The following is a 123,908-nucleotide window of genomic DNA, read 5'->3' as shown; positions in this document are numbered from 1 at the left end:
AATATATGCACGTAAATGCAAATCGTCAACTATACACAAAGTGTTTTATAATAAAGGCTATACACATATTTCTATGATGATTGAATTGTGGTTAAAATGTGTTCTGTGGGTTTGTGTTTTCTGTGACCACTGTATTCACATAACAGCTGTACAACATCATTAAATTTTTATTATCACTAACCTCAGCATTGATTTTGGCATTTCAAGTTCAAGTTTATTTCTATACCGTTTTTCACAATAGACATTGTCTCAAGCAGCTTAACAGAATTTAAGATTTAGGTACATAACCAGTGCTAATGGAAGAGTTTATTATTTTTAGGACCGGTTTAATTAGTTCTGAAATAATCTGTTTAAAGAACAGGTACAGTGCTTTTATTTCCTGTAAATTTTGCCTCCGTACTAAATAAAAATCTAGTTTTAATATTGTTATTTTCTGGGAGAAATATGCTGATCTAGCACATTAAGAGATATTCTATTATTTAGGAGGCTCTTCTTCCATGCTATTTGCAATATTATGAATTTGGTTTGACGCCATTTTTCTTCTAATTTTTAAACGTTTAAGTTTTAAGGTGTGCTTATGACTATTATACCACAGTGCTAAATCTTTCCTTCCTGATTCTTTTGATTTTAAGGGGGCTCCATTATCAAGAGTGTAATGGAATGTTGATTTTAGAGATTCAGTGGCCCAGTCGAGCACTGCAGGGTCTGGCAGAGATCTAATTAATGTCTATAACTCCGGAAGATTATTGATAAAACTCTAGGTTTTGCTGTAGTTGAGTGTACGCTTAACACGGTAACATGGTAAGGTACTAGTGCTATGACTGAGGCAGATTTTAAAATAGATAAGGTAATGATCTGAAATAGCTTCTGACTTTATGACTATATATTTTTTTTTATATCAAATCCAAATGTTAATATTAATTTATGAGTGAGTCCTATAACATCTTCTGACTGAATCTAGAATAGACACAACTGCTGTTCTTAAGGAAAAGTCACTAACAATTAATGCTTTGTCTAAAGAAGTACCGTATTTTCCGGACTATAAGCTGCTAATCTTTTCCCACGCTTTGAACCCCGCAGCTTAAACAACGAAGCAGCTAATTTATGGATTTTTCCTGGGTTTTTCCCGGTTTCACAAGCTTCAAGCTAAAAATCTGAACCCCATAACATTAGACCAATGAAATTTCCAAACGGGTTCAGGTAAACCAATTAAATTCTTTATCCTAAATCAGATGCGCTCCCACTGAATCGGGCCGCACCACATCATAAATATGGATGATGCTCCTCTGATGTTTGACCTGCCACTTACTCGGACTGTCAACAGGAAATGCCATTCATTCGTCACGCTGAAAACAACCGGGCATAAAAAAAACGCACTTCACCTGTGTTCTGAGCTGCACGCCATCCGGAGAAAAGCTTCACCGATGGTGATTTTTAAACGCATGACGATGCCAAAAGAAAAACTCCCGAGAGAAATTGTTGTGAAAGGAATGAGGAAGACAGTGAACAATGACTTTCTTGGTAGGCTGCTGTTTAGATACAAGTCGTGTAACAGACACTGTCTTTCCTTAAAGCCTGTGTAAAGTTCATTTGTTTCAATGTAGACACCTGCGGCTTATAGACAGGTGCGGCGTATTTATGTTCAAAATAAAAATCTTTGTCAAATTCAGTGGGTGCGGCTTATATTTGGGTGCCCTTAATAGTCCGGGAATTACGGTAGCTAGATTTGTGAAATCTGCAAATTCTACCAGAAAATCAGAGTAGGGCCCTGGGGTCTATAAATAATAATGAATGGAATTGACTGAATAGACTTGCTTTTAAGCACTAAATATTTTATGTTGGTGTAAGGAACTTTGAATGTGTTAAATCTGTGTTTAGTTTTTTTGTGTGACACTTACCGATTATTATTATAAATAGCTGTGCCTCCGTCTCTTTTGCTATTTAGACATGGCTGGTGTATGTAACATTACCCAGGAGTACTAGCTTCATTTTAATGCTAGATATCCGTCTGGTTTAATCCACGTTTTTGTCAAACACATTACATTAAACTCCTGGTCGGTAATAATTTCATTTATAGTCAGTACTTTTGACATAAGAGATCTAATAATCAACAATCCCATCGTTAGATCAGACTTGCTGGCTGTGCATTGTCTTTTTTAATTTAATGTTAATCTGGCTACTTAAATAGGCTTTCGAGGAATTTCTACATTTTGGTTTTGCTCGGGAGACAGACACTTCATGTTAGTGGGGTCGGCATCTACTTTGCGAAGGTCTATAATCTTAATAAGGTGGGACACAACTGGATCTGGTGCAACCTCTGGATGGCTTGGGGTGGGTAGAGAAAGAGAAACAGTGGAGAGGAATTACTGTAGCTGCTGTTCTTATTAGTAAGCACAAGATAATAATATGCATTTGATTGAATGTACTGGAGCATAAGATTATGATATTTGCTCTACAACCTTTAGTGGACTTTGGTATTCTAGGACCTGACTTGACTACTAGAAGTCTGGAGTTTTAAGATCTCAAACATTCTGATGGATTGTAGCATGTTCAAAGATTGGATAAATACATGGGAGCTAAACCATTTTTTTTTATTGTGCCTTAACCTATGAACCTTATGTACTCAATATACTGTGAATCTGGCAACGATGCTTCTGGATGTGGAAGTATCTTTTCGATGCACTGTAAAGAAGCAGGGTAGGTGGAAATTAATGGTTTATGAGTCAGGTGTGCAGGGTCTTATATTTTAGGCAAAAAAGAGTGGGTGAGCAGATGTAACTACAGTTTAAGGCAGTGTCAAGATTTTGCCAGGTCCCTTACCTAATACTGTGTGAAACTTTTGAGTGAAATGTAATTTGGAGGTCTTAGAGTTGGCGATTTAACACAGGTGCTGCATGATTGATCATGTAATTTAAAAAAATGACTGACAGCAAACCTTGTTTTGAAATTTTCAGTTCCTTTAGGATTAGTTCACTTAGACTGGACAGCTGAGGAGTGTTAAAGACTTTTTCTTTTGGCATTCCAGTTTCAGTGCTATTGATCAGAGAGGTCAGAGAGGAATGGAGTGATTCAGCTGAAAAGGTGATAATTAGTCAACTCTTCAATGGCGGTGTGCGGAAAACATGCATATGAAAAATAAAACCAGTCCTGGTTGTTTTAGCTATGTGTGTGTGCTTTACCTCTAGTCTTCTGCTGATATAGTTCATCCCCCTCAAAGTTTGACATAAATTTTGCAAAGTGTTTATAATTTTAGATCATACACTTTATAGACAAAAGTATATTTTTCCAGCCATAAGTCGTTCTTCTCCAAACTGAGTTACACAATTGTATAAGATTTCATTAAAGTGGAAGCTCTTAAATGGACTGCTATAGAGCTCTGACTCTAATGAACAACTCTGGGATTAATTGGAATATTGACTGTCCCCCAGGCATCCTCACCTTGCATCAGTTTTTGACTTTATTAACACCCTCGGGGCTGAATGAGCACAAATCTCTACAACCAAAATCTGGTGGAACAGCTTTTGGAGAGTATTATAACAGCAAATGGGGACTAAATGAATGAATAGGATTTCAAAAGGCACATACAAGTCATTTGATCAGGCTTCTACAAACAGAAAAGATACAGTTTAAATTTTCTCATGGTTGTGATGTAAAAAAAGAAGACTTTATTAAGAGGAATAAAGCTGAGCAATTCCATGAAAGCATTAAAATCACACAGTCTGTACACAAAAAATTTTAAACAGCAGTTTTTCTCCAGAATTATCTTAAATTTGCCCCTTGGGTTTTCTGTGTTTTCCCAACATATTATTATAATGGTGGCATAGACTGTGCAACAGTTTCTTCTCTTAAGCCATCAGACTTAACACACAACTGAACTGAAACTCACGCACACACACACCCAACTGTGTGACTGATCTGTACAACCCGGACTCAACACACACTCGTACACACTTCACACATCCATGTCTTCAGTACCACCCAAATTATGTTACCTCGTTATTACAAACTGGTTTACATACTGTTTACATGCTGTTTTTGCACATCTTTTTAACTGCTGTTATTGCTGTTTTGTGCAAGCCTTTTTGTTTACATTTTGTTAATTACAAGGTACACTCCTGTACTCAGTTCTCTTTTACACACTGCACTGTGTAACATACAGTAGGTTTACTGGCAGCACTATTTTGTGTTTTGTATATTTGTCCTACAATGTCTTTTGTTGTCTTACACTGTCTTGTGTTGTTTTGCACCAGGTTGCACACGATGCACTTTATTTGGCAAAGACACTTGCTATTCCTTAGCTCTGTGTTTTCTGATATGTAGCTTTACCTGTGTACGGTGTCAAATATATATGGTTGAAATGACAATAAAAGCTTCTTTACTTGACTTGTAAATTGACTTTGACCATATTTATAAAAATAATGAGCTTTCTGGGCTAATTTCTTGAACAATCATTCAGTAACACTACACATAAAGGTAAAATCAGCTTGAATGCTATCAATGCTATTAATGCTATTTTTTTGTTAAAATACCAGATCAGGAATTCACAAGATAATTAAACCAACCTGTCTGGCATAAACAATCATTCCATGATCACAGTCACTACAAGCACATTTCTTCCCTCGTTAGTTGAAGCTCTTGACCTGTAGCTATTAAGTATTATTTAATGTGCTACTGCCACATGAATGGCTGACTGAATAATTGCACAATTAGGTAGATTTGCTTTTAGTAAAGTGGCTGTTGAGTGTTCTAGACTATGCTATTGACAAAACCTACTATCTTTTGAGTGGAATGATCCCGGTTTCTATTTTCTAAACGCATTCTACCGTATGTATGAGAATGTGGTGCTTCAGCTGATTGGATTCTCTGGAGCGCTTTTTTGCCACAGGCAATGCAAAATAACCCCCCCAAACACATACACACACAGTGTAAACCTAACGGTAATGGATGGAAAAAGCATTCCTCTAAATTGGAACACAGCCATGATGCGAGCTGAACTGGCCCAGACTGCATTTCCTGTAGTGTCCTGGTGGTCCCTCCTGCTGGAATATCCGCTCGCAGTGCATAATCTAAAAATGTCCCTAGATTTACAATCAGATGATACAAACAAGATGTTTCCACTTTGAATACACAAGTGTGCATAAATACATCACATACAGACATGGTATAATGTATCGACTTGATGAGGGGCTTTGAATGAGGACACTAAGGACATCTCATTAAAAGAAAAAGAAATATGAACTTCAGTATAGCGTCCTTGTGTCTTCAGTATAACACTAGGTTCCACAAATTCCCTTCACGTTCAACAGACAGATGGTCTTCTCACATTCACACACACTGGGCACACAGGAGGCCAGCCTATGCAGCAGTGGCAAAAATCAGTGTGGTGTGGGGCACATTTTATAGCATGCATAGAAAGTGATGACTTGCTTGTTCAGCTGAATGTCATGTGCATAAATGTCCTGGAACGTCCTCTGTGTTGATATTCTAAAAAACATCTCTGCCAGTTAAAGTGCAGTAAAACTTCTTATAAAAAAAGCGTTAACCACAGTGGAATGATTTAAAATTAGTTATTTAAAACTTTAAAATATATATTTTATTTAAAAAACACAGCTGTAGGAAAAAACATACAGTAGTTTTAATAATTAGGGCAATATATGATTACTAGTTAAGCTTTGTTACTGAAGCTGGCTTAAAAGCACTGTTAGCTTTTGTTGTTTAGCTACCTTGCTTTTGAAATAAAAAATGACCCTTATTTAACATAGAGAGTAAATTACATACCATACAAACACAGTAAAGTCAGCCATTAAGCCAATCCAGGGCTCGACTGGAATGTTATTTATATTATAATTGCCACATTAACCATATTATAAGTATGACAAAATATGCAAAATCATAAAACTCCAGCAACAGGCAACTGTGACATATCAAACTATTTAAAATAGTGGGCAAAGTTGATTGCTGGGTATTAAAATTTACATCATGTGTTCCCATGTGACACCATTAACCTTGCATCCATAAAAACATAGACATGTGACGCTTCAAAACATTTGTCTGACTGTGGAGAATTGCTTTAAGTGCTTTGTAGCAAAATAAAGAATGTCTCTTGTCAAGTTTTGCACTGACAAGCACCATTCAAATTTCCTTCAGGAAATGTACATTCTAGTTCTTGCTATAATTCCCATATTCTTTAAATTATGAGTGCCAGTTCATGACAATCCACAAGCGTGACCATTCTGCCACTTTTAGCCGAATTCTAGCTCAATTATTATACACATTCAGTCATATAAATCCAGCACAGTGTTCAAACCCAGCTTCAACATCTGTCCTTTTTTTGCACCTGCAAATCTCAGACCAGAAATTGTTAATCAATCTCACTGCAGTCCGTTTAGTCCTCGATTAGCTTTGTCGATACCTACAACAGAGCGATGACCTTTTCATCCTTCCCAAAGCACTCAATCTCTGTGATTGTTGCTGATGGGGCTAAATGCTATCCCGGGGTGCTCCACACTGTACTCACTAATAATAAAGTAATGTAGCTGAGAAAACCGCACAAGCTCTTATGCAGTAGAAGTAATCTGGTGTTAGAGTTGAATCTTTCATAATATGCTCATGAAATGAAATATGGTGGCTATATTCATATACTGAAAAGGTGTTGATATCCAGTATCACTAGTCATAAAGTAGCTGTCAAACAGACATGAAGGTTTATCAGCAAGGAACTTTAAAAAATCTACTACTGGCACAATATACAGTCACTTAAACATGTTATTAAAAAAAAAAAAATCTTTAGCTAACAACTAGTTGGCTTTTAGTATTGGTGATAACATGATGCTAGTTATGCTAAATTTTTTTCCTATACCTTGTTAAATAGATAACTACCCAGTCATAGATTTGATTAGGTTTAGGGTCTTACAAAAAACTGAAGAATGAATTGGAGAGTTTATTTGCTTGGTGGTTTAGATATAATAAGGGGTTTATTTCCACCCCTGAAACCAATGACAACATCTATTAGTATCAAAGGTGTATGATTTTTATATATTGGATTATATTATACAGAGACACTGCTTACTTTTGCCAAGGTTGTGCATTTAATTTCCCAATTATGTGCAAGATTTGGAAATTTGGTACAGTCCTAACTATGTCGCTATAATACTACTACATATGAATGTTAAATACACAAACTTTATATTTTTTCGATCACAAAATAAAAATTAGATGGATTCTGCGCCGCACAGATTATTTAACATGCTGCAGCAGCACCCCCTCCTGGCTACTGAGTAGAAGTGAAACCACAATTAAGCAGTTGAGACATTTAGTTACAAAGCTCATCTTGAAGATCTAGATCTGAATGAACTGATTAAATAGACGTTTACTGAACACCCATTTGTTTATTTAGAGGTAAATAAAAGGGTGAAATGGCTGAGGAATATTCGGGGTGGTACATACATGAGGAGGATTTTGATTTTGACTTCAACCATCTGTTCACAAATTCAGGAGAAAAAGAAAAAAACATTCCTTGGTTTGCAACATGAGGTATTCCATTCCTAATACTGTACATACTGGAAAAAATAGAAAACATTCACAGACATGGAAAGCTATAATCTTCTGTAATTGTTGGAGGGGAGGGGTACAGTCACAGCACACATGGGTTATTGTAAAACAAAGCACAAACACAGAAGCGTAAAATGTACACAAAATAGTAAAAAAAAAAAATGCCTTGAACTCTACCTTATGGTGAGCAAAAACTGTTCACAAAATGTCTAAGTTGGTCAGAATTGATGGGGTAAAACAAAAACTCTGAAAAAAATAGAATAAAATACATTTCTAATCAGGGTCATGGGTGCAGCTTGAAGAGCTGCTTGTAGTGGAATTGCTTAGTGTGCTGAATTTCAATTAGAACGATCCAATGCAAAATCTCAATCGTGCACAGACATTTTTATTTAGAGTCAAAGGCAATTTTTTTCGATGCCAAATGAGTGTGCAGTCAGACAGGGCTTACTCACATGCCAACAGAAGACTTTGCAATTCTAATTCTTCTTATAGAGCAATGGAGATTCGTATGTAGACCATGTTTAGTAGTACAGGTAATAAAACAATGAATGGGTTTAGCTTTCAGTCTGCAGAAAGTAGGAAAACATAAAAACACTCTTTTCTAAGCAAAAATTCAAGGATTTGGACACAAGGCATACATCGAAAATGTTCTAGACAAGATGGCTGTATAAAAAAGGACATTATTTTTTCATTTTTCTGTTTATACAAAAATATTCCCTTTCAAAGTATAAAAGGCACTTCATCTACAGACACCTGTTGGATGTCAGCACAATCCATGTTTCAAAGGCATTTCAACCACAGGAGACGCAAATAGCTTTTTTGATCTATTAAATCTGATATTCCTAGAGCACCATAAAAAATGTGAGATTGGAGGTAGACAATTAATGATACTTTCAAGCGTGAAATCACCTCCGTCAATGTGAACTAAACCTGATCAGTTACATGTTGAGTGTGTTGTGTAGGTGTGTGCATATGTTTATGCACAATCATTCCTGACCTTAACAAACAGTCACCTTCAAAAGTATTGGAACGGCAAGTAAAGTCCTTTTTTTGTTATACAAATAAAGATATCTGGCTTTTTGTTCAAAAGATGGGATGATTGATAAACATGAGATGATAGATTAGAATTTCTGTTCTCATTTCCTGATACTTACATCTAGATTAATTAATTATTTAAACCTTTGTTTAAACTCATCTGTTATCAAGTGATAAAAAATTAAAAAAAAGAAAGTGCTTCTTGATGTCCAGGCACTGATTGTTGAAACAATTGATAGGTCTAAATATCTACTCTCAGTGTAAATCCTGCTTTTTAAACTGTGAACACTGCATTTGTTGTTTAAAAAGGATAAACCAACCTGAAGACCAGAGAGCTGTCTAATGGAAATCCAGTTTGAAGAAAAGAAAAAAAAGAAAAGAAAAGAAAAGAAAAGAAAAAAAAAGAAAAAAAAAGAATCAACCAGAACCACTGCAAAAGCACTGGACATACCAAAGACAGCTATAGGAAATGCCCTAAAAAAAGACATTGAACAAGCTGGCCAAAAAACCCCCAAAAAAACATCACTAACAACCAAAAAAGGGCTGACAGTATCACTGTCCACAGTTTAGAGCAGAAATATTAAGGCCATACCATAAGATGCAAACCACTCATCTGCAGTAAGAATCAGAAAACCCCTTTGGAATTTGATATACCGAGATCTGACACAAGTTTTTGGAACCAAAATAAACCTCTGTCAAAGTGAAAGACAAGCCAAAACATACAAGCTCACTGGTCAAGCATGTTGGGGGTAAGACAAGGCAAGTCTGAAAAAAAACTCACTGATGATGTCACTCATGATGGTTGCAGAAAGAATGCAGAAGTCTACAGAAACATTGTCTGCTTATTTACAAAGAAATGCATCCAATCTAATTGTCATAAAATTCATGCTGCAAGATAATGACCAAAACACATTGCTAATATTAAGAGGAAAGAGTGGAATGTTTTACACTAAACAATTCAATCAGCAGACCTTAGAGACAGGAGGAAGAAACTCCTAAAAACAAAAACAACTGTGATAAAATCCTGGAAAAGCGTTTTTTTTACTTTAAAACTGGTCAAATGTTTGTTCATACGCTTTTGCAAACCTAGGGTGCCAAGTTCTAATTTAATCTAGATGTAAAAATCAGTAAAACATATTCAGCTCTATCGTCTCATTCTTTTTTTTTTTTTATATATATCTCTAACCAAAATGCCTTCAGTGTGTAGTAAAAAAAAAAAAGGTTTAGCTTTGCCGTTGCAACACTTTCAGAGGGGACTGTATAATCCACCAAATAAGTCATTAAAATGAGACCTACAGACAGAGAGAGACACATACAGACACAATTCTGCACCAAACCTGAAGAAAAGTCAATATGAGTGACAGTAAACCTTAATTCACTAGAACAGCCAAATATAGGATTCACCTTTATACAACAAAATCTTTCTCACATTGCACTTTACAAAAAAATATACATACACATATAAATACATATGTTCATGTGTAAAAAACTGATACAAAATGAGTACTGTAAATGCAAATATGTGTTGAACTTACACTTCGGCACCTATTTGTAACGGGAAATCTTGTGCGCGAAGCACAAATGTGTGAATAAATTAACTCTTTTGGCAGCTTGAGACTGATCGCTCAAAGTTTCTTAAAGTCTTCTTTAAAAAATTATTTGAAAAGAAAAAGTAGTCCTTTTAAGAAAAGAGCTTTTTTGTCCATTAAACCCCCAGCTTGAGGAGTCTTGTTTACTTTCAAGATTCTCTGGATCTCATTATCCACCATGTTGAGTCTGCAGTCCAGGCCTGAGCAGTGAGACCCCCCCAAGAATTCTCAGAGCACAAAGCTAAGTTGTAACTCCTCTCTGTTCTTTCCTTCTGTGCCCTATATGAAGCATACAGGTCCCACTTCCAGGTGATAATTAAAGCCTGGCTTTTTGTTTGGGAGGTTCAGCACATCGACTATAGGCAACAGGTTGGGCTCCTGGGTCTGGAAAAGGAACTGCGTCTGATGCCACCGACCATCTCTCAACTAAAAAAAAAATAGCATCAAGTGTTAAGATGCAGCAAATAAGTATATTAATTTACAGCAATACTGAACAATAGTAAACTTATTAAGTCACCATCATACTTACGTATTTACCACAAAATATTGTAACAATACCTACATTTAAATAAAATTAATATGCTGTAAAATGTGTTTAATTGACTGGTAAAGATAAAATATAAACAGATAACTTCTGCCTGTACACACAAACATACATTTAGCATGATCAGAAAATATTTAGAGATTTTATGCTCTCCTTAATTTTTCTATATTAATAAGCAAAATATGATAAAGCTTGCTTTCATGAAAAATAATTGATTAACCACCCATGTTCATTATTTCCCTAAAAGAGCATGTCCTGAAGTGTTTTATTCCTCTTATAACACAGCTAATACAACTGAATAAATGTTGTGTTTATTAAATGTATATTCAACAAAATCTTAAATATTTGACAGATTTATAATTACACTTGAATGAACACTTTCTGACGAATGAGAATTGAGATTTCTGAAGCAATGTGTTCATAATTCAAATGGAAATATGACGTGTTTTAATTTTTAAAGCATGTCATCTGCTGTCAGCATTCAGTCCAAATATAACCTTTTCTGTGTTGTTCAATCTGAGCTCACCCAGCATTCATCTTTTAGCAGTATAGGCTGAATGAATCCTCTCGCCTCGATTATCTCTCCGTTCCAGGCCTTGAAGCTCACAGCATTGTAAGACGGAGGGTTGGCTGCACCCTCTGCCCACACAGACATGTTCAGACAGTGGATGGTGAGAAGCTGCACTGCCTCTGAGCTCAGCAGGTGAATAAAGTTCATCTGGATCACACCTACACCCATGTCCAACTGCAGCACAATATATAAACAACTTTACTCACAATGTATAAAGGTTATTTTTATAGATTTAAGCTTAAATCATGGGGCATGTAGTATATCCAGTTAGTTATAGCAAATTATGTAGACATTTAAATCCATATTATATATATGTATATAAATAAAATAAAAAAAATAACAAAATGAACTACAGAATGAAGAATTTAGTCTGGAATAGCAATTGAGATAATTTTTGGCACTTCTTCCTCCATTGAGAACTTAAATTAATGTAGACTATAACTGAGTTTTTAATAAGCAGGTTTTTTTCAGTAAATTAATTAATTTCTCAGTAAAAAAACTCACATATCATGTACACAGTTTGAAGCTACATACCCCTCCAGAAGATTATATTCTTTAGGTTTAATTAAGCCCTTGTGGAAATTGTTCATTTAAATAAAAAAACTTTTTATTTTGTTGGTCAAAGTATATATCACATAGACTAGCCTCCCTTGTTGCATTAACAGGGACATTAATGGGATGCCTACAAAGGATTTTAGACAAAAAAGTGTTACATAGAGGAAAGTACCATGATGCACTAAATGAATCGCAAGGTAAAAAATCCTGAAATTTACAGATATACCAATAAATACTTTTAAAATTGTACTGTTAAAACGTTAACCTTGGATGTAGTAATCGGCCTTAGGCAGGTCTGACCTCCCCCTGTGAAGTTGCAGGTGGCTTCAATTGTGTCAGAGGAGCAGCCCAGGTTTGGGTCAATCCAATAAGTGCCTTTTGACAAACAAACAGAGCTCTATTACATTAATAGCAATATAATACAATAACTGCTAATAATAATAATGCAACCAAACTGGTTAGATTGCAATTAGAATATAAATGACACATACTGTACTACTGATAGACTAATGCAGTCATTAATGAAAAGGTCGACACGTTGCTAGCCTTGGCAGCCAAAGTGAAACTTTCAGGTTTTTCTTAGTCAATGCATAGGAAACATAGTCACCATGCCACCTACACATTTCTGACTTGCTGTATATCCATTATCCATTTTATAATTCCATATTTCCTAAAACAATTTTTACAGAAAATGGGTCTGTACATTGTACATGCACTGTCCCTACTTGATGATTAGCTATGGAACATGGTCATAGAGGCCATGGTCTATTTTAAGCTAGCCCAAATATCACATTTGCTGACAACCTTGTTTTCAAAACCAATCCAATATAAAAACAAAACTACTGAAACCTTGGCAACCCCACCCTGGTAGATAACTCATATAACAGTAAGGAAAATATGCTCTATTTCCTATTAACTCTAATTGAAATGTTTGAACATGACATTATTGTATTTTTTAAAATGATATACAGCACCCTCAATGATGTGGTGCACATTACCCTTTTAAATCCCACCACTTTAAACAGTAAACCTGTAAACAGAGGACATGATCTGCACATGATGGGAACTATTTTACTAGAAATATTATACAGCTTGAATGAATGCTAGACACTATTTCCAAAATCAGTATGTGGAAATTGTGACAATACTGAGGAAAATACAGTACAGTGCAAAACCAAACCAGTTATATAACTCCAAAGCTCACACAGTAATTTCATATTGAAACACTTCATGAAGAAATAATGAAGGTGGTAGTCACACTCAAGTAATATTTTTATGAGTAATGAGAGAACACCACAGCTCATAGCTGAAATAGTAGCCAAAACCTTTCTGCTTTTTTTGTGTGTCAAAGATACAAACACAGAGGATGTGCGTCATCAGCAGCACATTATTGAGAGAGGAGAAATACACTATCTAGCCAAAAGTCTGTGGAAACCTGACCATGATGCTCTTATTGGCTTGTTAAACATCTTATTTAAAAGACATAGCATTAATATTAAGCTGGTTTTCCCTATGGCACTATAACAATCTCCATTCTTCTGGGGAGGCTTTCCACTAGATTTTGGAGTGTGGTTATAGGAATTTGTGCTCATTTGGCCACAAGAAAATTTGTAAGGTCATTTTGGATGAGGACGTCTGGCATGTAGTTAGTGTTCCAGTGCATCCCAAAGATGTCCAATAGGTTTAATGTCAGTTTTTTTTGCAGGCCACTATAAACGTCTCTAGGTTACATATGTAACACTAGTTCCCTGAGGGAACAAGACGCTGCGTCGGAACGCTTTGGGAACGTTCCCAATGTGTACCAACGCAGCTTAAGTTCCTAAAAGTTCTGAAAAATTCTGGTTTCCATGGTGCTCAGTATACAGAGGACATTGTTCTTCACAAATGACGGTCATAGTTAGAATTCTACATAATCTTTTGGTCAAATAGTGTACTTTGGATATATAAATTGCACTCTCTAAAGAGTGCCTATTTTCCATAGGCTGCATAAATGCATGTACAATAATTAGCTCATCATACTTGTTTGTGTTAATTACAATATTTGCTTTTTACCATAGTTATGCTTTCAGGCAAGTGCAGCATTTGGAATGTGCACAATGGAGCTTTCTCTTGAACAATACATATACCTAATAAATATAAACAATTATCTATACAATATTAGATCTGGAAAATCTATACATTCATTAGCTATATGAATTAATTATACAACTGGAGGCCATATGCTGCACCTCCTTTACCAAACTGGATATTATATATATTTGTAAATCATATAAGCGTATGTGTTTACACAAGAAACTTAAGACAAACTACTGTAAATTTTAACTTGTTTAAATTTACTGCACTTACATAGAATATACTAGTAGTTTTATATCATTTAGGCTGTATTTATACCTTAAAAGACAGCATTTAGCAAAAGAACCTACTCAGAGCGACATATACTTTTTTGTCGCGATCAAAAACTTGTTCACTACAACTTCCCACAGCATTTATAAATCGGGTGGAACATTTCATTTTCATTTGGCTTTACTAAGCTCTACGCAAAGATTGAAAAATGAGGCCCCGTGTGAGCAATAAAAATGCTGTAAAATGCAGATGCTTCCTCACCATCGTTCACTCTGTGCTCACAGTCTAGCAGGTCCCGACACATCCTGGCTGGGTTCTCCTGTGTTCCCAAAGGGTTCTTAATGCTGTAGATCAGGTTACTGAGGTAGTGAAGGGTCTTAAAGATCTCGGTTCCCTGGTCCAGCATGGGAAGGTCTATGTCTGAGTATGTCTAAAGGACAGAAGATGGACATGCTTAGATATTTCAATATACCTTAATTTAAATAATATGTATTTACATCACTTTTTACCTCACATGTTTTAAGGCACTCACCTCAGACCTCAGTGCAGAGTAGGAATCAAATATGACTTGAAAAGCAGCACCAAGAGCCTCGTTCTTCTATTTCAGGACATTCAAGCACAAATTCCGTATTTTTGTAAATAGATTATCGAAAACACAAGGCCAAGACCAAAAGGTATTACACTCCATGGACCTCATCAATGCTTAAACTTCTTGTATATACATTGTAAAATACTTACAAGAGACAGAGAAGAAACAGGTGGACCCTACACACCAAAGAAAAGAGTAAAGCAATTACAGATAAAATATAGTGATATTGTATTGTTATTCTTCAACTACAGATGTATACTATACATCTATATGATACTTGAATTCTAAAGTGCTTACTGGGGGTCCTGGTGGGCCACTCGGACCTGGAGGTCCCTAAAAAAGACCAGTACATTAGAACATTACCTCATTTCTGGTTTCATATACTTGCAACAAGTCTAGGTTAACATTTGTTCTACACTGGATTGCCAGTTTATTAATTACAACTAAAGTTTATCTAAGCTTACAGGCCATTTTAACAGTAAAAATGGCCATTTATGACTGCATCTCTTCCTGTACCTCATCTATACCTCATCCACTAGTGGAAAGGGACAGATTTAAAAGGGTGGATGGGTGGGGTACTGTGACTGTGGTGGACCATTCTCATCACAACGGGGACCATTACACAAGTAAGTGGCCAATATTCCACACAATTTTTCCAGAAAATGTTAGTTGCTTGTATGTTATTTTTGGAAATCGGATGCATGTTTCATGAGTGCATTGTGGCACATGAAGCAAATACTAAGAATCCAAAAATGCCTACATATTCCACACTCCTAATGTGTTAAAACGTTTAACAGGCAAGTCAGTGTAAAAAGTTATAATCATAATATTTTACTAAAACAAATTATGCATAATTTAAATAAACCTACCCTTGGTCCTGGAACTCCCTAATCAGAATAATAAGAAAAAAATAATATTAGATCAAACGGCTTTAAGATCCCATTGCAAAACATACTAACAAACACTATTTGTGTGCTGAATTTCTAGAACTGCCACAGTGTTTTACTGATGCACCCACTGAATAAGCACTAGGCTTCAATATTTTCTCTGCACTCAAAACACATGTATGTACAGGAAGGTACCAAAGGATGGGTTACTCACCATTTCCCCTCGACTTCCTTTGTCCCCTTGAGGTCCCTAACAGAGGGAGGTGAGTTATTTTAGACTGTGTGCTACACATTAAAGATCACCTACAGTAAAATGTAAAAAGAAAATAAATAAAACTGATAGCACATACTGGATAACCGTCGGGTCCAATGATCCCAACTGGTCCGAAGGAACCTCTTGATCCCTGAAAAAAAAAAAATCCGTGTTGCTGCCAGAGCAGTCACAGTCCAGAAAACTCATTAGGGTTTGTTATAAATGAACACAAAGTGCTTCCTACCATCAAACCCTGTGGTCCTCGTGGTCCCTGGATACCAGCAGGGCCGACATCACCAGGTGGACCCTATAAAATAACACTTCTAATTAAATTTCGAGTTCAAATATCTTTTTGCCAGCTTCCACTATATCATACACAATATATCACACTGTATTGTATATGGTATTAATTGTGTTTTACTGCTTGTTCCATAATATTTTAAAAAGCTCAACCGGATGTTAATGTTTTAAATAATGAATAGATACTAATACTGCCAGTTAGTGTAATGTCATCATAGAAACTGTTAACCGTTACTAGGCACACTGTCAATATTTGGGGGGATTTTTCCTTTAACTAAACTCTTTCACACACAGTAGTCACACATACCTGTCTAAAATGAAAACACTTAAAGCAGATTAGAAGCAGATAATCAGTCTGGATCATACAGTGAGCAAATGAGCAAATCATCACCATAATGTTTGGGTGAGTAATTGTATAAACAGGCTCCATGAGCAAGCTTATATTTACTCAGCTGGCCTTCACCTGCGCATTCATCCGGTGCATGAAAGCTCTGCCAGATACTAATTCCCCACATTAAAAGACCATTTACCAATATTTCACACAACAAGATGGCAATTAAAATGAAAATTATGTATGCAAATCAATCCAGAGCCTGATTTAATTTTGGCTCAATTAAGGGAAAGTACCAGGATTCAATTCAAATACAGTCCAAAGCTATGAGAATCAACAAGATATAAGGTATAAGACATAATACTTTTATGTAACATAATAAAATTGTAAACCAAGAATCTTATTGTGTTCCAAATGTTTTGTATGAATGCAGGAAAGTACTGTTACTTGATGCTTTAGAAGACATGGTTAGTAAGGATTTTGTGTGTGACCCATCTGCATTACAGATCTGCATTACATATAAAAAAAGACTGGAATAGACTGGTGTAACCTTAGGCCCAAAGTTCCCAAGAGGTCCAGACAATCCACGCTCACCAGCATCACCCTGGAGAAAAATGGCACCAATTAGGTTTTACTGTCTCTTAAAAATGATTATTTACTGTCCAGTAAAAAGAAAAAATGCAACATTCACAGGCTGGCCTTTAACTCCATGGCTGCCTAGTTTCCCTTGCATCCCCATGGTTCCAGGCATTCCACGTTTGCCAATAGGTCCAATCTCACCTGGCAGGCCTCTCTCACCCTTAGAAAACACGAAGAGTCATGAGAGATCATACAAATAGCTTCTTCAGCATATATGCTGACATTACAATCTTCTCTGTTGCTGCATAGATTGTTGCCTATTTGACTACCTTTGGTCCAAAGAAACCTTGACTTCCTTGTAATCCAGGTTGCCCCGTTAGACCAGGTGGCCCTGTCTTTCCAGGAAAACCCACTTCTCCATCTCTTCCCTGCTCCCCCTAACAAAAAAATACAAGAGAAAATTTACATTTTCTAATTTTCTCTCCAGGTTTTCCCAATTGATAGATTAACAATCTGGAATTTATGTAAATTTAAGGTTTAAAAAAGAATACAAAAATATTCTTACTGGATTTCCCTTAGGCCCATCTTTTCCAGGAGCTCCATCTGTGCCAGACGGTCCCTCAGGTCCCTCTCGACCAACAACCCCTCTGGGACCAGGTGGACCAACAGGACCCTAGAGACACAAAACACGATTGCTTAATTTTCTATTGCTTGTACATTAAAAATAACAGTAAGCAAGTTGCGTTATACATTTTTTTGACACCTACAGGAGGCCCTTTGCTGCCCGGTTCACTTCGAGCACCCTTTTTGCCTTTTGGGCCCTGAAAAAGAAAATGTAAATTGATTAACATTAACTAAAAGAAGTGATTTGCCAAACACAGAATCTGGTATGATAATACCACAAATAAACCAAAACAAAATGTCTGAATGCAGATATGCTGGACTGTCCTTACTCGATCGCCTTTAGACCCTTTGGGTCCCATAATGCCTCTTGGACCATGGTTTCCCTGTGACAATACCACCACTATTAGTATTAAACCATAACGAAAATTGCTGACAACATTATTAACATCTACCATGCGTGTGCTTACAGGCAATCCGGGAGCTCCAGGTTTGCCCCTTTCGCCATCTACACCTTGCTGACCCTGACAACCAACGTAAAATAATTTTGTCAGAAAATATGAATGCAATTAAAGCAAAAAATTTCATGTGACATCTTCAATAATCATTTTAAAGCAGGAGTGTTATGCTTACTGGGTAGCCAGGGTCACCAGGTTCTCCTCTAACTCCTCTTGGACCAACCGGTCCCTGAATCCGAATAAAGCAAAAATTATCTGTTTGACACTCAGGAGCAGTGTTACCCAGTAGTACCCTATACAACAATAACAATAACAACATTGTTAAAACCCAGCAGACTGACTTACGATGTCACCTGCAGGACCAGCAGGGCCTTCAATCTTCCCATCATCCCCTGGTTCACCCTGCACAGAGCAGAAAATCCATTCATTTTGTTTACAAAATTTTTTGCTAAAACAAGAATCTGTTTACCAATTATTTAAATATTTTGTGTGAAAAGCATTTTCAATAATAATCATTCTAAATACAGTACCAAGCTACAAATAAACAGCTGCAGCATATGTAAAATTATTACCTTTGCTCCTTTTGGTCCTGGGGGCCCAATTGGACCTTGAGGTCCCTGGTGACCCTAGAGTCAAAATAAAATAAATAAAAAATTAGACATACTGCTATAGTTTCTATGACATAAATATAAAATAAGTGAAATGGTTATGTTATGATTTGTATGAAATCATTTACTTCATATCCTTGCAGGCCTGGATCTCCTTGTAGGCCCATTCTTCCTGGTGCACCCTAAAAATTTGATTAACATACAAATGGTTAGTAAAAAAAATTAGATGCTGTAGATTACTGATGTGTGTTAGCCTTCAAAAATGTGACGATACCACAAATCCGATGGTTCCTCTGTTTCCCTTTGGCCCAGGGAAACCCACAGGACCCCGCTCACCAACTGTTCCAGTCTCGCCAAGGTGACCCTGGTGACCTTTGCTACCCTGAAACGAAACCAAAATGTAGCTTACTCTATTTAAAATGGAGCACATTGCAGAATGGGTAAACTAAGATGATAAATATCAGTGCTAATGTCCTACCTTCTCTCCTGGTTTCCCATTTTCACCAGATATGCCAGGTTTGCCTTCAGGACCCTATAAAGCACCATTATTATTCAAAGGTTTTACATACCAGGAGAAATCACAGAATAAAATATTGCCCTTTAATCTGACTTCAAACAAATAAAGAGGTTATGCTTTACTTATGGCTTGTTAGAGCTATTCACTGTGTTACAGTGTTTTACAGCAGCTTTTCATGTTAATTATTACTATAAAGCAAAGTATCTTTTAAAGCATCTTTTGTAAATGGATATTTTAAAAATGCATATATTTTGCTATTTTAGTATTATTATTTTTTTGTAACTTTATTGCAAAGAGACCATGCACAACAAATGTTTATGGCATGTCACTTTTTCAAGATTTCTGACTGAAATACTGTATACTCCCTAATGAGGGGAAAAAGAAAAAAAACATACAAACAAACAAACGAAAATTAAAGTTCTTAATTACAATAACAGATCAATATATCTCTTTAAATTATCTTCCTTTTATACAGAAACCATTGAAAGGGGATTTGACTGCAATCTCTATAACTAAACATAAAACATTTGGTTTAATAGGAGTTACTGTATATACTCAATCTGTTAAGAACAAAAGTCATCAAATATGTCACACAAAATGTTATTTTCTCCGTAGTAAATATACTTTTCACAATGTATTTGTGATGGATTAGGATTATACCAGCATCTAGTAACGGCTTCTTTACTTTAAGCAAGATTTATTCTATACATATATTCTATACATATAAAATTCTATACAATCCTAAAATTCATTGACACCTTACCTATATAAAGTACTTTAAAGCTGTAGTAGACTGAAATTATTAAAATCTTCTCTAATACATTATGTATATCTTTAAAAAAAATTATATTAGGGCATCCCCAAAATATGTAAAAGTGGTTTGCATCTTGTAAGCCACAATGTCTCCAACAATTTGAGTTGACTAGAAATGTATTCTTCTGTTTCCGAAGTAAGGAAAAAAACAAAAAGTATTTCTCCAGCAAAATTCTCTCCAAAATGAGGAATAGGAAGTTTTTCCCAATCCTCACATGAGATGGTATTACTACTTTCTTTCTCCCATCTCTCTCTCAAAGTTCAGCTTTGTAAGCTGAGGAGAAAACTTTAACTAAAGCACTCTTAATTGGGTCTCCAATAGTCCATTTTTTTTTCTTTTGATAGGAATGTTGTCAGATCTGAAGATATATATATAAAAAAATGGATTGAATCTTTCTTTAAGAGAACTGAAATTACCTTATACCATTTGGATGATTTATTTGTTTTAAGTCTGGATATTGCTTTATTTATTTGCTCTTCAGTTATATCTGCAGCAGAGGTGGGAAGTAACGGAGTACAAATACCTGGTATCAGTACTTTACTCCACTATTAACAACTTTTTACTTTTACTCATTACATTTTTACACAAATATCTGTACTTTTTACTTCTTACATTTTCAAAACCGGCTCGTTACTTTAGTATTAATCCATTGATTTGGTGAAATATAAAATTTTTCTTTTCACTGCGCGCCGATTTCAGCCGAACAACCGATTTCCTGTTACTGCGCGTCTTTTTCAATCCGCTGGTGTATAAAGTCCTGACTCTCACTCTTTACGAAGATAAGAATCAGCAGGGCAGAAGGCAGTTAGGAGTTTGGGATTAACGTGGATGAGACAGAGGGAGTCAGTGATGTAAACATGACTGAGAACAGACACATTCATCATCATCATCTTTTCTCTGCTTGTGTTCTGTATGTGGATCTTCAGCCAGGATACATTCATTAGGTAACAACATTTTTAATTAGTTTTGTTTTAAAAAAAAAAAAAAAAAAAAAAAAAAAAAAATATATATATATATATATATATATATATATATATATATATATATATATATATATATATATATTTTTTTTTTTTTTTTTTGGCTGTCAAAATTACAATTATTGTAAACGGCACTAAATGTTATTAACGGGCCATCAATTCACCGCACATTTCCTGTTTTACCATTTTTATAAAAAAAAAAAAAAACATTTTAATACATAAATACCTAAATATAAAAGAGGCGAAATTAAAACCTTCAGCACAACATACACTTATTCACCACGTCCCTTCTTTACTTAGATATAAAATAAATAAATAAACTCCACCGAAAAATTATTTTATCAGTAAGCTTTTATTTTATTTTTGCGCCAAGTCTCAAATCAAACACCAAATCCGCCATGTTTTACACAATTAACCCTCTGGGTGGCGTTTTGTGGGTTTTTCCCTCACAAAACACGAACTTAAATTACTGTCTTTTTTGATCGTACAAAAAAAAAAAAAAACCATTCAAATCTGTAAAATATATATATCGGTATCACCTCATTAACTGTCCGTGTGGAAACATAGCAAAGGCTCTTAATGATGTCCACGCGTCTCTGCACTGTTATAGCCTTTATATTTAATCACTATCTATCTATCTATCTATCTATCTATCTATCTATCTATCTATCTATCTATCTATCTATCTATCTATCTATCTATCTATCTATCTATCTATCTATCTATCTATCTATCTATCAAATATTAATATGATGTAAGGTTCAGTTAACAGCTAAAACAGGTAGAAGTAAAGGTAATAACTACTTTTTACTTAAGTACATGTCAGAGCCAAGACTTCTTTACTTTCACTTAAGTAAAAAGGTATAATCAGTACTTTAACTTTTACCAGAGTATTTTAAAACATGAGTATGTGGATGTGTGTACTTTTGCCACCTATGATCTGCAGTTAATTTAGCATTCCATGTATTACTAAACAAAGGAAGTTTTGAAGGAGTGGGAAAAGAATACATTTTAACATGATGTACAGTGTGTGTTTGAGTATAAAGATCTTTATAATAATTTTATAACACTTTCTGAATATTTTCTGAGGGTCTTGTATCTTCTGTATCGTTACGTCAGCCTGTTGCTTGCAATAACTTAATTGCTTTGCCCCCGGACTCAAAATATTTTGCTTTAATTTGTCTTTTCCAAATTAAAGTAATTAATTATTAAATAGGATGTATGTGGGTTGGAATATTATGTATAGTCTCTTTATATATATATAAAGTATAAGTCTCTCCATACATCAATCATACCTGTTTTTTTTAACATTGTATTTATATGTTTCCTCAACAGGCGGGATAGTTAAATGGAAGGATTTGAAGAATCAAATTTAAAGTCTAATAAAACATTAAAATCGCCCCCGCCAATAAAAATGCCTTGCATTGCATTGAGATGGGTCTCTTGAAGCAATGCTATTTCTCTTTTCTCTTTTTTTTAAGTTTAGTCTTTATATATCTTCATGTCTTTTTTATCCTTTATTCTTAAACTCATATAGCAGTTGTCGAATTAGCTTCCCATTCTGAATTAGCAATAAACGTGAACTCAACAAATGACAAAGAACAACTAGAACTTTCAAATAAAGGAAATCAAACTGAAGCAGAGTAAAATCAAGACTTCCAGCATAATGACCCTTAAATGAGCAATGATGACAAATATGCTCCATGGGATAAACCTCCTGTACTTGCAGTCCACTGAGGGTCCATGTACCTAAAGACATATCGTCCTAGAAATTGTTCCTCTTTTCCTTTGGCACAATTTGCATTTAAAATTACATATATGTTTTTCTCGAATCAGGAAGTGTAGCTTAAAACAAGAAAATGAATAGATGACAAAGTAAGTGCCTAAGTACCTTCATCAACATTAATTTAAACCTAAAATTGAAACATCTCTTTTTACTTATCAATCGTCTGTTTGTAAACGTCTAAATGTGCGAAGTTTGTCTTGATAAGATGGGTGCACACAAGCAGGTGCACCGGAGTTCTTGCAGATCTTTCGCCAGGTCAGCCGCTAAACGCGCTTAATCACTGAGAAGGGTGAGTTGAGTAAGGTAGACCTCAGGTAGAAAGACCTCTTTTTCCATATCAGCCGTTGACTCTTTCAGGGAGTTGTAGAAAACCGTGCCTTCAGCATAAAACACCTTTAACCTGGCTATGAATCACGTTTGGAATTTGATGCTCACAGCGCTTTATTAGCTTCCTGATATTTCCTCAGTTTCCACAGCACGTCAGGAGCATAGTCATGATCAAAGAAAATCCTGTTGTCTTTCCACTCGATCACCCTCCTCTCCCAGGCCATTTTGATAACAGACTCTTTTGTCCTGTAGTTGAGAAACTCGGCAATTATCGAGCGTGGTTTGACTGCATTTGATGGATTAGGCACGAGTGCTCTGTGGGCCTTTCAATCTGGAGGTCCACCGGTGGGTTCAGATCTAAGGTAGTTTTAAATAAATATTCCAGGAAAGAAATCATGTTCGAAGAGTTTTCCTCAGCTCTTTCTGGTACGCCATAAATCCCGGTATTTGACCTTCTGGCTCGACCCTCCTGGTCATTTAGCCTGGGTTCAATTTGGTCTGTTAGCCGTAGCATCTCTTCCAGCACTTCTTCCATGTTTTAAATTCGGTTCTCCGCTTCATCTATTCTATTTTCAGCCTCTCGATTCGTTTATTAGATTTATTATTCAGTTTATTGTTCAGTTCTTTTATATCCTGAAGTTGTTTGTGGCTGTCTTGTCAAATGTCCCTAGTCTCGTTGAGAATCTTCGCCATTCTAATGTGCTCTTCCCCGTGTTCTCTGCCGCCACTCACGCTAAGTTGTTCAAGTATGTTTGAGTTGTTTTTGTCGTCTTTTGTAGTGGTTTTTCTTGGTCTTCCCCTTTTCTCGAAAGTAACTTGTAACTTGTGTCACAAAAATTACCAATACCTGACGTATATTGTGCTACAAATAGCATATGTATGATGTAAGTCGGTGCAGAAAGTATTATCACATGTAACATGATATTATTGTAACACAAATGTCATAACACTTGACATTAATGCCATAAGACATCCTTATTAAAACAAAAAATGTGCTAGTCAGGCAACTGTAGATGAGACAACCTTATGTAGACACAGAAAGTGCCAGTGTCCTAAAGACAACCATGTGTCTCCAAATCGAGTCATAACACAATCTTATTTACACAAGAAAAGAGCTAGTGGCCTAAAAAGGAACATGTGTCTCCAAATATGTCTCTCATCACTTGACTTTGCAGTTATGTCATAAAAATGGTCATTTCAATTGTTTTGAAATGCTTGTTTAAGTGCCAAGTAGCCATATGAAACTACTTATATCTTGTTACCATTAAGAACAGCAGGAAAAAATAACCTTATGTCAACAGAGTGTCACAGCACAATAGTGTCCTGGTATCATATACATCAACCTACGCTGTCAGTTATAAGATTACCTGATCTCAAAAATATGTCAGTGTCATCATTTATTACATTGCCACAAAGTGCCATATAGCCATAAGACAACCTCATGTTGACAAACTTATGCTGACAGAACATGCCATAGTGTTATAAGATATTTCTATGTCCACATATAGGCCATTTTATGTTATGTTTATGTCACTTGACTTAGATGTTACATCTGTTCATTAGGAGCTTATTTTTAAGCTTTAAAAATGCTTGAATTGGATTAATGTCATCTGTTCTGTCATATAGCCATTTAAGATCCACTCAAAGTGTTACCAATCAAATCACAACAGCATTAAAACGATAACGGTGTCATAATGTCATAAGACTGCAGCCTGCAGCCCTATAAACATTACTTGCGCATACGAAAAAACCGACCGAGATTATTATTTTTTGCTGTTCAAATTAGAACACCACCAAAAATAAATTACCCTGATGCCAACTAGTCCAGGCTCTCCAGGTGGACCCTCTTTTCCTTTCAGTCCCATCTCTCCTTTTTCTCCTTGCTCGCCCTCTTCTCCCATGTCCCCCTTTTCACCCTGTACACAACACCACAATTCAAATCAACCAAAATGTTAAATCTATGCTAGCCTGAGGAATAACTCTGTAGCTAATTTTAAACACATGCTGGGTGAGATAAATGGATTTATTTGACCTTGGCTCCGTCGGGGCCATTCTGCCCGCTTTCCCCGCTGAGCCCATGCTCGCCCTAAAAAGAGAAAAGTATTAATTACTACTGATCTGCATAGAACAGTGAGCACAAGCTGAGTGTTTCATGATCACTGAATTAACCTACTCTTATTCCAATCAAGCCAGGTTCACCGACGTTTCCATGAGGCCCAACAGCTCCCTAGAAAATATATAAATGAGAATTTGCCATAGTGTATTAATCCTTTCGTACTTAGCATATATAAATGACTGGTTAAGCATTTGCAAGTTAGCATTCCAAAGGCTTCCCTGTGTAAAATCTACTACCACTGGTCCTATCTCAGTAAAATGGATATTTTCTAATACAAAAAAGTCCATATGACAAATTAACACTGAGTATAAATTGACAAGTGCATAAATATTTCACCTTCTCTCCAGGTTCTCCCAGTAAGCCCGTTTCCCCAACTTTTCCTGGTGGGCCCTGTCACACAAAACAGGAAACAGCTTTAAAAGCTCATCCTATGAAACCACACTGGGGTGTACTGAACATTAGTTAATCCCATCTGAATGTGTTCTACTTCACTGCTGCTGTGTTGCACAAAGCAGGTAATTGGAAGCGGAAGGACAATGTGCTGAAATGCCTTTGTCATAATTTCTTAATGACATCTATTATACCAAAGTACAAAAGGCCTATAATGAGGCATCAATTTCTGAATGACACTGTACACTGGATTCAAGAAAAAAAATGTCAAGGTAACAATATAAGATCACTTATGACCCCTTTAATAATCAGGATACATAGAGAAATAGAACATAACACTGGGTACGAACTATTCAGGACTTTGTATTGAATGTTAAGTGGAATTCATTTTCACACAGTATGAATATTTAAAATGATATACCATTCACTATAATCTTACCATCAAGCCAATCTCTCCCAAAGGGCCAATTGTTCCTGGAGGCCCCGAAGGTCCCTGTTAACAAAACAAAATATCAGGGAATGTATTTGATTTGTTAACATATAAAAAAATGTATGTAAAAAAAAAACCCTCAAGTACACCTTAGGCAGGTCCGCTTAATTAAAATAATGATAGAAGTTAGAAGCTTGCTTTCTTTTCCCAGCAATTCAAACACCCCAAAGCTAGGAAAAATTATTAACAAAATCTATTTACGATATTTATTGCTAATCTATTATTCGCTTCAAGCTCAATTAGGATGAAGTTAATTAGGTGTATCGTTAATAGACAAATTAAGCTGCAATCTATTTCCCCCCAAAAAACTCACAGGCATTCCTTGGATTCCCTTTGCTCCTGGTATTCCGGAGGGTCCCTGGACACCCTTTAAATATATGCAAGTCTTGATGAGTTTCTCAGCAACTCGATGTGGGTACATCATTATTTTAGTAACTAATATTATTCAATGTTCAAGCTCCAGTTACTCACTGGGAATCCTGGTGGTCCAGCTTCCCCCGTTTCACCAATTTTTCCCTGATTGACGACAGAGACACAGCGATAAGTCAATGATTCCATTTGCCATGCCAGAGAATCATACAATACACAATGATTTATAACCCAAACTGAAATGACTACCTGGCTTGCTATTATGCAAGCTCTCAAGGCTCATGTCGCTTCAACTTTGTAATGACTCTCATTATCATTATGTTCTTGAGACTGAGAGTATAAATATTCTATTTATAAAAAAAACAGATGCTAATGTAAGCCACAAAACCTTGGCAGCCCCTTCAATGCCATGAAAAAAAGAATGATCTGCAAAATTGGATCGTTTCAAATAGACTTTCATGCACATGTGGAAGCAGAAAAACCACACAACAAACAAATGGGGAATTAAAAATGTGCCATCATACCTTCTGGCCTGTGAAACCCAGTTTCCCCGGTGGACCATCCAGACCCTGAAGAGACAGGAGACATTTTTTTCATGAGCTAACAGTAGGTTTTAATTATGAAAACTAACAGAGATGTTATTGTCAGGTTGGACATTAAAATGTGACAGACTTAAAAAGAGATTTTAGAAAATCTGAATCCATTTATGAAATAGATTCAGTTTTGGATCAAAATCCGATTCGCCTAGCCAGTTTAAATTTCTTCAATATTTACACAGTAACTGAATTCTGTACTATTACACCAGTTTTTAGATACATAAATGCTGACTCTACAGACTAAACTGAGTGGCAGAAGAATATTTTATTGTTAATAATTGTTTAGCATTTAATCTTTTTTCAAATAATTTCAAAGCAATAAGCCACCTAAAGTTATTCAACAGTGTTTAATCACATGTTAGACACTCCACTGTGTGCTGTGTTTAAGAAACCTCTTACCCACGATAAAACACATGGCCTTTGTCATGACCTCTGTAACACATGGCCTTAAGTGGCTTATTGTTTTCATGTACCTCATGTAAAACTAGTTTGTAGTGCTGAATGTACCTTGTGACCCACTGACCCATTCTCCCCAGGTGGTCCTTCAGGCCCCCTCGGCCCCTGTGTTTATGAAAATAAATGACAAAGAAAAAGTATTGGGATAAGGAAGTGAGACAGAAAAAAGATAGATAAATAAATATAAACAGCAGAGGGCGCACTTTCTGCAAATACAAACATGGAGGAAGCAGGGTTACTCAGGTCACTGAATCAAGAACGAAAGTCACTATTTCTAGCCTTATTGGAACTAGTGGATGTAATTATTTAAAGATATACTTAGTGTGATTATAACCATGTGTCCATGCTTAACACACCCAGACACACCAGATATAGCGTGCATGCAATGTACTCGACTGATTACACTGGAGTGATCTGGGATTCCGAATCAGTGCACTGTCCAAGAGCGCTAGAACGCACACATATGGCATGAATGCAACTTTTAAGAAGTGTAAAACACTAGTCTGCTGACATCATGGAAGTTTAGCTACAAGGTGACATTATGCTGCTATATTTCCACTGCAGTAATTCACAAGAGTCCTGAAACCAACACAGAAGCCGGATGATTTCTTATGACTTTGAATGATTGCTTTACTCTGGGAGGTGGAAATAGTGATGAATGGAGACATTATTATGGCTGAAACCACAGTGGTTCCTGCATAAAAAACCGACATGTGGTCCTCTGCTAAAGGCACTGAATGTCTTCTAGGAACCACACTGGGTTCTTTGGACCAACACACACACACACACACACACACACACACACACACACACACACACACACACACACTGCTACCTCTGTTCTTTGTGGCTCTCTGTGATCTGATGTCACTTGGAGAGACCTTTGACCTTCCAGAGGGCCAATCATAACGTTTTTACTTGCAACTCACCACTCTGCTTATGCAAAGGAGGGATTTTTCTTTTAAGGATTCACTGTAAACTGGGAAACAGTGCTCAGAGGTTCGAAGATAAAAGTTTCCAGGTGCTCCTGTGACAACTCCAATATACTAGTTATAGTGAAGAAAAATGTGAAAGCCCTGGATAGGTTAAGTGATGTGTAAAAATGTCAGAGATAAAAGGTGGAAAATTAAATGTGAATTGCATGGAAAGTGAAAAGTCAATTAAACAAGCTATTGCTAGGCATAGGAATGCAGAAAAAAGGATATGATACTATAAGGTATGCCAAAAAGAGATCTCTCTCTGAGCACTTGGCATATGTGGAAAAAAAAAAACCCTATCATTGCACTTGGAAAGAGATGAAACACTAAAATGTAGCCACGTATCTGGCAGAAACAGAAAGTGGTCTTTCAGCATCATTTCCATTTCCGAAAATACCATGTAAAGACTAAAGGATTCCCTGGTTTTATTTGTGTATTTGTAGTAGCCACATTAATGAATTGGCTTGGTGTAGAGGATTGGAATACACTGACTGATGAGAGCTATGACTGGAAACCAGCAGGCCATCAAAGTGTTTTTATGAGTAAATGGAGCAGTGCAGACTGCTACTGAAAGAAGTTTAATTGACAACACATCCACCATTGTGTACATTTGAAGGTACACTATAAACACCTATGTCAATAGAGTGGTTTGAGGGTGAAATGTAAACATAAATGCATTTCCATAATATAGTGTTGTCCAGGTCTTGGTTATTGGCCCAGTACTGTTCATTGATATTTAAACATTTACTTTGCCAAGGTCCCCTGGTGGTCTAGTGGTTAAGATGCAGCGCTCCCACCGCTGCGACCCGGGTTCGATTCCCGGTCAGGGAACCATCCCCAGCCACTCTTAGTGCCGGTCCCAAGCCCGGATAAATTGGGGAGGGTTGCGTTAGGAAGGGCATCCAGCGTAAAACATGTGCCAAATCAAACGTGCGGAGGATCCGCTGTGGCGACCCCTAACGGGAGAAGCCGAAAAGAAACTTTGCCAGACCCTGTATTCTTTGATTACTGATTCCTGTTTGTCATCTATCTATCCATAATTCGTTTATTTATTAAATCATTCACTTATTCATTTATTTTTAGTAGTAGCTGGGATACACCCCAAATAGGATGCAAGTGAACCACAACGCATCATGCACATACACATTTACACACACTTTTATAACTATTATGAAGAAATTTAAAGCAATTTACTATATTCAGTCTACCTACTTGCATATTTTTGAGGTGAGTAAAAAAAAAACCCATATAAATGAAACTGATGATAACCGGCATGACAAGTTGTGTCCTATCTGTGTTAATCTTTGCGGCCAGTGTTTCCAGAAATGACTGCAAATAAAGCAGGTATCATGTATCAACTCTACCCAGGATGGATAGATAAATGATGATGGGGTTGCATGGTGTTGCAGCCACCAATTGTCCTTAGCTCCATCCTAAGCTTTAGTCACATGAACTCTCTATGAATGCTTTTTGTTCACTGTTCTCTGGTTTCCTCTTACTGTTCAAAAATATATAGTTAGGCTGTATTGAATTCCCATAATGTGGGAATGTTTAGTGTAATGTGATGGATTGACTTGTGGTTTCTAGTCGATAGCTCCAAATCTACTACTTCACTGATTGAACAATGTAGATGTGAAGATGATTAGACCATCTGGTGGTATGTATTTACTATTTATTTCCCTTTACAGTGTCTACTATGCTTCCATCTTGTACATTATATTTACTACAAGCTTATAACAATCATCAGACAGTCAAACATCAAACGGCTAACCATATGGTATATAAACCAGCCATAAAGCTGTTAGAAAAAAGACCCCTACCATTTGAATGCCTTCAGATAATACAGATCTCCATATTGCCTTTATTAGCCTGCTATGTCATTAACACCCATCTTGATTCTATGCAGATCCTTGTGGTGTTATCTAGTTATCTAGCACATTGACACTGATTCACCGATAAAGAATGCCAGCATCTGGAGATAATATTTTCCACTTGGGTATAAAGAGGTCTGCAAGACATGCCTGCATGACAAATGGCAATTAATTAATGAACTCAACTTCAATGAGTTCTTTAATGGGATCTTTTCCAGTGAAGTCATTGCAATGACTGGAGACTACTGTGAAAAGCAAGTGATTTTAAAAGTCATTGTTAACTCACACTTTGTGTTATTCTTCTTCAAAACCAAATTCCAGTGCATACTAAGTGTTTCCAATACTGAAACAGATGATTCATAATTTCATAATACAGTAAGTACTTTTGGTGGCAACGAGAACAAGGTTACAGTACAGTAATGCAACCATTATTCCAGAACTACAATGGTAGATATGATCACTAGATAACTCATAAGATGTATATATACCAAAAAAATAAAGTTCACTTAATGCTAAATGACCAAATGAGCTACAAAGAATTTTAGGAAAAAAGTTACCCCAATGATAACAGAACAACTCAGTGGAAACATCTTAAACATAAACAATGCCTTCATAAATGGTTCATCAAGGTAAAAATAGTTAAGAATTGTTCTTCAATAGTAACTGAAACACTGTCACTAAAATACCAATGTTTTGTGTCTCATTTAAGCTTAAAGCTTGCCTTTTGCAGCATTAGTAACTGGACACATGGTTCTTACCCTTCTACCTTTGGGTCCTCTAGTGCCACTAAGACCTCTAGAACCAGGAGAGCCCTGAAAAGAATCAACAACAAAAATATAAAATAAGGGCGAAAATATTCAAAAGAAAATTAATGCAGACAAACATGAGAAAATGTATGCAGCCAAACATGCATCCAGACCCAATGACAGTGTATCTAGTGTGCTTACATACATAACATTACCTGACCAAATTATTCCACTGGGGAGTGAAATCTCTGTCCTTCAAAGGTTTTATTTATGTTTATGCTTGTCTGTGCTGCACTCAATGCTCTCAGCTGAGACTCCCCAGAGTGCCTCTGAAAGGCATTTCCTGTCAGAGCTAGAGTGATGTCAACATTTTGGATAACTCAAGCAGTGAAGCTTAACACAGCAGAAAGCTGGGTCACTTTCCAGTGCAGTCTCGTGTTTGATTTACCAGCCCACCAATCATACTATTGTTTAAACCAGTCGGTTGATGTCAGTGTTAACTGAGATCACTGCACCAGGCCAAACTCTGGTTCTTCAAGGGTCAATATCAGTGCAGTATTTTGTGCGTAAACAGACTTTCCTACAGTCAAAATGTGTCTGGTTTTACATGAAACAGGCTCAAACATATTGAAGACCTGTTTTCTTGATTTAATTGAAGAGATACAAAATAACACAATGACTCTTTTACTATCATGTACATGATATAGTCTTGGAGAAAGTTCAAAATTTGTATATTTAAGATGAAGTAAAGTTAAAAAGAGCTTGGCATCAAGATTTTTTGCAAACAATACAACAAATAAGGGCATTAATGATTGTATTTCAAATATATAATTTGTAGAAGGACTTTTCAAATTTAGTTTAAATCCTAATTACCTTGTGTGAGTGAACACTCATTTAAAGAAAATGTCTATGTCCATTTAGCTTCATAATAACTACACCTAGTGGTCATAGAAAAGCAACAAGCACTAATAGAGGCCATGGAGCATGAACCAGATGGTCACATTCTCGGTTTATGAACATTTTTAGTGAAAGAGGAGCAGTGACAGATAATAAGTTGCCAGGGTCACAGTTGGCAAAAATTAAACTCATTGAAATTTCTTCGCACCTTATGGGAAATCTGTGTTATTTATATTTGTATTAAGTTGCAGAATAAATTGTTGTCATAATGTACTTACAGGAGTGCCTGGTGGTCCAGGTGGTCCTCTCTCCCCTGGCGTTCCCATGTGTCCCTAAAAATTTTTATTAGAGAAATACTGTATTAGAAGTATTAGAATGATTCTGAAATAAGTTCTGTTCAATAACTCAAACACAAATGACTAATAATAATATAATAGATATGACTAATATAAAACTCCTGAAAAAGTTTTTTCCAGCCAAATGAGACTAGTTATTATGAGCTTTTCATTAAGTTGACCAGTTAATACTGTGAACACTTTATCAGTCTAGCTGTCGTTCTAAAATTTGCACAGTCTGATGCTGTGTATACTGGAATAGGGTTTTCAAGAACAGATGAAGAACAGAATACTAGCCAAAAGCATTACATCACTAGCACTAGAAACATCGATGGGGTTGTTCATTAGTCAGTCAGACATACACAAAATGTCATTTTGTGTGTTTGAACAGCAAAACAAAAAAGTGCATCAAAAAGCTATTTTGTCCACACAGTCAAGTAAAATCTATGTAGTCAACTATCAATGGACATCATGTAAGTTTATGTCATATCAGTGTTTTTTAGGACAACACTAATTAATCAACTTTAAAAATTTCATTTAGAAAATTTTGCCTGTGGGATTCCGCATTGGAGTTGTTCTTGGTTGTTGGAATTGAATTAAATGCCAAACCACTTTTCCTCACAGTGTGTACAGATTTCCCAATGTCTTGGAGAGGAAATGACTCATGATCTTTTTGGTGAAAAACAGCTGACCCAGCATTTTCCCACACTAAACCCACAAATGACCATTTCAACGGTAGTTTGCTGAGTTATTACTGTATTGCAATTAATGAGAAGACCTGCATGAGTAAAAGAGATGCCCCTGAAAACAGAGACAGGATCCAGACTTACTCCTTACCATCGCTCCATTTTCTCCTGGTGGCCCTGGCTGACCGGTTTCTCCCCGATCTCCCTAAGAGGACAAACACAGGCAATAAACATTGCAATAGTTGATGTGCTCATTGTGCATGGAGACTAAACAAACAATATCACAAGACAATACAAAAACAATCTTTTGTGCAGAAATAACGAAAATTCATTCAGGAACAACATATGATCTGCTTGGATTAGGTCCTAAACAAGAGATTAACAACCTACTGACCTTCTCTCCAGGAAGCCCAGTCTCACCAGGAGGCCCTTTAAATCCCTCAAGTCCCTATTAAACATGATGACATAAATCATAAAGCTACAAATGCTCATTAAATACAGTATATGCAAGCAGACAAAACAATTCAACAGCCAAATATATGTTAAAAAAAAGAAAGAACGAAAGAAAAGATTACCCTATCTCCAAGCATCCCAACATTTCCAGTTGTTCCAGGCTCACCCTAGAGTGGACAGTCTAGTTAGCATTTCATGTACTTAAGATCATGCATATATATTTAGTGCATATAAACATGTTATTACTACTCTTTGATGTGTATAATCTGAAAAAGAAAATATACACATAAATATGAAACCAGAACTTACCTCGGGCCCGTCTGCGCCTGGTTTTCCAGAGAATCCCTTCCTCCCAGGCCTACCCTGAACAGAAAACAGAAATGACCTATAGCACTGGATTCTCTCCTTCTTTTAGCCACCTGGGCCTTTATGGCATCTTATTAGCTGTTGTGCCTGACACCAACCTCCAACCTCACCCACACCCATATCAGCTCCCTGAGGGGAACAACTTACAATATACATACAGGAATAGAATCATTGTAGCATAGTAGCATTGCGGTGTCAAGCTTGTGTCAAGCCTTCATTCTCTCGAGTCAGCTGTGCTTATTTTGGAGCATGATGGAATTCTGTTCTGACAGCTAACAGCTAATGTTGAATTTCCCCTTCATCATTATTGAAATGTTCCTGTGTCTTCAGTCCATTTCAGGATGTGGTCAATTTAGTTTTGATTGAAGTAGATTTGAATATTGGAAGTGTTTAATGCATCATTACTAGTGATATATCATGCAAAGGTTGAGGAAATAATCAGATCTGAATTAAGACCCGTTTTCTATTAGGTTTTTGTTGAAACTGGGAAAGGTCCAAAGTTTAGAATTAAGAGCAGCTAAAGGAAATATGCTAAGGTTTAGTGCAATTTAGAGATTATTCAGTCTATTCAGTTTGGGGAATTATTTCTTGCTCAAACTTTTCCTTTTGTAATCACAAAAAAATATAAAAAACAGTTGAGTCATGATTACTGATATACTTTTAAGCAAATAATGACTAAACATTTCCATTGAAACAGCTAAAATAAAATCTATTCTCTTAACATCTCATAACGTCTACTAACCTGGTCACTTATGCCATGAGGTTAAAACAGATCATTTATGACTCTTATAGAAATACATAATTGCACTGCTGATTTTGAATATGGACATGTGGTCTAAATTAGGACAGTCAAAGTATTCACTAGAGAAAGCTTCAATATCAATATTTTCTGGAGGAGTGGCAATCATTTTGATAATGTCTCATTTGCTGTGTGCAGAAATAAAACTAACTATATATTTGAAGAACTAAATAAACTAATAAACATAAATAAACATTTATATGTTAGAGGTCAAAATATAAGATATTTTTGAGCATTTTCATCACGTTTGCCAAAACCTTTGGACTTGCAGGACAACACGATACTAAAAAACTCTAACTATACATTACAGTCTAGTCTTTAAATGTAATGAGATAAAAAAAAGATAAAAAAAACCCCAAAACTTTTGATTAAATATTTACTCTTACAGAGTAGCTTACATTCCACTGTAAAAAAAAAAAAAAGAAGAAGAAAATCTGACATTTTAAAACTGTAACTAGTAATGAACTGCATTTATTGATGTTATGTAACCTCCCTGGCCACCAATACTGGGATAAATAATAGAGTTACCATATACTCATTAAAACTTTTATAGAAACAGTAATTTCCAAATTTATTAATATTCTAATAAAATGGTTGGTGTTTAATAGCATTTACACAATGCTTAATTGTACCTTTAGCCATATGTGCACAAAACAGCTCACAAAAAGACTGGATTTCACTTAGAAAATGTAAAAACGGTCCTTTTCTACATTGTCCATGTGTTTTCGATTTGCACTTTACAGGTACTCCCCCAAGGAAATCACTTTTTGGAACCACCTTCAATATAAAATCTGCTTATGCTTTATATAAAATGCACAGTGAAACTGTGTTACAGCATTCCAAAATGGCAGAAAAATGCTCTAATAGCTTTTTTCTTAATCAACCTGAGCATGCTATACAACAATAATTGCAATTTAATGCTGCTACATTTTAGAATGATGACGATGTTTGGTAAGTGGGCTACAAACAGTGTACAAAGAGCACTCACCTCCAGTCCTAGGGGCCCGGCTGGTCCAACTGGTCCTTCATCACCCTGAGGAACCAGAATAGAACTGTTTTTTACGGCTGCTACACATTCCATTTCATGCTGCTACACATTTCATTTAATTTAATATATACCTTAATATGTATATTTATTTATTTATATATTTTTTTTTTTTTTTATTTTTTATTTTTACTTTAATCTTAACTTTGATCTTTTACTGTAAGCAACTGTAAACAAACAAGTTCCCTATGAGATCAATAAATTATTTTGATTCAGATTTAGAAGGACTGATTCAGTGAAACCATTTGCCTTAAGGACATTTATTAGTTTGTACAAAATCATGGTTTTAAATTATGATGGAGCCTCAGCCAGTTAAATGGCTTAAAAGTGCATATGTGAATGCTTTTTATGACAAGCTAGTCCACCCATGCCTAAGTCTGCACAATATCTATCCTCAGATGACAGAACATAGTGTCCAACTGGCACCCAAACAAAAGAATTTGGTATAAATCCCATGATGAACAGTGAGTGTAAAAATCTAGTAATACAGGACTAATACCAGGACAATATCGCTTTGTGTGATAGATGGAAAAGGTCAAACCTCAAGTCCAGCTGCTCCTTTTGGGCCAGGTATCCCCCTCGCTCCTGACATCCCCTGGAGAAAATATTTAGCATTTAGTACACCTGAGCTGCTAAAATTATTTGCTTGCAATGCAGAACTTGACAGCATTGATAGTATTTATCGTTTTTAATTTTTTTTAGAGAACTGAAACTAAATTTTAATTTTAGAATAATTTCAGTCAGAATAAGCCAGAAATTGAAGTCATATTAAGTAGTATGAAAAGTTAATATTGGGAGAATATTACAAAGTAACATAAGTAACAAGTAACAAACCTTTGGACCTTCTGGGCCGTTCTGTCCTGGTGGTCCGATATCACCTGGAAATCCCTGAAGCAAAAATTAATAATACATTTATCTGCACAGTATAAATTCATCTTTAACAGTATTTTATTTTACCATTTTACATCCAATATGTTTTTTGCTTATTCTTCTTATTAGCTACATCTCTTCTATCACACAACAGCCACCATGCAGGATTACAAAGGCTACCATGTGAACACTCTAAGACTTCTGAAGTCACAAATGTTTCAGTGGGAAGTGCAAACTGCCTTATGCTCATGATAGAAAGACGTCAAGAAGAAGTTTTGCTTCACAATCTTGCAAATATAGGGCGAATGCTTCTCTGAAGTGTCAGGTGAGGGCCCCTAAAAGTTATTTTTATTCAATGTATTGCAAGAATAAAGAGCTATCTATGCCTTTGAGTCTAGGCATCTCTGGAAAAAAACATGTTTGAATGCTTCAGTTACCTCTGGGCCTGGAGGGCCGGGCAAACCATCTGGTCCATGATCTCCAGGTTTCCCCTAACAAGACAAAACCGAGCATGATTAATGGTCACTTTTCTTTTGACCAGAAACATGTCATTGTGCTAATGACTAGGTAATGTTTGGTAATGACTTACCTGCGGCCCTGGTTTCCCCCGGATGCCTGGCATTCCTGGCAAACCTTGAATACCCTGACGTTTTTATCAATGAATTAGTTCACATTTGTTAGCAACGAAACACTTAATCAGAAAAAGTGGTGAAAGCAGCCAACTTAAATACCTTGTCACCTTGGAATCCAGGCTCTCCAGGCTCTCCTGGCAAACCAATCTCACCCTGACGAAATAAAGAGCCAGATGTCACTTTCTACCTCTCTATTTAGGACTGTTAAGCGCATATGAGAGTTATGTAGTATCAATGGACAACTATGTTCGATTCTTAAAACACTAAAAATAACCCTGTGAGCTGGGAAAAAATTGCAGAAGTGTTGAAAGTAGAGTGTTATGAAACAATCATATGGGCAGACAGGATTCTAGCCAGCTGGACACAGTAGAGCATGGGGGCAGCAGACACAGGAAGAAGCAAGTTTACTGGCTGCCATCTTGCTGTCTGAGCTTTAAAAATGGAAAAGCTTTGGGGAGGTGGGCATGACCACCATGCTTTCTTAATCAAGTACTCAGCAACAACAAGTATCCCATTCTGTAGCCTGAGCTCAGCTGCCACACCTGGCAAACCACCATAATGGCCTCAAATGCTAAATATGCTTCATAAGAAGGGTAGAAAGTAGTTACAGCATATATTTATGGGTGGCTCTCAGGTGTGCATTCATTCGTCCATTTAACCCCAAAACACATATTTTGATTTTTGATTTTATGTATATGACCATTAAGTAAGACACTAAGTCTTTGGGTTTTCTAAGAATAAAAGTATGCTAAAAGAATGCTGCTGTTACAGGACTGCAACTTGTCACCAAGTACTTGTCACTACAAAATATCTTTGTGTGTGAATGACCACAGCAAATTACATTAACAATTATAAATGTATTAATCTAAAGCAAGGCGTATATCAAACCTTTATTTGAACAGCCTACAGCAAAACATCCTAGCAAGTGGAAATATCTTGGATATAGTCAATCATATCTAGTATTTCCTATTAAAAGATTGTAATAAACCCAATATAAGATTTTAAACTATCTCTATCCATTGGCAAATACTTTTTCCATTTGATCCGCCAATCAAATAAAAGCTTGTAATATGTCCATAAATATGTTTATTGATCCTATATTTGATTTAATAAAATATTCTCAAAAAATATATTTGAATATATGCAAGCTATTATATTATCTGCAGTATGTATATTAGCTAATAAAGTGTATTCAAATCACCTTATCACCTTTCAGTCCGGGCTCTCCTGGATTCCCTGATACCCCCTAAAAAAAAAAACATTCAAGCAAGGCATGAAAACTTCTTCCCTCAAACTAGAATCACAAAAATCATAAAGCTTCAAAGAGAGGAGCATTAATACATTAATCATTGTTATTGCTTGATGGTTTGGAGATGGATAAAATGCAAGTGTAAAAGAGGAGGCCACTAAGTCAAGTTTGCATGACATTTTTGTACCTTTGCTCAAAATTCATTGGGTTAGATTACACTGGCATGTGCAGAGTACAGAGCGAGAGCTAAAGTGAGACATGCACACTGCTATTCCTAGATCCAAAAACAATTTGGTGATTAGAGTTCGCTCTCATGGAGGTAGATCAGTTTCACCTCATCATGAGAATTTTTGTGTGCTTATGTTTGTTCAGGCCTGATGTGTCCTCCTGAAAGAAACTCTAAGAGTTGCAGTTCAGTGAAGAAGAAACACTGCTTTATTGAGTTTTCCCCTTTAGAAAGTTTAAAACGTAAATGTGATTCATTGAAAGTCCATTTTAAACAGCTGAGATGATGTTTATTTAATCACCTTGGGACCATCAGGCCCTGGAAGCCCCATGATTCCAAGAGGTCCCATGTCCCCCTGCCAACACACATACATACACATACACACACACACACACACACACACACACACACACACACACACACACACACACACACACACACACACACACACACAAAAACACACGCAAAGCAAAGATCAGACTATGTCAAAAGTACACATTCCAAAATGTACTTGCTATATTTCTGCTCATCAGTAGACAGTGAGCTATTTTATTATTTAATTAGACATATACATCCATGTCCAGTCAGTTATCATTAGTGATCTGTATGTTACAAATTTTAATAACATTTTCTCATTTATAGCTAAAAGAAAAATGTTGTAAGTAGACAAAGTACTTTATTTATTTGAATGCACCTACAAGTAAAAAAATAGCATTTTTATGTAAGATAAATAATCAAAAGCCAGAATAATGGAGGCTTATAGCTGTTATTATGCAGGTGCTAACAGTAACTGACAAACCTGTAGACAGATACAAAGTAGGATTTAACCTTTTAACATTTTAACCATTGACAAATTACTGTGGTATCAAAGGTATATAATAATAATAATAAAAAAATAAAAAAATCAACTTGATCGCTGTACTCTGTCACAACAGGACACGCTGCCATATTTGATTTAATTTTGAGCTGTAGAAAGTATTTTTTGGCCTCCGATAACTACACAGATCATATAACTGACAAAAGTTGAGCAGGTTTATGGCTGAGTTTGGAGTGTAAAAAGGATTTAGTAGTAAAATATGTAAAACCTGACTATAGAGTTCATACTTAGAGCTCAGAAAAAAGCCTATATATACACTCACAATAAGGCCAAGTACTCCACAAGGACCAGGTGGACCCAGTTCTCCCTAAAGAGAGACAAAGGCTCATTAGTTTCTAAACACCAAAGAGACAGTTCAAAGTTTGGCCAGAGTTGAGAGGTAAGGCGAAGGCGACAGTAGGAGTGAAACAGGGGTGAAAGAGTCCAGTCTTTCTTCCCTGATAACAGAATAATCTGCAGCTCATATCTCCCCCTTGGACAGAAGTGTGCTGTGAAGCACAGAGAAGGATTTGTTGTGCTGTGTGCCTGGCCTGCTGCTAGCTGCCACTGCTACTTCCTCTTTTGCCAAAAGCATCCACTGTGTGTGTTTTCTTTCTTTTTTATGTGATCTGAATGAAGGGAGATGGTTTGGCAGGCCATGCTGACTAACTCATGAATGAAGGATTGAGAGTAAAGAAGAAAAGAGAAAAGGTAGGGTTACACAGGGGAAATAAGTGTCAAGAGGTTTACAATCAGTCAGTCGAAACATTGCTGTGGTGTTTTCTATTAAAGCTCTATTGCATTTAAAATCAGGCTTACAGTAAGAAAAAATACTCTACTGTAGATGTGATTAATATGTATAGGAATGAATACATGTATTGTTATAGTATATGTAAGAAACGGATCATGCAGTGTGTTTAATTTATTACATAAAAATGTATCCATATCTTTAACATGAACAAAAACAAGCCCTAAAGCATGGAGCTGAATGCAACACTAATATATTGGTTATGAAAAAGCTATTAAAAGTAAAATGATCCATCAGATGGCAAAATTATTTGTGTTCCAGTAGTGACAGCTGCACTTCTTATTACGAGTGTTTCCAGGGCTGCTGTGGAGCTGGTGATATGGTGCTGACTGTCTTGATGTGTGTGACTGTGGTGGCATTTAGTGGTTGTGTTTATTGGCAAGTGATGGTTGCAGTGGTCAGTTCAGCTTTAAGAAGTGGTGCAGGACACGCTGAAATGGGTGCAATAAAAGGTCAGGGAGCCCGCATTTCACTTTAAAGCAAAAATTCCCAAAGCGAAAGTTTTTTCAGCAATCAAATTGTTACACTGTTATTTAACATTGGAACATCTGGATGCTTAACAGTTTTCGCCTACACTGTCATTTACAGAAACATCTGCAGTGTATAAGCTCTGCAGGTTCACATAGCACTCAAAGTTTAGGCATGTAAGCCCTATAGTGAAGATGGTTTTGCCTAAAGCTAAAGGCTGGTCAGTAGTCATACTTTTACTAATATAACTACATTTAATGAAAGTCTAAAATGAACATATCAAATTAAACCCTTTCTTCTCTACTGCACATTTTTGCAATTAAAGCTTATTATATGTGAACTTGAGCCCATGATATTATATTGTTTTATCTGTCAGTTTTGTTTATTTAAGATACTTAAGGTTTTTAATAAAAGCTTAGCACATACATAGATTGTTCACATTGTACCTGTTTCGTAATTGTAAGTAAACTTATAATTATTGTAATATTAAAATAAATAAATAAATAAAATGTAAATATTGTAAGTAAAAAAATAAGACCTCAAAATGTCAACAAAAAAACCACCTTTTTTTTTTAAAGTACCTTAAAGGTCTTGAAGTACTACAGACTTGTTACTGCAGACCACAGTTTATTAATACTTACTGGATTTCCGTCAGGTCCTGGTTGTCCTCGCTCACCAAAATCCCCAGGGAAGCCCTAAACACAGAAAAGGGAGGCACTGAGACACCAATATATTTACAACTGATCAGACATAAGGCAAAAATGTTGCCTTATTGACAAACCAAGCTCTCCAAACTCTGAGGAGACACACTTCAGTCTGTCTCAAATTAGTCCTGTGTCCTAAAGATTAGCACAATATTACAAGAAAGCCATGTAAAAGCTTTCACCCAAGCTAGTTTTCACCAAAAAATAAACCCTATTTAATATCATATTCTCTAGTTGAATTCTAAGGCCCATCCTGGGAGCACTGGTTTTAATCAAGCAACACACCTTGGATCAGAAACCACTTAATTGCAGTGCACATTTAGGGAAATTTACCCCTGTGTCTCCAGTCCACCTACATTTTTGGGAAATGGAAAACTTCAGAGAAACCCAACTGGATGCAGGAAGGACATGCTCAGAAACTCCACAAGGTACCAACAGTAAAACGAGCTCAGGATCAAACCAGGAACTGTGTAAATGTGAGATGGCATGGGCAAGCTACTGCACTGTAAGTCGAATTACATAATTGTCCCAGACTGATGGAGGCTCTTGGTCCAGACCGCTGTTCTTTTTAAACACTTACGTTCCTAACTTGCAGTACAAAACATCCCTGCATTTGAATACAAAATACAACAGCGGTTTGAGCAAAAAATTGAAATGCCTTTAACAGAACTAGTGTTGGTTGCCAAGGTGTAACTGGAGTAGAGGAGAAATACTGCATGTTCAGCTTTAACTGACTTTTCAGCTGATCTTGGAGTTGCAATACAAGCCAATACACACACTGCAATGACACAAAGAAAATCTTATCCTTTGTTGAATCTGAGGGAATATTTTTATATACAGTAACTATTTTTCCTCTCTCTCTCTCTCTCTCTCTCTCTCTCTATATATATATATATATATATATATATATATATATATATATATATATATATATATATATATAGAGAGAGAGAGAGAGAGAGAGAGAGAGAGAGAGAGAGAGATAGATTTTATATATATAAAAGCATGTATAATTCTCTAAAACACTTAAATGTACTGTGACTTGTGGTAAAACACTAAGCCTTGTGGTTAAGATGCTCATTTCTGTCAGCCATACAGGAAATACCATTGGCTGTGTGCTTCCTTGGGCTGACAATGTGCATGGAGAATGAGTAAGAAAGCGAGATCTGCTGGCAGCAAGCTTTCATCTCCATCTACTATTTCTTTACTTACAAAATAGAGCTGTGACGTCACACCGAGGCATTTGCTGGATGTGTGTGGGCTAAATGCAAACCACACAGAGCGCTTTGTCTCTTAAGAAACATTTCTTATAGCACAGGAATATCTCAGGCACCTTTCCAAGTTGTAATAATATATTATAAGACATTTACCCAACTTTAAGCAACTACTTCTCTGATACAGTTACAGGATTAAAGAACTGATAAAGACCTGGGGTTAGTGTAGAATTTTATCTAAATGCAGAAGGAAATACTATCCATTTTTTAAACATGCACTCATAATAAGATTGTCATAAAATGTCTGCTGAAATGAAAAGGAGAGAGTGCTGTACAACTTTATTCTGCCAAAAAACAGGATAGATAAAAAAAAAATGACCCAGTTTTAACCAAATTAGCCCATGTGTACGATCAAGAATGAGGAGGATAGGTTCTCGGAATGACTCATGCAGAAAATGTGAGCATGTGATGCTATATGAAAGATTGCCCCTTCTTCTGTGTACTGCTTTGAGTTCACATCTGGATACTTAACAGTTTTTTCTCCACAGTGTTAGATAAAAACCTGCAAGTTCTCATAGTTCTCTCTAGTTAAGCTTTTTTTGTTGTTGTTTTTTTTGCTCATTTCTCATTTCATGCACTTTAGCCCTATGGCTAAGATACTTAAAACAACATATACTTTGTTACTTGACCCAGACAGCATAGAGGCTGTAATCTGCTTGGCCATCAAGCAATAAGACTCTACTGTCTCAGCAGTCTATGGACTGATTAATGGTGATTCCTTGGGAAGACATATAGATACAAGGAAGTCATTTTAAGCAGGGAGATGCTGTATGGCGTATGAACACACACACACACACACACACACACACACACACACACACACGCACACGCACACACACGCACGCACATACATACAATTGCACATACACAGACAGACACACTATTCAACATAAGCTTGTAGAGAGAGGATGGTGAGAGAAAACTTTACCGGCCTACCCATCTTGCCCTTCTTCCCATGAACACCAGGAATACCCTGTGTAAAAGAGAGAGAGACAGAGAGAGAGAGAGAGAGAGAGAGAGAGAGAGAGAGAGAGAGAGATAGATAGATAGATAGATAGATAGATAGATAGATAGATAGATAGATAGATAGATAGATAGATAGATAGATAGATAGATAGATAGAGAGAGAAAGAGAGAGAAAGAGAGAGAGAGAGAGAGATTGAGAAAACATCATAAAAGAGCAAAGAAAGTCAATTAATCAGTGATCATGGTAAATAATGTAATGTACAGTGAGGTTGTGTTGAAAAGTGATTTCCTCTCTTTTCTGCACAAGAAAGACTCTATCAGAGCACAGCATGCTTGCTCAATCCATGCATGAAAAAAGGGGAGTTGATCTGGCTAATCCATGGCAGACCTTTTTCCAGCTCTTGAGTGGCCTGTAATTCCCGCACCGCAGGAATTTTGCCAGCTCAAAAGCTGTGTGCAAATATTGGAATAGTGACGAGTGCCCACCTTTGCTGGGAGGGTCTGTGCGGTTTTAGTTCAGCATGCCCTTTTTTTGCAAGGCTTTTCCAATCAGCATATGCGACTTGGCTATCAACGCTGCCTGGACAAAACGAGTAAAGTGCTTATGGGAATAAAGCAAACCACAAGGTTTTCTCCACTATTACTTGCCACTTTAAGCTCCAGGGCACTTTACCGCATGTTTCTGGAGGAAATTAATTTCTTACTATGTTATGGTTGGAGTTAAAATAAACGGTTGCAGTATCAGTGATTTAGTGTCTCAAAATTCCAATAAGTAGGACAATTGCAATAGAGCAGGTATCTCTGTGCTGCTGATAGTCATGTGCATGTCATGTTAGTAAATTATTAAAGACTCACTCTTTCTCCATCAGGTCCTGGGAGACCAAAGAGCCCTGGGATTCCAATGAAGCCCTATAAAAGGTGAGAACAATAGAAATGTTAATTTGAGTGGTACTACTGTCTGGAGCAACACTAAAGCCTCAGATGAAGTCTATAGAAGTCCAGCACAAAGCCTCAGTGGATGGTGATTCTTCATGAAGACCTAGGCCTTGAGGCAAGTGTATATGCCCATGGACTGCATGGTGCTGGCTTCCACGATGTAGTCCAAGGGCACATACCCTCACGCCAGGGATCACTGAGGCTGGCAGCTGGGTGGCACTGGGTTTAAAGACACAGCAATGATGGTTATGATGACTTCATGACTGAACACAACAAAATGTAATGAGAAATGACAGTGCAACCAAACAAACTGTGCAGCTATGCATCTTAGTATAATTAGAATTGTAGTCTTTATGTTGTAAAATCATAAAGTAAATCTTCCTCTGAACTAATCTTCCAAACTGTGTGTGCATGCAATGTATATATAAACATTTAATAATGAAGGCTTTCTATATAGATATAAAAGTAATGGGCTTTGACAGGAACAACTCTATCAAAAAACAACAAATGTATTATGTATATACTCTTGTGCATATTTGCCTAACCACAATAGATTGCTGAATTATGGTTTCCAGCTTTCTCAGTTTAAATAATACAGTGTTCTAAAAAAACTTAAGTTTATTTAAACGGGCTGGAACTGGCTAATGAGTAGAAGCTGTTTATGTTCTAGCTATTATTCACAATAAATATCTTCTATCACAATGGGTTAGATGTTTGAAGAACACAGAAAATGTATAATAGATTAAACACAACGTTTGATATTATTGTAACATGAAATTCAATTTAATACATTAAAATTGCCGTAAACAAAAACAGCAAAAACTTAACAACTGACTCTGCTTGAGTTACTCACCCGAACTCCTATAGGTCCTGCATTTCCTATTGGCCCAGGCAAACCCTACAAAATACAAAACTGTGAAGAAGCATTTTGGGTTTTCAGCTGAAATCATTTTCAGCCATGTCCACAATGATTACAATAATGTCGCCAATGTTATTAATTCCACATGTGAATTAATGAATATTGTTCTGCAAATATCTATTATAATTATTATTGCTTTTGTTGTATTTGTTCTTAGAATTATTATTATTCACTTTTCTTTTCTTTTCTTTTCTTTTCTTTTCTTTTCTTTTCTTTTCTTTTCTTTTCTTTTCTTTTCTTTTCTTTTCTTTTCTTTTCTTTTCTTTTCTAGTTAAGTCACTTGCCAATACCCATCCAGTTCTCCCCTATCATATAACCACTGCTGTACCAACTGGGCTTTCTCTAAAAGACACATTTCTACAAACTGCTGTGTTATAAGGCAGTGTAACACACCTGGAGGAAAGTGCTATCTGACCTTTTTATTTACAGTAAGCTCACATACAGAGCATGGCCATTTTTTTCTTCCTTGACTCCTTGCAATGGGTGGCTGGGGCTTTTTTATCCAAATGATTTGTGACCACAATCTCATGAGGAAATGGCAAATGTTTTTTCTGTTGTGCTCTGTTGAGCAATGACAAGCAATTTAAGTAATTAAGAAAAAATCTTGGCAGCTTGGGAAAACCCTTCATGTGCACACTACACTATCACTGACAATGACAGCTGATGTCTGATTGCAAAATTTATTTAGATATTTCACTGTTTCATGACTTGATCAATAAAAGACATTCACTAGTAAAGCATTTGGCTAAATTAGGGGATAGCCCAGAATTAAAACATACATTTACATATAATTTTTGTAAAATGTATTTAAATGTATGATTTACACCATACTAAGAATTCAAGCACAGTGCAATTGACTGGGTTTTCTCACACCGCCAAACATTTCCTTTGTCATATAGTTATCAGACTAACAGCTTATCAATGCTTTATGTTTTAATATTGATGCAATTCCAATCCATGAGCAATACAGCGATATCTGAGAACTAATCAAGCTTGACAAACCCAATGCTGGTCTTAGCATGCTGTAATGAGAAACATAACTGTGTTGATGAAGCATGTCGAAATTGTCTGTCTTTTAGCAATGTTGTAATTCAAAAACCAGCAGGGTCTATTTAACAAGAATAGACTGATAACTATAAACTATGAACCACATCTCCAGCCATGTTTCCCTTACTTTCTATCAACATTGCCTCGAGTTCTATATAACGTCCGTTCAAATATTTACAAAATCCCACTAAGCAGCCAATTCAGGCAGGCCACAATGTAAATGAATGAAGCTCTGAAACACTGAAATGTTATAGTGTAGTCTTGGTGACTATGGTCAATCTCGTGGATGTGAGATTGCATATGGGGGCAGGTCAATAAAACAAAAAAAGACGTTTTTTTTGGTCTGTTCTACATTTCCCACATGGTGCTCAGGTGAATTTAAACAAACTCCAACTGTCATCACAAAACTGCATATACATCTAAACTGCAGACAGCAGTGTGCCAGAGCTCCAGCTGGGCTTTGTAAAGCTGGTTTGATAATCGACGGAGTAGTATTGTCCAAATTTGTGATTCCTTGCTATAATAAACATATGAACTAACCCAAACCACTGTGCCAGATGTGCAGAGTTTGGAGTCTATAGGGATAACCCAGAGTGCGATTTATACTGCTGAGAACTGCTCAGCTATGTTTGCAGGAGCCATACAAACTGCTCAAACAAAGTTCCAGAGCTCAGGACTGTGATTCACATGTTGCCTTTTGTTAAATTTAAGATTAGGCATGATGGGGTGTAGCGTCAATTTTCTTTTGTGTTTTGCTTTTCTTCCCATGAGGTTTGGGTCAAAGATCTTGCATGTGTAAAGAGCTGGTGGCTTTGTCTTTTGACTCTTGTACAGTTTTACTACAAAAAATTCTAAGACTACTGTACGAGCCAGCAGCACATCAGGAGATTTACTGCACCTGCCTGCCAGGATAACCTTTGGCACCCGAGTTTCCTTTTGGCCCTTGCACCCCCTGCAGAATGGTAAAGTGAAGACAGAGTAAAAATAATATTAATCACAATAAATATATGAGGTACAATCCATTTATTGGAAATAATAAATGATGAAAAGTATAGAAGGTCTGAGAAAAGCAATTACAGCCTTTTTCTCTGTAAAATAATACATCACTCATCTGGCTAAGATTAAACTGCGATTTTTCTGCTCATATATGGAGTAGTTAAAGCCAAGGACATGGGTTTATTCTTTTAGTGGATTTAAGTTTTATAACTGACTTGTCTATTTTGTTATTTCAGCTTATGGAACCATGTAATGCCACCCAATGAATGTCATTTTATGATGTATTGTGTAAGCCAAATGCAATTACTGTGCAAGGAAAGAATGTATATGCCATTTTATGCTACTTACCAAGTAACATCTATGAAACATTCTGGCAGAAAATGCTTTTTCATATTCTTACTAACAAAAAGCTAATTAAAGATTACTAGAACTATTAAAACTCTTTAAAAAATAAAATAAAGAAACGTTTTGTAAAAGTGCTGAAACAACCATTTACAGAGTGTAATACATCCATTATGAAGTGTAAAAGAAAGCACCGAGAACCAGGCAGTCTGGCCAAGTTTAAAATTAACAAGCCAGACCGAATGTAGTTACATATCTTCATTTATGGTGTCTTTAGTGCCTTTTATCATGCGGTGGTTTTGGGTTTGGTCCATTCTGCTATATCAAAACTGTCTTTATAGCTGGAGCATGCACTACAGAGACTAAAGAATGGTTTGATGTCAACTCTTTAGTGACATAGAACAGACATTTTTCGATATGAATGAAGACTGAACAAGCATTAAACACTCACAGGGTCTCCAGGATGGCCAGGTGGACCAGGATAACCTTTTTGCCCCTAAAGACAATAAGAAAATGAAAATGAGAATGAGAGACTCCTTACACAGATTCCAGTACACAGTGTCGGTCATAAGCAATAAAACAGGGGCCCAAAACAAAAATGAATGACTGTATTTACAAGAAAAAAATTGGACGTCTTTACTGAGAGCTGTCCATGACTTGTGAGATCTTTGCAATATTGTAGGAGTATCGGTTATCACCACAAAGCCCACTAAATGGCTTGAGACAGCTGACTGAAACTCGGCTCCAGAGGGAGATCATGACTCTTCTAAAGGGAACTCCTACAGAGCTGGCTGTGTGGTTTCCATTAAGAACATGCATATGTGCAAAACTGCAAAACTGACTTGAACAAAGCCTGTTACAAATCTTTCCAGCAAAGAAATGGAAAAGCAATGAGTGGAAGGGAAGCGTATAACTCTTGAAGAACATTTCTCCCTTACAAGAAATCTATTGCCACTTTCCAATCATAATAACTGCAGAGTGGAGCCTCAAACTCTCCAGATAAGGGTCAATTTCATGTTATGTCATTCAGTACTCAATGTCAACTCAGTTCTCCAAATGTCCATGGAGTGTCTGAAGGTTCTCATCATTATAACCATTGTTTTATTACAATTTTGTGTACGCTTGCTTTAGTAAGCAACCAATGCTACAGAAATGACTCAAGTATGAGCAATACAACTGCACAAATGCATATGATATGAAAGAGCACGCTATCATGGAATTATTACAGTGGGATTTATGTCACATTAAAAGTACTGAAAGCAGCAGCAGCAGTAGCAGCAAATAAACAATATTAGGATGTAAATAAACCCTATAAATCATGAAAACCAACCTGGACAAACCTTACTGAAAGAACAATCTTTGATTAAGAAGCAGCACTGCAGTGTGTGCTTTGGCAGAGTAACTTGTAATCACCTTCATGCTGACAGTAATGAAAAGTAAGCTTGGGTAATGACTGACTGAATAAGAAGAGCAGTGTTTTTAATAAAAAAAAAAAAAAGGAGGGATGTTTTTTATTGTGTTGCCAAGAAACCTGCTTTTAAAGCAAACCATTCTGAAGAATTATGCAGGGAACTGTTTAGACTAACACTCACTAAAGTTTCTCTTCATCTTGTACCCATTAACCCTGCTGTATTTATCATAATTGTTATAAATATATGGCACTCATATATACATTACTAAAAGTGAAACTCGTATATAATATAGAGTCATCACACACAGACTGATATATTTCTAGTGTTTATTTCTTTTAATTTTGATAATTATGGCTTACAGCTAATGAAAATCCAAAATTCTGTATCTCAGAAAATTGTTATATTGTGAAAATATTGGAGATTGTGATGTGTCACACTCTAATCAGCTAATTAACAAATTAAGCTAAGTAAACCTGAAACGGTTTCCTGAGCCTTTAAATGATGTCTCAGTCTGGTTCAGGCTACACAATCATGGGGGAAGACTGCTGACTTGACAGTTGTCCAGAAGACGATCATTGACACCCTGCACCTGGAGGGTCATAGCTAAAGAAGCTGCTGTTCACAGAATGCTGTATCCAAGCACATTGATGGTAAGTTGAATGTCAGAAAATAATGTGGTCGAAAAAGGTGAAACGAAGTCCATTCAAGAATTCGGGGAGATTCACAAAGAGTGGACTGCAGCTGGAGTCAGTGCTTTGAGAGCCACCACGCACAGACGTATCCATGGGCTACAACTGACAAATTCCTTGTGTCAAAGCAACTCCTGAACCAGAGACAAAATCAGATGTGTCTTACATGGGCAAAGGACAAAAAGTACAATCTAAGTTGCTTGAGGTCCAGTGTAAAGATTGCACAGTCAGTGGTGTTTTGGGGAGTCATGTCATCTGCTGGTGTTGGTCCACTGTGGTTTTATCAAGTCCAAGGTCAGCACAGCCTTCTACCAGGAGGCTTCATACCACTTCATACTTCCCTCTGCTGACCAGCTTTATGGAGATGCTGATTTTTGATGCTGGCACCTGCTCACACTGCCAAAAGCACCAAAAGTTGGATAAATGACCATGGTGTTGGTGTGCTTGACTGGCCAGCAAACTCACCAAATTTGAATACCATAGAGAATCTATGGGGTATTGCCAAGAGGAAAATGAGAAACAAGAGACCAAAAAATGCTAATGAGCTGAAGGCCACTGTCAAAGAAACCTGGGCTTCCATACCACCTCAGCAGTGCCACAAACTGATCACCTCCATGCCATGCCGAATTGAGGCTGTCATTAAAGCAAAATGAGCCCATACCAAGTATTGAGTACATATACAGTAAATAAACATACATTCCGGATGGCCAACAATTCACACAAAAAGTTTTTTATTGGTCTTATAAAGAATTATAATAAATAAATGCACACTTGAAATATGTCAGTCTGTATGTGATGGATCTATATAATATATATACAAGTTTCACTTTTTGTATTAAATTACTAAAATAAATAAACATTTTAATGATATTCAAATTTATTGAGATGCACCTTTATATTTATATATTATATTCATGAGCTCCATGAAAACACAATTATCAAAGTTCCAAATTTGGGTGGCCTGCACAAAGCCCTGAGATCATCTCCACTAAGTATCTTTAAGACGTACTGAAATGCCAACTATGTGCCAGGCCTCTTCACCCAACCTGCTATTGTGGCTGAACAGACCAATTCCCCTATCCACACACCAAAATGTAATAGTAAGCATTCCTAGTTAAGTAAATCTAGATTGGGATGCTCAGAAAAACAATCTTAAGAACACCTTTTCAAACTTCTTATGAAAATAAAGATAAATAGTTTAGATAAATAGCTTTTACACTCCCTCAGCTATGCTTCTGAATGATACTAAAGGGCAGACAACATGTATATACAGAAATGTCTCCACCTATACTAACAAGAGAACAGACAGTAAATAGCCAATTTTTTAAAATCCAAAACAGTGCATCAAGCCTTTATAGTTGTGGCTGTAGTATGTCTCAGCATTCCAGCAGTGATGAGGATTACCGCCCGCACAAACATACACTCGCAGCTGCTACTTTGCCAATGCCAATCAATCCATCAACAGCAAATTACTGCATATGGCAGCATGCTAGGAGGCCAAATTTCCTCACTAAGCAAATACGGATCCCGAAAGACCGTGCAATTATGGTGGCCCCCTTTCTAAGCAAATAACAGCATAAATAATAGACTGGCACAGAGGTGAGATACTGATCAAAGCAAGCATGCACAGTGTGAAACATGGTTTAAAAGCAACTCTCTTATCTCTGTACTGGAACTGATTGCTGTGCAAATGAACACAAAAAACAAGTTCGAGCCCACCCTCTGAATATATATATATATATATATATATATATATATATATATATATATATATATATATATATATATATATATATATATATATATATATATATATATACAGTGAGGAAAAAAAGTATTTGAACACCCTGCTATTTTGCAAGTTCTCCCACTTAGAAATCATGAAGGGGTCTGAAATTGTCATCGTAGGTGCATGTCCACTGTGAGAGACATAATCTAAAAAAAAACCCCAGAAATCACAATATATGATTTTTAAACTATTTATTTGTATGATACAGCTGCAAATAAGTATTTGAACACCTGTCTATCAGCTAGAATTCTGACCCTCAAAGACCTGTTAGTCTGCCTTTAAAATGTCCACCTCCACTACATTTATTATCCTAAATTAGATGCACCTGTTTGAGGTCGTTAGCTGCATAAAGACACCTGTCCACCCCATACAATCATTAAGAATCCAACTACTAACATGGCCAAGACCAAAGATCTGTCCAAATACACTAGAGACACAATTGTACACCTCCACAAGGCTGGAAAGGGCTACGGGGAAATTGCCAAGCAGCTTGGTGAAAAAAGGTCCACTGTTGGAGCAATCATTAGAAAATGGAAGAAGCTTAACATGACTGTCAATCTCCCTCGGTCTGGGGCTACATGCAAGATCTCACCTCGTGGGGTCCCAATGATCCTAAGGAAGGTGAGAAATCAGCCCAGAATTACACGGGAGGAGCTGGTCAATGACCTGAAAAGAGCTGGGACCACCGTTTCCAAGGTGACTGTTGGTAATACACTAAGACGTCATGGTATGAAATCATGCATGGCACGGAAGGTTCCCCTGCTTAAACCAGCACATGTCCAGGCACATCTTAAGTTTAAGAATGACCATTTGGATGATCCAGAGGAATCATGGGAGAAAGTCATGTGGTCAGATGAGACCAAAATAGAACTTTTGGGTCATAATTCCTCTAAACGTGTTTGGAGGAAGAAGAATGATAAGTACCATCCCAAGAACACCATCCCTACTGTGAAGCATGGGGGTGGTAGCATCATGCTTTGGGAGTGTTTTTCTGCACATGGGACAGGGCGACTGCACTGTATTGAGGAGAGGATGACCGGGGCCATGTATTGCGAGATTTTGGGTAACAACCTCCTTCCCTCAGTTAGAGCATTGAAGATGGGTCGAGGCTGTGTCTTCCAACATGACAATGACCCGAAGCACACAGCCAGGATAACCAAGGAGTGGCTCTGTAAGAAGCATATCAAGGTTCTGGCATGGCCTAGCCAGTCTCCAGACCTAAACCCAATAGAGAATCTTTGGCGGGAGCTCAAACTTCGTGTTTCTCAGCGACAGGTCAGAAACCTGACTGATCTAGAGAAGATCTGTGTGGAGGAGTGAGCCAAAATCCCTCCTGCAGTGTGTGCAAACCTGGTGAAAAACTACAGGAAACGTTTGACCTCTGTAATTGCAAACAAAGGTTACTGTACCAAATATAAACATTGACTTTCTCAGGTGTTCAAATACTTATTTGCAGCTGTATCATACAAATAAATAGTTTAAAAATCATATATTGTAATTTCTGGATTTTTTTTTTAGATTATGTCTCTCACAGTGGACATGCACCTACAATGACAATTTCAGACCCCTCCATGATTTCTAAGTGGGAGAACTTGCAAAATAGCAGCGTGTTCAAATACTTATTTTCCTCACTGTATATATATATGCTTTTATGAGGCTACCTCAGTAGATGAATAAAAGTGGAGGGACCAGCCATGCCAAACTACACAGCAATGGAAAACAGAAAGCCCAGGATAGCCATCTGTGCCAATTTTTATTGCGCAGACTGAAACAGCCCCCTAGTGTTGCATGCCAAAGACAGTGAGGAGTTAGTAAAGGGTAAAACTGAGCAGGGTTAGGATATTATATTTGATTATTTCCTATATCATCATTGCAAAATATATATTTTCATACCCCTTTGCTTTACTTGATTTTTGTATAAAACTGGTGATCATGCTGCTTTGTTAGCCAGACTTCACCAAAATTTGATTTTATGATGCATAGTATAGAAATATTCTTATCACCAAGATCAGAAATTTTGGTTTTGCTTGTTTTCTACAACAGCTTGTATTAGCTGTAATTCTAAATATCTATATGTTAATGCATTTGTTCAAACACATTACTGTTTCAACAGCTGCCTCACAGAGATTGTGATTAAAAGGTGATGTATCTCAATTAACATTTAGTTAACTTTTATGGAAGGAGATTTCCAGTGGCAGCATATTGTAATGATCAGGACATTTTCATCCACTGGATAATATTCAGGTTTTGTTTTCTTTGCAAGTCACAGATTGTTTGAATTACCGAATTAAAAAAGAAAAAAAAAAAGAGATTGGAGACCGAACTACTGTTAATAACTGCTATAGTGTAAATGTCACGGATCTCCTGTAATATAAAAAGTAACTATAAATGACTAAAAAAAGCATGGTGTGTCTTTGGTTAGTCAATGAAAAATGTTGTTGTCAAATTGCCATGGATTAATCAGAATGAATCGGACAAGCTGCATTTGCAAAACACTTTCTCCACTGCAGTATAGATAAACTTTGTAAAAAAATAAAAAAATAAAAAAATTAATCCTGATTGTTTGCTCTGTACACACCACAGCGATTTAAAAAACAATGAAAATTGTTATATTTGTTAATAAAAGACACCATACACTGGCATGTGTGTACAGTATGTGTGTGTCATCTCAAGTGTGGGAGAGTAGAAGGTGTGAGAATATCTGCGTGTGTGGGATAATGGAACCCAGATCATGGGTCAGAATCTTGGCACTGCTTGTGAGAGTGGCACTCTGTCTTTCACTACACCATGCTGATAAATTGGCGCTTTTAACGACTTGGATTTGCTCTGAATGCTCTTGTTCTGAGTGCAGCTGATGAAGACAAGATGGTGCCCTGGCTGTGAGATGTTTTTCCTCAAAAATTTGTCTTTCCATTCATACTGATAAGAACTGATAAACCAAGCTGACGATGCTTCACTTAACCTGCTGCTTACAAATAATACAGTGAAACTGATATAAAATCCTTTCTGCCATAAAATCCAGCCAGTGAACCGCTCTGACGCTAACTCTCTATCATTCATTCTGAAAGCTTGTAATGATTTGATGGTGATGTCTGGGAAACCTTTTCTGAAATGGCTGTGATGTCTTTTTATGGGATTTGAGAGCAATACCATGTAGTATTATGTATTGGAATATGGATATTATACATACAGTATATAATATAAATGACTATATGAAAAAGCTCAAATTAATAATTCTGTAATAATATTCAATCTAACATTTTGATTATCTATAATATTCTCTATAATCTATAATATTAAATATATGGCAATATAAAATAGACTAAAAAGGACTGTGAACTATCATAAAATTCTCCTTCCATTAAAAATGTGACACAATGAGAAAATACTGGCTGATTTTTTATTTTTTTGTTTCTCCTTCTCACATTCCTCTCTCCGCATGTCTCGTTCTGGCTCCATCTTACTCATGCGTCTCCTCCCGAATGATCATTCACCACTGACTTGCTGACTCAGACCAGCACTTTCCAGCACTCTTGGCTATTTTTTCCCTTGCTGAAAGCGGACATTTGGTTTTGAGACTATTCGTGAATTTTATTAGGGCAAATGACGGTGATTGGAACAAGAAAGAACAAAGATTAAAGTGATTATCTGAATGGATAAATGAGTAGCAGAAGCAGGAAGGGTGAGGCCGAAGGCCAGCGACAGGATGAGGGAAGCTGAAGTGGCTCAATGGCTGATGGTAGACAGCTGCGTCATGTCTGTTTAGACAGACACCTTCAGCGGTCTCCAGCATGTGTTGCTGACTCTGTTTGCAGTCGCTGATTAGGCATGTTGTGCAAGCACATTTTAAAGAAAAGTCACAGCCTTGTCAGCGTATTAGTCTGAAAGGAGCTTAGAAGAAGTCTAGGCTTTAATAGCAATTTTATTCATGTTACTCTACATTGACATTCCTTTAGTTTAGTGTGTTTTAATTCGCATTTGAATAAATGGGAATAGGAGGGAAACCCCACCTTTTAGACTGACAGGACAAATCACTGGATTTTGGCTTTTGCTGTTTTGCCCACACATCTGCTCAATAGATTGAGCTTCCCTCATGGTTTCTACAATCTTAAACTGTCGGTGATGTGAGTTTTTTTATTTGCTTTCCACTGGGCCTTGGCCACTCGCTCACTCCACACTTAAACTAGTCTGTGTGTCAGCTTGCCCCTGCCTCTTATTTGAACTGTTTCTCTTCTGGTGACCCTGATCTGCCTTCAGTACAGTGTTTACCCATTTTTTAAAGCAGGCTGAGGAAGTCTCTGGAGCCTGGCCATGAGGCGAACTGTCAGAACTGTGTGCTGTTTCAGAAAAACAACTGGTCTGAGATTAGCTTTCAGCACTGCTTAAATGCTTAAATCCAATCAGATTTGGGACAAAAAATGATCCTGGATCAGAAAGACAGAAGGACACACACAAATCATGTTCTTCTCGCTCCATCCGCATTTCACATATGCTTCTGAGTCATGATTTGGCCATTTATATTATGTTTTTCCCCCCACTTTTGCCATATAGTATAAAGGCATATAACTGCTTGACACAGTGAGCTTCGAAAGCATGTCAGACTGTAGTAAAAAGTGTGGAATACTACACTGTACTGTAACAGACATTAGTAGCCTGCGCTTGTCCTATTACACAACACTGTCTCTCACTGCCAGACAAGACATCTGCTTTTATGCTGAGAATGTGTGTGAAAGGGTTTGAAGTATTAGGAATAGCCAAGCACAATTGGTAATCAAGCCCATTTGTTTTCCAGCTAACACTAAAGATACATTCAATCATCCATCTATTGTGTATACACTGATTATTTTCTGCTCTTCAGTTGCCATCTTTGGCATTAAAATGGCTCCTCCTTGAGATGGGGACCGTAAGGAATAACCTTGTAGTTTAGTGCCAGTGGTAATTTAGCAGAACTAGTGCCTCCAAGTAATTTTCCATGAGCTTTTAATGTATTTTTTCAGCCGCAACTTTGTGATTAAGAACATATGTGAGCAACGAGGGAGCCAGGTATTTCCATTACTTTACAATCTTTCAAGCAGTCAGTTTGCCTCTGGACATATTGAAACTCCAAAATCTTTGTGAGTGTGATGTGTGTCATTAAGCACTGCTTGGCATTACCACATGCAAAAGTGTATTTATAAAACAGCATTGGACACACATTTGAGTCCCGCTGGAGACATATTGCTTCAGCTATGAAACTATGAGAGTGAAAAATTCTTAGGAACAGACATCTGACTTTCCCTGTTTAAAGAGAAAGTGTGAGCCCAAAGCTTTGCAAGACGACATTGGAGTGGGAGCAGCAGGCATAAGGCCAGGCGGAGTCTCTTAGCATTCAAGTCGTCTGTCCAAAAAAATAGCTGGCTGGAACCAAGTGCTTCCTCTCAAGCTGTTCAGAGCCTTGCTCAGAAATACGACTGATCTTTTTCTACACTGGCACGAAACCTGGTCGACAGTTTATTCGATACCACAGAAAGAATATATTTCCCAACAGCTGATTAACAGCAAATTTTGACTCACAGGAAAAGGGGTTTCAAATATGATGCAATTTTATAGAACTTTTGCATGACAGGGCAGTTTCACCCAAAAGTACTGTACACAGCTGTGTAAAGATTTACGTCACCTGGTTATCACTGTCAAAAAGATGCTGAGTGAGCAGCTTTATTTGCCAGGCATAATAACCCAAAATCGCTTTACGAAATAATGAATACAGTAATCCCCCGCTTTACCGCGGTTTATCATGGAATTGCATTTGCCACATAACTAAAGGATAGCATGATAGACCAAAAACATATAGGGAATTGTTCTTATGGAGTTTTATGTTGAAATAATGAAATAAATTAATAAGGATATAAAATCGTTTTTTGGAGTGGCGTCCGTTTATCGCGTTTTTTCGTTTATCACAGGGGGTTTTGGAATGTAACGGGGGATTACTGTATATAAGTTTCCTCATTTTATGATGTCATAACCTGGCCGCTGTATTCGAGAACATGACCGAGAACACCAGGTTGCCGTATCTGGAACCTGTTAGGCTTTTGTCCAAACGTGTGAGATGAAACATCCAGCACAAGGCAGACGTTCTGCTCTGCATAGTGATCTTTCTCCCTTAGATGAGTCAGTGGGATTTCACACAAGGAGGGACCTCTATTCATGGAAAAACCCAAACATAAAGCAACATGCAATCACTCACCCACAAACCTGCACATTTACCAGCTTTGATTTATATGCCACAACACAGATGAGTCGGAGAAACATAGCACAATATATACGCTTGGATTTCTGCCACAGCTGTGATGTTTGCTTGAACATACGGGCCAATCAACTGTCCCATCTGGATAGTAACACCTTATAAAAAGCAGTATGGAAAATATCATATGGAAAGACCACAAGCAGTGATTAGTTAAGAGGTTCCTTACTTTGCGACCTGCTTGTCCAGGTAATCCGGGTGGTCCCAACGTTCCGGGATCGCCCTGAAACAGTGAACATGTCATATTATTAAGTTTCTGGCATGAACAACACAACATTTCCTGCTACCATGTCAGTAATATATGGCAAATTACATGCATATGTAGTGTACTAACATAAGGTCATGCACATCTGTGCTTCCTTTGTTTACTATTCTGCAAGTCCCAATACTATATAAAGCCTAATGCACCAGTGCTGCTAAATCAAGAGTCAAGGGGAAGTGCATACTTTCACTCCATTTGGCGCTCTGCCAGGGGAGAGTCCAGGGTCCCCCTTTCGTCCCTGTGACACACACACAAGAAAACAAATCATTCATGTGCACGATGCATGTATGAATGTGTGTGCTGCACGCCTTCAATATAGAGAGATTGAGAATATGTTATTGAGTAAATAATATACAAAATACAAGATACAAAAATATCTGCTCATATCTGCAATATATCTAGAGGTACAAAATATCTGCAGTTACTAATATAAAGAGCAGTACCATTCATCGGATATCAATCAGATACAGTGACAATGTTACCCACATTTATTACAATTACATAGCATACATGTATTATTACTACTTATTATGATTGTAATATGCCTTACTATATAATAAAACCAAATCAACCACAGTGTTCCTGAATTATTCAATCTAATTGGCTAAAAGGTGCAATACAGCTCAGGCACTAGTTCCAGCTTACAATTTATCATAATAAACTCCTTCTAATATCAGTTGTTAGTCATTATCATTTCTACAGTAACAACCTTCAAGGGACTATGGCCGACACACCACATAAACGGATTCAAAAAAGTGTCATTGTAAAAAATTATGATATGTTCCATGAGTAGACATTTATTTTGCAGTTGTAGGATTGTGGTACTGTGCTTCAGAATAGGATGTTATATATCAGGGACATGACATATTGCCTGTTAATGTGGAGAAAGACCGCCTAGAGGGGAAAATACTGTTTACAGACTCTTTATAGACTGTTTATAGGTTGGTTTATAGACAGGTTAGTATAGTAGTAATGTTAGTATTAACAGGCACTAACTATAAATGCAAAGCATGACTTTAATAATAATAATAGTCCTTTTATAGCTTTTAGATTTTTCTTAGCTTTGGAGAATTCTTGTAGAATAAAGTAAAATAAAACTATTAAATAAATGTAATAACATGGGAAATGTGCTGTTTAGGGGAAAATAATCATCACACTACCCCACTGTTTTATATGGAACAGATCTGTCATGTTTTATTCCTTATTCTGGTATGCGTTAATCCAGGTCTGGTATTATTGTAAAAAAAATGACAAAAACACTAATTTAAAACATTTGTATGTGGTCATTATGGTCTAATGATAATGACCTACTAATTAATATGAATTTATAACAAGGGTTTAAATGTATATAAAGAGTTAAGTTTGGGTTAGGTGACAGGGTTACAACTGAATTATTTATGTTATATATATATAGATATTAAAAAGGAAAAGCAGTCACTGGCATTTAATGCCATAATAATTGGAAAAACAACAAAAAGTTAGTGCAGTCAATAAATGTTGGATTCAAAGTATGTACTACGGTGGCCGAGAAGTGCAAAACACATTAACAAATCGGAAAACAAATTAACAAATTAGAAAACACTAACAAATCCAAAAGCAAAAGAACAAATGCAAAAACGAATTAACAAATCCGAAAACACAACGACAATTCAGAGAAACTGGAAAAGGTAGGTATAGTTTGTTAATGGAAAACTTACCGATCATTGGACGAGACACCTGTCATTCAAAATATACAGGCATGAAATCTTATGACTTTGTTTCTTGTACATGTGTAAAGTTCTCCGTTTACTTTAAACTATTTTTTATTTCGATTAGTGCACCTTTAAATATAAGGAAATAACAGAAGTAAACATAAGTAAGCAAACAAGGAGAAACTGGAATTAATTTAAAGCTACTTTGAGGAAGGACATTCATATGCAGTGATGTTGGAGATGTTGCAGTATATTATGACATAAAAATTAGTTTGTACACTTTTACACATACGTTCCAACTTTCTCCTGCCACAGACTGTTACTTCAGACGCTTTGTAGTCTGATATCCATAACTGGCTTTACCCAAAGGTTCCCTATCTAAGAAATTTTACTGTGAAGGCTTCTAATGTGAACATTTTTTATACACAAATCGAAATACTTGGAAGTGAAACCAAAGTTTTTTTCATTTTATAATGAGTTTATTTCTTTCACAAAAGCCCTTAAAGTGATTAAAAAGAGAAATGCAATAAATCTTTTGTCCTTTATAGAAAAATAGGATTTACAGAATAAACCATAGCCCTGTTTATTTGTATCCTTATTTTATTTAATTTTATTATAATACATTTTTTTTATTTATCAATTTTTCCCCTCTTTCCACTAAATATATGTGTATATATTTGTATTTTCATGCACCTGTTCTGTGTATTGTAATGTAAAATGTACTTGTTATTGCCACGTTGTTTGTATATGACTAATTGCCTAATGAAAAAATAAATAAAAAAGACTGTCATACTTCCTGTATATCTTGAATGACAGGTGTCTTGTCCAATGATCGGTAAGTGTTTCATTCACAACCTATACCTAACTTTTCCGGTTTGTCTGGATTGTTGTAGTGTTTTCGGATTTGTTCATGTGATTTTGTGCAACAATTCAGACAAACTGGAAAAGGTACGTATATTTTGCAAATGGAACACTTAAAGATCATTGTACAAAACACCTGTCATTCAAGATATACAGGAAGTACATCAGTTTCTTCTTTCTTGCTTATGTTTACTTCTGTTATTTTCTTATATTTAAAGGTGGACTAATCAAAATAAAAAAAAAAATCAAAGTAAACGGAGAACTTTACACATGTTCAAGAAACAAAGTAATAAGATTTCATACTTCCTGTATATCTTGAATGACAGGTGTCTCGTCCAATGATCGGTAAGTTTTCCATTTACAAACCATACCTACCTTTTCCGGTTTGTCTGAATTGTCGTTGTGTTTTCGGATTTGTTGTTTAGTTTTTGGATTTGTTAATTTGTTTTCGGATTTGTTATTTTGTTTTTAGATTTGTTATTTTGTTTTTGGATTTGTTAGTGTTTTCTAATTTGTTAATTTGTTTTGCACATCTCGGCCACCGTAATGTACCTTTTCAAATGACTTTGTATGATATTGAGCCGATCAATGCGTGTCCAACACAGCAATTTTGATATTATACATACCATTGTCTTTTGTTATTAAAGCTGACTGCATAGAAATGTTGTTGGCAGCACTGGATTTTCGTGATTTTCATTTCAAGGTTCTGCATTATAAGAGCTGCAGACTACTAAGAGCAGTGACAGATAACCGCAATGCAGCTTTGCGACAACTGAGAATGTCCAGGGCAGTTTACAGCGACATGGCTAATAAATGCTCTCTAACTTAAGTGCGGTTATTTACACAAGCCTGTGGCCCATATATGCCTGCAAGAAAGAGTTTACAGAAAGCACTCCAAAGACACTGGGGATCACCAGGCACATTCTTTTGCCTTTTCAGGCAATGGGTGGCAGTCTAAATTAGTGTCCAAGTCTCCTCACAGTCTTCATGTTTTACTCAATCAAACTCACCACAAAGCTAGCGTGATCACGGTTCATGTGTTTGCTTGTTTAGTATTTAATCTAGAGTGCCATGCTCCTATCAAGGCTCTAACAAATAATGTATTTCAGGTGAATGTCCAAATAAAAATAAGAAGTTCTTGAGAAATTTATTTCTATGCAGTGCTTTGGTCAGTGACTTCCAAAATATGTGGGAAGAACTAACAAATAAGATGGATGATTTAAATGGAAAAGCTATATTTAATTAATAACTGATAGCAAATCCCAAAGGGAAAATTCAACCTGAAACATATTAAAAATGTTTACAGAAAATTGAAGATTTGATATGTCTTTGGAGGCTACAGTAATCATTTGTTGGATGACACTAATACGAGTTAACACTCCTATTTTCAAATTGAAGTCATAACTGTCAGATTTCACTTCTTGTTCCAATAAATAAAAATTGAAGAGCTTTTCTGTTTCCTCGTTAATCATTACATTAATGAAATGGTTCCAAAATCAGTCATTTCTATTTCTACAGCAACAATTTTCAAAAGACTACTTCTGATACTCCACAGGTCAAAAAATGTGTTGTTAAAAATATAATGATATTTTCCTTTAGAAGACATTTATTTAGCTATATATTGTGTCAGGATGTAAAACTCTGTACTGTGCTTTAGGACATATTTTAATCCATCAGCTATTACAATACATTGTAATGCTGTAAGTTCTGTTATAGACACAGTTTTGCTCATTTCTAGCAAATAATCCATTTGGCAAGTGGGGTGGAACATTTTATAGATTATATTTATATTTATCAGTGGTACAGAATATTTATTTAGAAGTATATTCTGAGTTTTTGTATTCTGCTTGAACTTTCCTGCATGATATTGCTGATGATAAGTTTGAAAGCTTCAAAGTTAAATTGTTAGAAGCTGACATTTTTTAGGAGAAAGTACAGATAAGCTGAACAGACTATAAATGAGATGGCTGAATAGAAGTGGAAAAAGTATTTATAAAACAAAAGTTCACTCTGAAAAACATTTAATATCCACTGTTGTTGAAATGATTGTGATGTGCTTCCAGATTCTGGTGATAATTTGGAATATTGAGCGAATGTTCCCTTTTTAAACTTCCACTTTTATAAACCTCACTCTTTTATAGTAGTAACTAAACATATTTAGTATAGTTTCTGAAGATGCTTTCAAATAAAACTAAACAGATAAGTCTTAAAGAGAGTAAACAGTATGTTTATTGTATTCTATTACGAACTATAAAAGATGATGGCTTTTTTGATTAGCAGACTACTGATTAGCATTTATTTACAGACAACAACAGACATGTAGCAGGACAAACCTTGAATCCTTTCGGTCCTGGCCGACCTGGGTTTCCATGTGGACCTGGAGGACCCTGAAACACAAGCACATGTTCACAACTGATTTGTAGCATCACCTCCATGTTTACAGTCTGTCACTGCAGGAAGCTTAGACAGCCTAGTGAACTTTGACCTGGGTTATTGTTTTTCCCCTTGCAAAGATTTACAGGATAAAAGAAAGGGGAGTAGAAAAACAGCAAAAAGCGTAAACAGTGCCTGGTGTAAACTAGGGGCGTTTGTTTAAATTTCACGTCTTTATCTTGTGTGATTTTCAAGTGCTGTGCAGTTCCTGGTTACAAACATTGTTAACACCAGTGTTTGCCCTTTCTGCTAATGTCAATTATGGCTTGGGGGTTCTGAATTTGAATGGTTAATAAGCCTTAAAAGACCTTAATTTGAAGTCGGAAACTGGGAGTTTCAAGCCAAGATTTTTAAAGCCTGCAGTTTTCAGTAACCCAGTTTTCATATGGCTACATGACATAGGGCTACATAAGCCTTACAGTACCTAATTTTAACATTTTAGGCACATGACATTAGGTGTGATGAGTGTTATTACAGTTCTTCTAGGCTGCCTTATGTTATGTTATGTTATGTTATGTTATGTTATGTTATGTTATGTTATGTTATGTTATGTTATGTTATGTTACAATATAATGGCACCTTGTAAGGTACCTCACATTGCATGACTCTTGACTTTTAAGATAATTTTGTTGCCAGTGTCACAACACCACCTTAATTTAATAAAAAAAATACCTATGTTAACTGGAGCTTCTTGTTTTTCTAAATGTTCATGCACTTTCACGTTCTCGTTCATGTTCAATCATTTATTTTTTTTTTTTGAGAAAGCACTTTATCCATGTCAGGGTTGAGATTGAGGTCAGGGATGAGACACCCAATGATATATGCCCATTGCACCATGCAAAGACACTCCTAGTGAAATGTTTCTGAGTGGAAATCCACATAATGAAATCTGAGCAGGAACTCCACCCAATTCTACAGTATATATGTCACATAGACCTTCAGAACACACGTTTCTGAAGATTGTCTCCCCCCCCCCCCCCCCCCCAAAAAAAATAAAAAAATAAAAAAATTTCCGCTTTAGATGAGATCTATATTTAGATGTCATGTAGGGCTAAAAACAACACAGTTTTGTAATGTGTTACTCAGATCTCGGTTTTGTTTCATCCGATGCAGCTTAAATCAGCAAGCATGTGGTTTAGGGAGTGAAATATTTTATCACTGCATTGTGCAAAGTTAAAAGTTTGCAGAATGTTGAGTGTATAAAATAAAACATGTTCAGATGGTTCCATTTAGCACCGCACCAGCACTAGGGATGCCTTCATAATGCAATAGCAAGGTTTTATTGTCAAGAGGTTTTCTACACAGCACTTGAGGTCTTGCTGAGGCATAACTTTTCAAAAAGGGTAATGTGTATACAAGTTGCTGTATAATCATACAATTGCTTTTGAATGTCCAACTCGGGAAATTGTTAGATTGTTTTTTTTGTAAAACGTGCTTTAATTGCTGCTTACACAAATTTGATCTGTCTTACGTCAGCGCACACGTCACTCTCGACTCGATCTTTAGGGGAGGTCGTATCTGATCTACTTTTTCTGCTTGTGTGAGCATGAACATTTTCCGTTCTCCATATGCAAAATGGCCCTCTGTTTGTGTTATGGCATATGGATGTGATTTTCTGCATTTAGTCACCTCTCCCACTCACAAGGCAGACACGGTGTGAGGAGAAGTTTAGGGGGGGATTGGGGGGTTTGGAGAGATGGAGAACATGTTCTGCTGGTCCTGACCTACATACTAGATGGGAGAAAATGAAAGCAGTAATCAACAGTGGCAGTGCAGACGCATCACTGTGGAGTGTAATAGTAACAGATCTCTAGCACAGAGTTTTAAAATGCAGAATAAAGCAGAAACCAGAGATCATTGTATAATGAGGAGAGCCACAAATAACGTTTAATGCATCAAGCTATTAATCCTCCTTGTCCTGAACTGTTTTGGCCAAGAGAGTCTCGAGTGGAGCGCTTTTCCATTGCTGACTCGGCACATACTCGCCATATGGAGACGCTTACCGGGAGCTCATCTACAGATTTCCGTCTCTTTATTCTACAGTTCGGCACATTGCTCTACATAGTGCAATTTGCTTCGATGCCGAGCATGTGGCAGCAGTTACCCAGCAAACAGAGCCAAAGAGAAGGATCTGGTTTTAAATTTGACTTCTTTTGTTGAATGACAGTGCTGAAGAAAACATAAGAGCTGTTACTTTACAACAATGAAATAAACAAAGCCCTCCCATCTTGCACTGCATTCAGGTATTTTTCATTATTTAGCTTCTTTTAAATCCTTTTGTGTTCACCACACTGCTTGTTGTAGCGCTGCTAAAGCACCCGAGGAAGACTGCTGGTCTGGCTTCTTGGAATTTAATACACAAAAGTGATGGAAACTTTTTCCACTTCTTCCATAATGTTGGTCCAAAACATTTTCCCCCGAACTGCTTACTCTTAGGAAATCTACTCAGACTGGAACAAGATCTCCAGCGTCATGAGAAACAGGAACAGAAGCCAGGATTACAGCGGTGTACATTCAGGGCACAATCCTTTACAAGTGATGCGTAAAGGGCAAGCATGCCATCTGACCCACAAAACCCACCAGAACCCACATTAATCAGCAGGATGAGACAATGAGGATAGCATGTGTAAACATCAACCAGGAGTGATACATACCATATCAATTCTTGGCAAGGAAAGTTCGAAAGAATGACAGTGATATTCTCTAGTGGTCATGCATAAACAACAAGACACAATATCTGAGTCTACACGAGAGCTCTGGTGAGGACGGAGAGGAAAACCGATGTGTGTTCGTATTTACTCTCAAAAACTCTGCTCTGCTCATAAACACTCAATCCAAAAGGAAAAGAAAAATCTGTAAATCCACCCATAAAAGTGAAATGCGGTGTATGGCAAACAATATGCTGATCCGAGGTAGGAAAATATCACAAATCAGAAGGAAGCACTGTCTGCCAACATCTCCTGGGCTAGCCCCTAATTCGCAATGCCAGCCATGAGTGCAATGTTCCATATAATATTATACTTATATAATATAACAAACTAATAATAATAATAATAATAATAATAATAATAATAATATATAATAAAATTCTGAAAAAATATAATAATATACCAATACTAATATATAGTAATGCTAGATTTTGCCCCTGGGGTATCCTATTAGGAACATCTCAACAAATGTGTTGAAGAAATACTAGAACAGCATTTAGTTCAAATCAAGCAACACATTATGGTGACTCTAAATGTTAGTAAACTATTCTGTAAACACGCTCAGTGGTAAGTTAATAAATATTTTACAGGATGTCTTGGCAGCGCAGTCTGACCTGAGGTCTGAACCACCAAACTAAAAGCTCTACCGAGGAACTAAGTAACATTTCGCCTCGCTATGGTACCAAGGTTAAAGCTCCCAAGGGTACAGTATTTCTTCCAATCTGTCAAACACATCGTTATTTGTCCTGGGCCATTAAAAGAACGCAAGCACCCTGCTTTCAAGTTTATTTTCATGCATGTTCCAGTCCCAGTGCAGCACTCATAACAAAACAACAGCCCAAGTTCATTACTTGAATTTGTGATGAGTTGCTTAACCAAAAACATGACACATATTTTTTAAGCGGGCTTGAAAATTGGCAGCAATGCCGACATGAACCCTCAGAGAGAGATGGTTCCATTTTAACAAACTGTGTTTCAAAGACGCATAAATAATTAGGGTACCGCCATGTGCATTTGATCCACATAAGCATTGCATCTGTGCTCTAATTGTAATCTAAACTCTACATACAGAGCCCATACCAGGCCGATCTGTTTTTTTGCACAAAAATTACCAACAGAGAGGCGCTTCATTTTCAACATCACCTTTCAGGTTTAGCCATTCTTTGGATTTTACCAATTTGCAATTCCCGTATTAACCCTTTTTCTACCCAGCCTCTGCAAAAAGCCTTTTGACCATGCTCTCTGAGGAACAGCAAAGCTAGTGAACTCAAGCAAAGCTTCAAATGCCTTTAATAAGATTGTCACAAAGGCCTCTTTCTTCTGTTTAGCAGATTGGGTTCCCACAGTGCAGCCTTGAGAGGCCCTGTGAAAGGGTTACAGCAGGTATCTTACACTCACAACCTTCAGACTTCAAACTCTACACACTGGGGAAGCTTCTTCAAACCGCTGACCTTTCTCTGTTCTTCCCTATTCACTAGAATTCACTTTTTCTGTATGGTGACCCTTCAAGTGTACGTTCTTGTTGCCCTTTTTTTAAGAATAACCAATGAAACAGTTACAGTATATGCTGGTATCATATGCTATGATGTTATCAGATAACTCTTTATTGTGAAAGTCTCCGTTTATATTAGGTGCCTCAGTTATTAGTCATAGAGTCAAAAGTAAGATAAAGTGCTCTTATTTTCTTTAAATATACAGTGGGTGCAAAGGTGGGAGGCCAGAGAAATGTATTATCATTTAAAACTAGAAGGAAACTGATTCAGAATTGTAAACATTTCCAAAGCAACTTAAATAAATGTTTTATTTTGAATATTTCGATTGGAAGTAGATAAAAGTGTACGATCGCTCTCAGTATTTTGCGATGAACCAAATACTAAGAAATTCTGAAAATAATGTAAATAGTTCGAAGTTTTTACTTTTCGTTAGATTCGCTAAGATAAGTACAAGATCATATGTAATTAAAATATATACATTTAATTGTAAAAGAATGCAAAATAGAAGCATGCATAGTAATGGTCTTAGACTTTTGAACCCCATTGACTTTGGTACTTTATATCTTGGAGAAATCTTGAATGATAAAATGATAAAGTGATAAAACCTCAACAACATAGATCTTAATCTTCATTATGCTTTCGTTTTCTAATAGGTTTACATCGAAATGAACGAATATCTAATTTGGATTTTTGGCCCTTTATAGGAAAACATTTCAGCAGCTCTGGTCTAATCTATGAGCAGTTCATAATAATGGAAATGTATTTAAATAAGGAGGTGTGTCAATTGCTTTCCTTTTGTAACATGTAAAATATCAGTAGTTGCCCAATATTGTTTCTATTCATACTGAGTAAAGATGGTACAGTAAAGTCAATACTAAGGAACACAAAATGTATTGGTCGGGGTACTTACACGAGGCCCTCTTTTCCCTGGTAATCCTGGCTTCCCAGATTCCCCTTGAGGTCCCTAAAAGACAAAGAAAATTCATACTGTGATGCAAAGCAAGACTGTAAAATGCTAAAAGTCTACCTGCAGACATTTAGTGATTTCTCTGACAGCACACAAATCCTTGAATTACACGATGGCTCTGAGCCATAGTCAGTAAAGAGCTGCTTCCAAAGTCTCCTAAATTTTATGGCTTGAACTTTACAGTATCATGAAATATTGATCTGTGTGTGATTCAGTACATTATACCAAATGATATGTTAAGTAAATGAAAAATGACATCATGATTGAAACATGTGCTTGATTGGTACGGTACGGATTGGCTTGAACATTGGCCCCAAAGTGGGGGAATTTTCCTTAGAATACAGTATGTCACATGTAGATTTAATATTGTGTACAGGAGCCAACATAGGACTACCCTTGCTGCCAATGAAGTGAGCTTAAACCCCTGAAGTTTTACTGAAGTCTGCCTCATTTTACTGCCAAACACTTTTGACTAGAACCACAGGCACACTTGTTAATTATGTACACGATCTCACTGCTAAATGTTTGCAGATATGGAACAACTGAGCACCGAGGGGTCACACTTAACAAGAGGTCAACCTTCAAACATCGCATAGCTTTATTTTCCAAAGGCCGGTATTTTGTGTTTTTTCCATCTGTTACATCAGAATAGATACATGAAGAGGGATTATCTTTGAGGTTTGAATGCCATGTTACTGGCTAGACATTCCAGCTTAAGTGCCATAATGCAATTGTGGTTCGCAAAACGCTAGTGGTACATCTAACACCTCATGCTTAACTAAAGTCCACATCCATACATGTGGGGAAAATGTATTTACCCTAGAAGCTGTAAAACTTTTTTCTTTCAGGCAATGTCCTACAACATTTGAAAATGCATCTCTCTCAATCTGTCCATCTCTAAACAAAACAATACCTGGTAATATTTCTTAATCACCAGTAGCAAGAATCTCGAAAGTTTTTAGTGTTTACAGACTTCCTGGTTTCCATTAAGTGTGAAAAGAATTCTCATGTGTTGACACACTTTATAGTCAGTCTATTCATTTTGAATCATAAATTACTTTTAAAAAAAGTGAATCCTGAATTAAATTTTTTCTCAAACCTTTAAAAGTCATGTAACAAATGTTATGATGCATGCAAGAAGTACTGCTAAGAAATGTTTTAGCATGCTGAAGGTTTGCCTAACAAGCTCCATGTTGTAGAAACTGCAGAGAGAGGAAAGAAGGGAGGGAAAGGAGGGAGGGGGAAAAAGGACAGCCCCCGACCCTCTTCCACGTGGCACAGTTCCTTGTTGGAGTAACAGTATTAAGTTATCTCTCTCTCTCCATGAAAATATGCAGAGATTAGGACAGAAAAAAACCCACACAGCCTACAGTGGCTGCTCTTTCTGGAAATCTGGTTTTCTGGCATAAAGCACTCAGATGTGTCTCAATCACAAAGACAGGAACATCATGACAGGTAAGTCAAGATGTAAAGCAGTGGCCTACTTTTCACACATAGTCCCCTATCTCTTAAACCTTCACTAGAAGGTTATATGCAACAGTATAAAACTCATATTCCTATACACAGTTTAACAGTTTCATCTCTTCACTCATTTAGTGTCAGAGAAAAGATGTGGTGGTATATGCTGGGAAACATCAGGTAGCCGTCACGGCCTTCAGAGTTCTTAAAAACACTGCCCAGTGACCTCATCATCTAACAGTGGGAAAAGTAGTGTAAGCATCCTATAGCCAGACACACCCTCAGTCAGTTTTCACAGGATTACTTAAATGGGCTTGAAACCAAGACCACCACATGTTCACATGTACCAATGATGACACCATGAAATTTCCATCCCAGACAGGAATATGCCTTTTATTCAGACAATATTATTGTCCATTTTCTGTAACCATGCTTAATAAGGGGTATTAAAACTGGAAGCAGTCATCAAAAGCAAATTTTTTCTTATTAAAGTGCTGTTACCTAACGTAACATAAAACACCAAATATTGAGGCTTAAGAACACCACGGGGCTTAAAAACACAAGACCACAGCCAGTAATTCACATTTCACAAGTTCTTAAAAATAAGCAAAGTGCTAAGTCTGCCATCTGGATACCATAAGACATGGTTTTGAGGTAGGAAAAAAGTATCTACATACCATGGAGTGTCAACTGTCTGGTATAAGTCGAATATATTATTGATTTCAAAAAGTGTTTTAAAATTTTGCACTTTCAAGAAAGAGATCGTGTGTCCTGGGGTTGTGATGTTGATGTTGCAATTACAAGTGATCATTTTATGGTCACATTAAAAGAAACCCTACTGCTTTAAAGTATACTATAAAGTCACACTTATGTTTTGACCTTTTGCTAGACTGATTACAGTGGAGAAGTAATTTTTTTATTTGGTGGTGTGATGTAACTTGTCACCAACCCATTGAGGATATTTCCATATAATAATAAGAAAGCCCTGTTGTGTTTTATTCCTTTGAGGTTTTTTTATACACCACAGCCATTTGCTACAATTTCGATTCATAATCTATTAATGGATTACACATGATTCTTTTTTTTTCACCGAACACATTCGAGAATGTGACAATGCTGTGTTATAACAAGATGGAGATGGTTGGTTTGCTGATGTCTGTGCTCGCTATACTCTTTTACCTTTTCTCTTACCAATGCACTTTTACCTTTGACCTTCCCCTTAAAACACTCCATTCTCCCTGAACTCGACCTCCAAAGAATCTATCGCCTGGACGCCAATCCTCCAGCACAGATGCCAAAAGGCTGATAAAGACTTTTTATGTGCCAGATCATTTCTATCCAGAATGTTAGAACGGAAATTTCACATAAGAGTGCATTGCTTCTGGGGAAAACCCTTTCTATTCATTCAGAGGAACAAGGAACATAGATGGATATACATACATTTTTAACTATTTCAGCTAACTGTTTTGAAAATCAAATGCTGAAGGCAATTTATCGTTGTTTTACATTTCAACATGTGCAAATAGGAAGTTTAATTGCAATAATTTACCGTTGGTCCTGGCTCTCCTTTTGACCCAGGTGGTCCCATCAGGAGGGAAAACTGTGTTGGTTCCAGATCAAATGTTTGAAGACCATCAATGGTGGCAGGGGTGACAGGTACAAAAGAGTTGGACTTGGAGTACCTTAAGGTGCTCACCTCTGGAACAAATCTTTTCACTGCTGTAGTAGTAAGCTGCCTTTTTGAATTGGGCAAAATGCTGTAAGGTTTGGTCACTGCTGAAGGTTGAACAATTTCTAACTTTTTTTGAGTTGCTGTAACAGGCATGTAAGTATCTTTTATTTTATGGGGTTTTATAGTTATTCCCTTTTTGGGACTGCTCTGCTCAGTGGGCTTGTGGAATTTTGGGGATGCCCTAGTCCTAAGGAGGGTGGTAACAGTCTGTGTTTTGGCCTGTGCGGGAATCTGCAGAGTTGGTCTGAACAATCTTGGCAGAACCGTTCCATGCACAGGCAGAGACAAGGAACCAAGCTGGGATGTCGTTTGAATGGACTTATTAGGTCCTCCTGAGATTTCAGCATTAATCCTTGTTTTGTCCTGTGACAGGGTGGGGGTAAAACCCTTGCTGATAAGCTCAGTTATGGTCATCGGGGTCCGTAGCGTGAAAGAGATATTGGGATCCTGTTGCAGCAGCGGTAAAAGTGGCGGTAGGTTTGCTCGATAAGTGTCGGCTTCCCTGCATTGTTTTTTAATGTACTTACAATAGTTATGAGCTGCCTTGGCAGAAGGATGCAAGTCGAACTGGCAGATGGCTCCCTCAAACTGCACCGAGTTCTGGCTCATTTTTCCTAAAAGAAAAGAGCCTTCTGGATCCAGAGTTTCCTCATTTTTAAAATGTAAATTTGCATGTACACTTGCCTTCCCACAAGAAGTATATAAAGTGACCCTTTGGGGCTGAATGCCCAAAGCCAGATTGTGCCACTGGCCATTATGAATGTCATATTCAAAATATACAGAGTTCTTTTGGCCAACGTAGACTACAATCTTCCCAGGGATGAACTGCACCCCTAGCTGTAGTCTCTTCCTCTTGGACACAATGGTGAAGAGGAAAGCATTATTGACGCGATGTGAGCAGATGCTGAAAATCAAGGAGAACTCTGTGCTCAATGGGACTGGCACCACAGAGGTCACAGGCACTTCAATTCGCACCCACTGGGTGAGGATAACTCCAGACTTGAAGGGAATAACACCTGACAAAGTGGATCGTGTCCCTGATGAAGGTCTTTTTCCCACCAGACCCAGCTTTTGTAGGATATCCACATCTAAAAAAAAAAAGTTGGGTGGTTAAATAAAACCTTTTAATTAAAACCTAAAAAAGAAATATGTATAGCAAATACGTAACAAATATTCCCAGAGAAGCTAATTAAAGATAAGCAGCTAAAACACAGTAAATCAACCCATAGATTTTGAAAAAAAACAGTTTTATGCAGTTTTATGAAATGTGACAGTATGAATTACAAAGTACTTTTTTATACTTCACTTAAAATGTTACTGGCTGTAATATATCAGCTTTATTCTACTGTCTAAAAGTAGAATAAAAGATAGTTCACGAGAAGCTGCGAGTGGCTTGAAAGTTCGGAGTAATATTTCAAAACAGAGATTGTACTAATAAATTCCATAATAATGTTTGAAAAACAATTTTATGATTGTGTTATTTATTTAAGGTAGTAAATAAAACATTTTTGACAAGTAATAAAAAATTTTTTTATAGTACAGTACAATTTCCCTTGAAAAAGGAACCATCAAAAGGAGAGAATTCGGCTAAATAAAATATAGCACCAGCTTTATATGGCAGATAAATTAGGAATTTCAGCCAGGTAAGCAGTTTTAAGGACAGAATTACTGTATATCTATGGAAATAGAGAGATTATTTTCCACAAATCAGGGCTAGAGGGACTACTGTAGGGATCCAGTGAGCCCCTTCAAGTTAAAACAAATATGGCATGATGCCTAATTAAAGAAATATGAAACAAGACTGGCAGCTGCAAATTACACATTGTAAAAGACAAAACCATTTTTCTTTTACTCCATACATCTGTAACAGATGGTTAGTTGATTATGTAACAGCTATATGTTTTGGCCTTACAGATCCCTAAGTCAAATAAGGCCACCCTGAGTGGTAAAGACCATTTATTAACCTGGTGTTGTAATGAGGAATGTGAGCATGTGAGTGAAGGAGAGAAAGACAGAAAAAAAACTGTATTGATAATTATCCATATATTCACTACAGTTTGGAGTAAATGGCAAGATAACACATAACACTTATTATCTGTAATCCAGAAATAGATGACAAAAATCATCTGTGGAACAGCTGAGAACCACCTGATATGTATTAAGTATATGGCATGATCCAGATATCGAGTAAGACAGGTCCTATTGTGAAAGCAAAATTTTCAGTACAGGAATTAGGAGTCAAACAAATGAGTGGAAAGCTGCCAGGCACGCTACATTCAAAAGCAATACTCCTAGAGTTCTGTTTGAATGGTTCATGGGTAACATGACATGTTCCAACAGCAGTTGAGGAGACACAAGAGCATCTGGGCTGCAGGTCCTGCTGCAGACACCAATGTTCCACAAAAAGTCCCTAGATTCATTGGAAAGTAAAGACCGCATTTGAACTGCTTTGCTCAGCACTCCAAGTCTCAGAACCAGAAACACAAAGAATCTTCACAAACTGCAATCAAAAAAGAGGGCTCACTAGCTTTTCTGTTTTGGGAAACTGGTAAAAGTTAAAGTTCTTTATCTTGAAACCATATTTAGCAGTAATAAAGAATTTCTAGAGCTTTCTCTGCCCATGGTTTACAAAGATGGTCTTATCATAAGTCATTCAGGGTTAGGGTCATTTGCATTAGGGAAATGTCAATCAATAGTGGGAGAATACAGTATGTTCCATGAACTGTCCCACACATGGAAAGAAACACTTACACTCCAAGCGGAACAAAAGCATCTTTCATGAAAAGAACATCAGCATTAGATATAAAAGCTTACAGTGGTAGCATTTTAATTCGATTAATTGCTTGAAGATGCCAAGAGTTTTCTACTTTTCCACTGTTTCACTGGCATATTAAAAAAAAAAAAAAAAAAAGAACCTGGTGTGAAACTGGCATGTTACATTGCAATTTGTGGTCTGCCATTTGACCAGCTGTGAGTCAACAATCATTACTACTGGAGATATGGCACATGAGTAAGAATGTACAGCAAATTAAAGATAAGTGAACCCAAATGCTCTTTATAATGGATGATTTAACCCCCCACATGCGGATGCAGTATGCAAAGAACAGATGTGGACATGACTAAATCCTAGTGGGTGGTGTGAAGTCCAATAAGCTATTAAGGGCTTCTACACGGGGTTAAAACAAACAAATCTAACAGCATCAGTCACATTTTCAAGATATCTATTCTCCCAGGCAAGGGAAAATGTTTTTGGTACACTAAACCTCTATGTGAACAAAATATACAGTAATTAAGTTAGGTTGAAAAAACATGGTTAACACCACCATGTTCCTGAAACAAAATATGGAAATAGACATCTTGAATTGGCTGGTCTTGCTCCTCACTAACCCTGTAAATGAACCACAGAATAATTCCACACTTACTGTTTTTCATTGTGGCCACAAACGCAGAATTATCCACATTGGCTCTCCCTGTTGCCATCTGAATTTGAGCACAAGACTACTTTCAGGTGAATTTGAAATGGATGGATAGCATATTCGTGCTGAAGCGAGGGCTTTTTAAGCTCCTAAGTTAAACAAATAGACTCAGAGCAGACCTGATCTGAAGCTTAGACATAAATCAAACCACTGTTAGCACTGGCAAAAAGGGACTACAGTAGTCCACAGAGAAACAGTAGAACTTGTTGGCTCGTTGACCTCTGAATCATGGAAAACTTTAATAAACTTGTAATTTTAGAAAGTAGCTTATTTGAACAATCACAGATGAGTCCATAGTGCTCGGCTTTAACTCACTAACAAAGAACAATGGCCAAATTCAAAAGCAGTTAAATCCTGTAAAATTTTTATTTTTATTTGGATCCATAATTGCATGCACCCGGACGGTACTATGCACTTTGAATGATCTTAACTATCTTAAAAACACAAAGCACAAAACTCCACAGCTATGTTCATTTTAAATGTATGAGAATTCCAAATTAACAAATAAAGTTAGAACAGATTTGAGTGTATACAGTAATGTAGTCAATATCGCAACTTGTGAATACTGTAAATAAAAACAGTAAGAAATTACCTTCAGGCTGTACTTGCGCCAACCCTAGGTAGCAAGTACAGTAGAGGACCGTGCAGAGAAATAAGATTCTCCTGTGGAAAAAATACAAATATATGAATATAAAAACAAATTTTGCTGGATTACATTTGACACTTATATATATAAAAACTCTTGAACGTGCACATTCTAACTCAATGCAGAATCATCTATCAAGCTTAGGAAAAAGTCCTATTCCATCACATCCAAGATATTTCCTGGAAAGGAACAAAAATTAAACATGTTCACCTTTTCTTCTCTTAAAAAAATTGAACTTTGGACTCATCTTCTCTTAAATGCACAAACTTTTTATTGGATCTGACATGACAACTCATTCAATTTAGTCGTTTAGTAACTTCAAAACCAGAAAATACACAGTGTCACTCAAGTGCAACTTGGAACAAAGTAAGTAAGCTTGCAAACCTTTTCAATCATGAGCAAACAGATCCAAGAATTGATAAATGAGAAAAACCATGTGGTCCAATTTGGTTTGGGATGTTCATTTTGAGGTATGCTTGTTAATGTTTAGTAACCCAAATATGTTCAATAGAAGGATGCTGGAGCTATTTGGGGCAGCTAGTCTGTGAATAGTAATCATGTACCTTGATATTTAAGGGGCAAAATTTTTTTTTCTCTGCCAGGAGGTTATACATTGGCCATAAATTAACCTTTTGGCAAGAAATTGAAGTCGAAATGAAATGTTAGAGATAGAGCAATGTCCAGGATGCCTCTAGGTAGACATTACAGGGAATAAAGCATAGTGCTCTTTTCAACAAGACGGTTTATTTCAAGGGTGGCAATAATTCTTAAACCGGTGGTTTGGGAGGGAAAAAAACACTAATTCAATGTTATGTAAAATAGAACTGTACTGAGTCAGGTCAAAATATCAGTTAGTCCCGGTCAAAATACCAGTCAGTTCATGTAGTAATAGACAGGTTAGATGTGAATTGGTCGGCATTGTCTTGTGTTGTCTGTCTGCACTGTCTGTCTGTACTGTTTTTGGTCTGCACTGTTTGCACTAGGTTGCACTCGATGCACTTTATGTAGCTTTGTGTTGCTTTGTAGCTCTACGTTGTTTAGTGTAGAACCAGGGTTCTGAAAGAACGTTGTCTAGTTTTTACTGTGTACTGTGTACCACTGTGTATTGTAGAAATGACAATGAAAGCCTCTTGACTTGACTTAAAACATTAAATATCGTTCACTATGTCCATCTACACTATTCATCTTGTATGTCACACTGATAACGGCTAATCTGGCCAACAATTGCAAACCTCAGATGCTATCAGCAGGTGTCTTTGCTTTTTATAAAGTGTCACATAAAAACCTAATAAAATAGTGTCCCAATTGTTGCCTAATGAACAAATAGTAGTTATTTAGCAGCAGCTTTGTCTTTATCCCAAAAACATGCGATAATTCAAATGATTTCCTGCCTGGACTGCAGTGATACTTATTTGAATGACTATCCACTGTCCATGACTTTCCAAGGATATCATAGCACATAGCCAGCAGCATGGCCAGTAGCAGCTTTTTCTCTAAACTCCTCACATCTGTTGCTGTTCACAGTGCAGCCAGGAACTGATCAGCTGCCTCCTATTGAGGGTGAAGCCGAGAGAAAGTGACCTGGGAAATACGTACCTCAAACGAGACTGACCCAATGCTTTGAGATTGAGATTTGAGATGAATGTCTGCGAGTTCATCAAGTTCATTTTCGATCAACAATCATTATCTGACAAAGCTCAAGTGAAAAGGATTTGGAGAGCATGTTACTTTTCCATTCACATCAACTAGCTGAGCTCTTAATAGATGGTATGGAAAGTAATTTTGAGATTGGCACATCTACATGCATGCTGTCTGCCAACGTTTCCCATTCCAGGTCCTGAAAAAAAATCGTCCAATAAATGTGCCTTTCACATGTTCTAACACACCCACATGATGGGCTTATTTATGAGCCTATGAGCTGTCTTCATTACCTTTGGGGCAGGAAAACACGTAAATATGTAATGGGAATTGGTGTATACACTGTGGTTTAGTCATCTCAATGTCTTTTCACCAAGCCTACCTGACTGGCAAAAGAAATTCAGCATCAGAATAGGGTGATTAAATCGGACTGATACTACAAATCAAAAATGGTATGAGTGATTGGTTTTTACTGATTCAGTGATCAATAGAGCAACAGAGTGCAACAAGTTCAGAAGCCTCCACTGACAAAAATAAAGGTACCAGACTTGTCACTTGGGTGTTACCATTAAGGATAGATATTGATATCTTTATTGTGTATATTGTACCCCAAGAAGTATGTAGTGTAAATTAAATTATATTTAATTACTGGATCAATTATGTAACTAACAATGTGTAACATTGATAGTAGCATCCCATGGACAGTGAAAAGTACAGTTTGGTATATTTATTTTTGGTAAAATTGTATTCGTTTAGTAATGATAAATAAAAAGAAAAAAAAGAAAAAGAAATCTGTCATAAAATGTAAAAATATCAGGATGTAAAAGTTGCAACATGCATAATATCTAACTTCACTTCGCATCGGAGTGATCTGATAGGTTTGTTTGTTTCTTTCAAGCTTTCATTCTCATTCATTCATTGCGAAATGTCCCTATTTGACGGCACTGCAAACAAAAATGCATGCACTTTCTTTATCCATTCATTAGTAATGTTTGATATGATATGACAGCAGTGTTGGATAACGATGTAACTGTGTCCTCATCAGCCTCTGATCACTGATAGATGATGAAGTTGCTCGTATTGATGGATTTGGATGGAGTTATACTCACCCCCCGACTCCAGCCTGTCTGAGTTTGGAGTGCGGGGCATTATCCGGCTCCATTGCGGTTACTTCATTCTTTTTTGTAAAGGTTTACTACGGCCAAGACATGACAGCTCTGTGGGAAGCATTTCCATGCCCAAGTATCCCTTAAGATCTCGAAGAAGGTCTCAAATGAGCGGAAAAGTGTGGAAGTGTCCTAGTCTACAGCTTGTACTCCGTCCCGAGAGCCGCCGAAGCGAGATGTTTCCTTCACTACTCCCGATACAGTGGACTCCATGAGAAAGCAAGCGTTCCGCAAGACTGGAGCCAAAAAAGATAAGTCCATTTCGGTGAAGACATGATTCTCCAAAAAAAAAAAAAAAAGGGACAAGACGCTTGAGTCGATGTCTAAAGCCAAAGGAAAGTGAAGTGGAAGGGGGCGATGTGGGACGCAGGAGAAGCTTGCCTCCCCTCTGTCGCCCTCAACTGACTGCGAGAAAGACACACCGCTCGCCTCTGCTACTACAAGGTCCCTCAGAAGGTGTGTCTTCTTACAAACGACCATTCATTCATCGTTGCCTTCAAATGAGCGCTAATACTTTCATATGACGCGGATGGTTTTAGCAAACAACATGGAAGGTGTCAGAAAAAGTGCTTCTTCACACGAATGCAATACTGACATACAGACCCAGCACAAGATCCAAACTGTTCCTAAACATTTCCTGATATAAGTTTGTTATAAAATAAACAGCTGTCCAGAAGTAAAACCAGCTGTTTGCTGTATCATCATTTATAGACACATACTATTTCCATATAATTGAGTTTTTGCAGTATACATGTTCAAATCAGAGCAATTAATAAACATTCATCATAATATCATCCACATCATCATATCAACATCATATCATCATATCATTCAAATCATAAAAACATCATTCAGATTTTGTAAACGAGGTCATTTTTTTAGTAAGTCTCAAAGAATCATTAGTATATTGATTAATCTTTGACACAAGTCACCATTCACTGTAATATTCACTGTACCTTATTCTACTACTGGTAATAACTTTTATCAGTGCAACTATCAATGCACATTTGACAAAGAAACTTTAAACGCATGCGCTCTAATGTCTTTAATCCCTTTTGGAGTCACAGCACCAAGCAACCTTACATTTGCATAAACTTTCCTCTAGTTGCCAACAGTTGCTGTTGCTTATGTCCACAGCTTTTCTATAAAAGATGATTAGTTGCGATATGTATGGACGTTGCTTGGCTCCTGGTCAAGTTTGTAATGGATCCAAGGCAAAAATGCACCTTGAAAAGGACACTATCCAGGTTTATTGCAGGGAACTGTGCACACACAAATTCACACCTAGGACAGTTTGGTGAAGTACACCTATTAACATGTTTTTGGGAGATGGGAAGAAACTGGAGAACAAAGAGTAAGCCACACAAACAGGTCACAAGTCAGGATCAAGCTTGGGCTCCTGGAGCTTTGAGATTTGTGAAATGAAGCATAATGTACCTGGACCCAGTAATAAAACATCTAATTAAGATAACAGATATAATAAAATTATTTAGATAACCTTATGACTTAATACATATACTATATGTTTACAGCATTTTATGATGAATTACCAGTGCAACAACGATTGATAGGACACGATCCAATTCATTTTCTTAAAATTCGGCTCACTGTTCCATTTCTGATCATGACTCAAATGTGCCAGTGCCGTCCTTTACTGTGAAATTCCTTCTCTGAATAGAGCCCTCATTGACCCGACCTCAACAAACAGGCAGTGAGAGTGTGCAGCAGAGTCCCAACAGAGCGCCAATTCAGCCCGACGCAACCAGATCCCTCCGTCACACACAGAGGGCTCTCACATCTTGGTGCTGAACCTGAGCAGAGTGCACGATGCACGTCGGAAGGCCGCCTCAGTCTTACCTTCGTTTGGAGTCAACGCATTCTTACTCTGGGATAATTTAGACCGGTCATCTAATGTCCATTTCTGATTGCACATGGTGTTTAAAATAAGTACAAGATTTTACGAGTATCTTTGGAAATACGAAAGTGCCTAATAAAGAACAAGCTAGTACAAAATGTCCTTACTAGTTAAGAAACAGGCAACAGACCTCAATCTAAACACTTACAGGTGTCGAGCTAAATCGCATTGTTTCGTATTCCAGACTTGTAGACAATAATGGATTTCAGATGCTCTTTATGACCTGGTACCACAGCGGATATCATAAGTTGAATGTCTGCTGGAAATGAGAAGATTTTCCTGCAGTAGTGTGGCCAGAAATTCAATCATAGTAATAAAAACCCCTGTGAGATTCATCATCTAAATGTGCACAAATGAAGTCACCTTTCAAAAAACTTGAGTATAATATATACTAGTATATAATGAACCTCATCACTGAGCGATCTCAAGATTGTTTTTCTCCGGGAACTTTACACGTATACACAGCTTTCTGATCTTAAGGGGAAGTTAAATCTTCTCTGTATGCAGACTTTCCCCACATAGCCACTGCAGCTGAGTGAGTGTGCGAGTAGGATAAGTTATCTTTATCCATATGTAAACAGGAAATTTAGTTGAAATATCAATCAACTTCTCACAAGCAATTTCTTTGTGGGCTGCCCCCACTTTGCTCCTACCAGGAAGAGCCACAAACCGCATATTAGCCTATCTAAACGTTCTTTCATTCCAGGCAATAGATGTTTTCTTGTGGTGTAGCAGTCCATCTCATTCGATGAAAGAGAAGATTTTTGATTCAGTCAAATGAAGAGGAATCAAAGCAACTGCTTATAATCATTTAGTCAAATGAAGATTCAACACAGCCCATACAGACACAACATGAAATAACTTCAAAATTAAATTCATTATTTGCTAATTACAGAATTAAACATGTGTACACTGGTTCTTTACATGTCAGTTGATTAGATGATTATATGATTCTGCAGCCTATAGTAGCCTATATAATACTGTCAGTTGAAGTTAGTCAGTATATTAAAAAACTGTTTCAAACTTTTTTATATTTTTAATAACATCTTTATAATGTTCCAATATATTTGCACATATATTTGCACACATACAGTATGTGCAAGTTAGTTTGTTGATTTGTAATTGAGAATTAACTTGTGTATGTTGTATTTGATGAGAAGTGTGATTAAGGCTGATGACCTTATTACTTTATAATTGTATTATGAAATTAGTGTTAAGTGTGTGAAACATGCTCTTTGTAATTCTAATTGTCGTTTACAGTTAGATTATTTCAAATACTGTATAAAAAAAATTGCATTAAATAATTATTATAATTATGAACCTATCTGTAAAAGGTTTAAAACATTCATATGTATTTTAAGACCACAAATTGGTTTCTAAAAGTAATAAATTTTTACAAGAGATGAACAAGAATTACTGCATCATGAACATTTAGAACAGACAAAAGATATGTATTATCTAAAGAGCCCTAAATTATGTATAGAACTTAGTTGTGTATAAACCACAGTCTGCTAAATGGGCAACAGAAAATCATAATGCCTTCATGCAATTCACTTAATTCATGCATCAATGTTTTTAAAATAAGAAATCTACACCCAAGTTTTGGTTCATTTGTGCTTTTTCTCTCTAAGTATAAATATATAAATGTAGATCAAATGCTAGCTCTAGTAATGGCCTACTTCATTCACATCTCCTGTATAACAGTTCTATAAATATTATGATGGCCTGATTTTAGCATATTTAACCATAAACCAATTTAACAAGTTATATATTAATACATAGAAAAAGCCTTCATCAAGCATCATTGGAGAAAAACGGTGTGTAATTACAACCAATGAGGAACAAAGAACATTAGATCCTGTAATGAATTGTATATACAGGAATATATGAGAGAAAAATATTAATAGAAAAACATTAATCAAAGCCAGCGACAGTGCTTTTTTGTAAGATTTTTAAAAGATAAAAGAAATGCTAGGATGAGCTTAAAATTATTAAAAGAAGTAGAATCCATAGGGGACTTCGTAGAAAATCTAAGTGACAGTGCCAGTTTTCAAAGAGAGAAAAGTGGAAAAAGAATTTAGCTAGAGGCTAATGCTGTTAACAATGCAAGAGAGAGAGAGAGAGAGAGAGAGAGAGAGAGAGAGAGAGAGAGAGAGAGAGAGAGAGAGAGAGAGAGAGAGAGAGACAGAGAGAGTAGTGGTCCTTCACAAAGACAAATATAAGCAGTTGTTTAATTCTGCCCCATGCAACTCTTTAAGTGTTTAGGAATACACAGACTGACAGCCTTTAAGAGGACCCTGACCTATTTGTACTAGCATGATATTATGTCATTCAAGTTTTTCTGGAAATCTATTTGGATAAGGGCCAATCTGGATCTGCCAAAGTCTGTAAATGCAATTGTTAAAAAATTATTTGTTGCAGGCAATCAAATTTTCCCTGATTCCTCCTCCCTAACTACATTCCAATGAGAAAATATATTAGTAAGTTTTATCCCTATTTCTGTTATGTGACAAATTATTCAACAGATATTTAAAACATCAGTACTCAAAGCAATGCCAAATGGGACAGTTATTAGTAAACCGTGAGCTGTTTACCAACCTTTTTCTATTTTCTTCAGCACCAACATTTTTTTAATTTTTTTTATTTTGATTAAAAATTCACTGACTTTCAACTATGATTTATTATTGTGCTACTTTCCAGTATTTACACAACACATAATGATTCAGATATAATTGGGTTTTTGTTAAAAATTGCCAGGCCTCAGGCAAATCCCCAAGAGCCATTGGGTTCATCTTGGCTCCTAACTATACATAAAAAAATGACCCATGTTGGCCAAATTACAATTCATTAAAATTGTTTTAGCTTTTGTTTAAAGTGTCAAATTCAGTAGTTACACTAAAGAGCAACAATAACCCTTTGTTTGGTTTCAGAAATAATGAAAACACATGAGCAGCATATAGTGTTACATCACCCTGGCTAATTTATTCTCTATTTTTTAACTAACACACAGCTTCATAAATCTGACCTTCATAATGCTTCCTCTTTAGAACTCAGCACTCAGCCAATGGGAATCTCACATGGCTGAAACATGTCACAAGTGCCTGGTTCTCCTCTCATCTCTATCCAAACCCACTATGAAGTCCTGCATAAAAGGTTAGAGTCTCCAGTTGCTATCTTTAGCTGGTTGTCCCGGGTTTAAAAAAAAACAAACTATTTGAAGTGACACAAAATGAATTTGCAGACTAGGCAATAGACGCTCTAAATGTCTTATCCATTTAGTTTTTGGAAGGTTTTCATCTCTTCATGAGGTTATAAACCTGAAGCAGACATGTCTTAAACTCCTAAACAGGAAAGGGGATTTTGTGTCTTTTTTTGTGAAATAAAATGTATGTGCCCAGAAACACTGGCCAAAATACAGGTAGAAATGCTAGCTCTAACAAAGTCTGTGAATTCTAGCTCACACCTTTTGTAATTGTTCTCAACTAAACATGTGCATTTGTGGTTGTAAATCCTTTAATCCCAATCATGCATTTTTTATACTGCTTTGTACCCATCAGAAATATTTTTTAAAATCATTAAGAAATTTATTTCCCAAAATATAGACAAACTATAAACCAATATTTAGACTATGACCCTGACCAGGCAGTCACTAAAGATGAAGGAAGGAACAAGGTTAATGTACAGAGCAAGGGTCACCAACATGAGTCGCCCATGGGCCTTTTCTAAAAATAGCTCACCATAGGGCCACTTACCAGTGATTGACCACATTTTTTTGTTGCTATTCTTTTTTAAAACACACTTGCATTGGTGTGAATTCAAAAATGACAATATTAAAATATAGATGACTAGATATAGATGAATATCATTAATTATTAATAATAACATATAATTAAAGGTAAATTGAGCAAATTTGTTATTTCAGAAGTGTGTATCAACTGGTAGCCCTTCACATTGAGCGGTACCCAGGAAGTAGCTCTCAGTTTAAAAAATGTTGGTGATAGAGCAATATTTGCAATCCTGGTTTATTTTGTAATGCAAGAGATGAAGGGATCTCGGTCCTTAAGTCTTAAGTTTTCACATCCAATTCACAATTGTTTAGGACATATTATTTGTTCTATGCACCTATAATAAGGCATAAATAAACTATTATTATTATTGGCTCAGATCAGAGGACACGGGATCGGAGTGTGAATCTGTGCAGTGCTTCATTAGCTAAAGTTTGGAAGTAAACCTTAAAAAAAACATGGCAGCCTATTTGGCTAATTTAGCAATCAAATCATTTTAACGCAAATAAAATTTGACAATGTGCAAACTTGTGAATGGTTTGGTTGATCTTTTCCCCTGGGTTTTGCCACTTTGTAAATATTGATAGACTTGTGGTTGCTGTTTGGCATACCATCATTAGGATGCAATGCAACACAAAAAACTGTGGTGAGTTGCATTTTATGTTGAATTGTTCCGCAATTGTTTAAGTAAACAAATTTGTTTTCAATTTAGCAAACTATTGTTCGACAGGTGCATTTCGAAGAATTCATGCCTAGATCCTGTGAAAAGTAAAAGCAGATAAGCCATGGCTCCAGCTACTGGAACCTGCACTATTTATCACCCTTGTAAAGCAAATATTTCAAGCTGAGGACTGTAGCCTCATTCAGAGCAGCTTTTCTGACAGCATCCAGCTCAAACTGACCAGACCAAAACAAATTAGCTTTTACCTGGACCAAAAGCTCAAAGTAAGCTCAAAGAGGGGCAAACACAAGCCCCAGTGTCCTGACACTAGGTCCACTTGTTGCGGTCTCTGCAAACACATTGCTCCACCAAACTACTCAAACACACCCTCAAAAATTACCCTGCTACTAGGACACTTTTGTTGTCTGCTACCTGCTCACCACCTCAGTGGAATTTATGCCAAACTCTTCACACACCTCACCCAGACAACTGTCCATTGACCAAATGGGTGGATTCACTTTCCGTGTAATCACACTCCACTGTTAGGAGACGATGACGAAAAGAGAGCGCTATTTTAAAACAGTTTGTGTTCTTGAACACACAAGCCCTCTTCTGTCAACCCAGGATGCTTATTCAGTTAGAATCTTTTTTCTTTTTAATGTGAAAGATGCTTATATTGACTGACAATATTTCCAAAACCTTGGAGAGAAACCTTCTTTGTACACAGGTCCCACAACCTGTATTTCAAAAGCACAAAACATTTCCTTAAACATAACTAGGAACACCTTGAAGACTGCAGGCTTATTACGCAGTGGCTCCAGGCCAAAAGGTTGAAAGAGTCTTGAAACAGAATTCTATTCAGGCAAGATTGAAATCTCATTTGGGTCAGGATAGAAGGATTCACTGAACCAAGGCCAGAAATAACTCTGAAGACTAGAAGCCTCTTCATTTCAGGAAAATATTTATTGGGATTGCATGCATGTTTTTAGCTTTATAAACATTTTCCTGCCATAATTTTCTTTTTTCAGACAATTTTTATTAATTCCGGAAAACATTTGAACAAGATTTCATGGAGAACTCTAGTACAAATTCAAACATGTTGGATGAAAATAAGACTTATAATAAACACAACCAATTGATAGTGTTTTGAGACAAATACATGTAATTTATTATCCATCTTTCAACTCTTTTTGGACTTCAGTAATGATCCACATCAGAGTATAAAGTAAAGAAGTTTAAACTGACAGGGGATTTTAGACAGGCTCAATTACAAACTGCAGAAGAAATTACTTTTGTGAAAAGCTTTGATCAGCATACTTTTTTCCCTCCTAAAAGTCACTGATGATGGAGCATTGCAATGTTTCAATGAAACAGAAATGTTGCCACTCTGTAAATAGAATAATTGTATGGCATAATCAAGGTTTCCAGGTTAAAAGTAATTATGTAGCAATAGTTTTAGTATGGAAGCATTTACATATTTTATAATAACATAGATAGTATATTTTATATTTGAATATCCCTTTATAAATTACTTCTTTTTATATACTAACTGTCAGCCATATTATAAATGGTACCATAATGCTGTGTTTGCTCTTTAACAGCATATTTTTTATACATACATACATACATACATACATACATACATACATACATACATACATACATACATACATACATCAATATATAGTTTTTGTTCCAAGCTTATGTCATTTAAGTATTTATTGATTAAAAAAAATATAATAATTTTATGGGTTTCTGAATGGATCATGAATCATGAATTTACCATGACCCCAAGCCTTGACCACCTCACACTTTTTTTTTATTCCAGTTTAAAATTTCTAAGAACATATTTTGCATAAATCCATATTTGTTTAATGTGCCCTGCATATTTTTTTTTTGTTTGTTTTCTTGAATGTACTGACTGAATGTACTGACCAAAAAAGATTGTACAAGCAATCGTAGATTATTTTTATTACTGAACTCCTGTGCTCCAAAGAAGCACAGGACAGTAAAAAAAAAAAAAAAAAGATTAAATAGAACACACATTATTAACAAAAATGTGGGTGCGGAACAGCACACACATTCTAAACAATATTCATCATGATATTTTGTAAAATAATTAAACAAACCAAAATGTTTATTTCACAACCCTATTTGTAAACCGAGTGACCCCTAGTTTGGGATGTCCTGATATGAAATATACAGAAAAAGGTTATACACCATAAAGTAGGCTTATAAAAAATGAATGTGGTTATGGATATGTGCATATCAGTGCTTATTATTTCCATATGTTTGAGGGATCTAAGTACTGCCAAAAATGACTTTTTTCTTTCAGTCATGGTACTAAAGAAAAGTCCATATTTTGGGACAAATCCTAGATAATATTAAAATTTGGGATGTTTTTGCCAAACAGTGTTTTTCTTATATTGCACTGGAATTTCTGTCTTTGGGCCACCTCAGCTTGAAGTACTATGGAGTGCATTAAGCAGCAAAATGTACAGTCAGTAATCTAATTTACTTAATTTCTAAAAAAATTACATTGCAGTGTGAATTTTAATTACAGAATGTCAGATTAGCCAATAAAGCTTTAAAAAACAACCTATATTGAGCATATTTTCTGGTTGTATTTGGTGTCCTGTGGTTTTCTATGCATTCCAACTGAGAGCATCTGATCTTAATGACACTGCTCATAGAGGATGCCAAAGTACCGTCACCGAAGAGCAATGACTATGTGGTAATGGATTGTTTTTTTCTATCAATATAATTTTGTGTTTGAATTGGAAAAAATATCGATATCATTTTTTAACTGAATTGAAAAAACTACACATTTTTTTTATTAAAAAAGTGAAATCTATGCTTTAAAACTTCTCACAATATAAGTGTTTGGAGCTACCATGGAATGTGTTTAACTTCATTCTGATGTTTACAAAACCTTTATTTTGTTAAGTTTATAGTGTTTATTGAAACATTATAATCTCACAAAGTGGGAACATGAAGTAACATTGCTTTATTTTTATGGCGAGCACCTGGCCCTGTCAAATGGTTTTCCGATTGCTGGACCATTATACAGCCTTGCAAAGCATCTAATCTAATGACTAAACACAGATGTTCTGCCTGACTATCTTTACAACTTCTAGACCTACATGTTTTAAATTGAATCATTAAAATTGTTTTAATGCCACTATCAGTGACTTTGTGTTAGATTTTATTAAATTGTCACTTTCAAAAGAAACCAATACCCATTGTCATGTCACTGCTGACCTTAGCCATAAGATGGCCACCTTGGACTTCATTTACCATCAGCCTACAATAGATTGCATGACCCTGACACAAGCTATCTTGAAAACGGTCACATTTTTCTTGTTTTAACTTTAATTAGTGTCCCTATTTAATTTTCTCTGTGTGTTTTTTTCCACTAATTTACAACTTTTGTTAACTTTGTTTTTTCCTTATTAAATAAAAAAGTGTCCACCTGCCACTTGCATCTCTATCTTGACCATTACTTGACACAAACATGATAAAAAAAAACAATTCTCCAAAGATTGTTGAATGAACAGGGAACAAAAAAGTAAAGAAAATCCAAATAGGTATAACCATATACAAAAATATTATAAAGTAATATAATACAGTGAGACATTAATGCTGTATAATAAAAAGCAGGTTTTGAATTGAACCACTGGATTTCATGTAAAAAAAAAAAAAAAAAAAGTTTGTATGCATCCAATAATTCATCTTTAGTCACAGTTTTATCAGGATTGTGGTGAATATGGAGGTTATTCTGGGAACAGTGGGTGTGAGGCAGAAACACCATTTTGATGGGGCATCAGTCAACCACAGGGTACTATACACACACATTTGAGGGGCATTTTTGTGTATCCAATCCACCCGCTGACACATTTTTGAGATGTGGGAGGAAACTGGAGAAGTCATAGGAAAGTGACATGGACACAGCGAGAACAGATGAACCTCCACACAGGCAGTAACCTGAGCTCAGGTTTGAGCAGAAATTGTGAAGCTGTGAGGTGGCAGTGCTGTATAAAACAGCCCTACACTATATATAGTAGACAAGAAAAGATGATGGTGATTCAAATATAATTTCTTTTTTGATTTTGATAATTAAGCCTCTAATTGGGACTCAGTTTGAACATCTTGATTAAGCATTACTGCCTTTGCCAACTACCAGTTTTGATCATACATGTATATGAAAGTAGGAAAGTCTGCTGTGTATAGAAACATTATAACTGCAAGCAGTGGCTGATGACTGTCCTATTAGGTATTAGTTGGTGATTCTTCTTTATTCTCGACGGTGATTTAAATGCATGTACAAGGACATCGATTTGAATGTTTGTACAAGGACAGTATCTTATATGAGAGCTCTGCTTCAGTTCAAAGTATAGTTTTAATCCCATGAAGGTTGCCATGCACATCCTTTTGAATGATCCAGACATCCACAATAACAGCTCTTTATACCAGAGCCCAGATTTTGATGGCCCAAAATGGCATCTTCTCACTGTTGCCCCAACAGCATACTTACTAGGGGTGTAACTACATCATAGGACATAGAAATACATCATTGAGGTTTATATTGTAGATGCAACAGCAGATAATCTACAAAAACAGCAACACTTAAAAGCGATGGTTAAGAAGCAGTTTGAGAACAGAAATAATCCAGATGCTGCTGCAACTAACTGATTTTCAGCCTGTCTTACAAAAATGTCTTCAATGGGCAATCCAGAGGCATTTGTGGAGCTCCTCAAAATTGCGGCAGCTGCCAACGAATGGCCTAAGTATGAGTGGGCCTTATGCCTCCTCCCCTTTCTGTTTTTTGGGGGAAAGCTCAGCTTGCCGCTCAGCAGCTGCTGTTATGGATGCAGCTATAGCACTGGAATGTTAAGCAGTCATGCTTACAACTTTTTGTTAAAATTAAGTAATTTCAGTGCATCTATGTGAATCATCCTTTGGTAGTTTAATTTTTGTCATGATAATGAATTTGCTTCTGTAATTGTCTGTAATTGAGGTCCCCAAAAGAATCTTTTATCTGGGTTTATTTTTCACCATATTTGCTTCCTCATAAACTTGTTCCTGTGTTCTTTAGTCTTTGTTTGTGACAGTTTCTATACCTTTTTGTCTTTTCTTTTCATTTAAAGTATGCATAGTGTTTTTTTCTTCATCTATGATTCATTTCCTTGTCTCTAGTTGAGGATCGTGCCAATCCAAACACCTCTTTTTTTTTTGCAAGTCTCTAATTAATATAATTAGCTACTTATGGAGTCTGATTCCTGTGGGCTCACCACCTGCAGGAGGGACCATAAGGGACGGTGCTGTGAGGATTGGGCAGCAGTCGAAGGCGGGGGCCTGCTTAGACTCGACCCGAAATACGGATAAGCGGGAGAAAATGAATGAATGAATGAATGGAGTCTGAGTGATTGTAACTGGCATAAGTTTTCAGCTAGGTGTTTTTCAGGTTTAATACTTATTTTATTAAATTACATTTGTCAATTTTTTTTTACCAGATTGTAATGTGTATTTTGTATCAGTATTATCTTATTGTATGTGGACATCCTTTTGCAGTTATTGCTTATTGTACTCAAAAGCAATTCATCAAAGCCCTTTTTCTAGAACCAGTGGCTCTGGACAAACAGGAAGGATCCCCCTGGTATTTGGTTCATAAACTGGTGAAGTTGTAAAGTGACACAATGAAACAGCTGGTAATGATGACACTTCACAGCTGGACCCTATCCAAGAACACTGGCCACCAGGTACTGTAGGAATACACAGGAGACAGCAGTCTATCACAAGGACCCATGTGGAAACATTTTGAATACTGTAGTCTTTCACAATAATTATAATAGTCAGAACACCTACTGGTATGATTTAGGAAGGTGAGAGGAAACTGGAATACTGTACATATTAATATAACAGTTTGATTTTATTATTAAATTGCTAGCTTGAAAGCCTCTTCATCTTAATATTTTAGGACAATAAAATAAATACAGACCTTAATGATGTCACTAAATCACTAGCTTTACTTATATATAATTTCAGTGTTGTAGTATTACAGACAAGTGAATAACTTCAAAGACATAATAATTCAAGATTCCAACTGAGAGGGCCTCAAGAACCCCACTCAAGAGCTGTGACATAGGCCAAGTTTATAATGAACAGCCAAGCAGATAGAACTCTGAATAAGGCAATTCATTTAAAATTGTTGGAGGCCACCCACCCACAGATCACAAAGTTACTCAGCTTCCTATTTTGGTGAGGTTTGGAATCCATTTTTTTCACAGTTTGCCTTCTGGCATTTATAGTGCAATTTTTGAATCTAAGCATTTAAAGTAGTATGTACATCACTAGTCTTTACCACTTCCTGAAATTTGCTCATCAGTGCTGTACTGATGTAGTTGTCCTCTAAGCTTAAGTGTTTAAGACAACATTGGCTCCTGGAGACAGCCTCAAAGAGAGCATTTCCTCCAACTTCACCGAAATTATTATGATCCAAGTCTATTTTCTGCAAGCTTTCATTGATTTGCAGTGCCTCAGCAAATAGTTTGACCCCTTGGTCTCCCAGGCTGTTCTCATCTAGAATTATGTGGGTTAGTTTATTGTTTACCCTCAGACTTTCAAAAAAGACATACCAGGCCTCCATACTAGAACAACACGATTGGGCCAGGCCCAGGTATTCCAACTTGGAGTGATACCTCATAAAAGTGCCTAATACTCTCAGGCCCTCACTGCCAATGCCATTTCCACCCAAGTCCAGCTCTATGAGTTCAAAGCTTGTCACAGAGAAGTAAAATTGCTTTGGAAATAATGGTAATCTTGATGCTGCTGCTGTTTTCTCTTGAAGCTCAACTATACCACTAAGCAGCATCTGAACTCCTGCATCACCTAGATGATTTCCAAACAACCTTCACAGAAAAAAAGAGGTTATTAATAATCATAGGGTAATTCAAAAGACTTCTAATAATATACTAGTTCAAATTCTTTACAATATTATCTAATTCAGCTGCAGTGAGTTTGACAGGGTAGGTCAGTTTATTTGCTAACTTACAATAATCCCTTGATCTCGGATTTGGCCTGTAGAAGGTCCAGTAGTACATGAACGCCTGGAGGACCAATATGGTTAAGATTGAGGTTGACCATTGTGACCTCAGATAGACTATTCTTCAGTTCAGCTACAAAACTCCTTAGCAGTTCATCTGTCACTCCTGTATTTCTCAGCACAAGCTCCACCTCATCTGATGTATTTAACACCTCCATCATGGCATCCAGCTGCAGTAAATGTATAGAAACACATTTATCATTTATGTGACTTTTTGAAAATGTCAGTGATTCTACAATATGAATTAAAACAGACAGAACTGCTGCAATGTACTACATAAAATGAGTAGAGGTTTAGTTCTACCAAATATTGCAGAAATAATGTAATAACTTGTGTAATATCTCTTCGCTTACATAGAAATGTAATAATTAATGATAATATTGTGGTAATTATTAGTTGAGCTTATTGATTGAGCTTATTAATTGGCTTGAATAAAAAAAAAAATTCTGCCTCCATTTTCATTCAATGAAAAGCAGGTTGCCTGATCAATTGTGTATTTTCTAATTGTGGGGACTGTCAAAAGAAAATGGCCAAATTTCTAGTAGCTGATAGTAAGGTTACAGTAGAACAAATAGCATCTCTTTGCAAAAAGGTGAGCAGAAAAGCATCAGAATGCACAAAGTGGATCACTATAAAGGACCACCTTATGACTACTGATGGCTAATTAATGTGAATGCTAGGTGAATGATGATGAATAATACCAGAGTAATACCATAGTACATTTTTAAGTCAAATTCCTGTTACTTTATATAGTTGCTTATGCAGCATGAACATATATTAATTTCGGTTGAGGCCCAGGTTAACAACGACCGCCACAGGTATCATTAGCTAACAGGGTATTGGTGGAAATTGGGCTACTGTTGGCCAAAGGAGAAGAAGAAGAAGAAGAGTAAGACTTCTACAGAGACAGCAGGGAAAGGAGAAGTGGAGGAGAGTGGAGGTTCGGGTTGGTACTTTAAATATAGGTACTATGACTGGTAAAGGGACAGAGGTAGCTGATGTGATGGCATGGAGAAAGGTAGACATGTTGTGTGTTCAGGAGACCAAGTGGTAAAGGAGTTAGGCAAGGAACATTGGAAGTGTGTTTAAACTGTTTTACCATGGTGTGGACGAAAAAAGAAATGGTGTAGGGGTGATCCAGAAGGAATTCAGTAAGAGTGTGGAGAAGGTAAAGAGGTTGATGAATGTGATGCTGGAAGTTGCAGAGGTGCAGTGGGTTGTGAGATGGGGGAGAAGGAAAAAAATCTGAGCGACCTCTAACAGAAGCAGCCGACAGAAGAAGAAGCTTGAACATGTATTCATCCCTTTCTAAATAATAAAAAAAAAATACAGATCACTGGGCCTGCTTTATTTACCAAGCTGTTCAGATAAATAGCTATTGGTTTATTTCATTCAAAAGTAGACCTGCTAAGTGCCAGGAAACTTTGCCTCTGAGGCCTATGCATGGTCATTATTTTCATTTTGGCCACATACACCATGTCTGCTATAAATAATAGCAATAAAACTTGGTTGAGCAAAGCAAAAACTTTGTAATGATTTAATGAAACATGCTGAATTGCAAAGCATGGATTGACTTTGCTTTTAAAAACAGAATCTTGTTTTTTTTTTTTTTATGTGCCTATTGTCTCACATTTAATTTTATACCTTCAGTAAAGTAATCTCCCTTATATTTAAATTGACTATGCAGATTCAAATTTTTTTTTATAAACAGCACTCAGAGAAATGCAGTATAAATGTGCTGGATCATTTTTAAGGTATTCAAACGAAGCCATCAATACTATTTTCTTACCTAATACCCTTGCTTTTATTTAAACTCAATCCTGAGTAGATCTGAGCTAGACATAGGCTTTAATTTAGTTTAATTCCACATGGTTCTACAGTTTTTTGCAATTTATATACCATTTTAATTTTAGATTTATGCATGCTATGACAATTGAACCAACCTTTTTTTGCAGTTCTTGTTTTTTCTCCAATGCTTCAGTCTCTTGGATCTCTAAAAAAAAAGTTTATGGTTAAATAATGACACTAGTGTAACATACAAATGTGCATCTGACAAAACTTTTTGTTTTCACACATGGAATTTGTGTGTGTTGAGTTTGTTATACTAACCTTGGGTTTTTAGATCAGTACTGGGCTTCTCTGACTTTAAATGAGCAGCATTGTTCTCACTCTCTTCGCTGAGTTCTAGCTCGGTAGCTGAGTCATTTGGACGGGGAACCACAGTAAGCTGCTCTCTGAGCTTATTCCTCTCAAACTCTTAAAATAGGTAAAAACAGGTTGGATTTTACAGCATAATTAGAATAGAATAGCATGATTCATTCAGTAGGATCTTAAACTAAAACAGCAGTCTTAAAATCCTTTAAAATATTATTTTCTTACAAATAATTTAAAGAACAGCCCTATGTTACAGTAGTCTATATTTGGCAATAAACTTTTCTGGGAAGAGCCAAAGATTTTAAACATCTTCTTGGCATATTTTCAAGCTACCTTGAAGTGTGATGCTGCATTAAAAAGCACTTTGTTTGTACAAAGAGCTTTTTTTTTTAAAGTTTGTAAAAGTTACTCAGTGGGAATCACATCAAATGACTCAACTGGAACATTGTCTATGTGTAAATTAAGCCACAGTTTTTTTTACTTACTGTTTGCTTTGAACCATTTCTGTTGTTCTAGGCCTGATTCCAGACCAGCGCTCATTTCAACACATTCTTCATAGAAGTCTCTCAGTCTATCCCCATTTCTGCTTTTGCCATTTGATTCCCGAGGAACTAGCGTTTTCTTTCCAATTTGCTTACTCAGAGCTTCTTTGTCCTGTAATAATTCTTGAAAAAGAACAACTGCCCATAACTCTTTATTTTCTTTAGTTTTATCAAATGAATATAGTATTTACTTTTGGAGTGGGTGAAAGTTTTCAAAGAAACAATTAGGTGCCAAATGGCTTTGTCTTTTTTTACAATTACAATGACCTGAGTTAAAAATAAAATATTTACCACCTGGGACTTTGTCTTCGTTGCTGGCCTTTGGCTTGTCTTTTCCATGTTCCTTTACATTGATTGATTTTTCCAGAATAGGTATTTGACTATTCAAAAGAGTTGAATTGGTTTCATCCTTTCTAGTGTCTCTTTTGTTTTGAGATGCCTCAGAGCCCTTGCTCTCTTTTTGCTGGACATAACGTTTATTTTGTCTCTTGGATCTTTTTTTGTCTGTCATGCAGTCATTCATATCTTCACTGTCTGTTAGCACCTTGCTGGAATCTTTGGAAAGCTTTCTTGTTCTCTGTACAAATCTTTCCATTCCAACAGGGATGAACAAAGGGGAAGAACGACAAGACTCCATATCACCTAGAAATTATATAAAACATTCAATTTAATGCAGGTTTTATGCACTCAGTGACCCTGTTTTCATAGGTGGAAAACTGGTAATGTTCATTTAAATGCAATTTCTCCAACCTTCATGAGATTTGAGGGTGTGGATACTGTGATGAATTATATCTTCTGGCTCACTGCCAATACCATGTCTAGAATTTACACACCTAGAAGAAGAGGGGGGGGGGAGGGGATGCTGTCACATATCATACTTCAATGTAGCTAATTTATTTATTTAGCTCAATTCTAATTTTACGTTCAACACCAACTAATTCATCTTACCTTAGTTAAACTCAGATCAACTGAAAATCAATTCAACTTCAACATCAGTTTAAGCATAAATAACTTAATAACAACAAAATAACTACTTTGACATCAGTACAAATCTACCTTTTTAGCTGAACTTTACCTCAGCCTGAACTTAACTTCAGGATTAATAAAACTTAAATAACTTAAATGTATACCAATTCAACTCAACACGACCTCAACAATAAAAAGCTGAGTTCCATTCAACTCAAGTTAAATTTCCTTTAATGTTTGACTTAGTTAACTTAAATTTACTGTGTACAAAAAAACCCCCAAAAGTTTAATACAGAGAAAAGGAATACTAGAGTGCAGAACATAACATTACATACTGTAGTAATGATTGACCTTAGTGTAAGAATTGTTCCAAAGGGCAGAATCTTACATTCACAGAGTATTATGGCAAAACTACAATTTACAGAGGACAGAGGACCTACTTATAGCACGGTTTCCCACCACTCAGTCTGGTCAGTCTGAAACAGCTCTTGCGGCCTTGCTGAAAGCCAGGGCTGTAACGATACTCACAGCATGAGCTTATTCTACTGGCAATTATTCCATTGACGTAGAACGTGACACTGAATGGGTAGCCAAGGTGCCTCTGAGAAATGAACTGGAACTGCTCTGTAGATGACATTGTAATTTATGGTCAATCACAATTATGATGAAGAACATTAGGGAAAATGGGCAATCAATTTGGTCCCCCATGCCAGCTATGAAAGTAAGCTATGTCTCAAAACTTTTGGAATTAGTGAATTTTTTTTACTTTCTGGCTCCATGGTGTGCAGTGTCTAATGTTATTACCTCCAGGCTGAACAGATCCTTTAAAGACGCAAATGTTCTCTCCTCCACATTTCTGCTGGAGCACTTTCATTTCATCCTGGGTGGTTCCAAGCTTCCCATGGCCCAGGTATAGCATTGTCACTAAGACATTGGACTTCCTGGACTCTTTTTTTTCCTTTAGATAATTCTTATTGGACATAACAAAACAAAAAAAAAAAGAAAAAAGAAGATTTTAATGTTAAAGCAAAAACTCTTTGAAAAACTAATTTCACTCTTATGTATGGGACAATACAGAAATTAAAGTTGCAATTTGTAATTATTAAAAAAATTCTGGATCCATATATAGATTTGAAATAATGCGGTGGACTGGGATCCAATATAGATTGTAATTGCTCCAGTGATCCACTGCAACCATGACCAGGATAAATCAGCAGCTGATGAATGAAAAATGATGAATAAATGCATATACAGCAATCACACCATGCAATATATCTGTACTGTGAATCTATTTAGGCTTTTTTAAAATTTTATTATTAACCTTGGAATAAGAGCTTATCATGTGTCTAATCACAATAAACACAAACATAGAGGTATATCTTAGCACTGACTTGGGTTCATTGCATTAGTGATAATTTGTGTATCTATGTCAGTGCTAAAACGAAATGTTGCAAGATGTTTCTTCACCGTTTTAGTACTGGAGTCTGAGACTTTTTTTTGGGAGATGACAGTGCAGGTGGATCTGCGGCGTCTGCTACTGTACATATATGGACAGGAATGACTGAGATTTTCTTTCGCTGCTTGTAGGTTTGTTATCTTTTTTGTGATGGCTGGCAGGTAAACATCAGTCAGATGGGCGCCATTCACCTGCTGGCTCAGTTTCCTGGGCTGTGATGGACAAAAAAATTAAATAAAATGGCTGTAAAAATCACTCAGAGCCAAAAAAGGATGATTTATTTATATATTAAACCACAATACTACAGGTTTTACATATATGGTGAATAAAAATCTTGTGTGTGTAGGTAATACATGGGCTTACAGTTTATTTAATGATGTAAAATAGTAATAGACCTTTTATAAAGGAAAAATAAATAAAGAATTATATAATAGTAATAGACTTTATATGAAGCTAAAGAAACCATTGTTTAGTCTGTAGTCATGGAAAATGATAGACTATATATGGGACTATATAAAAAATCAATACTAGCCCTATTCCATTTCGGATATAATATGGAATACTGGAATATGTTTTGTATTCAAGGGTTTTGAAACATGTGCTGTGCAACTGTTGCTGTCATGTTCACTGTTCTTGGTACTGTATGTGTTGTAGGAACAAATAGAAACAAGAAATGCTTCCCAGACTTCTTAATATTTTCTTGATGTGACAACCAGCATTTTCTTTTGCTTTACTACTTAAAAAAACTTGGTGAGGTCATTATTATTTTAAGCAACAACAGGAAAATAACTATTTCGAAACTACCATGTGCAGTACTTTAATTAATTAAAAACAGTTGGTCTTTTTTGCTGTGGTATCACACCAGGGTTTATCACAGCATCACATCATTTATTACCATCTTGTTAAAACACACCTCATTATGCTTTAATGTTTATGTAACACCTAACCTGTTATCATCCAACACAAACAGCAGAGATACGAAATTCCAATGGGCAATTCATAAAAAAATCCAAATGCATTGTAAGATAACAGTATGAACAGTATGAAAATATATATTCAGTGAGTGCCAACTGACTAGGCATTGTCGATGAGAAATTTAATGTGATTTTTAAATTAGAATTAAAATATACCTTGTGAACCTCAATAGCATTGGGTCCATTTAGCAGAACGAGACTGCCTTTGCTGGAGATAACACTATCCAAGGCCAGTCTGTGGAAGTATGTTGGTGTCCTCTTTTCTGTTCTACTTTGGTTAAAGGTCTGTAATAGAAAGAAATGTTATGCAGCCTTTAATAGACTCATTCTCTCTTTTAAATGAAAGTACTTCTTCAAATTACTCAGGGTATACATTTTATTTACACTGACTTGGGCTCCCTTTCCTTTATCAAACAGCTCATGGACACTCTGGCTGTGTCTCATGATGCACCCAGTGACTGCTTTTGGGCACTTTTCTTTCAAATCTGCTGTAAAAAATGAAAAAAGCAAACGTTTAGGGTTGGTCATTTATATGGGGTAATTAAAAGATCACAACAGTGACGATTGTTCAGAGAGAATAAAAGCCGATCTGCTCCATTTTAATTCCTCCATGACTAATGGATAAGAAGTCTGTGAAACACGATAGCATTCTAAGTCCAGTGTCACGTCATCTGGTGGGCACGAAGGCAAGGAAGCAGCCAAAATTCAGAAGAAACGCATTACATAATGGATGTACAACTACCGAGCACTGAACGCTTGCTTCTAAGACACAAATGAAGATCATCAGATTCTAATTACACTTTTTGACACTGTTTATATTCATAGTATTTAGATTTATCTTGTTTACATTTTTATTATCCACAGTACCCTTTACTGTAGTTACCTAAAGCCATTTTGTAATGACATTTGTAAAGTCGATTGTCAAACAACGTCACAATTTTATTCTCTTTTTTTGGATGGGATGCATTCCAGACAAAATATTGTTTGTATAAATAATTACTGCTTGTTTCATCTAATAATAAATAGTCTATTTAAGTATTTCAGTAATAGTCTAGTATATTACTCAACAAGCGTGAGAAAATGTATCCTACCTGCTAGTATTTTTTAGAGACAAAAGAGTAATCCAGTGCTGTCGTAATGATGTGATCTTTCATCTCCTTGTTGAGCCTTCACTTACCGCTCTAGTGTCATGCCAAGGTGATATCTGAGGAGCTTTCAGCGTTGATGCCTGCTCTTGGCGCACTGCCCTGGTCTCTCATTAATGGATAATGGGCTTGAACTGGCTGCTTGTAACTATCTGAGAAAAAAAAAAGCTCTATATCCTTAGTCTCAGTTATGTTCTACAGTTGCTACACAGCATGGTTACTGGTGGGACATGTGCATGCTCCATGGATTTCTTTGCTGTTTATCACATCTCCATGGAAATATTTCTCTACATTCTGCTTTTGTAAGCTCACTTTAGGGATACTTAATTTCATTCACTATATCCACTGTGTCTATACACTGTTAGCATTAGAAAATCTTGCAAAGTATCCAAAATATTCATCCACACAGACCCTGCTTTCACGCTGTGTTAGGCTGAAGTGGCCAAAGTTCTCCTACTCTTTTAATAATCTTCACAGCTGATTGAGTGCAGGCAATATGAAATAAAATAAGGGTGTTTTGGGTTTGTTTTTCCGATTCATTTGGGAATTTTTGTTAATCATAATACTGATTCATGGTACAAGTACACTATATAAACAAAAGTATTGGGACACCTGATCTTTCCTGCAATATGTGGTTCTTCTCCAAAATGTTACCACAACGCTAGAGGCACACAATTGCGTAGAATGTCTTTGGTACAAAATACATTTTTTTAAAGTGAGCTCCGTAAAGATATTGTTTACATGGCTTAATTTGCCTGCTATAGAGCTTTGATCTCCCGACTGAACACCTTTGGGATGAATTGGAACATTGACTGCACCCCAGGTCTTCCCATGCTACATCGGTACCTGATGAACACAAATGTCCACATGCACGCTCCAAAATCTAGTGGAGCATGTTCCTAAAAGAGTGGAGGGATTTATACACTAAAAGCAAATTGGGACTAAATGTGGAATGCAATGCTCAAAAAAAAGAAAGCACATACCATACTTATGAACAGGCAGTGGCGGGCCGTGCATTTGGTACCTGGGCCATCAGTGAGGACTTACCCGACTTAATCCACCTCTTAATACCACCACTATCACGTCGCAATTATAGAAACCATCAATACTATACAAAAACGCAATATAACAACACGTGGCATTACAGAGAGAGAGGAATTTAGCATATTGAAGGTGAATACCAATTTACAAAAGCAAGAAACCCAGTTAAGACTCCAAACCTCTACACTAGAACCTCAACTGTGCCTCCAGCATCATCTGGAGCAGTTCATAATCAATATTTGTCTAATAACATGACAAAAACAAACATTTAAATAAAATACAACCTACTCACCAGAGATGCAGACTCATAATTTGCACCGCTCCTCAGAGGCTGTAAGACAGTGGTACCGCTCATATTCACTGGTCTGAAAGTCGTAAACAAACCCTTTCCCAGGCTGAGACACGCTAGGTAGCTTCAATTCTTGAAAATAGATGTTCGAAACCAAATCAATTTCTCTTCCTCCGTAGGCATAAAAAAGTCTAACTCAGATGTGTTATTATGTGCGCTTCAGACATGTTTTACCAGTCAAAATAGACTGTAACAGTTTCCCTCTGACCAAGGAAAAATGCTATCTGGCCCTGAACAGCATCAGGTAATTTCTTAAGGAGACTATGGTAAAAAGGCCAGCAGTACAGACTTTGAAGGTCCTGGGCAGATAAGATCGACATGGCAGCACAAAGAGGCTGAAATCTTATTGGACAAAAAATCTAACATCCACATACATGTACTTGAAGCAGTGCAGCTGAAAGAAACGCTACGAAATGAAGATAAACTTTTGGGAATAAATTAATGCAATTTCATAGAACAAATATTAAAATTTAGGTTGTAAAGGTAGGTCAGTGCTTCTTATAGTCTTTTGGCAATATAGTGTATATGCAATACTAAAACATGTATGAATACTATGTTATAAAATGTTGCTCTGATCTTTGAGATTTCAGTTTTCATTAAAGATCTCAGAGGACATTTCATGCGGCTAAACCAACTTTGGAACAAGAGGGGGTGCTAGAGATCCAGTTTTGTCGGCTGCTGGGTTTGTTGGATGAAATCCCCTTTATCGTCCCCACCAAACTGTCTTCTTGGCTTTGTGCTGCACATAGTTATCTTTCCAAGTATATCCAGCTCAATAAATGAAACCCAGCCACTGTGAAAATTTCACCCACACTGAAAAACAGTTTGAGGTCAAATGACACACTTGTTTACTGTACTGCAAACTGCGTCAGTCCTAGGGAAATTTTTATATATACTAAATATGAAACACTGAGTCACTCTAGACAGGTTCAACTGTTCTCCTTCTTTCATTTTTACACAACCTTAAGGGACTTCAACCTTCACCCACAAATGTGTATAATGAGTGTGATTTCTGTGGGTGCTTTTAGGCCAATGCTCAAATTGTGGTTCACTACCATCCATGCTAACACTAATGGAATTTTGCATGGTGCAATTTCCTGTTCAACATGAGGCCTGTGCTATATTCTAAACATTGTAGGGGTCAGTGTTTTCAGGAAATTTAGCTGTGTTACACTGAAGTTGTGGGAACTAAAATGTATAACCTTTACTGGATGACTCATGGACATAAATGGATCAAACATGAGAAGTTAAAAAGGATTTAGAATAAATTAGATTTAAGTATTTAATGAATTAATATGAAGGGAAATTGTAGTTATTATGGGCAGAGACTGGCAAAAATGCCAGGTTTTGTTAAAAGCTCTTAAGCAATGTAATCTGAATTATTGATGTGGGACTTTGTGGAAGACCTTTACACTCTAAACATTGCATATATGTAAATATAATCAGTGGGACACAAATGATCAGTGGGACATGAATGATCTCCAAATCAGGGAATTGTCTGTTTAAGACCCCAGAAAAAGCATAATGGTGACAGCCTTCTAGAACATTCAGTTATTTTCTTCTTGTATGTATTTTTCTCTCAACATAGCCTTCTTTTCCACATAGTATTTGGAAATAACTTGCATTAAAAAAAACTTATAGCAGTCATATGACTTCCAACAGTTTAATTATTTTGCTGCAGCAGCTGTTTTGGCTTTACCTCTTATTATTATTATTTTTATAATTATTTTTATATTATTTGTAACACACTATATTGCTAAAAGTATGGGGTCACCCGGTCATGTTATTGAGCATTGCATTCCACATTTAGTTCCATTTTGCTCTTATAATCCCCCACTCTGCTGGGAAGATGTTCCACTAGATGTTGTAGTGTGATTATGGACATTTGTGTTCATCAGCCATGAGCGTATTATGAAAGCCAGGAACTGATGTGGGTGAGGAGGACTGGGGTGCAATCAGTGTTCCAATTCATCCCAAAGGTGTTCAGTAGTTCAGTATGTAAACCATATCCTCAAGAAGCTCACTGTGCACAGGGGCATCGCCATGCTGGAACAGTTTCCAAATTCAAGTGAATGCAAAATTTTATTGTAGCGCAGCTAAAAACGTCCTATACAATTGAATGCCTCCAGCTTTGTGCTAACAGTTTGGAAAAGAACCACATATAGAAGGAAAGGTCAGGTGACCCAATACTTTTGGCAATATAGTGTGTATGCACTTTATTGCGCTTTTAAAAGCTGAATATTTTAAACTGAGACTTTATGTACATAAAATATAGAAATGCTATACTAATATCGTTTTTCCGTCATTCCATATTCTACACTTTAATTCATGTTCTGTATATTATGCATACATAAAAAACATACAGTAGCAATGTAAGGAATTTTCAGCAAGTCCCTTTTGATCAACTAACTTCCCAAAACTGAGAATGAGACAGTTTGACATACATAGAGGCACTAAGACTGACGTGCAGAGTTGTTGTGCAATGTAGATGACGGTGAAATTCAGCAGAATGTACACTCTGATATGAAAGCACTTGGCAGCCTCTAGCACGCTGTGGGACTGTGAAAAGAAAAAAGCTCTGATTCCTAGTATCCTGCTGCTCCCAACACATGCCACACAACTCACCTGCCTGCTACTGACATAATGCCGAGAAAATAATAACTTTCATTTATTAACGAAGCAAACTGTGTATCTATCAAAAGCTCAGTGGTTTCCAACAATGCTTGCCAGCTCTCTAGCCGTATTCACAGTTTATGGTGATTATTCTGAAATAAATGTCAGTTCAGAAACATTTTAATTTCCTAAAATACTGTAACCTTGCAGTGTGCCACAGGCCAGAGTGTAAATCGTCTAAGTATATTAAAGACTCATTATAAAATAACTTGTATAAAAGCAGTTGAAGATAGTGAGTGGACTGAATGGGGATTGTCTGGAATTGGAGATGATAATACTGTTATTGGTTTATGATAGCATCTGTATAAGGTTTCCAAGCAATCAAATATCCGGATTGAAATGGTCCCCAGGTCCCCCTCAGTTCTCTCTGAACAATGCCAACAATGTTTAGGCTCCTAAGTGAAAGACGTACTTGTGTTGCAGTAATTCTTTTATATGTTGATGCCCCTGCACTATTCTGAAGAGCCAGTATTTAATGGAAGAGATGTGCATTCGGAAACATCCTGATCAGTCTATAACATAAGTCTAATAATAATCCTCAAGGCAGCATAAGAGAAGCATAAAAACAAGGATGAGGACAAATAGCTTTTACACAGATAATCAGAAGAACAGACAAGCAGACACATGTACATAAGTGAACAAACGACATATGTATATTGAATAATCAACAATCACATTGGATTGATTCGTAATGACTAAATCATGTATCCTAATCATATAATCATGTAAAATAGGGGAAAATAATACCAACAAAAATGAAAAACTGCATTTGACACATTTTAATCAAATTTGCTCAACTTTGTTAATGTGTTGTAGTGGGAAAGTGACCACTGGGGCAGGAATCTTGTTTATTTGATGCTCTAAAATAGACCAGCACATATTCAATTTGATAAACAAATACATCCAACACATTTCTGCAAACAAAGGCAAAGTGTAAATACAGGCAACGGTGTCTTTAATGTACTGTTTTGTCATTAGATATGGGAGTGTGGCAGAGGGATTATGGGTAAGTGAATAATATCTGTACACCAGAAATGTGTATAAATAACTGGCTTTTTTTTCGTTTTCGTTTTTTTTACTTTTTGTTTCTAACTGTCACTGGCACCAGACATCTGTGCAACAAACTGTTAATAATTGATGTCTCATTTGGCAAATTAGCTGAAAGATGATTCCTGTGTATTTAGATAAGTGATGGAACACTTACACCTACATCTAACTTAAATAAGGTTTTTATTTTTATTATTAAGACTGATTTTAATTTTATTAATAGACGTGTGTTTTTGCCAGAACATTGTGAAATTAAAAACCCTCCAGGTCCATGGTGCAATATACAGCATAATAAAAAGTCTAATGCTTACAGGAGACTGGAGAGCATTTAATACATGCAAAGATCAGGGCATTGCAAATTACACTGAATTTGATTGAAAATTCGGTTGGGATTACATCAGCTTTGCAAACAAGGCAATGTGATGTCTCCAGGGCTTTAAATAAATAATATTGCTGTCTCTGGTTGTTTCTGCCCTACATTAAAAAAAAAGCCTACAGATGATGTAAGACCTCAACATGCCTGCTTATTTCAGGTACACCTTACTAAATCAGCCTGGGAATTCAGCAAGTATGCAATGTTTCTATAGTAAACTCAGGGTGGGATAGGTTGGGGATTACGGTGTGGGGATCCACTTTCGTTTAAATCTCAGCTCAGGCATTACCACACGTGACCTTTACCTCTGCACAACAGCTGGGGAAAGCAGAAGAATTGCTATTTCCAGGACATCAAAAGGTCAAAGAATCTCATGTGCTATTTCTGTATATAGACGGGGACAGAAAATAAATGGAAACGATATATAGAAACAGAAAATATCCCCTTCCTGCATATTTAATTTAATTCATTTTTATTTTTATAGAGCTTTTAACAATGAACATTGTCTCAAAGCAGCTTTACACAGATAATATGGTGATACAAAATGAATAAGAATGTTCTTTATAAGTGTAAGTTTGTAAGCGAGCCGGTGACGACTGTGGCAAGGAAAAACTACCCAAGATAGCATAAGGAAGAAATCTTGAGAGAAACCAGACTCAAGAGGGAACCCATCCTCATCTGGGGGACATTGAATGTCCATTTATTACAGCTAAATGATGATGAGGGGTGCAGCGATGGTGATTAAATGCAAACTGTAGTCCTGTGTCAGTGTAGCAGACTATTAACATTAACTACAGTCCAAATCCATCCTCAAAGCAGGAACAGTGGTCACTGGTACCTCAGGAGCATGTTTAACTCAACCACGAAAAAAGAGAGAGGGAGAGAGAGAGAGAAGAGGAGTGAAAGGGAGAGAAAGATATGGATTAGTAAGTATCCTTATTGTTGAATGAAAGTTGAGGACACTGTGCAGTTGGGGACTCCGGCAAGACTCACTATGGCAACATAACTAAAAGGGAGAACCACAAGGTAACACAGACATGAGGGATCTCTGGGATAAGAGATGGCCTGTCACACCATCGTCAACAATTCTGAGTGAACGTTTGAGAGTGAGGGGATGACAGCATACAAATATCCCAGTTCACCGAACACTCTAGATCCATGATCCCTCCAGATCTGCTTCTTTACCTAAGAAAAACCTACCGATCAAAGACTTGACAAAAAATAGCCTGCACCTATTGATCTAATTCGGCGTGGGGGATCTTAATGGTACAGAAGTTGAGATAGCACAAGACCGTTAAGTGCTTTATATGCCAATAGTAGTATTTTATAATCAATGTGACATTTAATTGGGAGCCAGTGTAGACTGATTAAAACAGGGGTAATATGGTCATATTTTCTAGATCTAATAAGGACCCTTGCTGCTGCATTCTGGACTAACTGAAGCTTATTTATGCGCTTATTCGAACACCCAGACAGTAACGCATTACAGTAGTCTAATCTAATTGTAACAAAGGCATAAACTAGTTTTTCTGCATCCTGTATTGATATCATATTTTTAATTTAAGCAATATGTCTAAGGTTAAAGAAGGCTATCCTGTCATTTGCAAGTTCAAGGAATCTGTCTTTCGGCTGGTTTGAGTATTCAGAAACTGCCAAAATTGTTTTACACACATAAACATTCTAAAAGGTTTACACAAAGGAATGGTGCAAAGAAAAAACCCTAATAATAATAATGATAAAAAGAAACAACATCCACTGAGTAACAGTTCTGCATGGTACAAAAACAGCAAACAGATGTGAGAGGTTAGAAGAGAATTACCAGACAGGTTTGGGCTGATACAAAGGCTATGATAACTTAAAAAACTACTCCAAAACCATGATAGGCTGCTTGTCCTGTAAGCTAAAATCAGGAATTTAAGGATACAGTGGACACAGGGTTATTTGAAGCTTGATAACTGCTGCAACAGGCTGATGATTGGGTAAGAATTCTATTCATTAACAGCATGAATCCATGGACAAACATCAGAATGCAGGTGAGTGTAAGAGGTAAACATATAAAATCATTATAATCTTAATAATTGGATTTGTGCTGAAATAAATGTAATGTTATTGCTCAGGTAATTTATTTAAAAAGCCACTTAAATGAATAATCCATCATAATTTAGAATAACCTTTCCAGTCAAGGACACAGGCATGGCTTCATTAAATGACATTTTTAATCCTAGGTTGTCAGTCATTACAATGTGTGATGATAATTAACAGCTCAGGAAGCCCTCTCTTTCATCACTGTATGTGTCAACAGCTTTGTCCGTGATTGGTGCCACCTTCAAGCAATTCTTATCACATCAGCTCTAATAAACCAGTCCCCACAGGGTATCCAAAAGATTTGAGATCCGAGAATCGTGACTGTCGCCTGGTGCCATCCTTTCAGCACCTTCCTGTGCTAATGAACAGGTTTTGGCTTGTTTGTAAGGGACAGCTGCTGAGGTCTTGGGTTCTTTTTGGCAGGCCTTGGCTATAACATATTTGCTGCCTATCGCTTGTCTGTTACAAACAACACCCTTTAATTGTGTTATATAAGTTATGACGAATGGTTTGTCTGCAAGAAATGTTAGCTCCATGGACATATTGTGTGGTATTCCCTTGTGTAGACCCTGGAGGGGATGCCAGTTCATTCAATTAATTCATTTACAATTACTTTTATGCCATTTGAGTCTTATTCAGAGTATGCAGGTAATTCACAAAAAGAAAAAGTTAAACATAATTAATTCACTTGCATGCAATATAAAGGAAACCCTTAGAACCCAGAGGAAATTCACAGGGATACAAGGAAAACATCAATACAAATAGTAATCTGAAGTCAGGGTTGAAGCAGGGTCCTGGTTGATGCTGGCATTGTTACATAGCCCATGCCACCTCTTTTAACAAGAAAAAATATACTTTTTCCTAAAAACAATTACTTTAATATTTGCACCCTCATCACTGCCATCTTGAGTCATATTTTTTAAGCAAAATTAATGATAAATAATGAACAATGTTGCAGTGTTTCGTTCCATACATTTACAATACTAGTAAAAAGGACACTCACTAATGGTTTCTGATCTCGACAGTATTGTGTATTATACACACTATATAGACAAATGTATTGACACCTGACTTTTCTAGCCATATGTAGTTCTTCCCCAAATTGTTGCCACAAAGTTGGGGGCATCACATTTTTTAAGAAATACTGGGAGGCTTGATGTCTGGTGCAAAGACAACAGTCCCTCTATCAGTGCCAGCAGAATGAAAAAATGGTAAGGAACCCAAGTAGCCCATACATTCATCTACACATTAATAAGGTGAGAGTAAGTGATAGTCATTAATTAATTAGTCACATTAATTCACTCTAATCACATCATATAAATGTGCATCTCAATAAATTTGAATATCAATAGAAAAAGTGAAACTTGTATATTATATAGATTCATCACACAGATACTGATATATTTCAAGTGTTTAATTCTTTTAATTTTGAGGAGTATGTTTTACAACTGATGAAAACCCAATTCAGAAAATGTTAATATTGTGAAAAAGTTTAATATTGGAGACCCCTGGTGTCACACTCTAATCAGCTAATTAACTCAAAACACCTGCAAATGTTTCCTGAGCCTTTAAATGGTGTCTCAGTCTATTCTCTCTATATATTTTTATATTTTTATTATTTTTTTTAATTGGTCTTAAGTAATATTCTAATTTTGCGGGATACTGAATTTTGGGTTTTCATAAGCTGTAAGTCATAATCATCAAAATTAAATGAAATAAACACTTGAAATATATCAGTCTGTATGTAAATCTATAGATTTTCACTTTTTGTATTGAATTACTAAAATAAATCAACTTTTTAATGATATTCCAATATATTGAGATGCACCTGTATATCACAGCTGCCCATACAGCAGTGTATTTAAAGGGCTTGTAGCATTATAGTAATCTCTCTTACCTGTCCCTTGGGCTGTTTATTCTCTCTCGCATCTGGATGCTATCTACCATGTTTCCGGGCAGAGGCTGGCAGTTTCATAAACAGTTCATTTCCCAAAGGGTATTAGACTCTTGAACAGATCTGCCTGATGTCAATTTAATTTAATTATACAAGCATTTCATCCTACTTCATCTACTGAACTTCAAAAAGATACACTTGACAATTCTACATGCACGAGTCACTGTGAAAGTTAACCACATACGGCTGAGGTTGTGTTTAAGGATTTACTAAAGAAAAGCAAAAAATAATGAGTAAAGTGGACTAAAGCTCATAAAGCATAAGCATTTCATTATTCACGTATCAGTAGTGACTATCACAGTCAGGTGTGCAGTAGGTCCCAATGACATACTGGGAACACTATTGATGAGGTGGGAAAACATTGAAATACTGGATACTGAAAATAGCAGTGATGCAGGTTTAACACAGCTCTACAAATTAGAAGGTGCTTTAAGAAGTAAAAATAGAGATCTATGTCATAATTCTTTTTTAAGTAAAAAGTAATATTGAACTTGTTGTCTGTGGTAATCATTGTAGTGTATAAAAAATTAGGATCAATTAACCAGAGTAAAGTACATTGAATAATACACAAGAAATGAAGAAATGTAGATAATATATTCATTTTAGAAGATTAGAAGGTGGATGTTCCAGATTTAAAATATCAGCATAATCAGCAAAATCCACAAGGTTTCCACAAGGTTTCCACAAGGTTAACACAGGGGAACTGTGTGCAGTATGAGAGTGTAGAGAAATAATTTTTCAGTATATGTCGTGGCCAGAGAAAACCTTAAATTTATATTTGAACATTTATGTAACTGTATATTGTATGGTTTAGAGACAGTGGCATTGAGTAAAAGACAGGAGGTGGAGCTGGAGGAAGCAGAGCTGAAGATGTTGAGGTTTTCGTTGAGAGTGATGAGGATGGACAGGATTAGATATGAGTTTATTAGAGGGACAGCACATGTAGGACATTTTGGAGACAAAACGAGGGAGGCGAGATTGAGATGGTTTGGACATGTTCAGAGGAGGGACATGGGGTATATCAGTAGGAGAATGCTGAGGATGGAGCCTCCAGGAAGGAGGAAAAGGGGAAGACCAAGGAGGGGGTTTATGGATATGGTGAGGGAAGACACGCAGGTAGTTGAGTTGAAAGAGGCAGATGTAGAGGACAGGGGGGTATGGAGACAGATGATCCGCTGTGGCGAACCCTAATAAGAAAACCCGAAAGCAGAAGATGATTATGTAACTGTATATTGTTTTGAAAAAAAAGAACTTTCCTGAAATGATCTCTGTGTCTGAAGCAGAAACAATTTTTAAGGGTTTTCACTCAAATCACATCTGAAGAATTGATTGAACTCTGTGGTGTAAGAGAATCTTTAACATTTTGACAGCCAGTAGCAAATTACAAACTCCCTGTTTTGCTTGTGTCTAAAAAAATGCACTTAGGAAGGTCTTAGAGATCTTAATGAAGACTGACTCTTTCTACTTTATCATTTAAAAACAGCTTCTTACCCTGCATGATCTTTGCAAGGTTGTTAATGTTAAAAGCAAATACATTTGTGGTGATGTTTCAAAAAAGTTTTATATGCAGAAATTACAATTGGGCATGACATTAGTTTTCCAAAGATTAGTCACATAACTACATAACTAGCCACTACACATAAAACAATCACTGTTATTAAATTATGCATGAATGTACTGACATTTCTACAATTCACTTAAATATGACCCCGAAGAAGGAATGCTTGGATGTACTGGCAGCAGAAATGAACACAAGAGTTATATGAATGACAGCCACTGGCTCTAATGAAGGACTGTCTGAATACTGTTTAATGTGGCTGTTAGTGTAAAAGCTGGTGCCATTAGGCTCAAACTTATTGTGGCTTAATTGGAAAACAACAAGACGACAGGATGCCAATTGGCACTGACACAGTGATATGCATTTTTAAAAGGGTTCGATTTAGGATTAGTGGCAGAATGACCTCAACTATGCGCACATTTCAACCCACTTAAATAGAGACAAATAGTGGCACCTATACGTCAAATATGTCCTTTACCCTAACTACTGCTTTTTGTAATATAAATTATTACCAGTGTATAAATGTATAGAAAAGGTTTATATGTAATCTGGATATTCTGTTTTAAATCCATTTGAAACATTTAATGCTTCTTTTTGTCCGGTGGTCTAGTGGTTAGGATGCGGCGCTCTCACCGCTGCGGCCCAGGTTCAATCCCCGGTCAGGGAATCAACCCCAGCCACTCTTAAAAAGTGGTGGAAAAGTGGAAAAGTTCCGAGACTAATGGTGCTTTTGCTATTTTAAACACGTGCCTTACCACGGAGACGATTTCATCATGGACAGCAAATTAGAACAAAGAGCAAATGTGAATTTCTGCATGGAACTGAGATAATCTGCCACAGGGACGTTTGACATACGGCTATGCTGCAATGAGTCTTTTGAGTTGTTTTTAGCTTCCAGAGTGGTAGAACATCACTGATAGACAACAATAGATCAGGAAGACCTTTGATAAGCTCAACCTCTGAAAATGTCAAAATCATTTTTGATTTTTCTTTCAGAGGAGGAAGATCCAGCTAAAAGACTGCCTCTGTGACACCATTCTGGAGCTCCAGCACGAATCTCAGAAAGTGCTTGACACACTACGAAAAAAAGAAGACTTTCTAGAAGAGTGGAAGTTTTTAGAAACTCATTTAAAAAGTGCATACGGAACTCATGTCAGGTGTGTAGAAACAGTTGGCCATGTAGTGCATTAACTGTCTAATATGTAACAGATATCTAATATGTACTGTATATATAGTAGGGAACAGCTTGTTAATGCTTGTCTTTTTATATTTTTCTAATTTTACAGTTCATAAATGTGCAGGTTACAGGATGACTTTTAAATTGATAATGGCAATTAAAATTATAGGTATAACTCTGAATTATAACTGAATTACTGCCTATCATCTGCTAAAATCATTCTTTCAGCTCCAACTAACTACAGTGTTACTTTTTTCAATCCATAGAATGCTAACATAAAGATCTTATTGATTCTTAAGTTAAAGCTTTATTTCATGACTGTGTCTGTCTGGAACTTCCATTTTAGAGGCACTTATATTCAGTCTTGCATCATGAACATGTTTAAAAGTCCTAAATGGCCAAGGAAGCCACATCATTGTGCTCCATCCAAAAGAAAAAGCTTGTAGCTTAGTTTTCACATGAAAGCAGGACAAGGACATAAAAAAGAATCAGTGATTTGCGTAATTGTTGCTTTGTACCTCAGAGTTGTGGTAGAATCCCTTGTGGTGTTATGGTTAAAAGCTTTCAGACACCACATTTTATTGTAATGAGAGGCAAAGGATTAAAAGTGTATATGTGGGCACTAATGGATTAAATTATATTGATCAAAATCGATGCATGTAAATTATTTAGTGCATAAATGCACCATTCATTCAGTGATTTAATAAATATTGCATAAAAACAGAACCTGATTTAGTGGACGCTTTTATTTCCAATGAATTAAAGGTGTCTATTTGCGCATACATGCAATTGTGTCTCCTATTCTGCATTATACAAATAATAGTTTGGACGGTAAGTTAATTAAGACAATTGGCCCCATTTTCCGTTCTAATGAAAATACTGTAGGCTTGAAAATGCACCATAAAAGCTTAGAACATACTGAACTGGTTTTGTCCTGAAATGAAAAGCACTGTTTAAGGACCGATCCAAGATGATAAATAATCACCAGCTGGAGCAAGATGAGGTATTTTTGGAGCTTGTATCGCATTATTTCAGCTCAAAAAGCTCTGACATAGTGTTTTTTTTATTTGGGAGTACATTTCTGTTAAATTCTCAAACATCGTATGGTAGATTTTTTAAAGGCACCTGTGGATGAAAGTGTGAAGATTTACGATTTCATTATTATAAACAAATCATTTGCAATCTGTTTACTGCTCAGTCTCTGTTGAATAACTCATGCTACTGAAAATTTAAGTTTCCTCAGAATCCTTTTTTAAATAGTTTGCTGCACTTTATGACAGCATGGGCCTCATGATGGATGTTCATCAAGGGTTCTCTATATTGCATGCTGTCTATTGTGTTTGCATTCCCATGATCGCAATTCACAGCAAGATAGTTTTGCTTTTTTTCCTCCAGTGGTTCCAGATCCAATCACATTCTCCCTCTCCTGGCTTCATGGCAGTTGTTGGAGGGATCCTCAAGGACCCATCATGTCCTGTTGAGTATTTTATTCCACTGTTTAATGAGTAAAAGTGAATGGCTCCCAAGATAGGCTACCAAGAACATGCAGGCGTCTGCACCCCAGGAGGAATGATCTACATTGTTGGCAGGCGAAATAATGTCACCTATGTCTGCAAAAGTACAAAAGTAAGTATCATAACACTGGCAATGAATTGGTTTCCTTTATTTAGGAAAGTTATAGCTCCCCTTCATGTTGATTCTTTTTTTTTTGTCCATCATTATGATGAGTGATGTTTTACAGAGCAATGCATGGTGAGATGACCTTCTCATGGATACACACCACATATCTGTCAGGGACAATCTAACAAATTTCAGGATAAGACTGAAGTACCCAGAGTATGCTTGAATAAACACAGCTCGCTCCAGATATAAATCTTTGAGATTAATTCATTGCAGCCTGTGTTGCCAGATTACAGACACCACCATGAGAAATATGCAAAAGCACTCAGCTTTTAATATTGAAGTGCAAGCAGATGCTAAATTGACATCAACCTGAGTTGTGACACCTTAATAAATAAAGATATTATTAATTCATTAGCACAATATGGAACAAATGCACAATGGAAAATAAACACTCACTGGCAACTTTAATAGGAAAACTGAGACATCTGCATATTCATTCGAATATCTTTCAGATTGTCTGCAGCGCAATACAAAAAAATCATGTGACTTATAGATAGAATCAGATTACTGTTCTTGGCTGACAGGACTAGAACCCGACCTGGTCTTCTGCTGGTCATTGTGTTTACTATTGATGTAAAAAGTGATTATCTGAGTTATTTTCCTGTCAGTCTTGACCTTCTCCTTTTACCTCTCTCTCATCCTCCCACAATACTGATGCTTACTAGATATCTGTTTTTTTTTTTTTTTACTACTATTTATCACCACTATTTGCATTATTTATGCATTGTGTTGCTTTTACATGACATGTACTGTACAGGTATTGCTATTAACATGACTGATGAGAGAATTTTTTTTGTTCCTCATGTGAATTGCAGTTTACATTTTAGTTGGCAGCCTGGGTCTCATACACATCAATCAAGCACTACAATAATATTAGTTGTGGCTAAAAGAAAAAAAAGAAAATGCAGGGGCTTTTAAGGTGCTGTATTTTAATATTTGAATCACCTATTAGTTGCTTCTGTACATGTTTTCTTTTTATCACATATTAACAAAAAATGTTTTTCTTAAAGAATTGTGGGATGTTACTTCATTTCATTTCTATATTGATGTGCAAGCTAAACAAATAAATTAATATAATTAATTTAAATATTAAAAATAAATTGTCAAAAAATTTCATTTCACCATGTGACTAGAATAAAAAGAAGCATTTTTGGACTCCTTCTACAATTCACATTTGTTTATACGGCTCATGTTGTCCTTATAAAATTTCTATAGGTCAGTAAACTTGCAAAGTAAAGTCCAGCATGGAATGAAAGAAATTCAGTATGAAAGTTTTACTTTTTGTTTTTTACTAGGTTGTATGTTTGGAACTTATTTTCATAAAAAAAAAAAAATTTTAGTTTGCATTTGCTTACACACTTAATTATGTGACAAATATTTAAAAGTTGTTTACAAAAATACATTTATCAAGGCAAAAGAAAATATCCACCGCATCATGTGCTTTATAGATAATTAGCGTAAAGCCAATGAAATTTAAAATGTCTCTGCTACATAAAGATTGCAAAGGGTATAATGTTACATTCGGACCTTTAGCAGCACTGGACTGTCATGCATGGGTGTAGTCAAGAGATAATGCATTTATTATCGCTCCCTAGTGTAATTTGTGAAACGATGAAGAAAACAGTATGTGAGCTACATGGTACAGTTGTTATGATGGCTGATTAAAGATTGAACATTCGGACAGTGCTGACAGGTAATGGTGTGTTTGTGTATAAGTGCATCTTGTTCTTATATGGATCTGGTGATGGGCTTTCAATTAGCAACCTGAACCCCAGGGTTGAGTTTTGATGGTAAATGAGAGCCATGGGATACAATTACTCAAACACACAAACTCAGCCTCCTACTCTTGAGTCTCCTGGCTCTGTGTCTGCATTTGATGAGAGAATAATCCAATCATCTAATGGCATCCTGATCTGCTCCTTGCATGAGCAGAATTTTTCTCCAACACTGCAGACCTGATGTAATACAGAAATGTGTCATCACATAGCCCACGCTACTGATTTCCATTTATTTGAATAAATAATAAAACATTCAAATTATGCACTCACCAACCATTTTATTAAGAATGCCTATTTATTAAGAATGCCTTTAAAATGGAATGAGGTAAGTGGAAAACTGTTCTGTGGTTTGACAAAATAATTCAAATTTGAAATTATTTTTGGAAACCTTGGATGCCACGTCCACTGGACTAAAGAGGAGGGGGATTATCTGGCTTGCTATCAGTGATAGTTTGGGGGTGTATTAGTACTGGAATTGGAAGTTTGCACATCTGGAAAGGCTGAACGGTGTACTGTATATGCAATTTATAGAGCAACAAATGCTTCCATCCAGACAACATCTTTTTTGGCAATGGCCTAATGCACTTTAGTTGAACTGGCTTTCCTGCAGTCTAGACCTTTCACCAATTGAAAACATTTGGTGAATCATAAAACAAAAAATATGACAAAGACGCCCCAGGACTGTTGAGCCGATAGAATACTGTATCAGACACGAATGTGACAATCTTTCTCTTCCAAAACTCCAGCACCTGTTCTCCTCAGTTCCAGATTTATACAGATTTGTTAAAATAAAAAGACATGCTACACAAGTGCACAATAGTAAACATACCACTCCTTTTATTTAGATGTTCTATGTTCTATTGTGAATAAATATAGGTTTATTAAATTTGCTAGTTATTGCATTTTTTCATTTACATTTTACACAGCATTCCAACTTTATTTGGATTTGGAGTTGTACAGTATGCTGTAAAATTTGCACAGAATGTTAATGTTAATTCAATTTACATTATGTGTATTTTAAAGACAATGCCTTTAGGATGAATAAATAAATAATTAACACCATTCATGAGTACTTGCACAATAAATGCACAGAATGCAAACGGTTAGAAAAACTAGCCATCAGTTTGTGTAGTGTGGTTCTGAATATTGATGGGTGGCAGAGTGTCAGGAAAAAACATTTGACATTTGATTTGCAGCTTTGCTTCTGGCCATAAGCCCAGGGAAGCATACAAATGTAACAGGTTCTCATGGTCTCACAAGGAAAAAATGAATGAACCAGTGCTGGGTATATAAACAGAAGATAACACAAACTGACAAGACCTCCAGATTGACCTCATGCTTTATTCCCTGTTCCTAAAACAGTCTCTTTTACGAGCAAAATCTCATGAGAGATATTTTAGTGGGAAGACACTGTATCTAAAATATTAAGTTAAGAGTCAAAGAAAAAAAAAAACAGTTGGGGAAGTGGCATGCTGTATGGGTGGTAGAGATATACAGCAAATGTGAACGGCACCAACACTAAGCTACAAAGCCTTATTGTGTACCATCTGGCTCTCTATTGTTGTGCCTGAACTAAAGATAACAAATACTTCACTAACGTACCATTACAGATGCTATCAATGAATAGGTAAACAAATAGAAATCATGCTAATACAATGTATACAGTATATTGTAAGAATTACAAACAACCATGTTTTCCAACAGCCACTTCACCGCATGAACCGTGTTTTTGTTCATGTATTTAATATTGCGTTAGTTATTTTATATGTTTGTTTTGGGATAAACCTTGTTAATTAATTTCCATACTTACAATTGCTTTCCGCCTCATTATGTGCGATATGTAAGTAATTCCCAGAATGACATAATCCAGAGTTGCTGTAAAATCTCTCTGATGATGCAAGAAAGAAAGATGTATTTTCTTTAAGGACACAGTCACTCCTTTCACTGTCATATGATTTCTTGCTCAAATCCTTACCCTTAGATCAATCGCTGTCCAAAACCTCACATCCCAGTTTAACTGAACTCAACATGCATGTTAAACTTTTGTTAACAACTGCTGAATCTTCTTCTTCTTCTTTCGGCTGCTCTCATTAGGGGTCGCCACAGCGGATCATCCGTCTACATAGCCCCCTGTCCTCTACATCTGCCTCTTTCAAACCAACTACCTGCATGTCTTCCTCCACCATGAACCTCCTCATTGTCCTTTCTCTTTTTCCTCCTTCCTGGTGGCTCCATCCTCAGCATTCTCCTATTGATATACCCCATGTCCCTCCGCTACACATGTCCAAACCATCTCATTCGGGCCTCTCTCACTTAGTCCTCAAAACATACTACATGTGCAGTCCCTCTAATATACTCATTTCTAATTCTGTCCATTCTCGTTACTCCTAATAAAAAATCTCAACATCTTCAATTCTGCTACCTCCAGCTCCACATCCTGTATTTTACTCAGTGCCACTGTCTCTAAACTATAAAACATAGGAGACCTATAGGACTACAATCCTATAAATGTTCCCTTTAACTCTTGCAGATACTCTTCTATCACAAATCACTCCTGCCACTCTTCTCCACCCACTCCACCCTGCCTGCACTCTTTTCTTCACTTCTTTAACACACTCTCTATTACTTTGCACTGTTGACCCCAGGTACCTGAACTCCTCCACCTACTGCACCTCTTCTCCCTGCAACCACACCACTCCACTGCTTTCCCTCTCATTCACACACATGTACTCTGTCTTACTCCTACTGACTTTCATTCCTCTTCTCTTCAGCGCATACCTCCACCTCTCCAGGCTCTTCTCAACCTGCTCCCTACTCTCACCACAAATAGCAATATCATCCACAAACATCACAGTCCATGGAGACTCCTGTCTGACCTCGTCTGTCAACCTGTCCATCACCACTGCAAACAGGAAAGGGCTCAGAGCTGATCCTTGATGCAGTCCAACCTTTACCTTTAACCAGTCTGTCGTTCCTACTTCACATTGCACTGCCGTCACACTGCCCTCATACATGTCCTGCACCACCCTCACATACTTCTCTGCCACACTTGACTTCCTCATAGAATACCACAACTCCCATTTCTGCACCCTGTCGTACGCTTTGTCTAAATCCACAAACACACAATGCAACTCCTTTTGACCTTCTCTATACTTCTCCATCAACATTCTCAAAGCAAATAGTGCATCTGTAATGCTCTTCCTTGGCATGAAACCATACTGTTGCTCACAGATGGTCACCTCTTCTCTCAGCCTGGCTTCCACTACTCTTTCCCATAACTTCATGGTGTGACTGATCAACTTTATTCCCCTGTAGTTACTGCAGGTCTGCACATCTCCCTTATTCTTAAAGATCGGCATCAGCACACTCCTTCTCCATTCCCCAGGCATCCTCTCAACTTCCAAAATTCCTGGCATTACTCCCTTTCCATATGGTCTCCTGAACACACAGCATATCTACATTTCTCCTCACCATCGTATCAGCTAACTCTCTCCCTTTACCATTTATAGTACTAACATTTAAAGTACCAACCCTAAACTCCACTCTCCTTCACTTCTCCTTTTCCTGCTGTCTCTGTAGTTGTCTTTTTCTTCTCCTTCTCCTTCTCCTCCTTCGACCAACAATAGCCTAATTTCAATCAGTGCCCTGTTGGCTAACAATACCTGTGTCTCTCCTTGGTAACCTGAAATTTTGATTTGTGATCCAAAATATTACATTTGTCACGTTTTACGCTGGATGCCCTTCCTAATGCAACCCTCCCCATTTATCCGGGCTTGGGACCGGCACTATAAGTGCACTGGCTTGTGCAACCATAATGGCTGGGTTAACGACTGATAAATAATCTGATGTAAACACTACAATTGTCATGCTGAATTTTTCCTCTGAGCTTTAATCAATCATTTGACATAGAAGATGCTCAAGTTAACTATTACACATGGTTAAGAACCTTTTAAGGCCATCCATTGACTTTGGCACTCTGATAACTGGGACTTCTAAGAATAGCTCAAATAAAAATACTCATGTAGTTCTGTGAGAAGGTTGATTGAGGGAAACTCCCATGACTCTCTGAAGGTTAGCACTTCTTAACTTGGCAAACCTTAGGCATAGTAAATAAAAGAAAAATGTAAAAAATCCAAAGCCGGGCAAAATTTTGAAAGAAATTAATATGGTATTAAGTAATAATTTTATATAATAAGATATATTTACTGTAATGAAATACCAGGGGTTATGTCAGTGTAGTCTTACAATCATGTCTGGTCATTTTTCTTATTCTGTGCTGCATTTTTCAGTGGAAAGGAGGGCACTGAGTGAACCGTACCACCAAATACACCCCCAGACAAAAACCAGACTGTGTTGTCTATCAGGACTGGTCGTATGTTGCTGGAGGCTGAAATAAACTCTCATACGAGTCCTGTAGTGTGGTAAAGTTTGACCCTGACTCCCTTATGTACACCCCAATCCACCCAATCCAGGAGCAAGGGACATGTATGACACAATTGTGTCATCAGCAGTTTTTCTGAAAGATTATTTCCCCACAGTTGCAATACGAGAGACATCATGCACATTTATTGGCTTATGGAAGTGCCGAAATGGAAAATTGCTTCTGTGTAGGTTTGTCACTTGAATGACAGGTAAATGCCTGGTAAGTGGTTAGTGCAGTACTGTGTGTTACATTTCTCATTAATAGCTCATTAATTCTCATTAATATCTGGATGTCTCTACTGGTGTTTGTCTCATCCAGTCTCTATACTACAGAGACTTACAATTCTTATGCAAATACAGTACATAGATGTTTGAGATAAATAAGAAAAAAACGATTTTGTATAATGTTAGAGGAAAAGTGTGTGATATCTTTTAAACCACAGTGATTTGCCAGTGACTGAATGGTATACATTTATTAATATGGTGGATTTTTTGTAATTTATAGTCCAAGATAATTTAAGGTCCATTCAGATTGGATTAATTTGGTGAAGTAGGGTAATGTAATTATTATATCTGTGGTAATAAATATTGAATCTCTAGGCTTTTAGTTCTGTCCAAAACTTTCATGTTTGACATTTTCACAGACTATATATGAACAATGAAAATATTACAACATATTTTACCTTCTGTAAAATAATGATAAAGAAATTTCTCCATGCTGTATATACTTATATTATTGTTAGATCTCCAGTTATAATGATAAAAAAAAAGTCATTACTCAATCCAGACAAATTTATGTCTAGAAAGAGTAAGCAGATAATAGAATTGGTGTTGTCACTTTGCAGACTTTCTTTCTCAAGATCTCAAGACACAGAAACATCATTCTCAAATACCAACATTTCTCTTAATTGTGATTTTTTACAAAGTATACATACTGGTCAACATTAAGAAAGCAAGTGATTGTCTTGAAAAGAATGATAGCAATGAAAGACAAAATCAAGTCCATCTATGGTATCGACAAAGCATTGTAAAAGCATGCTGACCATCAGCTTTTTCTGGGAATAGAAGGAAGTTTCTCTGAAGACAAGTGTGAGAGAAAGAAAGAGAAGAATATGCCTATTGCATACATAAGAGACTACAATAAATCTTCAACATATTCTTCCACTAAAACCAAACCAAAATTTCAGTTTCAAATGAGCAACCTGCATACATGTTATATAGCCATAATGATCTGCAATGATTATGTATATGTATGAAAGAAATGCTTACACAAACACTTTATTGAATTCTAAAAAGATGCATGAGTTCTGACCATGCCTTCAACATGAAGATGCTCCCATCTCTGTGACTAATCCACAGATCCTCTAGAAGCATTACCCAGCAGACATGCAGTATGTACTCTTGTAATGGTAGTCTTTAGCTGTTCTTATCACATAGCCTCATTTACATTTTTTTAAATGATAATAAACCAAAACAAAAACACAACTTGACATGTTCCTCAAGAAACCAGACAGTCTGAAGACTCTCTTGTGGTGGAAAAATGATTGACTAGAAACAAACTGTTGACAGTGAAGGTTTTCTCTATAGTAAATTGGATTTCCTTAGAGGAATCTTCATCCTTTTACTGATAATGCTTTATTTATTAAACACATTTGGAACACATTATTCTAATTCCTATTATTTTTTATCATTCTTATTATTCTTATTATTAATACTAACAAATGTATGATTAAAAGACTGTGTGAAAGTATAAAAACTTTTCATCCAAAGGGGCCAGTGTGCTTTGTGGAATACTTTGTATGCTTTTTAAAGTATTGGATCAATTGGTCCAAAGTATATTCTGTATTTGATGAGGAAGATGCAATATGAGCATTCAGAGGAATTACAACATTCTTTTTAATAGGTTGATGGAAATGAGTCTTTTTGAATAAAATAATATAACAGGTGAGGAAATGGTCTAATATACAGTTTATTATATGTACTTACTGTATGTGCACAAGAGCATAATAGTTGAAGTGCTCACATCTGAACATGAGTCATTCAAGCAATTCCCATTATATGGAATAGAAAAAAATGCAAGCTATGTTTGCTTTGAAACATCAAGTACAAAAGTGTTTCTGCTTCTCCACAATGTACTGCATAGAATTACATAAAAAAAGTAAGTACAGATAGAAAAAACACTGTTCTCTGGTATGGGAAAACGAGCATCTGTCACTCTCAAGGGTATGTTGAAAATGGAAAGCTGTTTTTAGATGGTGCAAAGAATTTAAAGTGAACTTACTTAAGAAATTCCTTTTGTGCTGCTACGCTTTGGCATCATGCTGTGGGCAACGTCAATGTGGCTATGAATTGAATTCACTGACACCTTCTTTATTCCGAGGAGAAAATGTGCATGTGACAAAGGAGCCTATGGGAACAGGTGTGTGGCAGTGTGCTTGTTTCTTATCAAGTCGATCACAGATGTCTTGTCTGAATTTTATATCAGAGGAAATATCAACACTATCCCCATGATTGAGTCCCAAGGTTGAATTGCCCATTATCAAGGTTGATTACTTTGCCAGGCAACTAAAAGAGATATTTCAGTGTGTATGTGCATCTGTGTGTGTGTGTGTGTGTGTGTGTGTGTGTGTGTGTGTGTGTGTGTGTGTGTGTGTGTGTGTGTGTGTGTGTGTGTGTGTGTGTGTGTTGAGGAAGAGAAAGAAAGAGAGAAAAAGAGAGAGAGAAAGGAGATGTGTAATAGGCCCCAAGGGAACACTTTCAGTACAAATAGAGAGGATAGTGGTGCCAATACCTTGAAGTCGTGAAGGGCTGAGTACTGGTAATTCTCCCTCCTTGTCACATGGATGTATGTCTGAAAGAAACACAAAAGGCTTCTTTTTGGGTTCACATTAAAGCTAGAGGCACTAGAGGGGGGTGATAGTTACATTTTCGCCCATAAAGCTTACAGCAATAGACTCACAGAATCTCAGACATAACAGCAATAGCGATAGTTGGGCGAGACGTATTGACATTTTCAGAATAAATATTAGGAGCTATTTCACTGTAAAGCAACATCAGAAGCCTTTTCTGCTCCTGTGAACCTAATGTGATGAGTCCACTACGGGACAATGCTCTCAAATAATGTACCTGTTTGCCTATAGAGGATAGAAATGTGCATTTGTGTCATTTGGACAGCTTATAGCCTTTTGTGCTCACACCCACACTGGCTGTTACTGGACTTGAATGGTTAAAGTCACATCCACACAAACACAGGGTCATGCTGTTAGCAAAAAAAGAATACCAACAACACTAACAGTGAGAGAATACACTCATTTGTTTAACATGCTCATTATATTTATGCTTTGGGGATGATAAATGAATTTGTTTGTATATAATATAAACAGTAGATTCATGCTCATGATATCCAGACACACATTAATTTAATGCACATTAAATAACCTTAATCTTGCAACAGAAACAACAGAAACAAAGCGCTAGGCTTATTGAGCTGTGTGCTGTATGCACTGTGATTTGAAAAAACCTACTGCAGATTGCACAAAGACGACCGACGGATTAACATGCTCGATCCAGGACTTATCCTGGATGTAAGATGTGTTTGAGAAGGTTTTATGTGTTTTTCTTCCGAATGCCACCTGCTACCTACAAATGGACAAACAAGCAATAAAAGATTCAATTAAAAGAATAAAAATACCATCCTTAAAGCAATAGGATTGTCATTTTTCACAACTCTAAGATTCATTAAGGAGAAAGAAGTCAAATGTACTTTTTATTTAGCCAAAAAATGAAATAAAATTATGTTTATAATTAGTTTTAATATTATATATGTTTTAAAGATATATTTGTTTATGCTTAAGAACATTCTATGTAGAGGCATAGTGGCTTAGTGGTTAGCATGTTGCACCTCTTCGGTCGAGGGTTCAAAATCTACCGACACCCTCTGTGAGTGTAGTTTGCAAAGGGCACAGAGAATTCCACTTGTCTTACACATCAGCTGTAAATGGGTAAATTTGAAGAACATTTTGTCAAGCTCTTATTACCATCAGGCTGAAGTATTTCTCCTTTCCAGTGAGACTTCAGCTACAATGGACATAACTGCAATCTGTATTTCCATTGTTCATTGTTATGGCAGCAGTGAAGTGAGAAAGCCGTGTGAAGTGCAGTAAAGTGCTCCTCTACACACTCAGAAGCTTTTGCTGGAAAGACTTTTCTGCATTCACTTTGCAGTAGGCAATGTAGTCAAATAAA

At 36.5% G+C, this 123,908-nt stretch overlaps 3 protein-coding genes across 8 annotated transcripts in view; 1 reads left to right on the top strand and 2 right to left on the bottom strand.

Annotated features, from left to right (window-relative positions):
• LOC310718062 (spermatid perinuclear RNA-binding protein-like) overlaps positions 1–185 on the top strand; it is a 12,384-nt gene extending 12,199 nt beyond the window's left edge. For all 3 annotated transcript variants that reach the window (XM_083526588.1, XM_083526591.1, XM_083526590.1), the window contains one exon: positions 1–185. This exon is cut by the window's left edge and continues 541 nt beyond it. The gene's annotated coding sequence lies outside the window, so the exon portion shown is untranslated.
• Positions 186–7,367: 7,182 nt separating this feature from the next.
• Positions 7,368–79,235, bottom strand: col27a1b (collagen, type XXVII, alpha 1b). 2 transcript variants are annotated; one of them, XM_083526560.1, is made up of 61 exons: positions 78,767–79,235; positions 75,966–76,036; positions 71,715–72,985; positions 68,651–68,704; positions 63,440–63,493; positions 58,739–58,792; positions 58,462–58,515; positions 48,574–48,618; positions 47,683–47,736; positions 45,672–45,716; positions 44,738–44,791; positions 43,845–43,889; positions 41,580–41,633; positions 39,946–39,990; positions 39,108–39,161; positions 38,533–38,577; positions 37,431–37,484; positions 37,289–37,342; positions 37,137–37,190; positions 36,664–36,717; positions 36,371–36,424; positions 35,773–35,817; positions 33,929–33,982; positions 33,742–33,786; positions 33,561–33,614; positions 33,318–33,371; positions 32,424–32,477; positions 31,261–31,314; positions 27,706–27,759; positions 27,127–27,171; positions 26,705–26,749; positions 26,547–26,600; positions 26,183–26,236; positions 25,690–25,743; positions 25,411–25,464; positions 25,270–25,323; positions 25,046–25,153; positions 19,292–19,345; positions 19,088–19,195; positions 18,942–18,995; positions 18,778–18,831; positions 18,551–18,607; positions 18,381–18,434; positions 18,218–18,271; positions 18,080–18,133; positions 17,894–17,947; positions 17,692–17,799; positions 17,456–17,563; positions 17,239–17,346; positions 17,098–17,151; positions 16,161–16,223; positions 16,014–16,067; positions 15,878–15,913; positions 15,646–15,663; positions 15,074–15,109; positions 14,926–14,952; positions 14,720–14,785; positions 14,449–14,617; positions 12,110–12,219; positions 11,245–11,463; positions 7,368–10,600 (listed from the first exon to the last, which is right to left on the bottom strand). In XM_083526560.1, the coding sequence occupies exons 1-61, from the start codon at positions 78,817–78,819 to the stop codon at positions 10,454–10,456; spliced, it is 5,070 nt and encodes a 1,689-aa protein (XP_083382686.1). In that variant the 5' UTR covers positions 78,820–79,235; the 3' UTR covers positions 7,368–10,453. The 2 variants fall into 2 exon arrangements, 1 of the variants encoding a protein (XP_083382686.1); XR_014531042.1 differs by lacking the exon at positions 15,646–15,663 and having other exon boundaries at positions 15,859–15,913.
• An 11,861-nt stretch (positions 79,236–91,096) lies between these two features.
• Positions 91,097–101,668, bottom strand: LOC310718060 (uncharacterized protein). 3 transcript variants are annotated; one of them, XM_083526585.1, is made up of 13 exons: positions 101,549–101,668; positions 99,556–99,675; positions 98,763–98,866; positions 98,535–98,663; positions 97,416–97,616; positions 96,753–96,918; positions 96,389–96,572; positions 95,733–95,815; positions 95,277–95,624; positions 94,396–94,542; positions 94,230–94,279; positions 92,236–92,456; positions 91,097–92,092 (listed from the first exon to the last, which is right to left on the bottom strand). In XM_083526585.1, exons 3-13 carry the CDS (start codon positions 98,820–98,822, stop codon positions 91,507–91,509), a joined length of 2,175 nt encoding a protein of 724 aa, XP_083382711.1. In that variant the 5' UTR covers positions 98,823–98,866; positions 99,556–99,675; positions 101,549–101,668; the 3' UTR covers positions 91,097–91,506. The 3 variants fall into 3 exon arrangements, with proteins under 3 accessions (XP_083382711.1, XP_083382709.1, XP_083382710.1); XM_083526583.1 differs by lacking the exons at positions 99,556–99,675; positions 101,549–101,668 and adding an exon at positions 94,926–95,105 and having other exon boundaries at positions 91,379–92,092; positions 98,763–98,902; XM_083526584.1 differs by lacking the exons at positions 99,556–99,675; positions 101,549–101,668 and adding an exon at positions 94,926–95,105 and having other exon boundaries at positions 91,379–92,092; positions 95,274–95,624; positions 98,769–98,902.
• Positions 101,669–123,908: the final 22,240 nt, after the last annotated feature.

Source organism: Silurus aristotelis (assembly GCF_946808225.1).
Source record: "Silurus aristotelis genome assembly, chromosome: 23".
Lineage (NCBI taxonomy): Eukaryota > Metazoa > Chordata > Actinopteri > Siluriformes > Siluridae > Silurus > Silurus aristotelis.
The sequence above is the reverse complement of the archived record's forward strand: the minus strand, read 5'-3'. Positions and strand labels throughout refer to the sequence as shown.

Bases quoted from the DNA above. Each gene is read 5' to 3' on its own strand.
- col27a1b (XM_083526560.1), bottom strand. From the start codon at position 78,819: ATGGAGCCGGATAATGCCCCGCACTCCAAACTCAGACAGGCTGGAGTC. The intron at 41,634-43,844 runs GTAAAGTTTTCT...TTCTGTGTTTAG, and splicing joins AGGGCAAGATGGGTAGGCCG to GGCTTCCCTGGGGATTTTGG. The intron at 33,787-33,928 runs GTAAGTTCTGGT...TGTCCACTCTAG, and splicing joins CAGGCGCAGACGGGCCCGAG to GGTGAGCCTGGAACAACTGG.
- LOC310718060 (XM_083526583.1), bottom strand. From the start codon at position 98,822: ATGAGACACAGCCAGAGTGTCCATGAGCTGTTTGATAAAGGAAAGGGA. The intron at 95,106-95,276 runs GTGGTAAATATT...TTCTTTTTCAAG, and splicing joins CAACGAAGACAAAGTCCCAG to AATTATTACAGGACAAAGAA. The intron at 94,280-94,395 runs GTTAGTATAACA...CTTTTTTTTTAG, and splicing joins TACTGATCTAAAAACCCAAG to AGATCCAAGAGACTGAAGCA.